This window comes from Salmo salar, chromosome ssa22 (genome assembly GCF_905237065.1).
Source record: "Salmo salar chromosome ssa22, Ssal_v3.1, whole genome shotgun sequence".
In the NCBI taxonomy this organism is placed as follows: Eukaryota; Metazoa; Chordata; class Actinopteri; order Salmoniformes; family Salmonidae; genus Salmo; species Salmo salar.
In genome coordinates this window covers 10237501-10349986 of record NC_059463.1, presented here as the reverse complement: position 1 = coordinate 10349986, position 112486 = coordinate 10237501, and the positions used below count along the sequence as shown (strand labels likewise).

General features: G+C 42.6%; 4 protein-coding genes, 1 long non-coding RNA gene and 1 pseudogene across 6 annotated transcripts; 5 read left to right on the top strand and 1 right to left on the bottom strand.

Moving 5' to 3' along the window:
- Positions 1–4866: 4866 nt before the first annotated feature.
- Positions 4867–22690, top strand: LOC106582748 (importin-9). Its single transcript, XM_014166136.1, has 22 exons — positions 4867–5311; positions 6803–6864; positions 6971–7057; positions 7206–7407; positions 7513–7808; positions 7954–8054; positions 8252–8310; positions 8474–8625; positions 8713–8811; positions 9041–9147; positions 9458–9597; positions 11111–11273; positions 11771–11997; positions 12148–12296; positions 17636–17764; positions 17879–18154; positions 18393–18559; positions 18782–18915; positions 19200–19319; positions 20997–21104; positions 21241–21317; positions 21519–22690. Exons 1-22 carry the CDS (start codon positions 5149–5151, stop codon positions 21627–21629), a joined length of 3129 nt encoding a protein of 1042 aa, XP_014021611.1. The 5' UTR covers positions 4867–5148; the 3' UTR covers positions 21630–22690.
- A 459-nt stretch (positions 22691–23149) lies between these two features.
- Positions 23150–34750, top strand: LOC106582747 (protein shisa-4). Its single transcript, XM_014166135.2, has 5 exons — positions 23150–23429; positions 25440–25617; positions 31395–31531; positions 31823–32026; positions 32204–34750. The coding sequence occupies exons 1-5, from the start codon at positions 23354–23356 to the stop codon at positions 32251–32253; spliced, it is 645 nt and encodes a 214-aa protein (XP_014021610.1). The 5' UTR covers positions 23150–23353; the 3' UTR covers positions 32254–34750.
- LOC123729722 (uncharacterized) lies at positions 32376–35830 on the bottom strand. Its single transcript, XR_006761432.1, has 2 exons — positions 35543–35830; positions 32376–32879 (listed from the first exon to the last, which is right to left on the bottom strand). It is a non-coding gene; the product is annotated as an uncharacterized lncRNA (long non-coding RNA).
- Positions 35596–42514, top strand: LOC106582746 (leiomodin-1-like; annotated as a pseudogene). Its single transcript, XR_006761431.1, has 3 exons — positions 35596–35856; positions 37321–39139; positions 40836–42514. The product of XR_006761431.1 is annotated as a leiomodin-1-like (transcript).
- A 2431-nt stretch (positions 42515–44945) lies between these two features.
- LOC106582745 (mitochondrial import inner membrane translocase subunit Tim17-A) lies at positions 44946–60106 on the top strand. The gene is made up of 6 exons (XM_014166132.2): positions 44946–45066; positions 48925–49024; positions 51300–51363; positions 51473–51601; positions 51944–52054; positions 59295–60106. Exons 1-6 carry the CDS (start codon positions 45041–45043, stop codon positions 59366–59368), a joined length of 504 nt encoding a protein of 167 aa, XP_014021607.1. The 5' UTR covers positions 44946–45040; the 3' UTR covers positions 59369–60106.
- Positions 60107–64025: 3919 nt separating this feature from the next.
- On the top strand, positions 64026–94940 carry LOC106582744 (ras-related protein Rap-1A). Its single transcript, XM_014166129.2, has 8 exons — positions 64026–64163; positions 77934–78022; positions 78375–78443; positions 78585–78641; positions 79395–79535; positions 87766–87909; positions 88038–88171; positions 94080–94940. The coding sequence occupies exons 2-7, from the start codon at positions 77966–77968 to the stop codon at positions 88125–88127; spliced, it is 558 nt and encodes a 185-aa protein (XP_014021604.1). The 5' UTR covers positions 64026–64163; positions 77934–77965; the 3' UTR covers positions 88128–88171; positions 94080–94940.
- Positions 94941–112486: the final 17546 nt, after the last annotated feature.

Below are 112486 nucleotides of genomic sequence, written 5' to 3'. Positions count from 1 at the left end.
ATCCCAAACCATCTCAATTGGTTTGAGGTCGGGTGACTGTAGAGGCCAGGTCATCTGATGCAGCACTCCATCACTCTCCTTCTTGGTCAAATAGCCCTTACACAGTCTGGAGGTGTGTTTTGGGTCGTTGTCCTGTTGAAAAACAAATGATAGTTCCACTAAGCGCAAACCAGATGGGATGACGCGTCGCTGCAGAATGCTGCGGTAGCCATGCTGGTTAAGTGTGCCTTGAATTCTAAATAAATCAGACAGTGTCACCAGCAAAGCACCATATCACCTCCTTCTCCATGCTTCAGGGTGGGAACCACACATGCGGAGATCATCCATTCACCTGCTCTGTGTCTCACAAAGATGCGACGTTTGGAACCAGGAATCTCTAATTTGGACTCATCAGACCAAAGAACAGATTTACACCGGTCTAATGTCCATAGCTCATGTTTCTTGGCCCAAGCAAGTCTCTTCTTATTGGTGTCCTTTAGTAGTGGTTTCTTTGCAGCAATTCCTCCATGAACGCCTGATTCACACAGGCTCCTCAGAACAGTTGATGTTGTGATGTGTCTTTTCTTGAACTCTCTGAAGCATTTATTTGGGCTGCAATCTGAGGTGCAGTTAAATCTAATGAACTTATCCACTGCAGCAGAGGTAACTCGAGGTATTCCTTTCCTGTGGCGGTCCTCATGAGAGCCAGTTTCATCATAGAGCTTGATGGTTTTGCGACTGCACTTGAAGAAACTTTCAAAGTTCTTGAAATGTTCTGTATTGACTGATCATCATATCTTAAAGTAATGATGGACTGTCATTTCTCTTCGCTTATTTGAGCTGTTCTTGCCATAATATGGACTTGGTCTTTTACCAAACATGGCTATATTCTGTATACCTCCCCGACCTTGTTACAACACAACTGATTGGCTCAAACGCATTAGGAAGGAAAGAAATTCCACAAATTAACTTTTAACAAGGCACACCTGTTAATTGAAATGCTTTCCAGGTGACTAACTCATGAAGCTGGTTGAGAGAATGCCAAGAGTGTGCAAAGCTGTCATCAACGCAAAGGGTGGCTACTTTGAAGAATCTCATATATAAAATATTTTGATTTGATTAACAGTTTTTTGGTTACTACATGATTCCATATTCCAAATAGTAAAAATAAAGCAAAACCCTTGAATGAATAGTTGTGTCCAAACTTTTGACTGGTACTGTGTATGTATGTATGTATGTATGTATGTATGTATGTATGTATGTATGTATGTATGTATGTATGTATGTATGTATGTATGTATGTATGTATGTATGTATGTATGTATGTATGTGTGTGTGTATGTATATATACGTGTGTGTGTGTGTGTGTGTTATATATATATATATATATATATATATATATATATATATATATCATGTATGTATCATGTATGTATATGTATACATACACACATGTATGTATATACACACGTATATGTATGCATATACACATACATACGTGTGAATATATATATATTCCTGTAAAAACACAAGTCAACTTTTAAGTTCATTGGTCCTCCATATTGTGTGTTGGTGTACACTATGTGTGCGATCTGCCTTTGTGCACCATTTAACCCTGATTCTCCTGTTTCCTACCTCCCAAATCACCCCTTCCCTTCTCCCTACCTTCCTGCTGCTACCCAAGTCCAGCACCTTGAACATTAACTATTTTCAACATGTGGGGATTATAGGAGCGGTTTTATTTAATAAGGATAAAATAACAGCAAAAAAAAACAGAAAGAAAAAGTTGAGGAAGCAAAAGATAGACATGACACACACAGAGTCCGGCCCTCATCACTTACTGTACGCCTTCACATCCCTGTCTTTTTCCCTGCCACCTCTCCTCTCTCCCAGCCTCCGAGCTTTCAGTATGTCTGTCTTTATTTTACTGCTGGACTATTATTCTTGTACAGACTGAAAAAATGTATTATTTTGTACAACTTTATTGAAAACAAATAACTTGTAGAAGATCCCTGTGCCTTGATCACGACTGTACGTGTAAAATGAGCTAAGATGTAAGGTATGTTTCACTGCGCTGTACAGCTAGGCAGGCCTCAGCCGCCCCCTGTGATGGTGCACCCTGGGTAGGGGTGGGGTCGGGGGACGAGGCTGCCGTCTGTTGCTTAGTTTCCATTTTCCCACATTTGTTTGGTTTGTTTATTAATTCGTTTTTCTTTACTTTCCTCTGGTTTATATAAAATAGGATTTAAAGAAAAAAAATAAGCAGACATGCCACCCTAATGTTGTGTAGTAAAATATTGAACTCTACCACAATTTAATATATATAAAATATATTTCAGATTGTATATTTTATGTACACTGAGTGTACAAAACATTAAGAACACATTCAAACATTCAAAACAACCTCAATTTGTAGGGGCATGGACTCTACAAGGTGTCGAAGGCATTCCACAGGGATGCAGGCCCATGTTGACTCCAATGCTTCCCACAGTTGTGTCAAATTGGCTGGATGTCCTTTGGGTGGTGGCCCATTGTTATACACATGGGAAACTGTTGAGTGTGAAAAACCCAGCAGCATTGCAGTTCTTGACACAAACCAGTGCACCTGGCTCAAGGCATAAAAATCTTTCTTTAACCTGTTCCTCCCCTTCATCTACAATGATTGATGTGGATTTAACAAGTGACATCAATAAAGGATCATAGCTTTCACCTGGATTCAACTGGTCAGTCTATGTCATGGAAAGAGCAAGTGTTCCTAATGTTTTGTACACTCAGTGCATATGTTATTTATAGTATCTCCATTGTGAGCTCTCCCCAGGCTGTCTTTGCTTTTTGTCACCAACATCGGCCTACATTGTTAGAAGGGGAATCTTTTTATTTATTTTAAAAGCTTTAACTCTTTTAATGGAGAGGCAAATATCCAAATGCAAAACATTGCTTGTTTCTACATAAACCAAACTCTTTGCTTAAAAAATGAAGAAAAAGATTTTGTGTAGAGGCTCAGTCCCATTTTCTTTTTGTAAGCTGCTATTTTCTGTCATGTCCATATTCTTCAAACTGAGCCTCCTTTATGGCCGCAGCCTTGCCCTACTACCAGATCACAGCCACGATGACCCTCTCTGTATTAAGGAAAGTTACAGTACCCCAACGGCCGGACACCTTCAGCCATATGACTATACTCGGTCATGGCTCTGTGTGTTAATAGCGCATAGCAGTATTTATGTATTTATTTGTCAACTTTTGCCAGATTTGGACATGAGTACACCAAGCCTCACTCTTGAGGCATAGCCTTGCCTTTTTCAAATAGTGGCACTGTGACAGTGGTGGGAAACCAGATTTCAGCTATTACGTTCATTTAGTATGTTTACCTTGATGTCTCTCTGTTTTCCTAGCCAAACTCGCTGCAGCAGTAAGTGAGTGTAATTTTAGCACCAAAAACCACCTGGCTTTTTCTATTTTTACATTGAGTGTTTTCAATGTATGTTGCTTTTCCATGTGTCTAGTACTTCCTGTACATTTTGTACAAAGACTTAAATTACAGCTGTAAAAGCAGAGTGTTACACTGTCTGAGTAAATGGGATGGGAGGATTTGCGGGTAGATAATGAGTTCACCACATCGAAGCCGAAAATTCACTTAACATATGTGCTGGTGTTAGGTGAGTGAAAAATGAAAGAACAATATAAAGATGATGACAATGCCCAGTGGTTGGCTATAGAATGGCTTCTTCCAAAAACAACCCCAGGTCCTTAATTAACCTCTTTGGGGTTTGCAGATCTGAAGGGACTGGATAGGTGTAAAACTAGGTTATTATACTGTGATTTTCACCAAGTCTTCCGATTGGTCTAGGGGAGCTTCCGGGTTATGTCGCTTACACCAATCCACTTATTTCAGAACTGCAAAACTAGAGGGGTGAGGGGTAGTTTTTGGACAGAGTCTCGGAGACAAAGGCTCTCTATAGCTCTATGGTGTCCTGAATTGATGGTGTATAGATGATCATCAATGGTGTGAGGCAGTTATGATCTGTTTGTCCAGTCAACTGTCAGCTTGAAAAACAAGATCAGCACACCTTCAAAATGGCCTTCATGGTAGATAACAGTCTCTGTTGCATGTTGCCACATAAGATGCAACATTTAGGAACTGGTCTCTTCTTCAGTAGCCTGACCTATTATAACTTTAAAACGTAAGTGTGGAGGATGAAACTAGTCTTGTTGCTCTCCTGGGAATTACTTGAACAAAGAACAAAACAGATATTTGATCAGCTGAATAGTATTGTATTACGAGGCCAAGAGTGCAACTAGACTTCATTCCCTGATCACCTTTTCTTCATCTGTACTGATTTCAAAGAATTGGAGCGCTCATAGCAAATGCCCAGTAGGCGCTAGGCAGGTATCCAACACAATACATTCACCTCTGTTAAGATGAAGTAGACAGAGGATTTAAAACTATTTACATTCATCCCTTGTGATGTGTAAAGAAGCAGGTTCAATTGAGTGAAAGCTAAACAAATGGCACAATCACAATAGTCACTATTGGGTCATCATGTGTCTGGGGGTAAGTGTGTCTTCATTATACAACAATCTTAATGATACTCAGTCTGGCTATTTTGCCTAACGTTGACTTTCTCAAGTTAAGACCAAAGTTCCTCGGGAACAACAATTATTTTGAAGGCAGTGGACACCCGATTTACTTTTTACTGTTGGTTGTATTACATCCTAGCCAAAAGATGGAGCTAATCACAAGCCCAAGCATCATCTTGGAAGAAAAAAAAAGTTATTTCGAAGTCCCGCCCACTGGTCGTCACTAGTTAACACAGCCACTATGTCATAATTATGACTAAACACCGCCCCTTTCTAAAATGTATCTAATTAAAATCTTATTTTAAACCTAACCGCATTGGTAACATCATGCCTAACCCTACATTTAAATCAAGACTAGCGTGTTTCCAATAGACACAGCCACAATTACAAAGTCAAAATTGCCTATGTCATAAAAAATAATAATAGCTTTGGGGTGTTAATGTAGTTATAAGGCAGTGTGGTTATGTTAAAAAAAATCTGATTTTAAGATCAATTGTAGAAATATGCGGGGTTGATGACTTGGTGTCTGTGTTAACTAGTGACGACCGCTGTAGCGGGCTGCCCAGGCTTCCAAGCTTTGCGGGTGAAAACATGGCAGGCATGAGTGCGGCGGGTCCTCGGTCGGCCTCTGCCGGACCGGTTCAACAAGGGCTTAAAGAAGCCCTGATTGATACGTTAACGGCTATCCTGTCCCCGGTTCAAGAAGTGCGAGCAGCCGCTGAGGAGCAAATAAAAGTGTTGGAAGTGACAGAGGGTAAGTTAAGCATGGACTCTAGCATTGCTAGACCAGCTGATGTCAAGAGAGTGAAATGACATGATGGGTCTGTGCGGAAAGATAAATGCTAGCTACTGTATAGCAGACAAAAACAAAATACTGTCATGTTGGCTTGTTATGATAAAACAATTTAAGAGGTTCAGTTCTCTCCAATTGGCTAGCAAGTGGCGCAAATGAATATCGTTAGCTTATTCCCAACTAGCTACATAAGTTAGCGGCTAACAAGTTAGTTAGCTCTCTCTCTCTCTGTGTGTGTGTGTGTGTGTGTGTGTGTGTGTGTGTGTGTGTGTATATGTATATGTATGTGTGTGAGAGAGAGAGAGTGTGTGTGTCTGCCTCCAGTATTCTTGATTGCTAGCTAATTTATCAGCAATTTGATTCCACTCTGTGTTGTAACTAGCATCCACACACATGATGGCGGATCAATTCAACCAGGGAGAATCTATTTTAACTGCCTGCAATTAAAATGGCAAGTTAACTAATACGTGCAACTAATAGTTAGCTAGGTGGGCTAACTATAAGCAGCAGGTAAATCTTGATAGCTAGCTAGCCATTTACATTCGTGAGATCTTATTTCGAGCCCAGAGCCCAGCTTTCCACTTGGAATTCTAGAAGGGTGACAGGTGATAGGATGAATCGATTATCAAGGCTGTGAAATCGTTTTAGGGTCGCTATTGTAACCATTCGATCTGGAAAGTTTTCCCGCGAATATGATTCCTCAGTATTCTGCCTTGCGGATTCCAGCCTTTGAAAACTGACGGCATCAGTCGTTTTGACAACTATGCTTTTTTTTCTCATGTTTTAATACCCCCCCCCCCCCCCCAGGAAAAACATTGTTTCGTGTTTCATCTCAATACTGCACACGCCCTTTCCCTACTACCCTATGCGTGTTGAATGAATAGCTACCATATGCTTATTTAGCTATATAGTACAGTAGTTACCCTAAACCAGTTTGCCATTAATCCAAAATAGAGTGGGGGGTGAATATAGGGACAGTGTGTACAGTGCCTTTGTCTGTGGCGTTCCTCTCTGACACAGCTAAAAAGGCTGATTGTGCAGGCTGTCTGTCAGGATCCACTGCAATGTCACAGCAGCAAGAATGGGCCCAGCAGGCCTCTCTGAGGGAGCTGCTCTATATATGGAACACATTGTCTCCTGGACTCTGATGTCACTCAGTTAAAGCTGGGGACAGAGTGGTGGTATGTCGCAGGGAAGAGGGGATGAGTCCGACTGACGAGCGTAAAACCCTTTGGAAGAGTTCTCCAGTGCTTGCTGTAAATGTTCAAAGGTGCTTAGAATTGTCGATGAGTTGGTCATGAGTCAAATCATATGAACATTTTGGACATTTTGTCCCTGCGTTCCATGCATGCATGCCCCCCGGCCCCCATGACATGGCTAGTGTGCTTCCAAGAGTGTCTGTATGCCGGATGATCTGTCCACTGTGTTGATGTTGCTCAATTTGTGTTGTAGAGTTTGGAGTCCACCTTTCAGAGCTAACTGTGGATCCTCAGGGAGCTCTGGCCATTCGTCAGGTTAGTTAGCAAAAAAATTGTAGTTATATGGTGTGTGACTACTCAGCATCTCCTTCACACTGCTATATCTATCATTCAATTAATTCATTATACTGTATGTGTTCAGTTGGCCTCAGTCATCCTGAAGCAGTATGTGGAGACCCACTGGTGTTCCCTGTCTGAGAAGTTCAGGCCCCCAGAGACCACAGACCGGGTAAGCAGAGTGCCATGTCATTCTTTCAACTCGCCTAGTTGAAATGGATCATTGTCAATGGCTAGCTATTTCAAAACATTGAGGAGGATTTAATAAACAGCTAATGATGCCTAAATTACCCCCCTTCTCTCTCTCTCTCTCTCTCCAGGCCAAGGCAGCCATCAGGGAGCTTTTGCCCGAGGGCCTCAGGGAGGCCATCAGTAAGGTGCGGTCCAGCGTGGCCTACGCTGTGTCGGCCATCGCCCACTGGGACTGGCCCGAAGCCTGGCCTCAGCTCTTCACCCTTCTCATGGACATGTTGGTCAGCGGTGACGTCAGCGCCGTGCACGGGGCCATGAGGGTCCTCACAGGTAAGGACACACACACACCCCCAATTCCAAATTGACCTCCTCTTCTTGTGCTCCATTTGTATTTGCTCCGTGTGTTCACTTCATCCCTCTGGCCTTTTCTCAAAGAGTTTACCCGTGAGGTGACAGATACTCAGATGCCTCTGGTGGCCCCAGTAATTCTGCCTGAGATGTACAAGATCTTCACCATGATGGAGATCTACAGCATCCGTACCCGCTCCAGAGCCGTGGAGATCTTCACCACCTGTGCCTATCTTATCTGTGCAATAGAGGAGCTGGAGAAGGGTGCGGCCAAGGCCCTGATCTTCCCCGTAGTGCAGCAGTTCACTGAGGCATTCATTCAGGCCCTGCAGATGCCTGATGGGCCCTCCTCAGACAGTGGCCTCAAGATGGAGGTCCTCAAGGTGAGAAGATGACCACAGAAGGATTTATACTCCCATGGATTTATACAGCCAGATGTTGTTGTAGTTTTGGGATCCGGAGGCCAAATCTTATCAGTTGTCCTAATCCTGATCCATCCTTCTCTCCACCTTTTTACCTCCTCCCCAGGCTGTGACTGCTCTAGTAAAGAACTTCCCCAAACCCATGGTTTTGTCCATGCAGCAGATCCTGCCCATCGTCTGGAACACCCTGACAGAGAGCGCTGCTTTATATCCTTCACAATGCATGTCCTCTGCTCTTTCATCTTATTGTAGCTCGTTGTCTTCGTTCCCTTTGGTTCACATCTGTAAATAATGAGCTCTGGGCTCCACTCTGCCCTTTTTTTAAATGGTAGCTAGCGAGCCCACCTAGCTGTAGAGAATGGTCGATGTCCCGAGAATGGGGGTTTCCTTAACCGTGTGTGCACTTATGTCAGAACAGAAGTCAACTACACAGAGGAGGTAGACGACCCCATTGACTCTGACGGTGAGTACGTCCTTATCCTATTCATATCTTTACTGGCTGTATATGTACTTTTTTTTCTCCATTGTCGAATAAATGAAATCAATCTATGTGACACGGGCTGATCTAGACATAAGTCGTCTTGGTTGATATTCGAGGTATTTATTTGTGTGCGTTTTTCTCCCAGGTGAGGTTCTGGGCTTTGAGAACCTGGTGTTTAGTATCTTTGAGTTCATCCACACGTTGTTGGAGAACAGCAAGTTCAAGAGCACAGTGAAGAGGGCTCTGCCTGAGCTGATCTACTACATCATTGTCTACATGCAGATCACTGAGGATCAGGTACAAACAACCTCGCCCGTGTGTGTGACATTTTTAAGAGAATTGGTATCGTGTATGTGTTCTTCATCCGTTGTAATTTCGCCGTAGATCAAGGTGTGGACGGCCAACCCCCAGCAGTTTGTGGAGGACGAGGATGACGACACCTTCTCCTACTCCGTCAGGATCTCAGCCCAGGACCTGCTGCTGGTGAGAACTTCACGTGGGACACTAACAGTTTGGGGCAAATCTGAAATGATACCGTATTCCCCATAGGGTGCACTCCTGTCTGTGGCTCTATGTTTTAACCCCTCATGAAAGAATACTCCCACACGCAGACGGCTACCATTCCATGTGTAGGATCTGGTCAATGTGACCTTCTTGGAGACGTCACAATACTTTTTTTTTTTTTTTTTCAACCGTCCTCCTCTTCCAACAGGCTGTGGCGACAGAGTTCCAGAACGAGAGTGCGGAAGCGTTGGCGGCGGCAGCGACAAGACACCTGCAGGAAGCAGAGCAGGCTAGGAACAGTGGCAACGAACACTGGTGAGGACCACACGCACCGGCTTCATGACGAAAGACAGCGGTTGTCTCTCAGTCATTAGTGGCTTCCTCTTCTTGTCTCCTGTTTGTCCCATGCACTGACCTGAAAACACAGGCTAGGTGAAAGCGAAATGGATGCCTTTCAGGAATTTGCTTTCATCTGTCCAGGTATTTTTATGTCAGTGCAGACTGAGGAAAGGAGACAAGGAGGAGACCACTTGACTATTGAGATACACACCATAGCTAAACAATCACCATACAGTCAGACTCTAGGTCTGCTCTCTCCTCACCCCTGTGTTATCCTGTCCTGCAGGTGGAAGGTCCATGAGGCGTGTTTGTTAGCTCTGGGCTCAGTGAAGACAATCATCACAGAGAACGTGAAGAATGGCCGTGTTCAGTTTGATATGCACGGCTTCCTGGCTAACGTCATCCTAGCTGATCTCAACCTCACAGGTTAGTCAGTCTGGGATCTCTTGCTCAGCTCCTGGGCAGCAGTGTTTGGTTACAGTGCCTTCGGGAAGTTTTCAGACCCCTTTACTTTTTCAACATTTTGTTAGATTCTAAAATTGGTTTAGTTTTTTTTTCCCCTCATTCATCTACATACAATACCCCATAATGACAAAGCAAAAACAGGTTATCAATTTTTGCTCATTTATTAAAAATAAATAACTTAAATATCACATTTTACATAGGTAATCAGACCCTTTACTCAGTACTTTGAAGCACCTTTGGCAGCGATTACAGCATCGAGTCTTCTTGGGTATGACGCTACAAGATTGGCACATATGTATTTGGGGAGTTTGTCCAATTCTTCTCAAGCTCTGTCAGGTTGGATGGGGAGCGTTGCTGCACAGCTATTTTCAGGGCTGTCCAGAGATGTTCGATCGGGTTCAAGTCCAGGCTCTGGCTGGGCCACTCAAGGACATTCAGAGACTTGTCCCAAAGCCACTCCTGCATTATCTTGGCTGTGTGCTTTGTTGTCCTGTTGGAAGGTGAACCTTCGCCCGAGTCTGGGGTCCTGAGTGCTCTGCAGCAGGTTTTCATCAAGGATCTCTCTGTACTTTGCTCCATTCATCTTTACCTCGATCTTCTGGAAGGTTCTCCCATCTCCACAAAGGAACTCTAAAGCTCTGTCAGAGTGAGCATTGGGTTCTTGGTCACCTCCCGGACCAAGGCCCTTCTCCCCTGATTGCTCAGTTTGGCTGGGCGGCCAGCTCTAGGAAGAGTCTTGGTGGTTCCAAACTTCTTCCATTTAAGAATGATTGAGGCCACTGTGTTCTTGTGGGCCTTCAATGCTGCAGAAATATTTTGGTACCCTTCCCCAGATCTGTGCCTCAACACGATCCTGTCTCTACGGACAATTTCTTTGACCTCATGGCTTGGTTTTTGCTCTGGCATGCAGTTTCAACTGTGGGACCTTGTGTGCCTTTCCAAATCATATCCGATCAATTGAATTTACCACTGGTGGACTCCAAGTTGTAGAAACATCTCAAGGATAGTCAAAGGAAACAGGACGCACCTGAGGTGAATTTCGAGTCTCATCGCAAAGGGTCTGAATACTTAAATAAGGTATTTCTGGGTTTTTTTCTTAATTTTTCTAAATTTTCTAAACCTGTTGTGCTTTGTCATTATGGGGTACTGTGTGTAGATGGCCGAGGATTCAAAAAATGTTTTAAAAAATTGTATAAGCCTGTAATGTAACATTGTGGAAAAAGTCAAGGGGTCTGAGTATTTTCGGGAAGGCACTGCATGTTCTTCTCTGACAGTGATCAAGATATCAATGAAGTGTAAGGGAGAAACTATAACCTGTGTACACTGTCGCCGTGGACTCTTGAGTTTGAACGTGGCTCACAGTACAGTATGTGCCTACCTAGCTAACTGTAAGTCGCTCTGGATAAGAGCTAAATGACTAAAATTAAAATGTAGCTACATAATAACCACCTGTCCCTTAACTCGTCCCTCCCAGCGGCCTCTCCATTCCTGCTGGGCCGTGCCCTTTGGGCAGCCAGCCGCTTCACAGCAGCCATGACCCCTGAGCTCATCCAGCAGTTCCTCCAGGTCACCGTCAGCGGCCTGCACGACAGCCAACCCCCCTCGGTCCGCATCTCAGCTGTACGTGCCATCTGGGGGTAAGTGAGATCAACACTTAAAGGGAAAATCCATCAAAACGATAATATAAAAAAAAAATATATATATATATATATTTTTCATTCCGCTATTGATACATTCCCAAAATGTTTTCCATGTTAAGTTTTCAAGATATTGGACTAGTGAAGTAGTGTCACTTGCATCACGATGATGTGGCCAGTGACTGTATCAATAGTGGACTAATGGGGAAAAAATACCAAAGTATTGTTTTTGAGTGGAGTTTAAGACAGCTTAAACCTCTATATTTCTGACATGCTGTATAGAGCACGCTATATATATATATATATATATATTATTTTTTTCTCTCCCTCCAGTCATAATAACAATAAGCTAGACCAGGTAAAAGCAGTGATGGCATAGATGGATGCATAAGTGCCTCTCGTTTGTCACCCAACTAGCCCAACTAGTCACCCATCACAACACCATCACAGTAAGTGTGTTGGTACCGGGGTGGTAAATGTATTTGTGCTCTCCTCAGGTACTGTGACCAGCTGAAGCAGTCAGAGAGTACCCACATGCTGCAGCCGTTCCTGCCTGCTGTTGTGGACGGGCTGGTGCAGCTGGCAGCCCAGTTCAGCTCTGAGGTTCTCACCCTGGTCATGGAGACCCTGTGTATCGTCTCCACCGTGGACCCAGCCTTCACCACCAGCGCAGAGAACAAGATCTGCCCCCTCACCATCGCCATCTTCCTCAAGTATAGTAACGGTAGGTAACTAACCTTGGCAGTTGGCACTCATTTAGTTCATAGTTGAGTCCGATAGACAGATTGCGGTATTACCATATGGCTTACATCTATCCCAACCTTTCGAATGAAAACTTGGGCCACCATATCTAACTCTCCTGTCCTCTCCCCAGACTCAGTGGTGGCGTCTCTGGCCCAGGACATCTTTAAGGAGCTGGCCCAAATCGAGGCTTGCCAGGGACCAATGCAGATGCGCCTCATCCCCACCCTGGTCAGCATTATGCAGGCCCCCCCTGACAAGATCCCCTTCGGCCTGTGTGCAGTAAGTCCACTTTGTGGAAGTCCTTACTTTACATCAGCATTATGCGTCAGACCAACTCCGTAGCCTTGTGGTTAGTGTCCGCTCTGAGATTGGAAGGTTGGGAGTACGATCCCTGGCTAAGTCATACAAAAGACTGTAAAAATGGGGCCCGATGCATCTCTGCTTGGCACTCCTAAGAGAACAACTGATATGGATTTTCTAGGGCCGATACCAATTTTTGGGGGTCAAGGAAGGCCGATATTCACTATTATTAGATGTGACATTTTGTGTGACAACATTTCCCAGAGACAGCCTTTTTAAATCCAAAAATATATTTCACTTTGGTTTTACCAATCTAACTGCATAACGGTAATCGTTGTATTTGATGAACTGGGTAAGTTTAAGATTGCATAAGCCTACTCACTATCCAGGTGAATGCATATTCAATAGGAGTGTGTCCACGCATTGAGTTATTGAGCTTGTTTTGGCTGATCAGTGGAGTCTATGGTGCTACCGATGACGATCTGTTTGCCTTCATTTGAAACTTATATTAAATCAAATTTTATTGGTCGCATACACCTATTTAGCGGATGTTACTGTGGGTGTAGTGAAATGCTTGTTCCTAGCTCCGACAGTGCAGTAATATCAAACAATACACACACCTATGAGTAAAAGAATGGAATTAAGAAATATATAAATATTAGGACGAGGTGTGTGTGTGTGTGTGTGTGTGTGTGTGTGTGTGCCAGTCAAAAGTTTGGACACCTACTCATTCAAGGGTTCTTCTTTATTTCTACTATTTTCAACATTTTAGAACAATCGCTAAGACATCACCACTATGAAATAACACATATGTAGTAACCCAAAAAGTGTTAAACAAATCAAAATGTATTTGAGATTCTTCGAAGTAGCAACCCTTTGCCTTGATGACAGCTTTGCACACTCTTGGCATTCTCTCAACCAGCTTCATAAGGTAGTCACCTGGAAAGCATTTCAATTAACAGGTGTGCCTTGTTAAAAGTTAATTTGTGTAATTTCTTTCCTTCTTAATGTGTTTGTGCCAGTCAGTTGTGTGGTGACACGGTAGGGGTGGTATACAGAAGACAGCCCTATTTGGTAAAATACCAAGTCCATATTATGGCAAGAACAGCTCAAATAAGCAGAGAGAAATGACAGTCCATTACATTAAGACATGAAGGTCAGTCAATCTGGAGAATGTCAAGAATTTTGAAAGTTGCTTCAAGTGCAGTCGCAAAAACCATCAAGCGCTATCATGAAACTGGCTCTCATGAGGACCACCACAGGAAAGGAAGAGCCAGAGTTACCTCTGCTGCTGATAAATTCATTAGAGTTAGGAGCCTCCAGAAATTGCAGCCCAAATAAATGCTTCAAGTAACAGACACATCTCAACATCAACTGTTCAGAGGAGACTGAGTGAATCAGGCCTTCATGGTCGAATTGCTGCAAAGAAACCACTACTAAAGGACACCAATAAGAGGAAGAGATTTGCTTGAGCCAAGAAACACAAGCAATGAACATTAGACCGGTGGAAATCTGTCCTTTTGGTCTGAGTCCAAATTGTAGATTTTTGTTTCCAACTGCCGTGTCTTTGTGAGACGCAGAGTAGGTGAATGGCTGATCTCCGCATGTGTGGTTCCCACCATGAAGCATGGAAGAGGTTTGATGGTGCTTTGCTGGTGACACTGTCAGTGATTTATTTAGAATTCAAGGCACACTTAACCAGCATGGCTACCACAGCATTCTGCAGCGATACGCCATCCCATCTGGTTTGGGTTTAGCGGGACTATCATTTGTTTTTCAGCAGGACAATGACCCAACACACCTCCAGGCTGTGTAAGGGCTACTTGACTAAGGAGAGTGATGGAGTGCTTCATCAGATGACCTGGCCGCCACAGTCACCCAAATGAGATGGTTTGGGATGAGTTGGACCACAGACTGAAGGAAAAGCAGCTAACATGTGCTCACCATATGAGGGAACTCCTTCATGACTGTTGGAAAAGCATTCCAGGTGAAGCTGGTTGAGACAATGGAAAGCTGTCATCAAGGCAAAGGGTGGCTACTTTGACAAATCTGAAATGTAGAATGTTTTGATTTAACACTTTTTGGTTACTACATGATTCCATATGTGTTATTTCATAGTTTTGATGGCTTCACTATTATTCTACAATGTAGAAAATAGTACAAATAAAGAAGAACCCTTGAATGAGTAGGTGTCAACTTTTCACTGGTAGTGTGTGTGTCAGTGTCTTCTGAAAGTATTGACCCCTTGACCTTTTTCACATTTTGTTACAGCCTTATTTTAAAATGTATTAAATTTAAAAAAGTCCTTAACAATCTACACACAATAACCCAAAATGTCTAAGGGAAAACAGAAATACCTTATTTACATAAGTATTCAGACCCCTGGCTATGAGACTCGAAATTGAGCTCTGGTGCATCCTGTTTCCATTGATCATCCTTGAGATGTTTGTGCAACTTGATTGGAGTCCAGCTGTGGTAAATTCAATTGATTGGACATGATTTGGAAAGGCACACATCTGTCTATACATGGTCCCTCAGTTGACAGTGCATGTCAGAGCAAAAACTAAGCCATGAGGTCGAAGGAATTGTCCGTAGAGCTCCGAGACAGGATTGTGTCGAGGCACAGATCTGGGGAAGGGTACCAAAACATTTCGGCAGCATTGAAGGCCCACAAGAACACAGTGGCCTTCATCATTCTTAAATGGAAGAAGTTTGGAACCACCAAAACTCTTCCTAGAGTTGCCCACCCGCCAAACTGAGCAGTTGGGAGAGAAGGGCCTTGGTCAGGGAGGTGACCAAGAACCCGATGGTCACTCTGACAGAGCTCTAGTGAAAATGGGAGAATCTTCCAGAAGGACAGCCATCTCTGCAGCAGTCCACCAATCAGGCCTTTATGGTAGTGGCCAGATGGAAGCCACTCCTCAGCAAAAGGCACATGACAGCCCGCTTTGAGTTTGCCAAAGAGCACCTAAAGGATTGTCAGACCATGAGAAACAAAATTCTCTGGTCTGTTGTAACCAAATTTGAACTCGCGTCTGGAGGAAACCTGGCACCATACTTTCGATGAAACATGGTGGGGGCGGGATGGGGGGGATGTTTTTCGGTGGCAGGGACTGGGAGAATAGTCAGGATCGAGGGAAAGATGAATGGTACCTTTATGAAAACCTGCTCCAGAGCGCTCATGACCTCAAACTGGGGAAAAGGTTCACCTTCCAACAGGACAATGACCCTAAGCACACAGCCAAGACAACACAGGAGTGGCATGGGGACAAGAATCGAAATGTCCTTGAGTGGCCCAGCCAGAGCCCAGACTTGAACCCAATCGAACATCTCTGGAGAGACCTGAAAATAGCTGTGCAGCAACACTCCCCATCCAACCTGACAGAGCTTGAGAGTATCCGCAGAGAAGTTTGGGAGAAACTCCCCAAATACAGGTGTGCCAAGCTTGTAATGTCATACCCAAAAAGACTTGAGGCTATGTTCACTGCCAAAGGTGCTTCAACAAAGTACTGACTAAAAGGTCTGAATATTTATGTAAAGCAAGGAAAAGCCCAGCAGTGTTGCAGTTCCTAACACAAACCAGTGCGCCTGGCACCTACTACCATACCCCATTCAAAGCACTTATATTTTTTGTGTTGCACATTCATCCTCTGAATGGCACACATACACAATCGATGTCTCAATTGACTCGAGGCTTAAAAATACTTATTTAACCTGTCTCCTCCTCCTGTACTGATTTTGTAGTGGATTTAACAAGTGACATCAATAAGGGATCATAGCATTCACATTTGTCACTCTGTCATGGAAAGAGCAGGTGTTCTTAATGTTTGGTATACTCAGTGTATGTCTATGGGGTATGTATTATATAGGCACCTGGGCTGAGCCTGAGATGAGCCATAATGGAGTCATCTACCACCTCACTACCACGATGAGATTTGTGGTGGGGGGGCAAAGTAGCCAGTTTTGTTGTTGTCATTACCTGTTTCTGAAATCACCATTACCCTCTAATGAACTTGTCATTTTTGCAGATTAATAGTCACGTATTTATCGTTTACAAATTAGCTAATCTATAGCACAAAATCAAATGGTTTTGACTGTTTGGAAGTTTTTTCGAGGGATCTCTTTTTGCTTCAGCCATGCAGTGCGCCTTGCAAAAGTGATTGCTGTCCTTGCTATGAAATTGTTAACGTTACCCTGTATATCTAAAAATTGCCTTATACATTTGATTGTTTTAAAGCAAAACGAAACAATTTTAAATGAGTTTAAAGCAAAACTCCTGAACAATTTTAAAGTAAAATATATTGTAAGTCCTTTTCAGCAGGTATAGCCAGATGTGTTGTCTCAGGTAGCTTTTTACTTTTATTCCGGTAAAACACAATTTTCAACGTAGATGACGACAATAACCTAGAAAATGACATAGGTTGTCTCTCAACTAATAAAGCCTAATATCGTGCAAGCCGTTTTAGCTTTTGATTGCTGAAGGTGCAAGACCGCGCAGATGTGCAAGACCAGGAACAGGCCGCCTATCTTGCCTTGATCAGTGCACGAAGCTGGACAGAGTGCGCAGTGTGACTAGGCTGCTGATATTGCCTGGGGTTGTTGGGCATCCAAAATGACTAGTAGCTCAATGACTATCAACACCGTTACATGTAGTTGGACACTGAAGGTATTTTCAGAAGGTAGAAAGAAAGTTTAAAAAAAAAAATAATAATAGTGGTGTTCCGGCCAATTTTTTGGGGGGTTAAGTTTTTGAATTGATTTTCTGACCGATATGCTACCTTTTGGATCAGTTTGTTGTCCACGGACCAACTGAGCCTGACGACTCACACAATTTAGCCTGTCGTTCGCTACATACATAGTCTGAGACTGCCATCATTGAAGTAGTTTCTGGTGACAAGGGGCGTTGTACAAGACAAAGTCCTCAGCGATTGGTTAGAGAATATCCAATCAGATGATCACATTTTCTAACCGCCGCTTTACTTATGTATGTTCGGACTCTGGCCCAACCCATCGGTTTCTGGACCAATCAGACGACCCGAATGTGTTTGCATTGAGTGACTGGTTGGGGTGGTACTCTGATTCATACTCATTGCAGAGAGAATACTAATGTCTGTGGCATGGCGTAGCATTTGGCTGGAGCAAGAAGTCTGGGTAGCCAGGCAATGGACCAGTACACTTGTATCTTTAAACCTTTTGATTTGGGGTCTGATTTATTGCGAATCGTTACATCCCTATTATTGACTATCAACTTTTAGGGTCCCAGTCAGTCATATATTGACAGTTGTCTCCTGTGCTTCCCGCCCCATCCTCCCTGACAGACAGCCATAGACATCTTGACCACAGTGGTCAGATACACCAAACCCCCGCTCTCTGAGATGCTGGTCTGCCAAGCCTTCCCTGTGGTGGCCCAGTGTACCCTCCGCACAGATGACAACACCACCATGCAGGTACACACACACACAGACTGAGGAAGGGCCCAAAGATGTTAATCCCATTTATATTTTATTTCTCTCCTGTATATATCAATTCATGGAAATGAACTCAAACCCCATCCTCTTCAGAACGGTGGTGAGTGTCTGCGGGCGTATGTGTCGGTGGCCCTGGAGCAGGTGGGCCAGTGGAGGGACACGGAGGGCCACAGTGGTCTGTGGTACGTAATACAGGTGGTCAGCCAGCTACTTGACCCTAGGACATCAGAGTTCACTGCTGCCTTCGTGGGCCGCCTGGTGTCTACGCTGATCGCCCGCGCCAGCACCGAGCTGGGAGAGCAACTAGACCAGATCCTCAGAGCCATCCTCAGCAAGATGCAGCAGGCCGAGACACTCAGCGTCATGCAGGTAGAACGAAACCCCTCCGTCTTTCACTCTCTGGAACTGACCCCTCTAAATCCATCGGTGGGATTCAGTGGTTTCTGGGATGTTGAGGTGTCAACATGTCAAGCTTCCAGTATTCAATTGATTTTTATCTGTTGTAGAGCGCCTTGCATCATGGTTATTCAATGATTGCTCTTTTGCCACCCATATAGACCCTGCTAACATCTGACTTCTCTGATCATCTCTCTCCTCCTCTGCTCAGTCTCTGATCATGGTGTTTGCCCACCTGGTCCACTCTCAGCTGGAGCCTTTGTTGGAGTTCCTGTGCAGTCTGCCGGGCCCCACAGGGAAACCGGCCCTGGAGTTTGTCATGGCCGAGTGGATGAGCCGACAGCACCTCTTCTACGGACAGTATGAGGGCAAAGTCAGGTGAGGGCTTAGAGTCGACCCTGGAGCATCCACTCTCCCCAAGATAGATGATAAAGTACAATATGACTGTTGTCCACCCGTTGAAGCAAATGTGTGTTCCTCTCTGTACTCCCCTTTCCACCTTTATTACTAGGGATTTGAACCGTTAAGCGCTAAGAATCTATTCATTATTTTGTTTAATGACGTTTGTGTTTCCCCTTCTCCTGTGTCGTCCCTGTTTAGTACGGTAGCCCTCTGTAAGCTTCTGCAGCACGGCCTCAACACAAACGACAAGCGTCTCCAGGACATCGTTGTCAAGGGTGAGGAGCTCTTCGGCCCTGACGAGGGCATCCGCACACGCTCTAAATCTGCCAAGAGTAAGACCAATACAGATATCCTCTTTGTCATCAGCTGTTTATCTAAGCATTTTGTTGAAATATAAGAGAATAAACAAAAAAATGCTTTACATTTGCCCAAGAAAATTGCGTTGCCTTTATGAATGAATGAATGATCCATATAAGCACCCTCTTCCCCCATTCTCTGGCCTAGTGTATGATAAGGAATGTATTTGCTTCATTGTTAATGTTTTTGTTGGTGGTCTACACTTTGATGGTATGCACGTCTTAGTGTTGCTATAAGGTCTCGGTCTCACTTTCTCCAGATCCAGAGAAGTGGACCAACGTTCCATTGCTAGTGAAGGTCTTCAAGTTGATTGTCAATGAGCTGTCATCAGTGGTGGAGGCCAATGCAACCAGAGCTGCTGCAGCAGACTGGAGTCCAGGTGATCCACTACAGCTATGTAACAGCCACGCATGTCAATTTCTCTCTTTGGCCTTGAGGGGATAGTTCAGACAAATTACAAAAGGATTTACACTGAACAGAAATATAAACGTAACATATAAAGTGTTGGTCCCATGTTTCATGAGCTGAAATAAAAGATCCCAGAAATGTTCCATACGCACAAAAAGCGTATTTCTCTCAAATGTTGTGCACAAATTTGTTTACATCCCTGTTAGGGAGCATTTCTCATTTGCCAAGGTAATCCATCCACCTGACAGTTGTGGCACATCAAGAAGCTGATTTAAACGGCATGATCATTACGCAGGTGCACCTTGTGCTGTGGGGAAAAATGTGCCGTTTTGTCACACAATGCCACAGATCTCTCAGGTTTTGAGGGAGCGTGCAATTGGCATGCTGACTGCAGGAATGTCTGCCAGAGCTGTTGCCAGAGAATTGAATGTTAATTTCTCTACCTTTTTAGAGACGCCTCCAATGTTGTTTTGGGGAATTTGCCAGTACGTCCAACTGGCCTCACAACCGCAGACCACGTGTAACCACGCCAGCCCAGGACCTCCACATCAGGCTTCTTCATCTGCAGGATCGTCTGAGACCAGCCACCTGGACAACAGATGAAACTGTGGGTTTACACAACCAAAGAATTTCTGCACAAACTGTCAGAAATCGTCTCTGGGAAGCTCATCTGCGTGCTCATCGTCTTCACCAGGGTCTTGACCTGACTGCAGTTTGGCATTGTGACCGACTTCAGTGGTGAAATGCTCACCTTCGATGGCCACTGGCACGCTGGAGAAGTGTGCACTTCACTGATGAATCTGGTTTTGAACTGTACGGGGCAGATGACAGACGGCATGTATGGCGTCGTGTGGACGAGCTGTTTGCTGATGTCAACGTTGTGAACAGAGTGCCCCATGGTGGCATTGGGTTATGGTATGGGCAGGCGTAAGCTACGGACAACGATCACAATTGCATTTTATCGATGGCAATTTGAATGCGCAGAGATACCGTGACAAGATCCTGAGGCCCATTTTCGTACCATTCATCCGCTGCCATCACCTCATGTTTCAGCATGATAATGCACGGCCCCATGTTGCAAGGATCTGTACACCAATTCCTGAAAGCAAAAAATGCATATTCACCAGACATGTTGGGCAAACTCTGTATCGAACGTGTACGACAGCATGTTCCAGTTCCCGCACAGCCATTGAAGACCAGTGGGACACCATTCCACAGGCCACAATCAACAGCCTGATCAACTCTGTGAAGGAGATGTCACGCTGCATGAGGCAAATGGTGGCCACACCAGATACTGACTGGTTTTCTGATCCACACCCCTACTTATCTATGACCAACATTAATATCTGTATTCCCAGAATTCCATGGGAATTTATTTAATTTGACTGATTTCCTTACTCAGTAAAATCTTTTTGAAATTGTTGCGTTTTGAATATATTTTTGTTCGGTGTATTTATTCCCTTATCTAGTGTTGAATGCCGTTTTGAAAGCTGTGTCAGACTCATGTCTTTATTTGGCTGGAAAATACCCTCCTGTCTCTTAATCGTATGACCTTGGTGGTGTCTGATAACTGTATGTTTTGTTTTTTAGTATTATGAAATCAATTGGGCCCCATTGTAGCTAATCCCAAAGTGTTTTGTTATTGCAGATTCAGTAGGAATGTGGGAGGACGAAGAGGAAGAGGAGGAGAATGAGGAGGAGGGTGAAGGGTTGGCCGGGCAGCTTCTCTCTGACCTCATCGCTTCCAACAAATATGGTGAGAACTTCCCTCTCAGGCTCTTCCAGATGTCTAGTCAATCAGTGCACTAGGCAGGCAGATATTTTGGTTTTGGAGCTCTATCTGCCATGTTTCACAGGTATCAAATTGTTGTTTTTTTCTTCATTTCTTTCAGATGAAAACTACTATGAGGAGGATGATGAGGAGGATCCAGATGCCTTGAAGGACCCCATATATCAGATAGACCTCCAGGTAATGCTTATCTGTTCATTTTAGATTTAGTTTACACAAACATGACTAGTTAAAGCAAATGTGGTTGTGCTTTTTTTTTTATTTGTCCTTGAGGAGATTGATAAAGTTAAATTGAACAGATTTCAATGGTCTGTGACGTTTTGGGTTGTATTTTGATGTCTTACCTTCACTTTTTAAATAAACGTTCTTGTGTTTTTTTAGGCCTACCTGACAGATTTCCTGACCCAGTTTGCCCAGTCTCCGTGCTACAGCATGTTCTCTGGCCACCTCAACGATGCTGAGAGGAGAGTCCTGCAGTCTATCAGCATCTAAACCTGGCCCCATCATCCCCTTCCCTACATCAACCCGACCATAACTCTCTCGTCCAATCCCTCTCGCTCACTAACTAATTACCAACCCCTGAGTGGGGGAAAGGCTCTGATTGGCCAGGTGGTTGTTGATGCTTTATCTCCAACAGAGGAACATGGACGGACGGGGGAGAAGAGACAGACTTGCACTTACCCATGAGAGTCTTCTCACTGAAAGGATGGCCAGGAAAAGACTGCAGATTTGTGAAGGTTGAGGTTAGATTTAGGGGAGTGAGGGACACCCAGGTTTGTTTCTGAGAGAGGACTGGGAGACAGTTGTAGAGTGACCTCGTTTAGTGTCTCCTCGCTCCTCTGCCCTATTGGACTGGTCGGGGACGTTGGGATGTGAGAGGGGTTGATGTTTTACAATGGGTGAAGCAGGCAGGGCAACTATGATATATATGAACTCTGTCTTTACTGTGTCCCATTTGTAACTCAACCCACTTATTTTTGTGCGTCTGTAAAAAAAATAAAAATAAAAATAATGTAACCTTCCAAGAGGCAAAAGAAACTTCATGATGACGGAAAGACAAAGATAAACATCTTTGAGACAAAGAAACATTGGCGGCCTTATTGACTTCTGATTGGGAAGAAAACCTTGAGGACTTCCGGTCTGGGTGGCTATGAGGGATTCACACTGTTGCCATGGTGACTCAAAGTCATGTAATTTCATTGTACCCACAGCAAGTTGGGATGAAAGTCTAAATAAAAGTCCCAACAGGACACCATTTTAAGTTTCCATTGTTATTTGGTCACTTTCCCAGGTAGTGAAAATGTGAGTACATAGTCTGTATGTTACCAAATCCAAATGTTTGTCATAGTTGTTAGTTTGTTTGACCTTTCACTTAGGGCCTTGAAGTGTTTGACACTTTGTAATCTCTTACCAGAAGAATTTGGTGTGTTTCTTCCACAAAATGATGTTGTCTTAAGTGTTGGCAGTCTCTCAGTGAATGCCTCTTCTGAAATGTGATTTAAGATGAATGCAAAGCTGGCATACACAAAAATGTATAAATATAATTTGTATCAGTTCTTAGTTGACCCTGTTTGTAAATGTGGGCATTTGTGAAAGAGAAGGGCAAATGCAGGACAGTTATTACTATTTTTGTTGTTTTTTTGTGATTGCATTTATTAATAATTTGCATCAATAATTGAAAAATGTGACACCTGAATGAATTGGAAGAACACCATTTTGAGGATTGGATATAAAACAACCATTGTACTGGAAATACTGATGTTTGTTCTGTAAACTACTGGCCTAGGATAACTTACTTTTAGGTGGTATGCTTTTAGGTGGTATGTATTCAAATTAGTAATAGTTAGCTCAGCTGTCGCTGAAACGCAACAAGAGGGTTCTCAGGTCCTGTGTGCTGTAGACAGGATGCGTTGCTATCTTCTAAAAATGCCAGTTGGAATAATGTGCAGTGTATTATTTCCACCAGGAGGCCGGGAGGCGCTAAGGAATCTCATTGGTCTCATCTGACCCCTGGGTGAACAGCGTCACAGGCGACGTGTCATTCTACCCAGATCTTGTTGATCACTAACCTCATTCCCTCCCGTCTGTCATGTAGTTCCACAACTAGAGCATGATTATAGAGATATTATTTTTTGCAGCGGCGTATGGAGCAAAATAGCTGTTAAAGCTGCCCGTGGTTTTGCTCAAAAATCGACTTTTTCATCATTTTGGACAGTATGTTCACAGTAGGCAAAATGTCCCTTATCGCTATGGCTCTGCCAGTGATGACCGTCCTCCTCTCCTCCTGGCAGGGTAAGTCTTGACGATGGTGCTTGGTTTTTCGAACAGGCCGCGGCACTACGCTACATTTCTGGATACAATTTACACGTGTTGCAAGAATGTATCCGTAAATTGTAACGGTAGACGAATCCACTAGAGACATCGGGCTAATGTATCCAGATAACGCCTCTACGTTCTAAGGGGTTTCCAGACATAATGCCTTTTTTCGGCTGTGTCACCCTATATTTATTATAGACCTTTATGTATGTTTTGTGTTTTTATTTATTCAACAATTTCCATGGTTGTCTCAAATGAAATGCGAAACGCACGATAGCCAAATAGTCTCACGCCTACATAGACAACTGTTATTCTGGCCTATATTTGGTCATTTTATCTCGGATAGATGTACCGTTCATTAAGTATGCATAATGTTTATTAATCACAAAATAGTCTAACCCCTATTAGAACCCAGTGGTGTCAAAACAAATAATTGGCAGACGTGATCAGGGAAACATCACATTTTAATTTGATTAGATACACGAAATCAATTGATCAATCCATTGACTGTTACATTATTCATTTAATTATATATACAGTATGTTGCACTAAATGTGGACTGACCTAATTTAAATGAACATACTTTCATATGACATGGGCTCAGATTCCTTTGTAGTTGGTTCTAGTGATGGGCATTCCGAGTATTTTCGGTGAGCCGGCCTATTTGGCTCGCTTCACGTAAAAGAGCCGTCTCATTTGGCTCCCGAATGGCTTTTCGTTCAAAATCGATCTAGGACCAAAGACAATTTGCAGATCTCTAAAGTAAAGCCCCAGAAGTAGGCTACCATTATGTCAGATCGTGAAATGCGAGTTCACCTATTTTTTTGGTCCGGAGAAATGATTAGATCACCTGCATAATTTATTTTGTATTTTTAAGGAATTGCAAAAATGAGCGTGGACCAGAATGATTCGCTCTCCTCACTATTTACTGTTTATGTAGTGAGGATTCACCTTCTTTAGATAATTGTAACTTATCTGCAAGTAATCGTTGTTTTGAGCTCGAAGCAGTAGTAACTATGTAAAATGATGGAGCCAAATGAACGGCTCTTTCACCGATGCTATTCGGTTCCCGACGTTCAAAAAAGAGCTGTTTGCGAACCAACACATCTCTAGTTGATTAATCTGTAGTCCCTTAGACCAGAAGGAAATGACATTAATGAAGCGGGATCGTCCTAGTATGGGTTGGGAGGTAGTGGGGCACCTATGCAAGTGGCATAATTACCTATAACCCTTTTATTTGTATTTATTTCACCTTTATTTAACCAGGTAGGCCAGTTGAGAACAAGTTCTCATTTACAACTGTGACATGGCTGATTACACTTGAGACTGCTCAGTGGACTTAATATATTTAGTGAGACACCAAACAGCCCATTGGCTACATCTCAACACATAATTACTGTGTAATTACACTTGGAGGTTGAAGAATGTCAGAGTAAAAATGTTCAGTGGTTATATGCATTAAGCTGGCCTGTAGGGCCTGATGCTATATGTCCGTCAGGTGCATTCAACTCTGACCCTACGAGATCTGGAGCCTGCTCGGTTTCTGTTCTACCCTCAAACTCAACTCTGGACCTTGAAGCCAGTTCCACTGCAATTTTTATTTGTTCCCTCCAATCAGGGACTGATTTAGACCTGGTACACCAGGTGTGTGTAATTAATTATCAGGTAGAACAGAAACCCAGCAGGCTCCGGATCTCGTAGGGTCAGAGTCGAATGCACCTGGCCTATGTATAGCATCAGGCCCTACAGGACAGCCTAATGCCTATAACCACTGAACATTTTTACTGTGACATTCTTCAACCTCCAAGTGTAATTACACAGTAATTATGCGTTGAGATGTAGCCAATGGGCTGTTTGGTGTCTTACTAAATATATTAATTCCACTGAGTAGTCTCAAGTGTAATCAGCTTTCTTTTGCCTCTGTAAGTCCACCCTTCTGAATCTGTCAGTCTGCCTCTGTCTGTTTATCCTTGTCTGTATCTGCAGTGGGTGCCACTGATGACTGCTTGTGGTACGTGGATAAGAATGGCACGTGGCACAACGGTGTCCCCTGTCCCCTGATGTCCTTCTGTTGTGGGAATTGCCACAAGCGCTACTGTTGCCTGGACGGCCTCAAGCGGATCACTGAGAGGGAGCAGAAGCGCTGCATGCTCTTCCAGTTCAGGTGTGTGTGTGTGTGTGTTTGCGTGACTGGCTCACTGAACGTCAGAGTACACGTTGGTCATATTTTGCTAATTGATTACATTGCTACCCTCAGCACTATATTTCTCTCTGAGAAACCGCTCAGAAGCGGCCCTCTTCCGGGGGGGGCCGGAACTAATTGAATCGGCCCGGAATCGGGTGTCAGATTCGGCCCGGAATCAAAATGAATGACTGCCCAGAATCGGCCCAAGGACATCGTTTCCGTCTACCTGAATTCAGCAGACTTTGCCAGCATTTTACCAGAATCCCCCCAGAAGTGGCCAGATGCAAATTTAAATAAATGTATACAAAATTACCCGATTTTAGTCATTTTAAATATTACTACTATACATTTTATACATACAAATAAACCCATCCACAAAAAAAAATAACATTTTGTGCTGGAGGAAACACCATACACCTGGTGACCGTGTCAGCGTGCATGCATCTAGCTCGCCACAGGAGTCTTTACAGCGTGATTGGACAAGGACATCCCGGCTGGCCAAACCCTCCACTAACTCAGACGACGCTGGGCCAATTGTGCATCGCCTCATGGGTCTCCCGGGCGCAGCCGGGCACAGGTCTCGAACGAGCATCTGTAGAAACACAGTTTGTACTGCGATGCAGTGACCGCTGCGCCACTCGGGAGGTTCCATCCACAAAGTTTTTAATGCTTATCAATTGCCTTGCACAAAGTATCAAAATACTAAAATACTACACAGGACTCTTAAATAATTTCTTTAAAATGTTAATAGTATTTTCTGATTACAGAAACAATGAGGAAAATATGGAGAGAAAAAAATATTTTACGAAATGTTAATTATATAAATCAACTGCCAGAGAGTATCCCCAATCGGCCCGAGCCCCAAGTAATACATTTGGGCCAGATAACTCACACTGGAATCGGCCCGAGCTCAATCCCCGCATCCTAGCCATAAGTAATACTGCCAAAGGTGGCCCAGACTCGGGCCACATGACGTCGGCCGAGTCTGACTCTCAGCCGAGTGCACCAACTCTCAGCCGGAATCGGCCCAGATCCAGTGTGCTAGCTGGGCATGTATCAATACAGTTTAGTGGTCACACTGTATTCCCTCTCTGGGATTGGTGTAATGTTGAGGTAAGTGATCTTGCATCTGAGAGGACACAACACTGCAGATTTCTTTCACACCATAAAAAGCTTTCATCATCACTTAACACCACTGACCACGCTGGGATCAGTAACATCCAACTGGAGATCAGGGTGGTTTCCAGTAGGGAGAAAATGTTTCGATTTTTTAAATGTATTTCACCTATGGAGGTACTATGGAGGTACTTTTTAAAAAAAACTTTTACCCCTTTTTCTCCCCAATTTCGTGATATCCAAATGGTAGTTACAGTCTTGTCTCATCGCAGCAACTCCCGTACGGACTCGGGAGAGGCGAAGGTCGAGAGCCATGCGTCCTCCGAAACATGACCCGACCAAGCCGCACTGCTTCTTGACACAATGCCCGCTTAACCTGGAAGCCAGACACATCAATGTGTCGGAGGAAACACCGTACACCTGGCGACCGTGTCAGCGTGCATGCGCCTGGCCCGCCACAGGAGTCGCTATTGCGCAATGGGACAAGGACATCCCTGCCGGCCAAACCCTCCCATAACCCGGATGACGCTGAGCCAGTTGTGCGCCGCCCCATGGGTCTCGAGCCTGGACTCGAACCAGGATCTCTAGTGGCACAGCTAGCACTGCAATGCAGTGCCTTAGACCACTGCGCCACTCGGGAGGCCTTTAACTTGTCTTTGACTCGTTGTTTTTGCTTTCCGTTTGTCCTACTGAGCATGACCCAGTTTGAAAACAGCGTTAAGGTGAAGCAGAAGAATCCTCTGCACCTACTACTATACTGAACATAAATATAAACGCAACATGCAACAATTTCTACGATTTTGCTGAGTTACAGTTCATATAAGGTATTCAGTCAATTGAAAAAAATTCATGAGGCCCGATTTCGCATGACTGGGAATACAGATATTCATCTGTTGGTCACAGATACAGATAGACAAAGGCATGGATCAGAAAACCAGTCAGTATCTGGTGTGACCACCATTTGCCCCATGCGGTGCGACACATCTCCTTCGCATAGAGTTGATCTGTTGGTTGTGGCCTGTTGAATGTTGTCCCACTCCTCTTCAATGGCTGTGCGAAGTTTCTGGATATTGGCGGGAACTGGAACACACTGTCGTATATGTCGATCCAGAGCATCCCGAACATGCTCAATGGGTGACATGTCTAGTGAGTATGCAGGCCATGGAATAACTAGCTTCCAGGAATTTTGTACAGATCCTTGCGATATGGGGCCGTGCATTATCATGCTGAAGCATGAGGTGGTGGATGAATGGCACAACAATGGGCATCAGGATCTTGTCAAGGTATTCAAATTGCCATTGATAAAATGCAATTGTGTTCGTTGTCCGTAGCTTATGCCTGCCCATACCATAACCCCACAATGGGGCATTCTGTTCACAACGATGACATCAGCAAACTGCTCGCCCACACGATGCCATACACGTGGTGTGCGGTTGTGAGGCCGGTTGGACTTACTGCCAAATTCAGTAAAACAACAATTATGGTAGAGAAATTAACATCCAATTCTCTGGCAACAGCTCTGGTCGACATTCCTGCAGTCAGCATGCTAATTGCACACTCCCACAGAGCTGCACATTTTAGAGTGGCCTTTTAGTGTCCCCAGCACAAGGTGTACCTGTGTAATGATCATGCTGTTTTAATCAGCTTCTTTACATGCCATATCTGTCAGGTAGATGTATTATCTTGGCAAAGGAAAAATGCTCACTAACAGGGATGTAAACAAATTTGTGTGCACAATTTGAGAGAAGTAAGCTTTTTGTGCATATGGAACATTTCTGGGATATTTTATTTTCGCTCATGAAGCATAGGACCAACACTTTACATGTTGCGTTTATATTTTTGTTCAGTGTATGTTACGGGAGGTCAGAGATCTGGCAGTGTGGTGCCAGGACAACAACTTCTCCCTCAACGTCATCAAGACAAAGGAACTGATCATGGACTACAGGAAAGGGAGGGCCGAGCATTCCCCCATTCACATCGACAGGGCTGTAGTGCAGCGGGTCGAGAGCTTAAAGTTCCTCGGTGTCCACATCACTAAGGATGGTCCTAACACACAGTCTTGAAGAGGGCATAACAACGCCTCTTCCCCCTCAGCAGGTTAAAACGATTTGGCATGGGCCCTCAGATCCTCAAATTATACAGCTGCACATTTGAGAGCATCTTGACTGGCTGCATCACCGCTTGGTATGGACTCTGCTTGGCATCCGACCGCAAGGCACTACAGAGGGTGCACCAAGTCTGGAACCAACAGAACCTTGTACACCCTCCCCTCCCCCCAGCGATAAGACTAAATAGTTAGTCTGGATAGCAATTTGGTTAACAATTTTATTATTTGCATTGACCCTTTTTGCACTAACTGTTTTGACTCATCACATATGCTGCTGCTACTGTTTATTATCTATCCTGTTACCTAGTCACTCTATTCCTAGTTATATGTACAGTCGAAGTCGGAAGTTTACATACACTTAGGTTGGAGTCATTAAAACTCGTTTTTCAACCACTCCACAAATTTCTTGTTAACAAACTATAATTTTAGCAAGTCGGATAGGACATCTACTTTATGCATGACACAAGTCATTTTTCCAACAATTGTTTACAGACAGATTATTTCACTTATAATTCACTGTATCACAATTCCAGTGGGTCAGAAGTTTACATACACTAAGTTGACTGTGCCTTTAAACAGCTTGGAAAATTCCAGAAAATGATGTCATGGCTTTAGAAGCTTCTGATAGGCTAATTGACATAATTTGAGTCAATTGGAGGTGTACCTGTGGATGTATTTCAAGGCCTACCTTTAAACTCAGTGCCTCTTTGCTTGACATCATGGGAAAATCAAAAGAAATCAACCAAGACCTCAGAAAAACAATTGTAGACCTCCACAAGTGTGGTTCATCCTTGGGAGCAATTTCCAAATGCCTGACGGTACCACGTTCATCTGTACAAACAATAGTATGCAAGTATAAACACCATGGGACCATGCAGTCGTCATGCCGCTCAGGAAGGAGACGCGTTCTGTCTACTAGAGATGAACGTACTTTGGTGCGAAAAGTGCAAATCAATCCCAGAACAATAGCAAAGGACCTTGTGAAGATGCTGGAGGAAACAGGTACAAAGTATCTATATCCACAGTAAAACGAGTCCTATATCGACATAACCTGAAAGGCCGCTCAGCAAGGAAGAAGCCACTGCTCCAAACCGGCAAAAAAAAGCCAGACTACGGTTTGCAACTGCACATGGGGACAAAGATCGTACTTTTTGGAGAAATGTCCTCTGGTCTGATGAAACAAAAATTGAACTGTTTGGCCATAATGATCATCGTTATGTTTGGAGGAAAAAGGGGGAAGCTTGCAAGCCGAAGAACACCATCCCAACCGTGAAGCACAGGGGTGGCAGCGTTATGTTGTGGGGGTGCTTTGCTGCAGGAGGGACTGGTGCACTTCACAAAATAGATGGCATCATGAAGAAGGAAGATTATGTGGATATATTGAAGCAACATCTCTAGACATCAGTCAGGAAGTTAAAGTTTGGTCGCAAATGGGTCTTCCAAATGGACAATGAACCCAAGCATACTTCCAAAGTTGTGGCAAAATGGCTTAAGGACAACAAAGTCAAGGTATTGGAGTGGCCATCACAAAGCCCTGACCTCAATCCTATAGAACATGTGTGGGGAGAACTGAAAAAGTGTGTGTGAGCAAGGAGGCCTACAAACCTGACTCAGTTACACCAGCTCTGTCAGGAGGAATGGGCCAAAATTCACCCAACTTATTTTGGGAAGCTTGTGGAAGGCTACCCAAAACATTTGACCCAAGTTACACAGTTTAAAGTCAATGCTACCAAATACTAATTGAGTGTATGTAAACTTCTGACCCACTGGGAATGTGATGAAAGAAATAAAAGCTGAAATAAATCATTCTCTTCTATTATTCTGACATTTCACATTCTTAAAATAAAGTGGTGATCCTGACTGACCAAAGACAGGGAATTTTTACTAAGATTAAATGTCAGGAATTGTGAAAAACTGAGTTTAAATGTATTTGGCTAAGGTGTATGTAAACTTCCGACTTCAACTGTACCTCTACCTCAACTACCTCATACCCCTGCACATCGACTCGGTACTGGTACCCCGTACCAAGTTATCGTTACTCATTGTGTATTTATTAATTGTATTATTACCTGTTATTACTTTTCTATTATTTCTCTGTTTTATTTCTCCATTCTTATAACGGGCCCTTAAGTAAGCATTTCACTGTTAGCCTTCACCTGTTGTTTACGAATCATGTGACAAATACAATTCATAACGCTTCTCAGATTAAGAGTGCTGATCTAGGATCAGTCACCTCTGACCATGTAATCGTATTCATTATGATCTAAAAGGTCAAACTGATCCTAGAACAGCACCCCTGTACTATGAGACGCTTTGTGAATAGCTGAGCTGAGGCAGAGATGGGACTGGATAGCTGTTTATGAACCCTGGAACTGTGGGGGTCGCAGGGTAACTCTGTGGATGAAACAGTTGGTAATTGCTATATTGATACTTTTGCACTTAATGTTAGAATGAAGTAGATAATGTGTTGATATTACTCTGTGGAAGCTTTTAGAAAGAGTCTGAGGTGTTTTCCCCTCCCTTCCTCTCCTAGCCCTACCACCATCGCTGGTATTGCTTCGTCCATCCTGCTCTTCGTGGCTATCATTGCTACCATGGTGTGCTGCTTCATGTGTTCCTGCTGTTACCTTTACCAGCAACGACAGCAGCGTGGCAGGACTCCCTATGACGGTACCATGATGGATTTTTGTTAACAGAATGTGTTGATGTGATAGATGATGTGTGTATATAATGTGGTGTTTTTGGCAAAAGTGTCATTTGGAATTGCAGTTGGGAAGGGTTTTAAGTCCGCCTGCTTTTGAATGTTATAATGTCAGACGTAGTTAGAACGTGAAAAGAATTTGGGACTTTTTAAAAGGCGAAAATGGGGGTGGGGATTCATTGAATTAGTGCGATCATCACAGTATACTGTATTTCCATATTGACTCAATGATAAGGAAGCTCTGTATGCTTCAACCTCAGCCCAGCACATCCCAATGACCAGCTACCCTGTGGAGCCCATGTATGACGCTTACGGCAAGCCGCTGGTGATGGGACATCCTGATTATCAGCACCCTGGTTACCCAATGGCACCTCAGTATTCTGGCATGCCCCAGCCATACCCCATGATGCAACCCGGGCCGTTCCCCCCGTACCCCATGGCAGACCCTGGCTACCCTCAGGGAGGTAAGAGGACAACCTGAAACACCTTTATTATCACTACTGAGTAATGTGATTTGTAGACTAATGCAATATCAATGTCTGAAGAGTAAACAAAATCATGAAGCACATTTTTTTTGTTGTTGAAAAAGCCAGATATTGTATTCTATGTTATAGTTAAGCTTTTACTGTTGTGTGTTGCAGCACCCCCCCCTTACTCCCCGCCACAGTACACTCCCCACCCCGGTCACTGATGGGATGAAAGCAAGTACTGTACATGGAGAGGAGAGGAGAAACAAAGTAAGGACTGCGTCAAGAAGAGAAGGCGACCATGGCTCCGGCTCTCCTAGCGGTTGCCCAGTGAAAGATAACCAGAGGCACTTTATTCTCCTTTATTTTCTACATCCTTTAAAGGAACAGAGCATATGCTGAGTTGGGTTCTCCTGTCTGTCCTGACACTGAACTTGATTCCCACTGACAGTCTAATGTGGAAAATGTCGCACCCATTCCAAGTGAGGTAACCAACCTGCATCCTTCATCCATGCACTTACTCTGATATCTATCCCTCGCAATTAGTGTAACCCAAAACTACATTCTACAAGGTCACATGCTTTGTTTGACATTCATTCTCTGCTTAAGACATTTGACTTGAGGAATGGTGAACATCTGTTTTCACATGTTTGCTTGGCTTTAATCCGGTAGTGGACAGAGTGAGGGTCATACCTGCAGATAACAGGGTGTGTATGAGAGCTGGTTGACTCTTATCTGTTGTATAAAAGTCAGGATGCTCAGAAGAGTTGACGGCTCCTCTCGCTCTGTCGGACCCCTTTAGTCAGCTCTCTGTGGGGATTTCTTTGTTATCTCATGCTCAGCTTGTCTTCTGTAATAGATTAACATTTACTTTTATGTATATTAGAATGTCAGTTAGACAGTACATGTTCTGCTACATCCCAATGTGTCATTGTACTCAGTTGTCACATATACGTTTATTTATTAGTGGGATCTGTGTAAATGTTAATTTTCAGTAATATATCCAGCCGATATTTAACTTAAATAACAAATCTGAGCCTTGTGTCATCGTGAATTCAAGAAACTATTTCAAGACATATTTTGTAAACAATATTTTAACATGTCTTTCTCATTGTTGTAACAGACACAACTTTTTAGAAATATTTTTACCATAAATGCTTGGAGCATTTCCTTACACTGTTTTATTTATGGTTAGGAAATTTTTCTCTGAGCCGTCTTTGTGCACCTTGTAGGACGTCTGAACTGTACAGTAGAACCTGACGTGTTGAGCATGTTGCACAGTTTACTATTAGTAACCACTGAAAGGCTCGTCCCAGGTGAAATGTGTTGGATAAGGTGACATTCTATTTTACCCACCCTGAGATTCTTAATAGATTTTTCTATTGAATAATATTGAGAATTTTAGCATATTTGTTCAGAGAGGAAGGATGAAGCAATCATGCAATAGATATACAGATTCTTCTTGGCCAGCCAGTGTTTAAAAGTGTCAATGTAAACAGTGGCATACTGTTATTTATAAACCCTATTGATATTTTATTATTTGAATTGGATCACTGTAATATTTATTGTCAACATGTAAAGTGTACGTACGGTGGTGAGAGAACGTTTGAACTGTTTAGAATTTCTGCATACATTTGACCTAGAATGTGATCAGATCTTCTCCTAAGTCTTACTAATAGATCAAGTTGACCCTGATTTTAAACAAATAACACAAAAAACAATTGTACCCTTTCATTTCTTTATTGAGAAAATTGATCCAACATTACATTTCTTCGTTGGAAAAAGTATGTGAACCTCTAGATGAATCATCTGAATTAAGTGTATTAAAGTAGTCAAAAGTTGAGTATTTGGTCCCATATTCCTGGCATGCAGTGATTACATCAAGTTTGTGACTTTATAAACTCCTGGGATGCATTTGCAGTTTGTTTTGAAATTGTTTTAGGTTATGTTTTGCCCAACAGAAACTGAATGGCTTGCCATTTTGGAGTCACTTTAATTTTAGGTAAGAAAAAAATTTGTTTTTGAACACTTCCACATTCATGTGGATGCTACCATGGTGATGAATAGATCATGAATAGATCATGAATAATGTTAAGTGAGAAGGTTACAAACGTCTTATCTACTCAATTAAAAATACAATTACTCCAGTCATCATTCCCCATTCGGTTACTATTAGGAAGAACATCATCCAAAACCCGACAAAAACAAACTGCAAATGCATCCAGAGTTTTTGTAGAGTCACAAGCTTGATGTAGTCATTACATGCTAGGAATATGGGACCAAATACTATACTTTTGACTACTTTAATACACTTAATACAGATGATTAGTCTAGAGGTTCACATACTTTTTCTAACAAAGAAATTGAATGTTGGATCAGTTGTCTCAAAGAAATGTAAAAGTATAATTGTTTTTGTATTATTTGTTTACACATGTTCACATCTATTATGACATGTTAGGTAAAAATGTATGCAGAAATACAGAAAATCCTAAAGGGTTCACAAGCACATAATTGAAAAAATGTTATAAATTTTGAATGCAATTCTTTTTTTGTGTACATTTTACCAGAGTGTAAATCACATCTGTTACTAGTAGAACGGTTTCCAGCTCTTACTTGTTGGTTGTCTGTTGTTTAATGGATGGTAAGACATTGTAATACAATAAGTGCTATGTTTTTTTTCTTTCGAATAACATAAATTATAACTTTGAAATGTAAAATGCAGCAGACTACTGTCGTGTATTGCATGGTACGCTTTCAAATAGTTAACAAAAACAACCCTTTTGATTTGTCGCCTTGGAATCAATGATATCATTACCGTGAGTGTGTGAAACTTTTTACTACAGCATTTTGACCACTAGATGTCCTTAAAATTGATACTTTGCAGCCAAGTGAAAAATCTGTTTTACATTCAAAAATACAATTGTAAACTATGTCCTATGAACACAATGTTGCACTTTGTTGCAACAATTTTCTCACATATGTTGTAGTCATTAGCTTGTTATTAGTTATTAGCTCATTCAACTATGTCATAAAACACCTCAATAGAATAGACACATCTTCCAAGACTACAAATTCAACTTTTTTTGTTTTTTCATTTTTTTCATTGTCTGTGTTCATTGAACACCAAACCCTCTTGAACTAATGCTGTAATCATGAAAGAGGAAGTAGCACTGTGTTATACCATGCTTTGGCATTTCTGGTAAACTCAGCCCTTCCCATTGCCTTTAAAGGACTATGTACCCTGCACTAAATATGGACATGCAGTTTCAAAGGATTTCAAAGAATGTCCCAGCCTTTCAGACCAACTTTCATGATAGACTAACACACTCCATACTGGTACCCTGACTGCAAGCCCAGTCTCAAGTCCTACCTCTTAGCACCAGGGTTGAGGCCTCTGGTGGCTTCTCAGTGAGAGGGATACCACCTTCGGCCCATGGGGAAATTCTGCAGGCTCCTACACTAGGAAAGCACACTTTTCTAAAGGAGATACCATACAACTTGTAGGCTACAAACCGTTTTCATCTGTTCTGCTGTGAGGGTGTTTTCTTCTCCAGCCAGAGGCGACCATGTCCAGGAGGAAGGTGAGGGGACTGACACGGATAGGGCGGCAGGTGAGCGAGGACCCTGACCTGGATGTCCTTTTGTCCAACCTGTCTCCTGAGCAGATTGAGGAGCTGGAGAAGGAGGTATTGGTGGCCCCCAACCTGGATCCCAATGAGGAAAGAGCCATAGAGCAGCCTGCCACTAATACTGTCCGGGACCGGGATGCGAAGCTGGACAGCCGGGAGCGTCCTGGGAAGCTCAGCCAAAAGGAACAGTCTATTGAGGTATGATTACTAAACATCGAGTCATACAGTGGAACTCCCCCACAGTTAATGTTTATTATGTGTGAGACAGAGTTGGTCTGAAGTCCACCTTGTGAGATGTTTTACTGACACAATCTGTCACCTTAATTGTTTATCCTATGTTTTTCTACCCGGTTTATCCCTTACCTGCCTCTTTTGTTAGGGTATGTTTAATCTCAGGGATACTGACAAAACTGATAGTGGTGGAAGTTAATCACGTCCTCTCAGACAGACATCAGCTCCACCCGTTTTCACTTACTTACTCTTATACGGTAATAAGCCTCATTTTGGTCAATAGCACTGGCTGTTGGAAACCAGATAAACAAATTGCAATTCAAAAATGTCTAAAAGATAGTTCATTTACGTTAGTGTTCCTTAAACAGGTATTTTAATGATACTTCTGAAATGTATTCCCCTGCCAACTGGATGTCAGAAAAGGTTCCATCAGTTCATGAACTGTGCTCCGCTGCTGTTAGTTCTTATGGCAGGAAAAACACTAATGTATACCTTTCACATTCTTCGCACAAGTCCCCTTTGGTAAACAGAGAAAATGCTTAAAGATACAGTTATCAAAACAATATTGTGCACAGTGTCACCTGATTTTGGTATAGCTTTGTAGTTTATAGGTCAAAGAGGAGTTTTAGTTTGTTTTTAGTTGACAGCTTTTTGACGTAGTGCCCACCAGGTAGGGAAAAACAGAGCCAGGAGATAGCTGTTGGATGTGTATAAAGAAGAGCACTTCAAATGATGGATCCGGGGCCCTGTGGAGCTTCTTAATCCCGGCATGATGGAATTCCTTGGTTGATTGCTCCTATGCTGCTCAATGCCTTTTAAGGAAACATCTGCCAGGGCCGCAGCCTCGAGCAAACAAAACAGATGGAGCAAGGCTCACAAATCAAACACTTAGAGTAGCTGCTCCGCAAATGTATTTCTGCACTATTAACAGACTCCCCCATGCACACTGTAAACACACGGTATCTAACGTCAGGTTTACATTACACGCTGTGGTCTTATATCATAGCTTATGTCGTACTGTGCTCTCAGTGCCAACAAGTTACGCTTCATACGTAGACAAGTTGAGTACAAACAAAGACTGGTATTAATACCTGATATTTCTAGTGAACATGAATGAACTAATGCGTGTTTTTGTGTAAATCATTAGAAACAGCAACGGCAAGGTTAGGTCATCATGGACACAAACTGATTTGTAGCTGGTGGACGGGCCTTCTGATTAGTCATGTTGATAGGGCTGTTGGTGGTCATGCAGTGATGACCATAACAGGCAAGGCACATTACGACTGAGAACACATCATTCTAATTGGATTTGACAGTAGAAAACTATTACTGTTTAGATTATTGTGTAGATTATTGAAGGTCATGTAAGTGTATGCTTTTCAGATTCACTTAATGTGGAAACGTCCCTATGTAATGTTTCTTCTCCTGCAGGGGGAACCCAAGAAGGAGAGCCGGAAACAAGAGTACCTGAGGAAGATGGGCCTGAGTCAGGAGGGGAAAGAAGGAAGGGGGATCAGAAGGCAATCAAGTATCACAACAGAACGAGAGAACAAGATGGAGGAGAGAAATAACAAAAGACCAGACAGCACTAAAGAGGACAGAGTCAGCCTGTCCAATAGATATAGGAGAGAGGAGAGCAAAGACAAAGAAGTGAAAGAGACCTCTAGAGAAAGATTCAGGAAAGAGAGTAAGGACGCTGAAGTGAAAGATACAACTAGAGACAGATCCAGGAGACAGGAGAGTAGAGACAGTTTAGAGAAAGAGGATGCCAAAGAAAGAGAGAGAAACGAGGATAACAAGCTTATGGAGAAAAGAGACAAGAGGTTGAGCACCAGTAATAAGACAAAGGAAATGATCTCCAAGTTACAAGAGAAAAAGGAAAAAGAGGAGATCAAGGAAAAAGAAAGAAAAGAGGATATGAAAAAAAGAGATGAGAACAAGACAAGGGGACTTGTGTCAAAGTTTGTGGAGAAGCAAAGTCGGGTTGAAGAGAGTAAAACAGACGATAAAAAAAACAGAGTGGAAGAGAAGGACAAGCCTGTGAAGGACAAGTCTGACTTGAAACTTGAGAGACAAAAGTCGCCAACAGAGAAGGAGAGCGGAAGTGAGAAGCAAGAGGAGAAGGAAGATCCTAAGGAGAAAGCGAAAGAAGATGGTAAGGAGAATAAGAAAGATGTGGGGTTAAAACGTAAGGAAAGTATAAAAGAGAAAGATAGGAGAAGTATTAGAGACAAGGAAAGAGAAGAGAAAAGGGAAACAGAGGAGAAAAAGGGAAAAGATGCAAACGAAGGACTAAAATCCAGCAAGGGTGAGGAACAACGTGGGAACTGTGTGACGAACAAGAGCACACCTAGCAAGACCAATGTAGAGGAGGAAGAAGACGAGGACTCCAGCATGTTCAGTGACCTCATAGAGCAAGTTTGCAGCAACGACCCCACCATGACAGAGCTCAACGTGAACAACTCGGAGGTCATCAAGGCTAAAACACTCATCCAGTTTGCAGAGGCCTTGAATAAAAACACCCACATTAAGACTTTTGCCCTGGCCAACTGCCGTGCTGATGACCACGTGGCCTACGCCATTGCGGGCACCTTACGCACCAATACGTCTATCACAAGCATCAACCTGGATTCCAACCTTCTCACCCCCAAGGGTATAATGTCCCTGATCCAGGCCTTGCAGAAAAACACTACACTCACCGAGCTGCGCTTCCACAACCAGAGACACATCTGCGGAGGCAAGACAGAGATGGAGATGACCAAGATACTGAAAGACAACACCACCCTCCTGAAGCTGGGCTACGGCTTTGAGCTGGCCGGCCCACGCATGACCATGACCAACATCCTGAGCCGCAACATGGACAAGCAGCGACAGCGGCGCCTACAGGAGCAGAAGCTGGCCCAGGCCAACGGTGAGAAGAAAGGGATGCTGGAGGTGCCCAAGACTGCTGGGGGATTCCTCAGGGTTTCCCCCAAGGCTTCCCCTAAACCCTCCCCACACCCCTCACCAATGCCCTCCCCGAAGTTGACTCAAAAAAAGAGGACCTGGAGGGGGACCTCCTCCACCCCCTCCTCCTGGGGGCCCACCCCCACCTCCACCCCCCATGCTGGACATAGACTCCCTGCGAAACTCCCTGACGCCCGCATCACAGAGGAAGATGGATGATAAGGCCAACAAAGCCGGTGGTACGAACTCTAGGGACCAACTGCTGGACTCCATTAGGAATGCCAATATGAAGAAACTGAAGAAGGTAAGATGGGGCAAAGATCAATTGCTGATAGACATTGAAAGAGTTAGGGTTGGCAGGGATGCTCAGTCACAGATTATAACACATTTATACGTAACTTCAGAAAGTATTCACACAGCCCTTGACTTTTTCCACATTTTGTTGTGTTACAGCCTGAATTTAAAATGGGTTACATTTAGATTTTGTGTCACTGATCTACACACAATACCCCATAATGTCAAAGTGGAATTTTGTTTGTAGAAATGTTTTAGAAATGAATAAAAAATGTAAAGCTGAAATGTCTTGAGTCAATAAGTGTTCAACCCCTTTGTTATGGCAAGCCTAAATACGTTTAGGAGTAAAGATGTGCTTAACAAATTCCATAATAAGTTGCATGGACTCATTCTATGTTCAATAATAGTGTTTAACATGATTTTTGAATAACTACCCCATCTCTGTATCCCACACATACAATTATCTGTAAGATCCCTCAATCGAGTAGTGATTTTCAAGCACAGATTCAACCACAAAGACCAGGGAGGTTTTTCAATGCCTCACGAAGAAGGGCGCTGATTGGTAGATGTGTAAATAAATCTTAAGCAGATGCTGAATATCTCTTTGAGCATGATGAAGTTATTAATTAGGATTTGGATGGTGTATCAATACATCCAGTCACTTCAAAGATACAGGCATCCTTCCTAACTCAGTTGCCGGAGAGGAAGATAACTTCTCAGGGATTTCACCATGAGGCCAATGGTGATTTTAAAACAGTTTAATGGTTGTGTTATGAGAAAACTGAGGATGGATCAACAACAACATAGTTACTCCACAATACTAACCTAAATAACAGGGTGAAAAGAAGGAAGCCTGTACAGAATAAAATTATTCCAAAACATGCATCCTGTTTGCAACAAAGCACTTAAGTAATTCTGCAAAAAATATGGCAAAGAAATTACATTTTTGTCCTGATTACAAAGCGTTATGTTTGGGGCAAATCCAACACAACACATCACTGAGTGCGACTCTTAATATTGTCAAGCATGGTGGTGGCTGCATCATGTTATGGGTATGCTTGTCATCGGCAAGGACTAGGGAGTTTTGGGGGAAAAATAAACAGAATACAGCTATACGCACAGGCAAAATCTTAGAGGAAAACCTGGTTGTCTGCTTTCCAACAGACACTGGGAGAATACTTCATATTTCAGCAGGACAATAACCTAAAACACAAGGCCAAAGCTACACTGGCATTGCTTACCAAGACGACATTGAATGTTCTTGAGTGGTCTAGTTACAGTTTTGACTTAAATTTGCTTTGAAAATCTATGGCAAGACTTGACAATGGCTGTCTAGCAATGATCAGCAATCAATTTGACAGAGCTTGAAGAATTTTTTAAAGAATAATGTTAAAATATTGTACAATCTAGGTGTGCAAATCTCTTAGAGACTTACCGAAAAAGACTCAAACTATTGACTCCAGGGTGTAAATACTTATGTAAATTAGTTTCATTTTCAATAAATTTGCTAAAATATCTGAAAACATGTTCTCCCTTTGTCAGTATGGGATATTGTGTGTAGATGGGTGAGAAAAAAATCTGTTTAATCCATTTTGAATTTGGGCTGTAACACAACAAAATGTGGAATAAGTCAAGGGGTACGAATATTTTCTGAAGGCACTGTATATGCATGCCGTATCCATACACTCTCCCCTCTCTTCCTACAGGTTGCGGTACCAAAGCTGTTGCAGTAATCCCCTGGAATGGAGAGTGAAAGCCAAGGAAGAGGAAGGACATAGATCTCACGGGGGATCGAAACTCCAACACATCCCACGCACAGACTGACACTCAGTCTTACCACTGTGCTGCGGGATGGATAAGGCAGGGAAGCAGAGAGTGAAAATTGAGATTTCTATTGGATGTACAGCTTTCACTGTGCCACGAGTTCTCTCCTCAAACTTAACACTGGACCGCAGGGACCCCGTGGAGGGAGAAGAGGGCAGAGTTTTGCAGCAGGACGTGCCCTGAGGTCCTAGTTGTCTGCCTTTGTCTGTGTTGATGCTTTGCCTGTCATTTGCACTAGATTATGAAGCAGTGCATACGGTATGTTGACAAAAGCATATGATGTGTATGATGTGGGGGCATGTAAAATTCTATAAAAAAAGATATATACAAAACTACTTTAACATTCATTGAAATATTGGATGGTAATTTGACATTTTATTTATTTGTTGAGGGAATCACTTGGAATTTTGCCCAAACTGCTGATTCTCCATGGCATATTATCAGGGAATTAAAATGGGGTTAGATTTCAGCAATTCACAGGGGGAGAAAGGGTGGTTTGTAATGTGTGTCATTGCCAAATCTCAAGACTGACATCTCAGGCAAAGTTTTACACATAAAAAGCAACCTAGAATCCCAGTCTTCTTAGAAAGACTCAGGAAGGAAGTTAAGTTTTTTAGAGATTTAAGTATGGTCAACCTTTAAGTACTAACAAAGTTATACAACAACGTTTAGTAATAACAATGTTATTTATAAATATATTTTCATACATTTTGCTCAAAGTGCAAAAAATAATGATTCTAACATAGAAAAAATTTTGAATGTCAAAAGCGAAGAAAACAAATCGCAGAATACTATTTACAGCGACAACAATGCAAACATATTCCAGGCTAGATGTCTTACTACTAGTCAAGTCTTACAACTAAAGATTTTAAAACAGTTTATTTTATTACCATGGCAGAGCAAAATGAATGCCTCTTTCAGTGTGATGATATTGTACAGAGCGGTTTGCCACTCTAAAAGTGACTATTGACTATTGTATGCATAATGTGGTTTCTGTTTCATTTTGGACTTCATTAAGTTACAGAGCCTATAAAAAAAAGTACTGGTATGTTTGCAATTAAAAGTGTAATATAATACACTTTATAACAATAACTTCATAATCAAGTACATCTTTTTTTTTTTTATTAACACGAAGATACAGGATGGAGACATATCAGTCCATTATTTGATGGCAGGCTAATACAGTAGAGTAGGCGACTGATACATTTACTGTATTTTGTTTGAATGTTTAACCTGTACATACAATATTATCCTTTCAGGTGGACATTTCCCCAGTGTTCAATGTAATATATCTTAATAATACAATTTCTACTGCTTGAGAAATATTAAGTTGTCTATGTCAGTCTGTCTATTGATTGGTTGACGGAATCAGAAATCATTTCCAATATCTATATAAGATATGTTGTCTCAGTAGAGCCCTGTAACCTGCAAAGATATTGAAACTGATGGGAGAGGACATTTTGTGAGCAAATGGACAATTCTGTGTGCCATGCCAAGTATAAGATGTCAAATAGATCATAATAAAAGTTTTGTGTGCACACACACAGAGCAATGAAGTGTACCTTAGCAAAGCTAATGATCTAATGCACTGTTGTGTGTGTATTTCAATCCGATTTCCATTTCTGCACACTTCTGGCCGACAACACTAAATGGAATGTGACCTTTAGTGAGAAGAGTGGGTATACGCTGTTTCCAACAGATTCACACCTACAAGATCGTATCCGACAAAAGAGAGGTCGCAAGTCGCAATTGTAAATGAGAACTTGTTCTCAACTTGTCTACCTGGTTAAATAAAGGTGAAATAAATAAATAAATAAAAGAGGGGACTTAACTGTCTACTTCTAGTAGTGAATATGTGTTATCATGTTTTGACAACATCTGACACTGGGGGTTGAGAGGGATAGAGACAGGCCAGTTTACGTCTCGACTGCCCGGCCTAAACCTCTGCATCCACAAAATGCCTATATTTGGTCATTTCTCAATGAAGGTTTGCACAGTGATTCATTCCTTTCTTGTTCCTAATAATGGGAAGTGGGCCAGCGGTCTGTCTGGCTCTCCCCATGAACACTGGTCTGATGGGGAGAGGGAATGGAGGAGGGAAGGGGGTAGGAAAAAATCTGAAAAGATGTATATTATTGGATTAAATGCAAACAGTGGGTTATTCCTGAATCTCCTAAGAAATTATAGCCGTTTGTAATTACATTTCATAAGAGCTTTTTCTAACCATGTGACCATAGAGGTGGAAAATCAGACCTGTAGAGTCTGATCATTTTTTCTGGTAAATCACGTGGTCAGGAAAACTCTGGCCTGAATAATTGAAATGAGAGAATAAAGAAAGAGTTTTGTCTTTGGAGAGCATTTAACCAAAAAGTATTTGAAGAGCTAGCTGGCAAACTAGAATATCAATTCAAATCTAAAAGGGACACAAGTTTTTTTCTGGCCATAGGGCGCAGAGTTTTTCCTTGGTTTATTTCTATTTTAGTGACAAGTTATCCATGAAGATAAAACCATAGAAATAAAAATGTAGCTGGGAGCAGCAATGAATGGGGTTCACAGGATGACAAAAAGGACACAAGATCAACTGAATAACAAAGCAAGCACTCTATAATGTAAGAACTATCTTCCTTTATGTGCAATCCAGAGTCTAAATACAAAATCTGGAGTGAAGCTGATGTATGGTTCATGAGAAGAAGACGAATGCAGATGATTTTGAGCATTATCGTCATATATGCAAAGAATTAGTTAATAGTTTCCTTGTTTTTTGAGATATAAATACCAAATTCAGTGTGGTTCGCCTTAGGGACGTCCATGATAGTGATGACAAGTGTAAAGTGGAGTGGATTTACAATGGTTTAAATGGACATTTGTCAATAACTCAGCCATCTTTTGACCAATCCCTTAGCTTTTCTCAAACAAAGTTTAGTGTAATTTGATCCTATGGTTTATGAGAATCTATATATTTTTTTTGCATATTAGTATATGTGCTAATATGCATCTACTGGTGTACTGTGGCCATCTTTGAATAAGTCCAAAGACCAAATTTGGAGTGAATCTGACTTTTAGTCCATGAGAAGATTTTTTTATGGTTATTTTAAGCATTAGCGTTACATAGTCAAAAAAGTGAATTGTTAATAGTTTCCTTATTCTTGCAAACAAAATATGGTTCATGGTAATGTCTTTGATTACCCTAAAATGTTTCAAGTTGATAAGCCATTGTGAAGCGGAATTACAAAGGATTTAACTAACCTAAGTCTTTGCTGTAAATCCCTAATTAAGACAAATTAATGCACAAATAAAATATGTCTTTATTTATTTTGTGATGTTTGCGTGGCAGGTAGCCTAGTGGTTAGATTGATCAAATCTCCGAGCTGACAAGGTAAAAATCTTTCATTCTGCCACTGAACAAGGCAGTTAACCCACTGTTCCTAGGCCATCATTGTAAATAAGAATTTGTTCTTAAACTGACTTGCCTAGTTAAATAAAGGTTCAATTAAAAAAATGGAATCATAAAAAATGTCCTCTTCCTCCGTTGTTTGGCGCTTTCAAGATAACTGGGAACTCTGTAAAAAAACGAGGTAAAAATAATGACGTCACTGATCTTCAGGTTGGAAAGTGAGAGCTGTATTTTTTTTCACCTTTATTTAACCAGGTAGGCAAGTTGAGAACAAGTTCTCATTTACAACTGCGACCTGGCCAAGATAAAGCAAAGCAGTTTGACACATATAACAACACAGAGTTACACATGGAGGAAAACAAACATACAGTCAATAATACAGTAGAAAAATAAGTCTATATACAATGTGAGCAAATGAGGTGAGATAAGGGAGGTAAAGGCAATAAATAGGCCATGGTGGCTGGGTAAATACAATATAGCAATTAAAACACTGGAATGGTAGATTTGACAGTAGATGAGTGTGCAAAGTAGAAATACTGGGGTGCAAAGGAAAAAAAGAGGCCCGAGCTCTTGACTTGGAATTCCCAGTTGTCATGAACGCACTGAAGTCGGAGATTTCCTAGTTCCAAATTCCGAGTTCCCAGTTGTTTTGAACGCGGCAGTTACGTCAGAAGGGAACAGTGAAAGAACAAAATGGAGGAATACGCACGGGAGCCATGGTGAGTGAAAGCATCTAGTAAACTAAATTGCAACACAGTGTTGCTGGTGTCGTAACAGCACCACGAATCTGTTAAAATATACATGAAATATATCTTTAATCCAAACTAATATTTGAAACCCCTAAACCGTCCGACTCCGAAGATGCTAGCTAGCTGAGTTGCTAGCCCACTTCAGTGACCTTGTTGAGCGTTCAGGCGCTGTTGTTTGATATGTCAAACGCTTAACTGTAATTTCACTTGTACGTTGTGTGATACACATTATCCACCACAAATTAATCTGAATAATTCCCACATTTGCTTTGTAACTAGCTAATGCCCAAATAGTTAGCCCTGCTGCTAGCTCAATCAATTTACAACGTATGATGTAACGACAAGTCTGCATGCTCCCTCATGCGAAAGCATATATATATATGAAGTAAATATCAGACACCGATAGTAAGTAACTGTTAGTCCACTCGCTAATGTGATATGCTAGCTATAGTTGGTAAAATAATGTGCTGTGTTACTAGGTACCTTTCAAGATGCTACAGTAGCTAGGTAAGCCTACTAGCACAACTTTGCTACTAGTGTTGTCACGATACCAGGCCAAGTATCGCGATACAATGGGGGGCATATTTCAGACATACATGTGCTTTACAGGGGGGAAAAAACAAGGAAAATAAAAGCTGAAATGTTTACGGAACAACTAAAAAGCACCCTAAGGAAAAGCAAAGCTGAAAATAAGTTTTAAGATATCGTTTAAATATGTCCACAGTTTCAGCCCACCTCAGGTTCTGTGGCAGGCTATTCCAGAGGCTGGGGACATAATAACTAAAGGCTGCCTCTTGGGCTTTGGGATAGTTAAAAGGCCCGTGCCAGAGGACCTGAGGGACCTACTGGGTACATAACTTAAAAGCATGTCTGACATGTATTGGGGGAAGGCATATACATGCATAATTAATTGTATGTCCTTGTGGCAGTAAGGGGAAAACACTGCATGAAACCTTTACTCTTCAGTTAACACACACACAACACTCCCTCACACGCTTGGTGGTACCACCGCCTCGCCCCTACCAACACGAACACGGTCGGAGGTTGCTGACAAAATTGTGGGGGACTTCCAGAGAGTGGTTGAGGAGATCAGTAAACCCATCAACTTCGGGACACACTCGTGACTTGAGTGATGCAATTCATATTCTCCATTTCAATAATAAAAAGAGCAAGAAATTCAAATGAACAAATCTCCCCTGTCGTTTTACGAAATATAAACCTCAGTAACAGTTAAACATTTAGTTTGTTAAACGTGTCAAGTCTCGACATCATACATAAACAAATGCACGTGTCATATAAATAGGCACGCCGCTCCATTATTTTGTGTGAAACTGTGCAAACAAAAAAATAATGCCGTGCCTTATGGGATTCCACTTCGCTATGAAGCCGGCAGCGTTGCAGGCTCAGTCGAAGTGCCTACCGGAGGGGCTAATTAGCCCCTACACCCTCGATAATTTTCACTCCCTCAGCTTTGGGACACTTGTGCAAATGAAAGAGGCGCTTGCAAATGGATGGCAGAGGGGAAGGAAAGAGGGTGATTTAGGATTTAGCCACTCTGTCTCCCTCTCTCATAAGCACACACACCACTTTCTCTCCCACAAACATACATACACTACTCCCAACTTAAAAATCTATCTACAAACGATACCCCATAATGACAAAGCAAAAACTTGTTTTTAGAAATGTTTGCAAAAAATACAGAAACCTTTACATAAGTATTTTAGACACTTTGCTATGGAACTTGGAATTGAGCTCAGGTGCATCCTTTTGCCATTGTTCATCCTTGAGATGTTTCTACAACTTGATTGGAGTCCACCTGTGGTAAATTCAATTGATTGGTCATGATTTGGAAAGGCACACACCTGTCTATATAAGGTCCCACAGTTAACAGTGCATGTCAGAGCAAAAACCAAGCCATGAGGTCGAAGGAATTGTCCGTAGAGCTCCGAGACAGGATTGTGTCGAGGCACAGATCTGGGGAAGGGTACCAAAACATTTCTGCAGCATTGAAGGTCCCCAAGAACACCGTGGCCTCCATCATTCTTAAATGGAAGAAGTTTGGAACCACCTCTTCCTAGAGCTGTCTGCCCGGCCAAACTGATCAATCGGGGGAGAATGGTGTTGGTCAGGGAGGTGACCAAGAACCCGATGGTCACTCTGACAGAGCTCTAGAGTTCTTCTGGGGAGATGGGAGAACCTTTCAGAAGGACAACCATCTCTACAGCACTCCACCAATCAGGCCTTTGTGTTAGAGTGGCCAGATGGAAGCCACTCCTCAGTAAAAGGCACATGACAGCCAGCTTGGAGTTTGCCAAAAGGCACCTAAAGGACTCTGACCATGAGAAACAAGATTCTCTGGTCTGATGAAACCAAGATTGAACTCTTTGGCCTGAATGCCAAGTGTCATGACTGGAGGAAACCTGGCACCATCCTATAGTGAAGCATGGTGGTGGCAGCATCATGCTGTGGGGATGTTTTTCAGCGTCAGGGACTGGGAGACTAGTCAGGATCGAGGAAAAGATTAACTGAGCAAAGTACAGAGAGATCCTTGACGAAAACCTGCTCCAGAGTGCTCAGGATCTCAAACTGGGGCAAGGGTTCACCTTCCAACAGGACAACGACCCTACGCACACAGCCAAGACAACGCAGGAGTGGCTTCGGGACAAGTTTCTGAATGTCCTTGAGTGGCCCAGCCAGAGCCTGGACTTGAACCTGATCGAACATCTCTGCAGAGACCTGAAAATAGCTGTGCAATGACGCTCCCCATCCAACCTGACAAAGCCTGAGATGATCTGCAGAGGAGAATGGAAGAAACTCCCAAATACATTTGTGCCAAGCTTGTAGCATCATACCGAAGAAGACTCGGGGCTGTAATAGCTACCAAAGGTGCTTCAACAAAGTACTGAGTAGGGCCTCCTGAGTGGCGCAGTGGTGCCACTAGAGATCCTGGGATTGTGTCAAGAAGCAGTGCGGCTTGGCTGGGTTGTGTTTCAGAGGATGCATGGCTCTCGACCTTCGCCTCTCCCGAGTCCGTACGGGAGTTGCAGCGATGAGACAAGACTGTAACTACCAATTGCGGTGAAAAAGTAGTAAAAAAATGTCAAAAATAAAGTACTGAGTAAAGGGTCGTGATTCTTATGTAAATGTATTATTCCAGTTTGCTAAAATTTCTAAAAACCTATTTTTGCTTTGTCGTTATGGGGTATTGTGTGTAGATTGATGAGGATCAAAAACAATTTAATCAATTTTCGAATAAGGCTGTAACATAACAATAATGTGGAAAAAGTCAAGGGGTCGGAATAATTTCCGAATCCACTGTAGATGCGCAGGAAGAATGGACAGAGATAACCTTTGAGTGAAGACTGGTAGGGGATGAGTCTGGCTGATCACAGCTGCCACACGTGAGCTGCGCCTGAAAGTGATGTGGGCATTTTTGGACTGGCGCATACAAGAGACTAGTTGCTTAACAAATTTAACTGACTTTATAAACCATTTTATCACAGGCGACAGCTGGATCTTTGGATCGGTAGGGCCAAAACATGTGGTAGTGTCATATGAAACAGTACTATGGTATTCTAAAATGTTATTAGAAGTATCATGACGTTTTGGTACCGTGATATTACCGTGGTACCGGTATACAGTGCAACACTAGCCTACCGTTATCTAACATTACTAGGTGGCAATCACACACTTTTAATAGCCAGTTGACACAAGCCTTCAGGCTACTTTACACTAGCTAGCTATGTATCATGCATTTAAATGCAACTATGACCCTGAAGCAAACTGGTAAAGACGTGTGTGTTTATTGACCATACTGTGTTTTTTCAGTCCGTGGAGAATCGTGGACGACTGTGGGGGTGCTTTCACCATGGGGGCCATTGGAGGAGGGATCTTCCAGGCTGTCAAGGGCTTTAGAAATTCACCTGCAGTAAGTTCAGCCATGCCAATAAATTCCCCCATTTGCAAAATGACACTGAACAAAAATATAAACGTCATATAAAGTGTTGGTCCCATGTTTCGTGAGCCTAAATAAAAGATCCCAGAAATGTTCTGTACACACAAAAAGCTTTACTCTCAAATTTTTTGCTCAAATTTGTTAACATCCCTGTTAGTGAGCATTTCCCAAGATAATCCATTCTCCTGACAGTTGTGGTATATCAACAAACTGATTAAACAGCATGCATGATCATTACACATGTGCACCTTGTACTGGTGACAATAAAAGGCCACTAAAAGGTGCAGCTTTGTCGCACAACACAATGCCACAGATGTCTCAAGTTTTAAGGGAGCGTGCAATTGGCATGCTGACTGCAGGAATGTACACCAGAGGTGTTGCCAGAGAATTGAATGTTCATTTCTCCACTATAAGCTGCCTCCAACTTCGTTTTGGAGAATGTGGCAGTACGTACAACTGGCCTCACAACCACATGTAACCACGCCGGCCCAGGACCTCCACATCCGGCTTCCTCACCTTGTGGTCGTCTTAGACCAGCCACCCGGACGGCTGATGAAACTGCTGTGGGTTTGCACAATCGAAGAATTCTTGAACCAACTGTCAGAAACCGTCTCAGGGAAGCTCATCTGTGTGCTCGTTTTCCTCACTAGTGTCTTGACCTGATTGAAGTTCGGTGTTGTAACCGACTTTCAGTGGGTAAATGCTCACCTTCGGTGGCCACTGGGACGCTGTAGAAGTGTGCTCTTAACGGATGAATCCCGGTTTCAACTGTACCGGGAAGGTGGCAGACAGCTTGGATGGCGTTTTGTGGGCGAGCAGTTTGCTGATGTCAACGTTGGTAACAGAGTGCCCCATGGTGGGGTTATGGGTTGGGCAGGCATAAGCTACGGACAACGAACACAATTTGCTTTTTATCGTTGGCAATTTGAATGCACAGAGATACTGTGACGAGATCCCGAGGCTCGTTGTCGTGCCACTCATCCGCCGCCATCCCCTCATGTCTCAACATGATTATGCACGGGCCCCATGTCACAAGGATCTGTACATAATTCCTGGAAGCTGAAAATGTCCCAGTTATTCCATGGCCTGTGTCATGTAAAAATCTAGACAGCGTGAAAATGTTTCCAGTCAATAATTGAAAGTGTCTGTGTGGATTACTGAGCTCGTGGAGATGTTTCTCTCACACCCCCTCACCATTGATTTGGCTAGGTAACAAGCATAATTAACTGGTTGGATTGTTCTTAGAGGTGTGCAGTTTTAACTTGTTTGCATAGCTAGCTAACTAAGAAATGTATGCACTGTCAATCGAAAACGTAGTCGCCCAAGTCTTTGCAATGGCAAAAAATCTCTCCTCGCATCAACCCCCAGCACTTTGACATGCGATTCCGTGTATTTACATGCTGACCTCACGCCTCGACAAGCTTGTGATTGGTCAAAGTCAATACTCCTGGCCACCATTGATTGGCAGATGAGGGCATGCGGATTTGCTTCACACACACGTTTTTCGAGTTTGAGGGAGGGTGTGAGAGAAACATCTACACGAGCTCAGCCATCCACATAAAGAGATGGCGTGCATTTATTGAACTGGGATCTTTTTCATACTGGGAGAAATGTCACAGCATGATGTCACAATCAGAACGGTTGGAAACTATTTCACGCTAGAAAGATGTTTACATGACAGCATGTATACTCACCAGAAATGTCACCCATTGAGCATGTTTGGGATGCTCTGGATCGACGTGTACGACAGTGTGTTCCAGTTCCTGCCAATATCCAACAACATCGCACAGCCATTGAAGCGGAGTGGGACAACATTCTACAGGCCACAATCAACAGCCTATGCGAAGGAGATGTCGCCCTGCATGAGGCAAATGGTGGTCACACCAGATACTGACTGGTTTTCTGACCCACGCCCCTACCTTTTTTAAGGTATCTGTGACTAACAGATGCATATCTGTATTCCCAGTCATGTGAACTCCATAGATTAGGGCCTAATGAATTTATTTCAATTGACAGATTTCCTTATATGAACTGAAACTCAGTAAAATTGTTGAAATTGCATGTTGCGTTTTATATTTTTGTAAAATGTAACTTGACAGCTATGTTCGATATAGCTTGCCTATGGGATATGAAGGAACAGTTAAGTCAACTAGAAACCTGTTTGACTGAATTTTGTACTGTGCTGAATGGGTTGGGCATAGTGAGGTGTGAAGAATGAGGAGTTTTGATGCCATCTTTTTGTTCTCAGGGGATGAGCCACAGATTGAAAGGTAGCATGACAGCCATCAAGACCAGAGCCCCACAGTTGGGGGGTAAGTGCACGTCAAGTTCAAGCTTATTTGGCTCTTTTGTTCTCAGACTGCAAGTCATTGTTGCTTGCTCTGTCTGAAACCGCGCAAATTATGTTATGTTGTATTGTAGGTAGCTTTGCAGTATGGGGAGGCCTCTTCTCCATGATTGACTGTGGGTTGGTAAAGGTACGGGGGAAAGAGGACCCCTGGAACTCCATCACAAGCGGGGCCATGACTGGAGCCATCCTCGCAGCAAGAAGTGAGTGATAGTTTAATAATTCACATTTTAAGACAGACATTGGTGTGAAGAAGGGGCCCTCGTACTGTTTTTCTGTCACACTTTCACACACATACTCATACAAAGAAAAATGTCTTTATACAGCTATCTTACAATAACTTTTGCACAAAGTTCACCATTGGTTCCTTGTTGAACACAGTTATGTATTTCCGCATGCTTAACATACAACATGGGCTTGTAAATTCAGAGCATTCACGTAGACCCAGTGTTTGTTCAATGTAAATGTATGTTTATTTTTTTGGTATACTGTAAAGACTAATTGCTAGTCTATGTTGTACTGATTCCTTTATTGTTTGTCCTCAGATGGACCAGTGGCCATGGTAGGCTCTGCTGCAATGGGAGGTATACTACTGGCATTGATAGAGGGAGCTGGAATCCTGCTCACTAGATTTGCTTCGTCACAGTTCCCAACTGGTCAGTGTGCCTCTCTGAGGAATGCTGTCTTATGCTGTAGTTGATTTACAGGGCTACAATGAAGGGTTATAGGGAGTGCAAATATTTTATTTAATATATTTAACCTTTATTTAACCAGGTAAAACGCATTTGAGGTTAACCTCTTTTGCGAGGACGACCTGGCAAGAACGCAAAACAGGGAAATAGTAGCGTGTCCATAAAACATTACAGAACACATACAAAAGACAAATTGTCACAAGTTAAAGATACAATTGAAGATTAGAAACAAGCAGTTATCACAAACAGTGTTGTCGATCAGAGTCTTAAAAACAGGCAAGGACTTTAAAATCTTCTGAAGCATGTTCCAGGATGACAGGGCATTATGGGAAAAAGATTGTCCCATCTCAGTTCTAGCCTTAGGAAGAGACAAGGACAACAGCGACTGTGAACGACGACTATATTGAGTGACTGATCTGGTCAGTAAAGAACAGAGACACAAAGGGAGTTGTCCCATCAATGCTTTGTACACATTAAAGTGTACCAGTGCTTTAGCCTCCTAGTGGAGAGAGAGGTCCATTGCACCATAGCATACAAATCACAGTGATGGGTAAGTGATCTAGCATTTGTAATAAATCTTAAAGCACCATGATTAACCGTGTCCAGAGTTTAAGGTACTTGCTGAGGCTTGCATATAGACAATATCACCATAATCCAGTACTGATTTTTTTTAAAGTGCTTTGAACAAGATCTTTTCTGACTAACATTGAAAAGCAAGATTTGTTCATGAAATAGAAACTCAATTTCAACTTCAGTTTCGTAGTCAAGTTATCAATGTGCTGTTTAAAATTCTACTTTTCATCTAACCAAATCCCAAGATACTTATAGGAGGAGACCCTATCAATTTGCTGGCCTGTTATAGTTCAAATCGGCAAGTGACGCCATCTGTTTACTTTCAGGAAAGAGAACCATAAACGTTGTTTTCCTTTCATTGAGCACAAGTTTCAATTGGAAAAGCTGCCTTTGAAACTCAGATTTCATACCCTCCTGAGCTACACACTGTGTTCTGTCAGAAAGGTAGTTTTGGAACCAATCCAATGCATCAACACTTAAACCAACCTTTTTTAGTATTTTCAACAGCTGGACATGGCAACAGTCAATAAAAAGTGAAAGTGATTTTTCTTGTCCGGAGCATCTAGAATATCACCTACAACCTTACTTACAGCAGTAATTGTGCTATGCTTGGCTCTCAAAATTCAAAAGGCACTCGCACATCTGAGCAAACTTTTTGCAGGTGCATGGCAATAGTTGAACAAGATGAATGAAAAAGGAAACCGTACACTGCTCTTGATAGTATCACTGATCTTTAATAAGCTTACGTATCGGCCTCACGGCCTTCGTCAGAGCTTTTGGGATTTAAAAAAAAATTTGCACCCTTATGTAGACCTAGGCCCACCAACATCCGTTCCACGCATGGAAAGGGGTTGGAGGCGAAGGAAATGCTTGGCTCTAAAACCCGACTGGAATTGAGATAAAACTGAGTTATTAGAAAAAAAGTCTTTCAACTTTGAGTTCAAAGCAGACAGTTTAGATATGGGACGATAGTTATCCAACTGGGACGGATCTCCACCTTTATGTAAAGGCGTGACATAGGCTGCTTTCCAGACTTTTGGAATGGTATTACTCGCCAATAAAATATTTAAAATATGAGTGAGAGGGGCAGCAATGATCTCTGCACCAACTTTGAGAAAATACGGGTTTAATTAATCCGGGCCCGCTGCTTTCTTAATATTAATAGATTTGAGTTCCTTTACTTCTGAAAGCTCGATCTCAGTAAAATGAAATGGATGAACCATAGGCCGACAAGTGGCAGTTTCATTCACCGCCTCATTTGAGATGTTAGGAAGGAGTTCATTATCAAATAAATGCCCAGCTTTAGCAAAATGCTCATTAAACATGTCAAGTTTATTCTTGTCAGTCACATCATTGAATTTGAGGTCAACTTCAGCACAAGACCAGAGGAGTTCGTGTTAGCATTCATGGATTTAATGGTTTTCCATAATTTCGGATTATTGAGGTTTGCCTTGGTAGATTCGTAGTAGAAGCTAGATTTGCATTTCCGTATTAGCAAGGTGCACTTATTTCTCAGTGCCCTGAATAACTGCCATTCAGTCTGGGAATTACCCTTTCTGGCTTTGGCCCATTGTGTATTTCATTTTTGGTTCAAATCAGATAATTCCCCTGTAAACCAGGGATTGTCTCTACCTCTTACCTGGTACTTTTTGAGAGGGGTGTGTTTATAGAATGAAAATAGGAGAATACCTCTTCGATATCTGGAATAAGCGCAATCCTATCCCAGTTGCATGCATAAAGTTCATGCAGGAATGCCTGCTCACCGAACTGCCTAAAATTTCATTTGACTATGAACCAAGAGGGCACTTTGGGGATTTTGGTGTCTCTAATGCAAGCAACTGCACAATAATCACTTAAATCGTTAGCGAAAATACCAACAGCTGAGTATTTATGCGGATTGTTTGTTAGAATAACGTCAATAAGTGTTGATGTAGAGATGTCTTTAGGATTAAGTCTTGTGACTGCGTTTATAATTTGAGTAAAATGTTATGTATTGCACAGTCGTCTTATGGCCTCGGAGTTTGGAGATAACCAATCCCAGTTTAAATCGCCCATAAGGACCATTTCATTTCCCCCCCAACCACGCATCAGTTCAGCCAGAGAATCCAGGGATTCTACTTTTGCAGATGGAGGTCAATAACATCCTATCAAATCTTAAGTTCACAGCTTTTGATAACTGCAGTTTCAATGCTAAAAACTCAAACTGTTTTGGTTTAGATAAAGACCTTAGTTCAGTAACCACATCTGTCTTTAATATAGATGGCTATTTATTTTTATTTCACCATTATTTGAACAGGTAGGCCAGTTGAGAACAAGTTGTCATTTACAACTGCGACCTGGCCAAGATAAAGCAAAGCAGTGCGACGCAAACAACAGAGTTACACATGGAGAAGAAAGAAAAGTCTATCTACAGTGTGTGCAAATTAAGTAAGATTAGGGAGGTAAGGCAATTACACACTGGAGTAATAGATGAACAGAAGATGAATGTGCAAGTAGAGATACTGGGGTGCAAAGGAGCAACAACAACAAAAATAATATGGGGATGAGGTAGTTGGGTGGGCTATTTACAGATGGGCTATGTACAGGTGCAATGATCTGTAAGCTGCTCTGACAGCTGATGCTTAAAGGTAGTGAGGGAGATATGAGTCTCCAGCTTCAGAGATTTTTGCAATTCGTTCCAGTAATTGGCAGCAGAGAACTGGAAGGAAAGGCGGCCAAATGAGGAGTTGGCTTTGGGGGTGACCAGTGAAATATACCTGCTAGAGCGTGTGCTACGCGTGGGTGCTGCTATCGTGACCTGTGAGCTGAGATAAGGCGGAGCTTTACCTAGGAAAGACTTATAGATGACCTGGAGCCAGTGGGTTTGGCAACGAATATGAAGCGAGGGCCAGCCAACGAGAGCATACAGGTCGCAGTGGTCGGTAGTATATGGGGCTTTGGTGACAAAACAGATGGCACTGTGATAGACTGCATCCAATTTGCTGAGTAGAGTGTTGGAGGCTATTTTGTAAATGACATAGCCGAAGTTAAGGATCGGTAGGATGGTCAGTTTTACGAGGGTATGTTTGGCAGCATGAGTGAAGGATGCTTTGTTGTGAAATAGGAAGCCGATTCTAGATTTAATTTTGGATTGAAGATGCTTGATGTGAGTCTGGAAGGAGGGTTTACAGTCTAACCAGACACCTAGGTATTTGTAGTTGTCCACATATTCTAAGTCAGAACCGTCCAGAGTAATGATGCTAGACGGGCGAGCAGGTGCGGGCAGCGATCGGTTGAAGAGCATGCATTAAGTTTTACTTGCATTTAAGAGCAGTTGGAGGCCACAGAAGGAGAGTTGTATAGCATTGAAGCTCGTCTGGAGGTTAGTTAACACAGTGTCCAAAGAAGGGCCTGAAGTATACAGAATGGTGTCGTCTGCGTAGAGGTGGATCAGAGAATCACCAGCAGCAAGAGCGACATCATTGATGTATACAGAGAAAAGAGTCGGCCTGAGAATTGAACCCTATGGTGCCCCCATAGAGACTGCCAGAGGTCCGGACAACAGGCCCTCCGATTTCACACACTGAGCTCTATCTGAGAAGTAGTTGGTGAACCAGGCAAGGCAGTCATTTGAGAAACCAAGGCTGTTGAGTCTGCCGATTTAAGAATGAGGTGATTGACAGAGTCGAAAGCCTTGGCCAGGTCGATGAATACGGCTGCACAGTATCGTCTTTTATTGATGGCGGTTATGATATCGTTTAGGACCTTAAGCGTGGCTGAGGTGCACCCATGACCAGATTGCATAGCGGAGAAGGTACGGTGGGATTCAAAATGGGAGGTGATCTGTTTGTTAACGTGGCTTTCGAAGACTTTAGAAAGGCAGGGTAGGATAGATATAGGTTTGTAACCGTTTGGGTCTAGAGTGTCTCCCCCTTTGAAGAGGGGGATGGCCACGGCAGCTTTCCAATATTTAGGGATCTCAGACGATGCGAAAGAGAGGTTGAACAGGCTAGTAATAGGGGTTGCCACAATTGCGGCAGATAATTTTAGAAAGAGAGAGTCCAGATTGTCTAGCCCAGCTGATTTGTAGGGGTCCAGATTTTGCAGCTCTTTCAGAACATCCGCTATCTAGATTTGGGTGAAGGAGAAATGGGGGAGGCTTGGGCAAGTTGCTGTGGGGGGTGCAAAGCTGTTGACCAGGGTAGGGGTAGCCAGGTGGAAAGCATGGCCAGCTGTAGAAAAATGCTTATCTACGATAATTCTCAATTATCGTAGATTTATCGGTGGTGACAGTATTTCCTAGCCTCAGTGCATTGGGCAGCTGGGAGGAGGTGCTCTTATTCTCCATGGACTTTACAGTGTCCCAGAACTTTTGGGAGTTTATGCTACAGGATGCACATTTCTGTTTAAAAAAGCTATCATTTGCTTTCTTAACTGCCTGTGTATATTGATTCCTAACTTCCCTGAAAAGTTGCATATTGCGGTGGCTATTCGATGCTAATGCAGTACGCCACAGGATGTTTTTGTGCTGGTCAAGGGCAGTCAGGTCTGGAGTGAACCAAGGGCTATATCTGTTCTTAGTTCTACATTTTTTGAATGGGGCATGCTTATTTAAGATGGTGAGGAAAGCACTTTTAAAGAATAACCTGTCATCCTCTACTGACGGAATGAGGTCAATATCCTTCCAGGATACCTGGGCCAGATTGATTAGAAAGGCCTGCTCGCTGAAGTGTTTTAGGGAGCGTTTGACAGTGATGAGGGGTGGTCGTTTGACCGCGGACCCATTACGGACGCAGGCAATGAGGCAGTGATCTCTGAGATCCTGGTTGAAGACAGCAGAGGTGTGTTTAGAGGTCAGGTTGGTAAGGATGATATATATGAGGGTGCCCATGTTTATGGATTTAGGGTTGTACCTGGTGGGATCCATGATAATTTGTGTGAGATTGAGGGCATCTAGCTTAGATTGTAGGATGGCCGGGGTGTTAAGCATATCCCAGTTTAGGTCACCTAACAGTGCAAACTCTGAAGATAAATGGGGGGCGATTAATTCACATATGGTGTCCAGGGCGTGGCTGGGGGGGGGGGGGGTCTATAACAAGCGGCAACAGTGAGACTTATTTCTGGAAAGGTGGATTTTTAAAAGTAGAAGCTCAAACTGTTTGGTCACAGACCTGGATAGCATGACAGAACTCTGCAGGCTGTCTCTGCAGTAGATTGCAACTCCAGTAGATTGCTATACCTCCCCCTTTACTTTGTCAGTCACATCGATAAACATTATAACCATCCAAGCCTATAGACTGATTTAGAACAGATTTCTTAAGCCAGGTCATGGACAGTACTAAGACATCTGGGTCAGCAGTGTGAACCCAGACTTTTATCATGTCCAATTTTGGCATCAAACTCCTCACCATAATATGCATCAGTCCCAACCCTGATCTAGTTTTAAAATCATTTGGAGTGGGAAGTTAATCCATAGCCAATGGGCCTGGGTTTAGGTGAATGTTTCCTGATACCAAAAGCAGGAGAATAATAAAACACCTTGATATGTTTCTTCGTAACATCTCTGCAGATTTAAAATAATCCAAACTACAGTCATCTGATACAACAAACACCGTTTTTAGCCAGACCAAACCCTGTAGATGAGAAGTTTTTATGAGCATGTCACAGTAGAAGTCAAATGGTAACACAATCTGATCCCTCTGAAAGATAAAAGCTGCTATACCGTCAGTCAAAGTATGGTGTAGCGCCATCTCTGGGTTAGGGAGATTTCTTTTTGATAATTTAGACTATGCAATGAGCCATAACCCATGTAGCCAGCAATTAAAACCATTTGTACAAAAATAAAAAAAATTACCACTGAATCCAACAATTCACTAAAACAAAAAGGAAAAAAATATACTGAGTCAATCTTTTGAAACCTTAAATTCCCTAAAAATGTTCAGCTGTATCCTACAGGTCTAGTGGAGTTAGAAAGCAAGTGTGTGCCCGAGCGTTGTTACCTTACAACGGTCAGCGCGTTCAACAGCCGCTGCAGGAATGTACTGACATGTTTTTCGCCCAGTGTGTGGGTCTGGTCAATGCACCTAGTCGCCTTGCAGTAGGCTACAGCACAGTGAGGCTGAGCGGGCACAGTTGACCGGTGGCTAGGAAGCCCAGCGCATCTAGACTTTATGTCACAGCGCAGATACCGACCTCCGGTTTCCACCACACAGCAAGGCAGGAGTGGAGTCAGAAGATTCTGGTAGAATGGCGAAGCACAGATTTTAAACAACCTGACCGTCGAGGAGTATCCAAGGCTAGTTGGCCCAACGTGTCTGGACTGTCAGTCACAGCACAGATGTATCCTCTCTACTTTCAGGAAGGGCACCACACCTGCTTGGATCTCCTGTAGAATGTCAATTTAATTCTTTGATCCTGTAGGATTTTAGATTTTGTCTGTTGTTTAATGACAAGTCTCGCAGCCTTTAACGGTTTTGCTAAGTAATAAAAACTAGAAACAGTGTGAAACAACACGCTCAGCAAAACTGCCCTGCCGCCATCTTGAATTGGATAGTGTTATTTATATTGAACAGGACGAATGACTGCTTACTGCCCAGTTGTCTTATTCATGTATTATCCCTGATGTCATTTCTCACCTCTTCCCTTTCTATAGGTCCCCAGTTTGCTGAGGAGCCAGCCCCCATGCCTGCCCCCTCCTATGGAGGAGACTACAGACAGTACCAGTGAGAGGTCCCTCTCACCCTCTAGGCCTTTTTGAAGTTACACTTAGGAAATTGAGGAAATTTTTACGCAATTGCAATTGCACCTAACGTTATGGACTGGGTCGTCGAACTGAAGGGCAAATCCACACTTTTTTTTTCCAGAGCCGATGTACAGATTTGCCTTTTACCATCCTCAGCCTTCTCAGTTGTGTTTAGTTCACCCTAAATCGGTTAAAATATTTGAACGAGGGAAAAGTTTGTGGGTTTGTACAATCATACATGCATGTATACCCTGCAAGTGTGACAGATAAACTGAAGTTGATGTTGAGTCAAGCTCAGTGCCATGGCTGTCAATGTCCAGTCAAAGATTGATTCTATCAAACTTGTATCATGTCTTTCATGTGTATATAAAGGCTTTCCTGCATGTATTTGGCATGTATTGCTTATTTGCCTTATTGTTCATCGTATCCTGTGCTTGTGCGTGCCGTTTTGTAAATGAAATAACTAGGCTGATATTTTATTGAACGGTATAAAAGGCAAATATTCATTATGCTGTCTCTGAAATCTTAGGTTTTATAATGACTTATTTATTTTTTTGGTAGTTGATAATTAAATGCTTTATCGTTTAACACCAAGAGAGGAGCAAATTACTGCTGGCAAAGGATGACCTCAAACCTCACCAATTGCTCAATGGTCCTCATGAAAGGGGTTGATACAACTTGTCTGAATGACAGAAGAATAAAAGTTGTCAATTAAAATGTTATTTTGTAGCTTTTGTTTAACTTTCAAATGATCACAAACTGCAACTTTATTTCCCCTTTAACTTTTTGACACTGAAAAAGTTTGAAATTATCTCTGTTGGTGTATGGTTATTGAGTATGCTCTTAAACATATATTTTAGGATTGTGTTTCAGCAGGGCTGGAGCAAAGCCTGTAGACCCAGTACATCTCCTGGATGAGGATAGCCACCCCTGCCATACATCATGCCACTTGATTAATATAACCTCACATCTTTTCACACCATTTGCTTTGGTGTTGAGTGGCATACGTTATTCAGAAGCTACTGGCATCTCAGCCTGGAGAGCTCTGTCTCAAGGACTAAAACCAGAAAACCCAAAAGTGTCACCAGTAGAGGGCAGTATACACTAGATATCCTGAAAGAGTTGTCCATGTCAGTTATCTGTTCAGTGTGCGACTATTTTTATAGAGTCGCACACTCTATATATAAACTCCCAGTCATTTATTGGGTAAAACACTAACGTTTCGGCATCACTGTGCCTTCTTCAGGGTAATGTCATGAATGTTTGAACCAGGTTATGTCGACAAACAGTGCAATTAGTGAAACCAATGACAATAGTGAGGGGTGTGTCATAATTATTAGGTTGATTAGAATGAATTGAGTGAAACTGTTAAAAGACAATAGTTTACAGCATATAGAATATATTAGGCTATTGTTATCATATGGAACATAATTAGATATTGTACATAATATTAGCATCAACATACATGATTTAATTTCACGTTTATTTAATTGTTTCCAATAAACATGTTACATGTAATCTTTTGGTTCAACCTTAATGCATCATCAACAGGGGGAACATATTGGGTGTATGCTGATAAGCTGTAGAAAGAATATATTCATTTATAAGACTTCATAAAAAAAGAGCATAAAGAAGAATTGTTCATAAGAAGGACCTGAGATCAAAGTCAACATTCAGACCACTAGGGGTCAATGTTTTTAGACAGGAGATCCAGTAGGCCTCCCTCTGTAGTAGTAAGATCTCGATGTTAACCTCTCTTTGGTAGAGTAACATGCTCAATGCCTCTGTATTTGAGGGAGGAGATAGGATGGTTAGCTTCAACAAAGTGAGCTGCTACTGGATAGTCAGTGTTCTTACACCTGATTCAGCTATGCGTTTAACTGTCTTTTAATTTGTCCTATGTAGGCTTTCCCACATTAACAGGTGATGAGATAGATTACTCCCTTTGTCTTGCATGGTGTGATACCCCTAACGGATTTTTCGACCTGTATGTGGATGTCTGAAGAAGGATGTTTTTGTAGGGCTATTGCACTGTGTGCATGAGCCATATTTGTAGTTCCCTTTTGGAATGGGTGTCAAGAGTGTCTAAGTGGGCTCAGGGGGCATGTCAGACCTCGTCAAGTTATCCCCAATATTGCGACCACGCTTATAGACCACCAGTGAGGGTTCCTTGAAGAGGTGTGCAATTTTTTTGTCTGATTGCAGAATATGCCAGTGCTTTTTCAGGATTTCTTTCATTTTCTCGGAACACTTGGTGTACGTTGTTTTCAGTGTTGGAAAAAGTACAAATTGTATACTTGAGTAAAAGTAAAAATACCTTAATAGAAAATGACTCAAGTAAAAGTCAAAGTCAAACAACCAAATATTACTTGAGTAAAAGTCAAAGTATTTGTTTTTTAAAATACTTAAGTATCAAAAGTAAATGGAATTGCTAAAATGTACTTAGGTATCAAAAGTAAAAAGTCAAAGTATAAATCATTTCAAATTCCTTATATTAAGCAAACCAGACGGCACACTCAGGGGCACACTCAGACATAATTTACAAACGAAGCATTTGTGTTTAGTCAGTCTGCCAGATCAGATGCAGTAGGGATGACCAGGGATGTTCTCTTGATAAGTGTGTGAATTGGACAATTTTCCTGTCAAAATGTAACAAGTACTTTTGGGTGTCAGGGAAAATGGAGTAAAAAGTACATTATTTTCTTTCAGAATGTAGTGAAATAAAAGTAAAAGTTGGCAAAAATATAAATAGTAAAGTAAAGTACAGATACCCCCCAAAAATACTTAAGTAGAACTTTCAAGTATTTTTACTTAAGTACTTTACACCACTGGATGTTTTTCTTCTTTGGTTTAGTTTTGAGCAATTCTTCTCTTGGTTTTTGAGATATTTTCCTAATTGCAGCATCAAGAGTTTTGTCCTTTTTTGCCTCTCATTTTCATTTATCTGTTCTTTTCTTAGCATTGCTGTCAAAATATGACTGGTGGCTACAGATTTGTTTAACCATGCATTCCTGGCTATATGGTAGACCATTCTTGGGGGGAAGGGGATGCATACTATCTGCACGTAGCAGGGTATTGTGGTCTGTGGGCTTTGTGTATAAGTCTGTGTGTAATGCACCATTCTCTTTGATGATCCATTGTTTTTTTTCTCTCATCAGTCTGCATGGTGAATTTGAGAAATTTTATAGCTTACAGTTTTCTTTTCAGTAAAATGGACTGCCAGGGGCTGTTCGTGGTTAATGGGCTACCACCACTTTTCAACCTCATAATCCTTATCTCCAGCACCTAACTGGTGTCTACATATGTGAACATGGCGCATTTCTATGATTTGTCGTTAAAAAGATAAGAAAAATGCACCGTTTTCACATATGTAGACACTGGTTTGGTGCTGAAAATAATGCATATGAGGTTGAAAAGTGGTGGAGTTACCCTATAACTTGTGAGAATTTTTCTTTATTTATTTACCTGAAACACACACCTGTCCTCAGCTACAGGCAATTTGAAATGCAGTTGGATTAAAAAATTATCTGTTTGTAGAGGAGCATGATAAAAAGTTGTCAGTCACCGCTGTCACACACCATCTTCATTCTCTTTAGGCAATCTGAACATCCATCCATCAATGTGCTGTTGTGCCTCTAACTCTTTCTGCAGCAATTTGACTCTATTGTCAATGTTAAAAACCAGCCGGGTTCACACAGTTGGTCACATTGGTGCCATGACTCAGATGAGTCTCTGTGAGGAGGTCAGAGGGTGAAACATAACAGATGGTTTGGCAAACCACCTTAATTTCATGTAATGAGTAACTAAGTTGCCTGGGACTTGAAGACTTGTTACTATACTACTATGACTACGGATAATGCTGAATTAATTGTGAGTAATAATGAGTGAGAAAGTTACAGAGGCATAATATCCCCCATAAAATGCTAACCACCCTTGTTATTGTAATGGTGAGAGGTTAGCATGTCTTGGGGATATTTGTGCGTCTGTAACTTTCTCACGGACTATGTACACCCGATATGGATGAAAATACCCTCAATTTAAAGCTGACAGTCTGCACTTTAACCTCATAGTCATTGTATCATTTCAAATCCAAAGTGCTGGAGTACAGGGGCCAAAACACAACACTGCAAACCTATGCTTTACCTCCTGTATGCCACATCCTCATTTATATTAATTTGCTGGGTGCTTATATTAGTCCTATTTCACACATGTACAAGTGTGTATTAATATGCATGTGAATTGGAAATATACATTTAGCATATCCCAACTTTCCCTGAGACAATATCGGAGAGTGGGGCCACAGCCAGGGTCTGCCATTACCAACGGCGACCCTGGAGCAGTAAGGGTTGCTCAAGGGCACATCGACAGATTTTTCACCTCGTCTGCCTGGGGATTCGAACTATAGCAACCCAACACTCTAACCGCTAGGCAAGGCTACCTGATTTTGATAATAAGATTGACATATTTGCTTAAATGCTTTGGCTGAGTTAACTGATTGGGTTTGTCAGGGTTCATAGGGCCATGATGTTGATTAAAAATAAATCCTGCATGGAACATATATCCATAAATAAGTCAATTATAAAGCATTGCAATTATGAGCTGTGAATTACCCAATGTATTTTTTTGTTGTACTGTCCTCCACCACCACAAAAGGAACCAGTGCAAAATTTGACATTGCCCTTTTAAGAAAACCGAGAAATAGTTTGGAATGACGTCTACTGCGCACTGAGGCCGGGGAGATAGGCACAGACAGTGGCGGAGTGGAGCGAGCGAGAAACGGTGAGTGTAAAAAGGCTAACTTTATTTTGCCAACAAGGCTGTCAAAAAGCCAACTGCGGTAACATGTTTGGCAAAACAATTTGAGATCAATTAGAAAGGAAAGCATGGCACAGTGAATATGCTGCATTTAGCGACTGAGATTAGGAATTTGCGCTCTCACTAAAAGCTGTGTGCACTCCCATTTTAAGTCAAGGCCAGGCGGAAGGGCAGGTAAACGTTAGCTAACTAAATGGTTGCGAAAAACATTCTACATGTTGTTAGATAAGGTAGATAAACTTGGAATGTATTTTAACATAACTATAGCTATCCAAAGATGTGCATGCTGGTTTATGTTTTGTATTGTGTGCGGAGGCGCAGGAATGCATGCAGTTAAAGCTAGCTAGCTAGCTAGCTGACGTTAGTTCGTGAAGGCGACCAATCAGTCGCGTGCTAGTTTGCTAACTATTAGCGTGGTACCTAACAAGCTAGCTAGTGAACTGGCATTTGGCATTTTGAATTAGTTTTAAACCTACTTGAATGTGCTACTACACAAGTAGTTACTCGATTTAGCAATAACGTTAGATATGTAACGTTATTAATTTGAACTAAACAAGCTCGGTTGTTAGCTAGTTGACCTGGGTCAACTGATAATTAGCTAGCTGTTGGTTGTTAGCGGTGAGGATTTAGCTAGCCGTGTTTGTAGGCTCAGGGTTTGTTAGCTAGCTGGCCAGGGTGCAAGAGGTAACGTTAGCTAGTTAACAGTAGTGCGCCAAATCATTAGTCTGGGACTGGATACCAGCCTCTTTAACTAACATGCCACTCATGTCATTTGGCAACCAGGCTACCAAATCATAGTACCATCACAATAATATTTAGGTTAACATGTGGATGTCTGATGAATACTGAACAAAAATATAAACGCAGCATGCTACAATTTCAAAGATTTTACTGAGTTACGCTTCATAAAAGGAAATCAGTCAATTGTCATAAATTCATTAGGCCCTAATCTATGGATTTCACATGACTGGGAGTACAGATAAACATCTGTTGGTCACAGATACCTTAAACTAGGTGCGTGGATCAGAGAACCTGTCAGTATCTGGTGTGACAACTGTTTGCCTCATGGGGCGTGACACCTCTTCACATAGAGTTGATCAGGCTGTTGATTGTGGCCTGTGGAATGTTGTCCCACTGGTCTTCAATGGCTGTGCTAAATTGCTGGATATCAAATGTTATTTGTCACGTGCGTGGAATACAACAGGTGTAAGGCCTTACCGTGAAGTGCTTACGTACAAGCCCTTAACCAACAATGCAGTTCAATAAATAGTTAAGAAAATGTAACTAAATAAGCGAAAGTAACACAAGAAAAATAGATAACAATAACGAGTCAATGTGCGGGGGGGTACAGGTTAGTCGAGGTAATTTGTACATTTAGGTAGGAGTAAGGTGACTATGCATAGATAATAAACAGCGAGTAGCAGGTGTGTGAAAACAAAGGGGGGGGTGTCAATGTAAATAGTCCGGGTGGCCATTTGATGAATTGTTCAACAGTCTTATACCTTGGGAGTAGAAGTAGCCTTTTGGACCTAGACTTGGCGCTCCGGTATCGCTTGCCGTGCGGTTGCAGAGAGAACAGGCTATGACTTGGGTGACTGGAGTCTTTTAACAATTTTTTGGGGGCCTTCCTCTGACACAACTAGTGCAGTGGTTCTCAAACTTTTTATAGTCCCGTACCCCTTCAAGCATTCAACCTCCGGCTGCGTACCCCCTCTAGCACCAGAGTCAGCGCGCTCTCAAATGTTGTTTTTTGCCATCATTGTAAGCCTGCCACACACAAGCTATACAATACATTTATTAAACATAAGAGTGAGTTTTTGTCACAACCCGGCTCGTGGGAAGTGACAAAGAGCTCTTGTAGGACCAGGGCACGAATAATAATACATTTAGCTCTTTATTTAGTCATCTTACATATAAAACCTTATTTGTTCACCAAAAATTGTGAGTAACTCTCCATAGGTTAATGAGAAGGGTGTGCTTGAAAGGATGCACATAACTCTGCAATGTTGGGTTGTGTGAGAGAGTCAGTCTTAAATCATTTTCCACAGTCTGTGCCTGTATTTAGTTTTCATGCTAGTGAGGGCCGAGAATCCACTCTCACATAGGTACGTGGTTGCAAAGGGCATCAGTGTCTTAACCACGCGATTTGCCAAGGCAGGATACTCTGAGCGCAGCCCAATCCAGAAATCTGGCAGTGGCTTCTGATTAAATTAAATTTTCACAGAACTGCTTGTTGCAATTTCGATGAGGCTCTCTTGTTCAGATATCGGTAAGTCTGGAGGCAGGGCATGAAAGGGATGATGAATCCAGTCGTTTTTGTTGTCGTTCCGGGAAAGTACTTGCGTAATTACGCACCCAGCTCGCTCAGGTGCTTCGCTATATCACATTTGACATTGTCCGTAAGCTTGAGTTCATTTGCGCACAAAAAAAATCATACAATGATGGAAAGACCTGTGTGTTGTCCTTGTTAATGCAGACAAAGAGCTCCAACTTAGCCTCAATTTTGTCCCGCACATTGAATGTAGTTGCAGAGAGTCTCTATAATCCTAGATTCAGATCATTCAGGCGAGAAAAAACATCACCCAGATAGGCCAGTCGTGTGAGAAACTCATCATGCAAGCGGTCAGACAAGTGAAAATTATTGTCAGTAAAGAACTTTAAGCTTGTCTCTCAATTTAAAAAAAAACATGTCAATATTTTGCCCCTAGATAACCAGCGCATTTCTGTATGTTGTAAAAGCGTTACATGGTCGCTGCCCATAACTTTGCATTGTGCAACAAATACACGAGAGTTCAGGGGCCTTGCTTTAACAAAGTTAACCAGTGTCCAAAACATCTCTGAAGCTGTCAGGCATTTCCTTGGAAGCAAGAGCGCCTCGGTGGATGCTGCAGTGTACCCAAGTGGCGTCAAGAGCAACCGTTTGCACGCGTGTTACCACTCCTATGTTTCCCTGTCATGGCTTTTGCTCCATCAATACAGATACCAACACATCTTGACCACCAAAGTCCATTTGATGTCACAAAGCTGTCCAGTACTTAAAAAATATCCTGTCCTGGTTTCCAGAAGAAGATGTTTTCCATTATTGACCCCCATAAACGTAACAGACATATAACAAGAGCTGTGCCAGGCCCTCCACGTCTGACTCATCCGGCTGTAAGGCATAGAATTCACTGGCTTGTATACGAAGCAATAATTGTTTCAAAACATCTCCTGCCATGTCACTGATGCTTCATGAAACAGTGCAGGTGTAGTACAGCTGGTAGCAGTACTACCAGTAGAGCTGGTATGTGTGTCTATGGATGCGGGCCTTCATTTTTTTAACCTCTCTTGGGTATGTGGGACGTGACCGTCCCACCTGCGGGACACACTATTCAACAGCCAGTGAAATAGCAGGGCACCAAATTGAAAACGACAAAAATCTCATAATTCAAATTTCTCAAACATGGAACTATTATATCCCATTTTAAAGATAAGATTCCCGTTAATCCAACCACATTGTCCGATTTCAAAAAGGCTTTACGGAGAAAGCATAGCATTAGATTATATTAGCACATCACCTTGACAAGAAAAACCACACAGCCATTTTCCAAGCAAGGAGAGGCGTCACAAAAACCAGAAATACAGCTAAAAGTAAGCACTAACCTTTGATGATCTTCATCAGATGGCACTCATAGGACTTCATGTTACACAATACATGTATGTTTTGCTCGATAAAGTTCATATTTATATCCAAAAAACCCATTTTACATTGGCCCGTAATGTTCAGAAATGTTTTTCCTTCAAAAACTTCCGGTGAATGAGCACATCAATTTATAGAAATACTCATCATAAACGTTGATAAAATATTAAACTGTTGTTCAAAGAATTATAGATAAACATCTCCTTAATGCAACCGCTGTGACAGATTTCAAAAAAGCTTCACGGGGAAAGCACACTGCAATAATCTGAGTACGGTGCTCAGAAAACATCAGGCAATACAGATACCCGCCATTTTGAAGTCATCTAAAATCATAAATAGCATTATAAATATTCACTTACCTTTGATCTTCATCAGAATGCACTCCCAGGAATCCCAGGTCCACAATAAATGTTGTTTTGTTCAATAAAGTCCATCATTTATGTCCAAATACCTCCTTTTTGTTAGCACGTTCAGTAAGCTACTCCAAATGTAGGAAGCGCGCCAAACATTTCACGACAAAGTCTAAAAAAGTTGTATTTACGTTCGTAGAAACATGTCAAACGATGTATAGCATCAATCTTTTGGGCCTTTTTAACATAAATCTTCAATAATATTCCAACCGGACGATTCCAATGACTTAACCTCTTACATCTAGACGTTCCGCTAGCGGAACACCTGCTCCAATATCCAATGATGGGCGTGGCGCGAAATACAAATTCCTCAAAAATCCTATTACTTCAATTAATCAAACATATGACTATTTCACAGCATTTTAAAGACAAGACTCTCGTTAATCTAACCACACTGTCCGATTTCAAAAAGGCTTTACAGCGAAAGCAAAACATTAGATTATGTCAGCAGAGTACCCAGCCAGAAATAATCAGACACCCATTTTTCAAGCTAGCATATAATGTCACAAAAACCCAGAAGACAGCTAAATGCAGCACTAACCTTTGATGATCTTCATCAGATGACACACCTAGGACATTATGTTATACAATACATGCATGTTTTGTTCAATCAAGTACATATTTATATCAAAAACCAGCTTTTTACATTAGCATGTGACGTTCAGAACTAGCATTCCCACCGAACACTTCCGGGGAATTTGCTAACAATTTACTAAATTACTCACGATAAACGTTCACAAAAAGCATAACAATTATTTTAAGAATTATAGATACAGAACTCCTCTATGCACTCGATATGTCCGATTTTAAAATAGCTTTTTGGTGAAAGCACATTTTGCAATATTCTAAGTACATAGCCCAGCCATCACGGGCTAGCTATTTAGACACCCGGCAAGTTTAGCCTTCACCAAAATCAGATTTACTATTACAAAAGTTTGATTACCTTTTGTTGTCTTCGTCAGAATGCACTCCCAGGACTGCTACTTCAATAACAAATGTTGGTTTGGTCCAAAATAATCCATCGTTATATCCGAATAGCGGCGTTTTGTTTGTGCGTTCCAGAAACTATCTGAAAAGGTAAATCAGGTAAATCGAAATATTCCATTACCGTACTTCGAAGCATGTCAACCGCTGTTTAAAATCAATTTTTATGCAATTTATCTCGTAAAAAAGCGATAATATTCCGACCGGGAATCTCCTTTTCGGCAAACAGAGGAAAAAACACAAAGACGGGGGCGGCCAGTGCACGCGCCTAAGCCCACAGTCCCTTGATCGGCCACTTGAGAAATGCGATAATTGTTTTCAGCCTGGGGCTGGAATGACGACATTCAGGTTTTTCCTGGGCTCTGAGAGCCTATGGAAGACGTAGGAAGTGGCACGTTAGAGCAGAGATCCTTTGTAATAGATAGAGATGGCAAAGAAGTTCAAGAAATGGTCAGACAGGGTACTTCCTGTACAGAATCTTCTCATGTTTTGGCCTGCCAAATGAGTTCTGTTATACTCAGACACCATTCAAACAGTTTTAGAAACTTTGGAGTGTTTTCTATCCAAAGCTAATAATTATATGCATATTCTAGTTTCTGGGCAGGACTAATAATCAGATTAAATCGGGTACGTTTTTTATCCAGCCGTGAAAATACTGCCCCCTAGCCATAACAGGTTAAAAAATGTAATGCAACACAGCTACCTCTCACGTGAATGCGCGCCACTGAAGTCATATTATTTTCTGAGTCACCAACTTCCCGGCCTTCTCATTCGCTCTCTGTTAACTGTAGAAGCCTGAAACAACGTTCTAAAGACTGTTGACATCTAGTGGAAGCCTTAGGAAGTGCAATATGAACCCTAAGTCACTGTGTACTGTAAAGGCAATCACTTGAAAAAACTACAAGCCTCAGATTTCCCACTTCCTGGTTGGCTTTTTCTCAGGTTTTTGCCTGCCATATGAGTTCTGTTATACTCACAGACATCATTCAAACAGTTTTAGAAACTTCAGAGTGTTTTCTATCCAAATCTACTAATAATATGCATATCCTATCTTCTGGGCCCGAGTACCAGGCAGTTTAATTTGGGCACGCTTTTCATCCAGAATTCTGAATGCTACCCCCTACCCTAGTGAAGTTACATTTACATTTTAGTCATTTAGCAGACGCTCTTATCCAGAGCGACTTACAAATTGGTGCATTCACCTATAATATCCAGTGGAACAACCACTTTACAATAGTGCATCTAAATCTTTTAAGGGGGGGGGGTTAGAAGGATTACCTTATCCTATCCCAGGTATTCCTTGAAGAGGTGGGGTTTCAGGTGTCTCCGGAAGGTGGTGATTGACTCCGCTGTCCTGGCGTCGTGAGGGAGCTTGTTCCACCATTGGGGTGCCAGAGCAGCGAACAGTTTTGACTGGGCTGAGCGGGAACTGTGCTTCCTCAGAGGTAGGGGGGCCAGCAGGCCAGAGGTGGATGAACGGAGTGCCCTTGTTTGGGTGTAGGGCCTGATCAGAGCCTGAAGGTACGGAGGTGCCGTTCCCCTCACAGCTCCGTAGGCAAGCACCATGGTCTTGTAGCGGATGCGAGCTTCGACTGGAAGCCAGTGGAGAGAGCGGAGGAGCGGGGTGACGTGAGAGAACTTGGGAAGGTTGAACACCAGACGGGCTGCGGCGTTCTGGATGAGTTGTAGGGGTTTAATGGCACAGGCAGGGAGCCCAGCCAACAGCGAGTTGCAGTAATCCAGACGGGAGATGACAAGTGCCTGGATTAGGACCTGCGCCGCTTCCTGTGTGAGGCAGGGTCGTACTCTGCAATGTTGTAGAGCATGAACCTACAGGATCGGGTCACCGCCTTGATGTTGGTGGAGAACGACAGGGTGTTGTCCAGGGTCACGCCAAGGCTCTTAGCACTCTGGGAGGAGGACACAAGGGAGTTGTCAACCGTGATGGCGAGATCATGGAACGGGCAGTCCTTCCCCGGGAGGAAGAGCAGCTCCGTCTTGCCGAGGTTCAGCTTGAGGTGGTGATCCGTCATCCACACTGATATGTCTGCCAGACATGCAGAGATGCGATTCGCCACCTGGTTGTCAGAAGGGGGAAAGGAGAAGATTAATTGTGTGTCATCTGCATAGCAATGATATGAGAGACCATGTGAGGATATGACAGAGCCAAGTGACTTGGTGTATAGCGAGAATAGGAGTGGGCCAAGAACAGAGCCCTGAGCCCTGAGCCCAAGTTAAACCATTTATCAATTTTCGAGCGAACGGAATGAGCAGCAGCTACGTTTGACTACATACGGACCGTTAGTGGAATTCCCGTGAGAGAGTAACGGTTAATGTGATTGGATGTTAATTATTTGACTAGGCTACCTGTATTTGACTTTGTTATTTCACTGAACACTCGATGGTTTAATTGTATTTTTGGCAGTGAAACGAGGCTACTCAGGCGAGGGGGGGGGGGAAACAATGCCCAAATGTATAGCCCCGTTGGAAAATCTAAATGGACTGTTTGAAAATGTGAAACACATTTTTATTTTGCGTACCCCCGACGGCATTGCGCACTACCCTCTAGCGCCGAGCAGTTGCCATACCAGGCGGTGATGCAACCGGTCAGGATGCTCTCAATGTTTTTGGGAACTGGAGCACGCTGTCATACACATCGATCCAGAGCATCCCAAACATGCTCAATGGGTGACATGTCTGGTGAGTATGCAGGCCATGGAAGAACTGGGACTTGTTCAGCTTCCAGGAATTGTATACAGATCCTTGCGACATGGGGCTGTGCATTATGCTGAAACATGAGGTGATGGCAGCGGATGAATGTTACGACAATGGGCCTCAGGATCTCGTCACGGTATCTCTGTGCATTCACATTGCCATTGATTAAAAGGGAATTGTGTTTGTTGTCCGTAGCTTATGCCTGACCACACCATAACCTCACCTCCTCCATGGGGCACTCTGTTTCCAATGTTGACAACGCTCGGCTACACAACGCCATATGTGGTCTGCGGTTGTGAGGCCGGTTGGACTTGCTGCCAAATTCTCTAAAACTATGTTGGAGGCGGCTTATGGTAGAGAAATGAACATTCAATTCAATCGTAACAGCTCTGGTGGATATTTTTGCAGTCAGTATGCCAATTGCACGCTCCCTCAACTTGAGACATTTGTGGCATTGTGTTTTGACAACTGCACGTTTTATTGGCCTTTAACTGCCCTCAGCACAAGGTGCAACTGTGTAATGCTCATGCTATTTAATCAGCATTTTGGTATGCCACACCTATCAGGTCAATGGATTATCTTGGCAAAGGAGAAATGCTCACTAAGAGTTGTAAACACATTTTTGCACAACATTTAAGACGTGTTTTTTTTTTTTTGTGCATATGGAACATTTCGGTATCTTTTATTTCAGCCCATGGAACATGGGACCAACAATTTACATGCTTGTGTTTATATTTTTGATCAGTGTAGTTAACTAAGCCACTACTCCCTTCTGTAAAACAGCTAATGTTAGGAGGGTGGCACTGGCAGGAATTAACATTATAGCACTGACTGACTGGATGTGTGGTAAATATTAGTGGCTCATTTCAAACATTCAGTCACCAGCTAGGCATCCATGTGTTTGACAGCTTTCAGACTAGTCCCCTCAACTAAGCCAGCCTCTATTACATTTCACATAAATTGAACATGAACCATTAAATGCTTTATTTTGACAGTACAGTACTAGGTTTTTGCCCCTGGGAGATAAATCATGCATCACTGTCGTCCTGTGGCCTGAATCTGCGAACATTAGGATAAGATCTAGGCTTTAACTTAGCTTAACCGGCTTACTTCCCTCTCCTCAGAAGTTTCCAAGGCAACATTGCAGTTTGTGTCCTGAACAGGAACAGAGAGTGAAAAGCTATTTTGATGTTTCTTTCCGTTCTGACTTCTCAGACCGTAACCCAATTTCGCTTCTGTTTTTTTCCCCCCTATTATTTACATCTACACAAATTTGATTTGACTTGTTTCCAGTCCTAAACAATGTGGTTGGGAACATAATTTGAATGACTACTGTGTGAAGGGAAGTCAATGAAGAGGGGTGGATTTTGAGGGATTAGTGTTGCTGACTAGTTGACTCAACGCTTGAGAATAGGCCTTCTCCAAACGATGAAGCAAAAGAAAGGGCTGAGGCTGTAACTTTCATAATTAACATGACTAAATTGGAACGAGAAAATGAGAAACAAATGGGCTCATGATTATGAGTACTACTGGTAGCCCAGGAAACCGGATGTGTGGTGTCACAGCTCACCGTCAATTTAACGCCACACGCCGTGTTCTCAAATCAGTGATTGTATCAGCAGTTCTTCGTTTGTTTCCCACTTGGGCTGCCTCTGATTCAACTGTCAACTCATGACGTTTACATCCACCAGTTGCTACAGCCTTGGTTAACCTCTTGGGGCTAGGTGGGACGCTAGCGTGCCACCCGTGGTGCACTCCATCAACAGCAGGTGCATTTCAAGAGCGGCAAATTTGAATCCAAATAAATGTCAAAATTCAAATTTTTCAAAAATACAACTATGTTACACCATTTGAAAGATAAACATCTCCTTAATCTAACCACGTTTTACGATTTCAAAAAGGTTTTACGGCGAAAGCATAAATTTAGAGTATGTTAGGACAGTACATTTACAAGAGTTGTGTGTAATGTTTTGTCAAGTCAAAGACAGGGTCACCAAAACCATAAAACCAGCTAAAATGATGCACTAACCTTTTACAATCTCCATCAGATGACACTCCTAGGACATTATGTTAGACAATGCATGCATTTTTAGTTCTATCAAGTTCATATTTATATCCAAAAACAGCGTTTTACTATGGCATTGATGTTGAGGAAATCGTTTCCCTCCAATAACCGGCAGTCAAGTCAGCGTCAGAAATTAAATAATTAAAATTAGAAAACATTGGTAAAATATTATATTGTCATTTAAAGAATTATAGATTTACATCTCTTGAACGCAATCAACTTGCCAGATTTAAAAATAACCTTACTGGGAAATCACACTTTGCAATAATCTGAGCACTGCGCCCAGAAAAATACGCGTTGCGATACAGACTAGACGTCATGTTGGGGAGATCTAAAATCGAAAATACTATGTAAATAATCCATTACCTTTGATTCTCTTCATCAGATGTCACTTCCAGGTATCACAGGTCCATAACGAATGTAGTTTTGTTCAAAAAAGCTCATCATTTATGTCCAAAAATCTCCGTCTCGTTAGCACATGATGTAAGCCAGCCGGACTTCTCGTCATGAACGAGGGGAAAAAATATATTTCCGTTCGTTCAAACATGTCAAACGTTGTATAGCATAAATCATTAGGGCCTTTTTTAACCAGAACATGAATAATATTCAAGGTGGACGAATGCATACTCTTTTATAACGTATTGGAACGAGGGTACCCAACATGAACTAGCGCGCCAGGTGTCTAATGGGACATCACCGTTCCATGGCTCTTGTTCGGTCAGATCTCCCTCCAGAAGACTCAAAACACTTTGTAAAGGCTGGTGACATCTAGTGGAAGCAATAGGAAGTGCCAAAATAGTCCTAAACCCCTGTGTTTTTCAATGGGATAGGTTTAAAGTCAATACAACACATCAGGTATCCACTTCCTGTCAGAAAATGTCTCAGGGTTTTGCCTGCCAAATGAGTTCTGTTATACTCACAGACACCATTCAAACAGTTTTGGAAACTTTAGAGTGTTTTCTATCCATATATAATAAGTATATGCATATTCTAGTTACTGGGTAGGATTAGTAACCAGATTAAATCGGGTACATTTTTTTTATCCAGACGTGCAAATGCTGCCCCCTAGACCCAACAGGTTAAATACAATGACTTACTTGCCCAAAGTTTAAGAGTGGAGGTGGCCCTTAGCCTCAACATCAGCCCTAAAACCTCTAGGCCTGCTATGACCCAGAAAAGTCACCACATTAGTAAGTAGCTTAGACAGAGGACATGTGTTTCTATGTTCTGATGGCAGATTTTAATTTATGGATTTCAATGGGGCTCTTCTTAATAAAAAATAAAATTGAAGGGCCCGTTTGGAATTGTGCAGATAAACTGTAGCTCATAAAAGGGTCATTTAGATTCTCTGTTCTTCTAACTTTATGATTTTGTGTTTTTCCCCCCCTGTCATTTCCTGATATCTTAGTTGGGGGATTTCTGAGGTGAAGTTGTTTGCGTAATAACGGAAGACATGAAACATAAGCTCGCCAATTTGAAAAGTATTACTTTGAGTAGATTTAGCACCTTTTCGCACTCTCTTAAATCCTGAACCACAAGTGGTTGACTCAAACTGTATTCAGTGCCTGCTTTGCTAGCAGAGGATGAGGGCAGCATAATGACATTTTTTTAAATAATTAATATGCAAGTGCGAAGTGGTGCCTTGCATGATGGGAGTGTGGTTTCCGCTGGCAACAGTTGTCTGGTGAGATATAGGAACCTGCCTATCAAATGTGGTGCTGAGTCAGGGCCAGGCGCAGTGACTGCTCACTATCATTGCCAACGGATTAGTAAATTCTGCTTACAATACTCCAAATAGCCTGATAAAATCTGAAGCCTGCTAAATGTCACAGTACTGCTACTAAAGTATGAATATTTACCAAATGTAAACTGTTGTGTCCATCCTTAATCCATATAGTGTTTAGTTTTTGTCTAATTTGTGACTCGGCTAAGAGGGGCGCACACTATGGAGTCTCTCGCTCTTTCTCAGCAACTCTTCTTCCCAGTTTAAGCCTTACATGGAAACATACCTCTGTCCATAGAGAGTGAGTTATATGGTGCTGATGTCATGGTTTCAGTGTGTTTGTGGTGCGTAGCTCACTCTCCTTATTTGTTAGTTACTACGGGGGAAAGACTTGGGCTGTTTGTTTTGTGGGGAGAGATATTGAGGAACGACGGGGGGGGGTGTGTGTGTTGAGGTTCAGTTAAATAACTTCCTTACATGGCTTTGTGCGTGAAAGCGTGCCGTGCACGTAACGCAATTAATGGAGTGCCGTAGAGAGCACTATGACCGTTTCTGAGCTGTAAGGGGCTCAGTCAGAGAATGCATCATTACTGGAGCAGGCTTTCTCCGGATAGTCACATCTATTCGAAAGTAGTTGTAGTTTACATCAGACTTTTTAAAGTTGTTTTTTCATACATCATTTGAAGTGAAAAGTGTATTACGCTACCAGTGACATTAAATCCACACCAGCATGCATCAACACTTATAATACTAATACCTAAGTCTCTGGACTTCACTGTCCTCCTCTACCTTTGCAGTTTTCATCATGGATTACTGTTTTCACAGCTCATGATGACTTGTGGACCAAAAATTCCACTGACAGGTAGACTTTCTTCTCAAAGTGCATAGACAAGTGGGAGTGTGTATTTTCCCTTGCTCCTTAAAAAGTAACTGAACTCCTGTATGATGAGGATTAGTCTCTTCACCATAAATTATTCATTGGTCTCATATCCCATGAGGCTGTCTGTCTCTTGTGACTGTAGTCAGGAGCTGAAGGTCTCTCTAGGAGGTGTTCCTGAGTATTTAGGCCTGGAGGGCATGTTGTCAATGGAAGGACCCCACAAATCCCAAATGGACGGTGTTGTGATTGTTTCTTAATTGTCTTGCGTTGACAACAGATGGCAGGGCCCCAGACTAACATGTTCCCCTGGTGGTAGTGGTGCCACAAAGTTTTTCAGTTGTCGGCACCAGCCGACGATATGGTAGCTTTATTATTTTATTTTCATGTTGTGATTCAACTGTTATATTTTACTGTTTAATAGGGCTCTAGAATGTTCTGATAAATCGAATGTCCCAAAAAAGGTTGCAGTTGTAGCCTACCACCCAATGAGGCCTATGTAATGTGCCTAATTATTTTGCGCACTCCGTATCTCAAAGCCATATCAAATATCTTGGTTGTAAAATGTTTGCTATTGAGCACAAAATTGAGTTCAAAAATCTAAACTATACTTACCGAAAGCTGAGAACCTCCTCTCTTCCACTGGGACAACGTGATAGCTGTGTTTGGCCAGCAATTGTATAACATTTTAAAATCCAATCAGAGCATCTTATTTTTCTCCCTGAGCATTTGATTTCCCCTGGGAAAGGAGAGTGGCTCGCTCAACAAAGCAGCAGGCCCCAGCGAAACGGGGGCGGGCAGACACTTTCATGAGGATAATGTACTTTATGGTTTGACCAAATAATGGTTTAGCCTCGTACCGACCCAACCAATAAAACATTTCACTCGCACAGCCATGTCAGTCGCCAAATGCGACTAAATGGTCTGTCTTGAGCCCTTTTTCATATACTGTAGCAGAAAGATGGCCCATGTGATGCATGCCAATGGATTTCAGTTTCTGTATTCATAGACTGAGTCTGACGTGGTGTGCTGCGTGCATGGCGGCCAGATGGTTGTCCTGGGAGCAGGCGGCCAAACCCAAGCTTCTCCCTTCACACCCACAGCTGGTTTGTGTTAGCTAGAGGATGGGGGTCATAAACTCCTCCTGACCTCCTCCGCTTATGGGTGTTCCCATTGTTATGCCGCGACTTGTCCCGACCATAGGAATGACTACGATCTTATTGGGAGAGAACTGATATTTCCATTTTACAATCATTTTCTCCTTTTCTCCTGCCTGTGCAGACTGTTGGGCTGTCCCGTGAAGAGATCCTGCCATGCGTGAATACAAGCTAGTGGTGCTAGGCTCGGGAGGCGTGGGCAAGTCCGCTCTGGTGAGTACTTCACTGGAGGTGGGCCACTCCAGGCCATCTACATTTTTGTAATTTAGCAGATGCTCTTATCCACAGTTACCTACAGTAGTGCTTGCATAGATTTTCATAATTTTTCGTACTGGCCCCCGGTGGGAATTGAACCGGCAACCCTGGTGTCGCAAGTGCCATGCTCTACCAGCTGAGCCGCACATGACCATCTTTGCCTATTCAAGATGTCTGTCTTATGTACCAACTAGCACAAGCCAGGGTTGTGCAAATCCAGGCCTCAAGATCCACAGCACCATCATTGAATATTCCTGTGGTGTGAATTGTTGATCTGACTTGTTTTTGTGGCCCATGTTCTCTCTTACAGACAGTCCAGTTTGTACAGGGAATCTTTGTGGAAAAATATGACCCAACAATAGAAGACTCCTACAGAAAGGTAAGTGTCCCATAAGGGAGGAATTGCCAGGGAATAAGCTGATTGCTTTCAGCTGGTCTGTGGGTCAACAACCTGCTCTTTCTTTCTCACCCTCTCGTCTCTGTGTTTCTCTCTGATGTTGTGTTTTTCTCTCCACTGCAGCAAGTGGAGGTAGATGGACAGCAATGCATGCTTGAAATCCTCGACACAGCCGGCACAGTAAGTTAATGTTGCTCAGCTCCACAACTCTCTTATCCAGGCTAAACCCTGAGTGTATATTTCTTTAAAGACATGCTCTGGTACTTTGGTGACAAAGAAAGTATTTTCTTAAACCCCCCCCGCTTTAGGCTAGATGTGTCAATGTGTAGTTCATACATGCAGAATAATTGACTTAACTCAATTCACCACCAAATCCCTAGTTTGAAAGCGACTTTTCTTGAAGCTGTGCCACACCATTTTACCTACACCTCCCCCCCCACACACACACACGTCTGTCAGCCTCCTTGCAATTTGAGTTCTAGCCAATGAGCTTCAGTCCCTCGCATTTGAGTGACAGCTAGCAGGAGGCCTGCCCAGCATTATCCAATGAGGTTGCGGGGCGGACTCCAACGGCTCAATGGGCAACGCAGAGAGGGAGTGAAAGCAATGACGTCGCGCAAATATCTGCACCTATGTGATGACGTACAACATTTTCAGGGACCCTTTTGTCTCATGAGTGCTACTTTCAGAACTACTGGTTAATCTCAGAGAATCTCTATAAATTCTTTGCTGGGCTTCCAAGGCTAAATATTCAAGCACCTTGGGCCTCCACTGACAAGTCAATTGAGCTGTGATGTCTAGCAGCAGCATAATGCATGTATTAAGTAGAACTCTTGGGGGGAGAGGGGGTCATGAAATTGATCAGGTGTATAGAGGTCTTATTAACTATGACATCAGAACTCAGGATACTTCTTTCTCCTGCCTGTCTTACAGGAGCAGTTCACTGCAATGAGAGATCTGTACATGAAGAACGGTCAGGGCTTTGCCCTGGTGTACTCCATCACAGCACAGTCCACGTTCAACGACCTGCAGGACCTGAGGGAACAGATCCTGAGAGTGAAGGACACAGAAGATGTGAGTAGCTACCTTGGATTATAACTAGGCCACATGATCAGGAAAATGGCCCTAGTTTAAACACACCATTATATTTGCCACAGCACTATATAACATTTACCCATGATCATGGGCTAGTCTTTGCGGTGTGACGACAACTGAGCTCATACAGCAAGAATGAGAGAAGGAAATATTATTACAACCCCTCCACATTAACCACAGTCCCATTTCTTGGCACTCCCTCCGTGTGTTTGGAGTATCGGAGTGACATCTCATAGTCCCCTGGCCTCAACAGATACTCACTCTGCAGGATGATGCCCTTTTTTGGTGATCTGTATAACCCCTTTCCTCTCAAGCTTTCTCTTTCCTGTACTCTCTCTCGCTTTCTGTGTGGGCGGGGCTAATGTCTCTCCGTGTGCCAATAAATCCCCTGTACTTTGTTATGACTGGCTCTTTTTTATCACTTGTCGGTTACTCGTTGTTTCCCACCTGGCTTGTGGTCCGTGTGGTCTGGCCCGAGGCAGGTGATTTCCGACGGGGATGATTTCCACTGAAAGTCCCTAGTCATCAGAAACACTGGATGGGCCGGGGAGCCCGTTTTTTTAGGCAGTTCAGATTAGAAAGCCATTGCGTGATGGAGGTTAGGGATCGATTGTAGGATCACTGGCTGTCAACAGGGAAGAAGGCCTGTTCCATCCCTTTGCTCAATGTTTTCTCTTGAAATACTCCCGAGATTCAACACTTGTGCATATCTGCCAACTACTGTATTGCAGCTCTCTGTGGCAGCCATCATTCCACTGACGATTTAAGCTTTTCGCCCTGTTTCTTTCATTGCCCCTTGTAGGAATGCATGACCAACGGAAATGCTTTCTGTGTCGTCGCCCCCCAAAAGAAGGGATGGATTCTTGGTTGAATTTGGGCAGTCCAGTGCTGCTCAGCCATTTCCATTCCAAGTGCTTGATGGGAATGCCACACACCATTTACAACTACAGTGTTGGAGAATGTGGAGACAGCAGGGAGGGCTCATGGTCTAGCCAGGCTCGATTTTAAAGACACTATGTCCATACGGAACACACAGGCTACAAAACAGAACCCACACGGTGCAAGGCTCTGAAATAGGTGCTCAGAAAATTAGTCCCACTAATCAAATGAAATGTATTTATATAGCCCTTCTTACATCAGCTGATGCCACAAAGTGCTGTACAGAAACCCAGCCTAAAACCCCAAACAGCAAGCAATGCAGGTATAGAAGCACAGTGGCTAGGAAAAACTCCCTAGAAAGGCCAGAACCTAGGAAGAAACCTAGAGAGGAACCAGGCTATGAGGGGTGGCCAGTCCTCTTCTGGCTGTGCCGGGTGGAGATTATAAAAGAACATAGCCAAGATGTTCATAAATGACCAGCATGGTCTAATAATAATAATAATAATAATAATAATAATAATAATCACAGTAGTTGTCAAGGGTGCAACAGGTCAGCACCTCAGGAGTAAATGTGAGTTGGCTTTTCATAGCTGATGATTGAGAGTATCTCTACCGTTCCTGCTGTCTCTAGAGAGTTGAAAACAGCAGGTCTGGGACAGGTAGCACGTCCGGTGAACAGGTCAGGGTTCCATAGCCGCAGGTAGAACAGCTGAAACTGGAGCAGCAGCACGGCCAGGTGGGCTGGGGACAGCAAGGAGTCATCATGCCAGGTAGTCCTGAGGCATGGTCCTAGGGCTCAGGTCCTCTGAGAGAATTAGAGAGAGCATACTTAAATTCACACAGGACACCGGATAAGACAGGAGAAATACTCCAGATATAAAAGACTGACCCTAGCCCCCCGACACAAACTACTGCAGCATAAATACTGGAGGCTGAGACAGGAGGGGTCAGGAGACACTGTGGCCCCATCCGATGATAGCCCCGGACAGGGCCAAACAGGCAGGATTTAACCCCACCCACTTTGCCAAAGCACAGCCCCCACACCACTATCTTCAACCACCAATTTACCATCCTGAGACAAGGCCGAGTATAGCCCACAAAGATCTCAGCCACGGCACAACCCAAGGGGCGGTGCCAACCCAGACAGGAAGACCACGTCAGTGACTCAACCCACTCAAGTGACGCACCCCTCCTAGGGACGGCATGGAAGAGCACCAGTAAGCCAGTGACTCGGCCCCTGTAATAGGGTTAGAGGCAGAGAATCCCAGTGGAGGGAGGGGAACCGGCTAGGCAGAGACAGCAAGGGCGGTTTGTTTCTCCAGTGCCTTTCCGTTTACCTTCACACTCCTGGGCCAGACTACACTCAATCATAGGACCTACTGAAGAGATTAGTCTTCAAAAAAGACTTAAAGGTTGAGACCGAGTCTGCGTCTCTCACATGGGTAGGCAGACCATTTCCATAAAAATGGAGCTCTATAGGAGAACGCCCTGCCTCCAGCTGTTTGCTTAGAAATTCTAGGGACAATTAGGAGGCCTGCGTCTTGTGACCGTAGCGTACGTGTAGGTATGTACGGCAGGACCAAATCGGAAAGATGGGTAGGAGCAAGCCCATGTAATGATTTGTAGGTTAGCAGTAAAACCTTGAAATCAGCCCTTGCCTTAACAGGTAGCCAGTGTAGGGAGGCTAGCACTGGAGTAATATGATCACATTTTCTGGTTCTAGTCAGGATTCTAGCAGCCGTATTTAGCACTAACTGAAGCTTATTTAGTGCTTTATCCGGGTAGCCGGAAGGTAGAGCATTGCAGTAGTCTAACCTAGAAGTAACAAAAGCATGGATACATTTTTGGACGAAGTTTCTGATTTTTGCAATGTTACGTAGATGGAAAAAAGCTGTCCTTGAAACAGTCTTGATATGTTTGTCAAAAGAGAGATCAGGGTCCAGAGTAATGCCGAGGTCCTTCACAGTTTTATTTGAGACGACTGTACACCCATGAAGATTAATTGTCAGATTCAACAGAAGATCTTTGTTTCTTGGGACCTAGAACAAGCATCTCTGTTTTGTCCGAGTTTAAAAGTAGAACGTTTGCAGCCATCCACTTCATTATGTCTGAAACACAGGCTTCTAGTGAGGGCAATTTTGGGGCTTCACCATGTTTCATTGAAATGTACAGCTGTGTGTCATCTGCATAGCAGTGAAAGTTAACATTATGTTTTCGAATGACAACACCATAGTGAAAATAATAGTGGTCCTAAAATGGAACCTTGAGGAACACCGAAACTTACGGTTGACTTGTCAGAGGACAAACCATTCAGAGACAAATTTATATATTTCCGACAGATAATATCTAAACCAGGCCAGAACATGTCCGTGTTGACCAATTTGGGTTTCCAATCTCTCCAAAAGAATGTGGTGATCGATGGTATCAAAAGCAGCACTAAGGTCTAGGAGCACGAGGACAGATGCAGAGCCTTGGTCTGCCATTAAAAGGTAATTTACCACCTTCACAAGTGCAGTCTAAGTATACATTGTTTCTCTTCAGGAAGGCAGTGAGTTGCTGCGCAACAGCCTTTTCTAAAATTTTAGAGAGGAATGGAAGATTCGATATAGGCTGGTTTTTAGTTTAAAATATTTTCTGGTTCAAGGTTTGGCTTTTTCAAGAGAGGCTTTATTACTGCCACTTTTAGTGAGTTTGGTACACATCCGGTGGATAGAGAGCAGTTTATTATGTTCAACATAGGAGGACCAAGCACAGGAAGCAGCTCTTTTATTAGTTTAGTTGGAATAGGGTCCAGTATGCAGCTTGAAAGTTTAGAGGCCATGATTATTTTCATCATTGTGTCAAGAGATATAGTATTAAAAAACGTGAGTGTCTCCCTTGATCCTAGGTCCTGGCAGAGTTGTGCAGACTCAGGACAACTGAGCTTTGGAGGAATACACAGATTTTAAAGAGGAGTCCGTAATTTGCTTTCTAATAATCATGATCTTTTCCTCGAAGTTCATGAATTTTTTTATTGCTGAAGTGAAAGCCATCCTCTCTTGGGGAAGGCTGCTTTTTAGTTAGCTTTGTGACAGTATCAAAAATAAATTTTGGATTGTTCTTATTTTCCTCAATTAAGTTGGAAAAATAGGATGATCGAGCAGCAGTGAGGGCTCTTCGATACTGCACGGTACTGTCTTTCCAAGCTAGTCGGAAGACTTCCAGTTTGGTGTGGCGCCATTTCTGTTCCAATTTTCTGGAAGCTTGCTTCAGAGCTCGGGTATTTTCTGTATACCAGGGAGCTAGTTTCTTATGACAAATGTTTTCGTTTTTAGGGGTGCAACTGCATCTAGGGTATTGCGCAAGGTTAAATTGAGTTCCTCAGTTAGGTGGTTAACTGATTTTTGTCCTCTGACGTCCTTGGGTAGGCAGAGGGAGTCTGGGAAGGGCATCAAGGAATCTTTGGGTTGTCTGAGAATTTATAGCACGACTTTTGATGCTCCTATGTTGGGGTCTGAGCAGATTATTTGTTGCGATTGCAAATGTAATAAAATGGTTGTCTGATAGTCCAGGGTTATGAGGAAAAACATTAAGATCCACAACATTTATTCCATGGAACAAAACTAGGTCCAGAGTATGACTGTGGCAGTGAATAGGTCCGGAGACATGTTGGACAAAACCCACTGAGTCGATGATTGCTCTGAAAGCCTTTCGGAGTGGGTCTGTGGACTTTTCCATGTGGATATTAAAGTCACCAAAAATTAGAATATTATCTGCAATGACTACAAGGTCTGATAGGAATTCCGGGAACTCAGTGAGGAACGCTGTATATGGCCCAGGAGGCCTGTAAACGGTAGCTATACAAAGAGATTTGGTAGGCTGCATAGATTTCATGACTAGAAGGTCAAAAGACAAACGTCTTTTATTTTTTTTGTAAATTGACATTTGCTATCGTAAATGTTAGCAACACCTCCGCCTTTGCGGGATATGGTCACTAGTGTAACACAGTAAATTCATCAGGCTTAAGCCATGTTTCAGTCAGGCCAATCACTTCAAGATTATGATCAGTGATTAGTTCATTGACTGTAACTGCCTTTGAAGTGAGGGATCTAACATTAAGTAGCCCTATTTTGAGATGTGAGGTATCACGATCTCTTTCAATAATGGCAGGAATGGAGGAGGTCTTTATTCTAGTGATATTGCTAAGGAGAACACCGCCATGTTTAGTTTTGCCCAACGTAGTTCGAGGCACAGACACGGTCTCAATGGGGATAGCTGAGCTGACTACACTGACTGTGCTAGTGGCAGACTCCACTAAGCTGGCAGGCTGGCTAACAGCCTGCTGCCTGGCCGGCACCCTATTTCATTGTGGAGCTAGGGGAGTTAGAGCCCTGTCTATAATACACTTTGAGGATTTTTGGTAGGATTCCTTTCAAGCTACAATGTAACATTTCAGATTGTGCAAATGCAAGTGTTTTAATCAGTAGACAATTTACCAGCGCAAACCTGGACACCAAAGCCCATTTCCTTGAATGGTAACAAGGAGACCCATAAGGTGGTGAATGAAGTGATGGGACTAGTATCGGCTTTTCTTATTTAAAATGTTTTTTTCCTTCTGTCACACGACTAGCTTACGCAAGAGGTCTTGTGACTCCTGCTGTCTAAGTCCTCTTCTGTTCAGCTGGAGTAGTAGGCCAATGCCAGACTTGCGATTTCGCCATGTGTACGTCTCGGTGTGGCTCTTGGACACAGGCTTAACTTCCCTCCCTGCCTGCGTCCATGTTGCTGACTGGGGATGTTCTACAGCTACTTTCTTCCCTATCTGGCGTTAGCTAGCCTGGAAATGCATACCTCCGGTTCTACTCTGACTTTAGGGCCACCGTCATTCAACAGCCCCGTCTAAGGGTTTGTTTGGATTTGAAACTTCATGGAGCTAGTCCAAACTGCTTCCTGTCATCTGCCCTACAGCCCTGTGAGAGAGGGCACTTGCCCCGAATAGGGTGAAGTTGCCCCCAGACACTGTTCTGAGGTCAGTTTTACGTTCCCGCATCATCTGTCCCCCCCCTAATGGTTAAAGTTAGACTCTGCGGAGGAGAAGTTGATCCCAGATCTGTGCTTATAGTGCAACTTTTACACAGTGCTGCTGTTTCTAGACTTTTCAGTAAGGCGTCAAAGTGGGTAGAGATTAGGGAACTCAACCCAGCATCCTTTATTCTCTCTCTGGTCTCACCTTGATATTATGTACTGCTCCCTGCACACACGCAGTCTGCAATGGTTTCATTCCATGGAGCAGTTGGAGCATGGAATGCAATGCAAACAGAGGGAAGCAGGCAGGAAGCTGATTTCTATCCTGTGTGGGCGGGGCTGCCATTGTTTCCACTTTCCCCTAACTCCCTAAACAGCCAGAACACACTGTCAGGATGGGTGTGACTGACCCACACACATACACCTTGTATTGATTAGGGATGAGAATTGCCAGGTACCTCACGATGCGATATTACTACCATGCTTATAGTTGAAGTCGGAAGTTCACATACACCTTAGCCAAATACATTTAAACTCAGTTTTTCACAATTCCTGACATTTAATCCTAGTAAAAATTCCCTGTCTTAGGTCAGTTAGGATCACCACTTTATATTAATAATGTGAAATGTCAGAATAATAGTAGATAATTATTTCAGCTTTTATTTCTTTCATTACATTCCCAGTGGGTCAGAAGTTTACATGCACTCGATTAGTATTCGGTAGAATTGCCTTTAAATTGTCTAACTTGGGTCAAACGTTTCAGGTAGCCTTCCACAAGCTTCCCACAATAAGTTGGCTGAATTTTGGCCCATTCTTCCTAACAGAGCTGGTGTAACTGAGTCCGGTTTGTAGGCCTTCTTGCTCGCACACAAATTTTCTATAGGATTAAGGTCAGGGCTTTGTGATGGCCACTCCAATACCTTCACTTTGTTGTCCTTAAGCCATTTTGCCATGCTATGGTCATTATGGCCAAACAGTCCTATCTTTGTTTGATCAGACCAGAGGACATTTCTCCAAAAAGTACGATCTTTGTCCCCATGTGCAGTTGCAAACCGTAGTCTGGCTTTTTTATGGCGGTTTTGGAGCAGTGGCTTCTTCCTTGCTGAGCAGCCTTTCAGGTTATGTTGATATAGGACTCGTTTTACTGTGGATATAGATACTTTTGTACCTGTTTCCTCCAGCATCTTAACAAGGTCCTTTGCAGGTGTTTTGGATTGATTTGCACTTTTCGCACCAAAGTACGTTCATCTCTTGGAGACAGAAGGCTTCTCCTTCCTGAGCGGTATGACAGCGGTGTTTATACTTGCATACTATTGTTTGTACATATGAACGTGGTACCTTCAGGCATTTGGAAATTGCTCCCAAGGATGAACCAGACTTGTGGAGGTCCACACTTTAAAAAAAAAATATATTTTTTTTTTTTTTGAAGTCTTGGCTGATTTTCTTTTGATTTTCCCATGATGTCAAGCAAAGAGGCACTGAGTTTGAAGGTAGGCCTTGAAATACATCCACAGGTACACCTCCATTTGACTCAAATGATGTAAATTAGCCTATCAGAAGCTTCTAAAGCCATGACATAATTTTCGGGAATTGTCCAAGCTGTTTAAAGGCACAGTCAAATTAGTGTATGTAAACTTCTGACCCACTGGAATTGTGATACAGTGAATTATAAATGAAATAATCTGTCTAAACAATTGTTGGAAAAATTACGTGTCATGCACAAAGTAGATGTCCTATCCGACTTGCCAAAACTATAGTTTGTTAACAAGAAATTTGTGGAGTGGTTGAAAAACGAGTTTTAATGACTCCAACGTGTGTGTAAACTTATGACTTCTATATGTATTGCGATTTGATGTTCCCAACATATTGTTCACTATATATCCATTGCAGAGAGACAAGATGGAGCATGAGAACATTTGTTTTGATCGTCATGGAAATAGTGCTTGGCTCACTGTTTTTAAACAAGCAAAAGGATGAGAAATACCGGGGTTTTGGTGCTGATACAGCTGACTAGCGCCAGCTAACGCCACCTAGCCCCCCTCATTTAATTTTTTTTATTTAACCTTTATTTAACTAGGCAAGTCATTTAAGAACAAATTCTTATTCACAATGACGGCCTAGGAACAGTGAGTTACTTGTTCAGGGGCAGAACGAAACATCCGTGTCCGGTTCAAATCAATACTTGGAGTCAAAGTATCGATTTATAATATTGAAATGTGTAACTATAGATTTTTCACCCATCACATATTTTTCTGTTTGGTCCCAGTGAAATGCTTTAACATTTTGATGTTATCTCTCATCCATGTCCTGTTCTCTTCTCTCCCAGGTGCCGATGATCCTGGTGGGTAATAAGTGTGACCTGGAGGATGAGCGGGTGGTGGGCAAGGAGCAGGGTCAGAACCTGGCCAGACAGTGGAACCATTGTGCCTTTTTAGAGTCCTCCGCAAAGTCAAAGATCAACGTCCTCGACGTGAGTACTGACAATCAAACAGCTGACTAGTGATTTGAATTATGACACTAACGGTTTGGATTTATATGGTTAACTATGCCTTTTTTTTTAATGTGTCAAAGCACTTAGCAATGGTTTTGTGTTTGCAGATCTTCTATGACTTGGTCAGACAGATAAATAGGAAAACGCCTGTGGAAAAGAAGAAAGCGAAAAAGAAATCAAACTGTGTCCTTCTCTAAAGCTGCCCTCCCCTCCACCCCGCCCTGCAGCAGCTCTGAGCCAGGTGAGTAGGTGACTAACGACACGGTAGACTCTAATTACCTGACTGGTACACATCAACCCTTATTACTGGACCTACGAGGAGCACAACATTCTTCTCAACTCACAATATGCCCCTGCAATTTGGGATTTGTTTAATCTGTAGTTATTAATACATGTTTTTTTTTAATGGCCGCTACTACAAATCTGTCAGTTGATTTTTCTCGTCATTGATGGAATCGATAGGGCCTGAGAGCATTCATAGAACGTTGACTGCTCCCTGTCATTAACTTAGGGTAGACTGCTCCCTGGACAGTAGACTGTGCCATCTGCTGGTAGTGGGGATGTGCATATTTCCCTTTTAAGGCGATACAATACAGGAACGATTCCTTTTAGTTTGAAAAGGTTCTGTATGATTTGTTTTTATTAGACAAGGAATCGATGCTATACGATTTAATGGACTAACATTTGTTGCATAAACACTACTTTCCATTCTAAGTTCAAATCTTTTGGCCTCTGAGCCAAATATAGGCACCTGAGCTGAGCCATCAGGGATGCATCTACCACCCCACCACCACTATCAGATTAGGGGGGCAATGTAGACAGTTTTGTCTGCCACTTTGGTTCTGAAAACGCCCACTAATTAACCTGTTTACAATATATTATACTACGTGGCCAAAAGTATATGGACACCCCTTCAAATTACTGGATTCTGCTATTTCAACCACACCTGTCTATAAAATTGAGCACACAGCCGTGCGATCTCCATAGACAAACATTGGCAGTAGAATGGCTCAACTGAGAAGGTGGTAGGCTACACAAGCTCACAGAACCGGACCGTCATGTGCTGAAGCTCGTAAAAATTGTCTGTCCTCGGCAGAGCAGCCGCACACAAGCCTAAGATCACCATGCGCAATGCCAAACGTCGGCTGGAGTGGTGTAAAGCTCGCCCCCATCGAATTCAGGACCAGTGGAAATGCGTTCTGATGAATCACGCTTCACCATCTGGCAGTCTGACGGACGAATCTGGGTTTGGTGGATGGCAGCAGAATGCTACCTGCCCGGCTGCGTAGTGCCAGCTGTAAAGTTTGGTGGAGGAGGAATAATGGTTTGGGGCTGTTTTTCATGGTTTGGACGAGGCCCCTTGGTTCCATTAGTTCAATTCTAGATGATGCCGTGTTTCCGACTTAGTGGCAACAGTTTGGGGTTAGGCCCTTTCCTGTGTCAGCATGACAATGCCCCCGTGCACAAAGCGAGATCCATAGAGAAATGGTTTGTCGAGATCAATGTGGGAGAACATGACTGAGCCCTGACCTCAACCCCATCAAACACCTTTGGGATGAATTGGAACGCTGACTGCGAGCCAGGCCTAATCGCCCAACATCAGTGCCTGACCTCACTAATGCTTTTATGGATGAATGGAAGCAAGTCCCTGCAGCAATGTTCCAACATCTAGTGGAAAGCCTTCCCAGAAGAGTGGAGGCTGTTATAGCAGCTAAGGGGGGACCAACTCTTAATTAATGCCCATGATTTTGGAATGAGTTGTTCGACGGGCAGATGTCCACATACTTTTGATCATGTAGTGTATATATGAGCGTAGCTTTGGTTTTCACCCTCATCTCAAAATCGAATGGTTTTGGAATATTTATAGAGTGAGTTTATTTTCTGTCCACGTTATGAAATTATACATTTTACCCTGCATATCTAAAAATGACCACATACACTGATTGTTTAAAACAAAACTACCAAATCTATTGGAATCCCCGTTCAGCAGGTATAGCCAGATGCGTTGTCTCAGATTTCTTACTTTAATTCCGGTAAAACAGTTTTCAACAGTGCATGATAACAATTACCTAGAAAATGACAGGTTGTCACTCGACTAATAAAGCCTAATATCGCTCAAGCCATTTTCGCTTTTGAATGCTGAACGTCCCGTACAGATGTGCAAGATCAGGAACAGGCCGCCTACCTTGTGTTGATCAGTGCATGAAGCTGGTCACGGTGCACAGTTTGTCTACGGAGTGGATGCATCCGTTGTCACAAAAATATGAGGTATTTTCGGAAGGTATAAAGAATATAATGAGAGAGATATTAGTGAACTGGTAAAATTTCTGACCCAGGCATACATTTGGATCGGTTTGAGGTCTGCTGACCGACGCACTCATTACTTACGCATTTGAATCGGGGACCCATGCATATCGGTGAATCGTTACATCCCTAGCTGGTAGTCTGGTGTAACTGTCCACATACACATGACTATATCTCATTCTTCACCAGGTTTATAGGGTAGTTAATCTGTTGCTCAATAGAGACCTACAGTGAGGGGCCCAAGTCCAGCAGCCCCCAGGCAGTCTGTCTCCGGCCGGCTACGCCACCAAGGGCACTGGACTGTCACTAACGGGATTACAGACCCACTGTTTTAGACAAGTAGAGCAGCCAGACTGGGATGGACAGGGGGGAACGGCAGGGGTGGAGGGTGGGGTCAGGCGGAGGTGTCATAACCTAGGGGTCAAACAGGGAAATGGTTCCAATCATTTTTCCACACTTCATTTTTCCCATAGGGGATTTTAGAAGGGGATTTTTTAAAGTTAGGGCTGTGTTTCGTGTAGGCTTACCCTGGCGTGATGTTTTGATAACCATGTAAATCTCTCTAGGACAAGGTGATTTATCAATATATTCAGCTCTATTTACACTCAGATTATAAAATTCTATTAACATAAAAGTAGGCATCATGCAAGACTACAAATCCCTGCATCTCCTCCACGTCATCTGTAGCTGACACCTTTGCTAACAGTTATTGTCAATTTAAAACTTGCACAAGATGGCTCACAGAATTGTCAATATAAAGTTTTGCCAATTTATTCATTACTACATTTAGCTAACATTAGATATTTAATCCAGAGATTCTTACCTTTGCCTCTACTCGGCAGTCTCGTCCAGATCGTGGCATTTGTAGTTCTTTATGATAGCTGCATTAGCAGCTAATTAGCATTTCATTTTTGGTGGGTAAATACAGTTGAATATATTGATAAGTTACATTGTCCTAGAGAGATTTACACTGCTGTCAAAACATCGCGCCAGGGTAAGCCTACACGAAACACCGCCCTTATTTTAACGCTTTCTAAAATCCCCTATGGGGAAAAATGAATGGTGGAAAAATGATTGGAACCATTTCTCTGTTTGACCTCTACATTTATTGGATATTATGACGACTCCTATGGTGCTCTACATGGTGAGGTCTTCTCCTGACTCCACATAGCCCTTCTGCCATATTTCCTATACCTCTCGTCCCTTCAATTCTGAATGGTTAGGGCAGTTGTCTCCATGCCCCTCTACATGGCCAAGCTTCTTTCCCAAGCTCGCCTTGCCTAATTAAATCATCATGTATTGATCACATCTTTACAAATGCTGCAAAAATGTGCTTCAAAGCAGTATCCAAATCCATAGGATGTAGTGATCATAATATAGTAGCCATTCTAGGAAAACCAAAGTTCCAAAGGCTGTGCCTAATATAGTGTGTAAGGGGTCATACAATTAGTTTTGTAGTGATTCATATGTCGATGATGTAAAGAATATTTGCTGGTCTGTGGTGTGTAATGAGGAGCAACCAGACGCCGAACTTGATGCATTTATGAAACGACTTATTCCAGTTACTAATAAGCACGCAGCCATTAAGAAAAGGACTGTAAAAACTGTTAAATCCCCTTGGATTGATGAGGAATTGAAAAATTGTATCATTGAGAGGTATGAGGCAAAAGGTATGGCAAATAAGTCTGGCAGACCAACTGATTGGCAAACGTACTGCAAGTTAAGAAATCATGTGACTAAACAAAATAAACTATACTATGAAACAAATAAATGATTTAAAGAATGATAGTAAAAAGCTTTCGGGCACCTTAATGACATTTTTGTGAAAAGAGACAACTCGGCTCCATTCATTGAATCAAGTGGCTCATTCATCACAAAGCCAACTGATATTACCAACTACTCAAATGACTTTTTTCATTGGCAAGATGAGCAAACTTAGGGATGACATGCCAGCAACAAACGCTGACACTACACATCCAAGTATATTGAACCAAATTATGAAAGACAATAATTGTACTTTTGTATTCTGTAAAGTCAGTGTGGAAGAGGTGAAAAAATTGTCTATCAGCAATGATAAGACACCGGGTTCTGACAATCTGTATGGGAAAATTTACTGAGGATGAATGCAGACGATATTGCCACTCCTATTTGCCATATCTTCAATTTAAGCCTACTAGAGTGTGTGCCCTCGGGCCTGGAGGGAAGCTGAAGTCATTTCGCTACCCAAGAATAGTAAAGCCCCCTTTACTGGCTCAAATAGCTGACCAATCAGCCTGTTACCAACCCTTAGTAAACTTCTGGAAAAAATTGTTTGACCAGATGCAATGCTATTTTACAGTAAACAAATTGAAAACAGACTTTCAGCACGCTTATAGGGAAGGACATTCAACAAGCACATCACTTACACAAATGACTGACTGGCTGAGAGAAATGTATAATAAAATCAATGTGTGGGCTGTCTTGTTAGATTTCAGTGCAGCTTTTGACATTATCGATCATAGTCTGCTGCTGGAAAACATATGTGTTATGGCTTGACACCCCCTGCTATAATGTGGATAAAGAGTTACTTGTCCCACAGAACAGAGGGTGTTCTTTTAATGGAAGCCTCTCAAACATAATCCAGTTAGAATCAGGAATTTCCCAGGGTAGCTGTTTAGGCTCCTTGCTTTTTTACATTTTTACTAATGACATGCCACTTACTTTGAGTAAAGCCAGAGTGTCTATGTATGCGGATGACTCATCACTATACACGTCAGCTACTACAGCGACTGAAAGGACTGCAACACTTAACGAAGAGCTGCAGTTAGTTTCAGAGTAGGTGGCAAGGAATTAATTGGCCCTAAATATTTCTAAAACTAAAAGCATTGTATTTGGAACAAAACACTCACTAAACCGCAACTAAGTCTTGTAATAAATAATGTAGAAATTGAGCAAGTTGATGACTAAACTGCTTGGAGTAACCCTAGATTGTAAACTGCCATGGTCAAAACATATTGATGCAGTAGTAGCTAAGATGGGGAGAAGGCTGTCCATAATAAAGTGATGCTCTGCCTTCTTAACAACACTGTCAACTAGGCAGGTCCTACAGGCCCTAGTTTTGTCGCACCTTGACTACTGTTCAGTCGTGTGGTCAGGTTCGCTCAGAACAATGCAGCACGGCTGGCCCTTGGATGTACACAGAGAGCTAATATTAATAATATTCATGTCAATCTCTCCTGGCTCAAAATGGAGAGATTGACTTCATCACTACTTGTATTTATGAGCGGTATTGACATGTTGAATGCAAGACATGCCACGAGGTCTCTTCACAGTCCAAGTCGAGAACATACTATGGGAGGCACACAGTACTGCATAGAGCCATGACCACATGGAACTCTATTCCACATCAAGTAACTGATGCAAGCAGTAAAATTAGATTTAAAAAAAAACGGACAATAAAACCTTATGGAACAGCGGGGACTGTGAAGTAACACAAACGTTGGCACACACACACACACACACACACACACACACCCCGATATACATACACATTGGTTTACCACTGTAGATATGTGGTAATGGTGTAGTAGGGGCCTGAGGGCACCCAGTGTGTTGTGAATGTATTGTAATGTTATTAAAATTGTATAAACTGCCTTACTTTTGGTGGACCCCACAAAGAGTAGCTGCAGCAAATGGGGATCCATAATAAATACAAATATACACAGATGGTGAGCAGAAAGATGCACTCCAACTGGCCAACAGAGGGCAGCACTTGCTCATTGATATATTATAGGAGGACAGTTCTTTGAACGAAATCAAGATTTATACCTTCCGTTGATCTTTGCCCCCCCTCTCTCCACCTATAGAATGCTGTAATGAAGAACTGTTGCCCAGATTGGACCGTGCCAGCATTCCCCCGCCCCCTCCCCATCAGCCATAAACGGTGAGGACACAAACAGCTGACCGCTGATTGGCTAGTATCAAGGCAGGACACAATGAGAGAGACGACTTGTTTCTATCTCACTCAGACTCCTCTCTGATCCGTCATCAGTGAACCCTGAAGGACAATCTTCATTCCCCACATCCTGAACCACCATGAACTCTGAAAGTCTCTGAAATGGGAACGTGTCCATGGTCCGGTCGACCGAAAGCCCACTCCTCCTTTTGAGAGTGTAAAAGTGATTACCTACTAAGAAAGATAAAACTTCACTTCAGTATTTTACATCTTTGCAATATAGTGTATTTGGAGACATGGAAGTTGACTTCAGTTGTATGATTATAAATATCTTCAGACAGCATGACCACATCTGTTATTAAGTGTAAATGTTTTCAAGTGTGAAATCAAATGGAAGTAAGAACATTTTTTTATAGCCATACACCTATTTCTCCATGCCAGTCATGTTAATGGTGGTAGATCAAGGTCCATATATGTATTTCGGTTTCCCCTACGTCCATGGACTTTCTCTTCTGCAAATATCTCTGATGTGACTTAATTTTATACTCAGTCACTGGGATTTCATAGTTCCCATAATATATTCAAATGCCATTTTTTGCATAATAATGCTTCAGAAAAATGGGTATTTTATAGAAGAAATATGGGGGGAAATAAGGATGATTTCTGTCTCTTGAAGCTGAAATATATACTAAACCAACTCTAATAATGCTTCTTGTGTTTTTCTGTCAAATGATGTTCCAGCTTTTATGGATTAAATTTTAGTACATTTTCATTATTTTGGTCATTGTATTTTGTGGATTTAACTCATCTGACTTCATAATCGTACGGTATCACGTACAACCAACCCTATGATAATCAGAGCTGAAATTGGATGGGTACTCAGTGGAATGTCGTTCCACCACCAAGTAGGAGTAAACCGTTGCACGGTAGCAATTTAATACAAAGCTATACACCGCCGTTCAAAAGTTTGGGGTTACTTAGAAATGTCCTTGTTTTTGAAAGAAAAGCACATTTTTGGTCCATTAAATTATGTCAAATGGATCAGAAATACAGTGTAGGCATTGTTAACGTTGTAAAGGACTATTGTAGCTGGAAACTGCTTTTTTTTTAAATGGAATATCTACTTAGGCGTACAGAGGCCCATTATCAGCAACCATCACTCCTGTGTTCCAATGGCAAGTTGTGTTAGCTAATCCAAGTTTAGCATTTTAAAAGGCTAATTGATCATTAGAAAACCCTTTTGCGATTGTTAGCACAGCTGGAAACTGTTGTACTGATTAAAGAAGCAATAAAACTGGTCTTAGAGTAGTTGAGTATCTGGAGCATCAGCATTTGTGGGTTCAATTACAGGCTCAAAATGGCCAGAAACAAAGACCTTCTGAAACTCGTTAGTCTATTCTAGTTCTGAGAAATGAAGTCTATTCCATGTGAGAAATTGCCAAAAAACTGAAGCTCTCGTACAGCGCTGTGTACTACTCCCTTCACAGAACAGCACAAACTGGCTCTTACCAGAATAAAAAGAGTGAGAGGCCCTGGTGCACAACTGAGCAAGAGCACTTCAAATTAGCCGAATTTGAACACCGAGCTCTTCCTGCTTCTGGATTAGGGATAACGTGTTCTCTTGAGTGATGAATCACGATTCACCATCTGGCAGTCCGACGGACGAATCTGGGTTTGGCGGATCCCAGTAGAAAGCTACCTCTCCCAATGTGTCGTGTAATGTTTGGTGGAGAAGGAATAATGGTCTGGGGCTGTTTTTCATGGTTCAGGCTGGGCCCCTTTGTTCCAGTGAAGGGAAATCTTGCATACAATGATATTCTGGACGATTCTGTGTTTAAGTTTGTAACAGCAGTTTGGGGAAGGCCCTTTCCTGTTTCAGCATGGCAATGCCCCTGTGCACAAAGTGAGGTCCATACAGAAATGGTTTGTCGAGATCGGTGTGGAAGAATTTGTCTGATCTGCATGGAGCCCTGATGTCAACCCCATCGATCACCTTTGGGATGAATTGGAACGCATACTGCGAGCCAGGCCTTATCGCCCAACGTCAGTGCCCGACCTTACTCATGCTCTTGTGGCTGAATGGAAGCTTGGAAGTAGAAGTCCCTGCCGCAATGTTCCAACATCTAGTGGAAAGGCTACCCAGAGGGGTAGAGGCTGTTATAGCAGCAAAGGCGGGACCAACTCTAAAATTAATGCCTTAGATTTTTGAATGAGATGTTGAACGAGCAGGTGTCCACATACTTCTGATCATGTACTGTAGCTTAATGTCACTTTAATTGCTCTCCTGACTGCTTGTTCAACCCTGTGCCTTCAACAAACGGTAAATGGCATTGTCACTTACCATGGTTGACCACCAGGGGGTACTCTGAGCTTAAAAGGCAGTTCCTAATAGGCCTAAATACAGTGTGTCTGGTAAAAGGTTTATAGCTGTCGTATGACCATCCCCCTCACACCCATTTACCAAGAGGATCTGGATTAGTAGACTGAAGGAGAATATTGTGTGTAATTTATTCATAAAACAGATTGTGAGCGTACAGTGCATTCGGAAAGTATTCACACACCCTTTTCCACATTGTTACGTTACAGCATTATTCTAAAAGGATTAAATAAATCCTCATCAATCTACACTCAACCCCATAATGACAAAGTGAAAACAGGTTTTAAAAAATGTGTGCAAATTTATTACAAAACAGAAATACCTTACTGACATAAGTATTCAGACCTTTTGAGACTCGAAATTTACCTCCGGTGCATCCTGTTTCCAATGATCATCCTTGATGTTTCTACAACTTGGAGTCCACCTGTGGGAAATTCTATTGATTGGACAGGATTTGGAAAGTCAGACACTTGTCCATGTAAGGTCCCACTGTTGACAGTGTATGTCAGAGCAAATATTAAGCTGTGAGGTCGAAGAAATTGTCCGTAGAGCTCCGAAGGATTGTGTCGAGTCACAGATCTGGGGAAGGGTACCAAAACATTTATGCAGCATTGAAGGTCCCCAAGAACACAGTGGCCTCCATCATTCTTAAATGGAAGACGTTTGGAACCACCAAGACTACCTAGAGCTGGCCACCCAGCCAAATTGAACAATTGGGGGAGAAGGGCCTTGGTCAGGGAGGTGACCAGGAACCCGATGGTCACTCTGACAGAGCTCTATAGAGTTTTTCTGTGGAGATGGGAGAACCTTCCATAAGGACAAGCATCTCTGCAGCACTCCACCTATCAGGCCTTTTATGGTAGAGTGGCCAGACGGAAGCCACTCCTCAGTAAAAGGTACATACCAGCCTGCTTGGAGCTTGCCAAAAGGTACCTAAAGGAATCTGACCATGAGAAACAAGATTGTTTGGTCTGATGACACCAAGATTGGACTCTTTGGCCTGAATGCCAAGCGTCACGTCTAGGGGAAACCTGGCACCATCCCTATGGTGAAGCATGTTGGTGGCAGCATCATGCTGTGGGGATGTTTTTCAGCGGCAGTAGCTGGGAGACTGGTCAGGATGAAGAGAAAGGTGAACAGAGCTAAGTACAGTGAGATCCTTGATGAAAATCTGCTCTAGAGCGCTCAGGACCTCAGACTGAGGCGAATGTTCACCTTCCAACAGGACAACAAAGCACACACCCAAGACAAGGCAGGAGTGGCTTCGGGACAAGTCTCTGAAAGTCCTTGAGTTGCCCAGACTTGAACCCGATCAAACATCTCTGGAGAGACCAGAAAATAGCTGTGCAATGATGCTCCCCATTCATCCTGACAGAGGTTGAGGATCTGCAGAGAAGAATGGGAGAAACTCCCCAAATCAAATGTTATTTGTCACATGTGCCAAATACAACAGGTACTTACTGTGAAATGCATACTTACAAGCCCTTAACTCCATTTATTGAACTGCATTGTTGGTTAAGAACATATTTACTAAATAAACTAAAGTAAAAATGTAAAAGTAACACAATGAAATTACATAACAATAACAAGGCTATATACAGGAGGTACCGGTGCGGGGGGTACAGGTTAGTCGAGGTAGTTTGTACATTTAGGTTGGTGTAAAGTGACTATGCATAGATAATAAGCAGTGAGTTGCAGCAGTGTAAAAACAAAGGGGGGGGTCAATGTAAATAGTCCGGGTAGCCATTTTGATTTGTTCAGAAGTCTTATAGCTTGGTGGTAGAATCTTTTAAGTTGCCTTTTGGATCTAGACTTGGCACTCCGGTACAGAGTAAAGGGTCTGAATACTTATGTCAATATATTTCATTTTTTTATTGCATGTATTTTTTTGGTGCAAAATATTTTAACCGGTTTTTGCTTTGTCATTATGGCGTATTGTGTGTAGCTTGATGGGGGGGGGCAATTTAATACATTTTAGAATATGGCTGTAACAAAACAAAATGTGGAAAAAGTCAAGGGGTCTGAACATTTTCTGAATGCACTGTATATGAACTACATTCCTTTGAATGGGATGCACATCTTCCCTGTTGCACTGCAAATAATTTCCAATTTCACATGGTTTGAAATTGCACTTGTTTACGTGACTTACAAGTCTAAGTACAGTAGTGCAGTCTATGGTTGTTGGTAAAGCAATGCAACATAAAACTGACACTATGCTCAAGTGTTTTTGTAGAGACATACCTTTTTTTAATTTGGCATTTTATGTACTCGGCCATATGAAACAGCTTCCTGACTTAATCCTTTGCTGTTCATATAGAGCGATTAATACATAAATATTTGTTTACTTGTATTTTGAAGTTTGAAAAAACAGACATCAGCCAGACCCAGCGCTTGCTGAAGTCCCAGTCTGCTTTTAAATTGCTGTATCATCTAAGCGTCGTGTTTCCTAGTCAGGGAATGTGATGTGGGGGAGATAGGCAGCCGATCTGTCTGGCAGCGCTCAGCTCTGATGTGATTACTTTATGAATCACAGCGCTCTTGTTTTTTTAAACTTTTATCACCCAAACGGTAGCCTTGCTCACAAATAATCCGTTTAGTCCTGAGACGAGCAGTAATACCAAACGCTCCTGCATTTATGATCCTCTCCTCTAACGCTAGCTAGCTGTCATCTTAAATATGTTCCCAAGTCTTAAGTTTCGCTCTATGGCGCATCTTGAAGTGTAGAGGCAGTATAAATAACTATAGGTTGGCTGGAGAGTTAAATCTCTGCTTTCTGCACCAAATGACATCCCTCCGTTCATCTTTCCTCGATCCTGACTAGTCTCCCAGTCCCTGCCGCTGAAAAAAGAATTGCCACAGCATGATGCTGCCACCATGCTTCACCGTGGGGGTGTTGCCAGGTTTCCTCCAGACGTGACGCTTGGCATTCAGGCCAATGACTTCAATCTTGGTTTCATCAGACCCGAGAATCTTGTTTCTCATAGTCTGAGGGAACTTTTGGTGCCTTTTGGCAAACTCCAAGCGGGCTGTCATGTGACTTTTACTGAGGAGTGGCTTCTGTCTGGCCACTCTACCATAAAGGCCTGATTGGAGGAGTGCTGCAGAGATGCTTGTCCTTCTGGAAGGTTCTCCTATCTCCACAGAGGAGCTCTGTCAGAGTGACCATCGGGTTCTTGGTCACCTCCCTGACCAAGGTCCTTCTCCCACGATTGCTCAGTGTGGCCAGATCTAGGAAGAGTCTTGGTGGTTCCACACTTCTTCCATTTAAGAATGATGGAGGCCACTGTGTTCTTGGGAGACCTTCAATGCTGCATAAATGTTTTTGTACCCGTCCCCAGATCTGTGTCTCGGAGCTCTATGTACAATTCCTTCGACCTCATGGCTTGGTTTTTACACTGATATGCGCTGTCAACTTTGGGACCTTATATAGACAGGTGTGTGCCTTTCCAAATCCTGTCCAATCAATAGAATTTACCACAGGTGGACTCCAATCAAGTTGTAGAAACATTTCAAGGATGATCAATGGAAACAGGACTCATCTGAGCTCAATTCAAGTCTCATAGCAAAGGGGCTGAATACTTATGTAAATACGGTATTTCTGTTTTATATTTGTATTAAGTTTGTACAAATTTCGGGACTGTTTTTCGCTTTGTCATTATGGGGTATTGTGTATAGATTTGAGAAACTTATAATCAATTTTAGAATAATGCTGTAATGTAACAAAATGTGGAAAAAGTCAAGGTCTGAATACTTTCTGAATGCACTGTATATTAAAAGTGCATCACAAATATATTTATGGATTATGTATGCTCTAACTAGCACACATGAAGTAGTGAAACCTGATTTACAAGTGTTCTTCAGTCCTTTGTCTCTGGATGCTTAGGGTAGGTTGAAAATGTGACCTTTGCTGAAAGGGAACAAATGCATCTTGTTTTACAGAATGGCGCATTTGAACATTTTTTAACAGACTACTGTACAGCATTGTATTCCCCTCTTTCTGTTTGCACGGTAATCTTTCCTTTGACTGGGAATAAGTGAAGACCGTGCCCAACAGTAAAACAGTTTGGCCAGATGAATTCAATATTTTAAAGAGGAACATCTCTACAGTGATTACTAAGCACCCCTCTCAAGGTTCCCCGGTCCATTATAAGATTATATGTAATAATGCCTCCCATTTCCATGGCTAGATCAATTAACAGATTAGTGACTGTGAACTATGGCTTGGGGAGCCTGGGCAGGGATAGAGATGTTCGGTGTGTCCAATGCATTTTCCGAGGAGAAGGTAAATATGATCCTGACTGTAGGCTGATAAAGACAGTTGGAAGTGGAGTATTAGGTGAGCCACGAGGGACTTTCTTTTTCTCTCTCACACACCATCATACTCTCTCGCTGTCTCGCTCTCAGAAATGTCCTCCAAATTCTATCCACATGTGCAATGCCGTGTCTTGGTGAGGATTGTGTCAGAAATGGCTTATTTTGTATTGTTATAATGCATTTAATTTGTAAAGTGCTTTTCTCACACCAAAGGCACAAAAAATAAATAATTAAAAAGCAAGAAATAGCAGTCGTTCTTGAAAGCTTTTCTGAACAGTAAGGTCTTCAGCTGTGCCTTAAATGAGGACAGACTGCAGCCCTAATAGTGTCTGGAAGTGTGTTCCACAGCTGCAGAGCTGCGTAACTGAAAGCCCTGTCACCCATAGTTTATAGTCTGCTGAAGGGACACTGACCTGGAGAAGCAAAAGAGTGCATGTGGGGCAGGAGGGTAGAATGAGGTCAGACAGGTACTTGGATCCAGAGTTTTGGATAGCTTGGTAGGTGTGAACCAGGATTTTGTAGATCTTTTTATTGTTATGCTGCTATCTTATGGCTGTTGCTAAACTTTTGCATATTGTTTTGGGTAAATTTACTGGAACATTATCTCTGCAATATGACCTACTGTTGTCCTTAGGAAACCTCTCGCTCACTTTCCTGCCACTGTAAGCGGAGATGCTCATTAATTGAACAGGGATGATGTCTTCCTCAGACATTTCTTCTGCTTGTGTTATGACTGCACGGTCAAAATGCACTACAGGGCCCTCAAACTCAACTCTGGACCTTGAAGCCAGTTCCACTGCATTTTTTAATTTATCAAGACAAATATGATTCTTCGTGTTCTAAATCGTTCAGTGGGTTCTCTCAATGTTAACATATGAAAAAGTAGTTTTTTGTCATCTAATACATTCAGTAATAAGCACAAAGCTCAGTTTCCTCGCAGTGACTTTTTAGGGTTTCAATGTTGTGGTTGTCTCCAAAGTTGTTTCTGCGCAGCGGCGTAGCCGCACGTTGGCAGTGGCATACCCAGTTCGATCTCAGGCCTACCCCCAAATTCCAGAAAGGATTCAATATACATTTTTATTTGTATTTATTTTATTACATTTTTAAAAGAAACGCATGTTAGATTTCTTTTCTACAGGTAATTTTAATATAATGTAACAAAGAAATAGTCCATGACAATCAAGTTGGCTTCCGACTATTGGTTACATAAAAAAATAATATCATACGGTTCACCTGAACAACGTCACTTGGCAAAACTTTGTAGCTCATAAGCTAGCAAGCTCTACCACGCTAGCTTACTCGAATTGACTCACCAGCTAAAGTAATTTTAGTAGTTCTAGCAATGGCAAACAAAATGTAGATCGCTAGATTTTTCAAAAAAAGATGTCTGGAGGAAATGGAGTGTGTGCCAGAAAATTATTTGGATCAATCTACCGATAGCTTCCAGAATGAGACATTAACAGGTGGCGCCAGGATAGAAACAACCGCAATCGCCATCGCAACCGCCAATTCCAAATTGAGCCAGGCATGCTTGCCTACCCCAAAGTCTCGTCTCATTCTTGACGCTGCGGGCGGGGGTGAACCTGCAGTAGGTCCACCGACAGATTTGTCTGCCGTTGATGAATCAGCCTGTCAACCAAAGCTAGCAAAGTTCCCTTCAAGTATGATACATGGAAAATCACGCTGCTTCTCTTCAAGGTGGTATGACCAGTTTGTGTGGATTGAGTACAGTAAAGCAAAAGATGCAATTTATTGTATGTTTTGTAGGCATTTTCCTGGGGCAAATGTCAAATTCAGATTCATACGAGATGGATTTAAAAACTGGAAACTCACAAGAAATGCTTGCTGCAAACACGAGAAGAGCAAACTACATGCAAAATTTGCTAAATTATATGCGAAACTTGCAAAATTTGAATCCTACAAGGCCATCCATGGGCCTAGAAGTCGTGGGACTGTGTTGAACCAAATACATGGTGATGCAAACATGGATTTTATAGAAAGAAACCGTGCACATGTTAGTGGTTATAGATATTGTTCTAATGTGTGCAAAGCAGGATATTCCACTCAGAGGGCATAGAGAAACCAAATAGGCAATCAACGAAGGTAACTTTTTAGAAATCGTCAATTTCATCTCAAGGTATGACTCAGAAATATAAAACAGACTTAATGAGCTACCTCGCAATACCACGCTTATGAGCCCCGAAAATCAGAACGAGTTGCTGGAGTGTGCAGCATCATTGTTACTGTGGAGGATAAAAGATGAAGTTCATTCTGCGCCTTCTATGTATTTTGCCATACTAGCAGATGAACATAAAGATCAATCTCAATCTAAACTTATTGCTGTGTGCATCCGATACATTCATGCTGGAATGATTAAAGAAAGAGCTGTTGGGTTTGTGGAAACCACTGATTTGTCTGCACAAGGAATTTCTCGGAAAATACTTGAAGTGTTGCAACCCCTGGAGTTGGATACCACTCTGTGTGGGTTTTTGTTTCGATGGCGCTTCAGTCATGTCAGGGAACAGAGGAGGGTACATGTCCTACTAAAGCAAACAGTTAAGCAAGCGGTATATGTGCATTGCAACTCCCACCGTTTGAATTTGGTTCCGTGCACCGCGGCAAAAGTGTCGGGACATGTCAGTACTTTTTTTGACACAGTAAACCAGCTACACACATTTATGAGTGGATCCCACTGACATGCTCGATTCATAGAAGTACAGAAAGAGTTGCATCCCGATAGACCATGTATCGAGCTAGAAATACATCTGTGGATCTGTTGGAGTTTAAAGTCAGCGTCTGTGAGTAAAGTGCTGTTACTGCTAGATGACATTTTAGAGGTTCTTGCACATTTTTCAGAGGCTTGTGGACAAACCAAATTAGAAGCCAATGCCCTCTTACAACAAATCCAGAACAACAATACGTTTTTATTTTTGTTAGTCACGTTTAGTAAATTGTTTGACACTAGTGATTTTGCTACGAAGGGATTACAAAGCTCTACATTATGTGACGGACTGTATTGGTTTAATTGAAATCCTCAAAAGCAGCTTTTCTATGTTCAGAGAACTCAGGTGGAGACTTTGATAAAGTTCAAGCTAACTGAAGAGATGATGATTAAGTATGATATTAATAATTGGGATGTGAGCGCATCACGGCAGCGAAAACTGCCTGTAAAATTGGCAGACAGTGTAGTCACAACTTCATTAGGGAAAACATCCATCTTCAAGAGTGACCATAACTTGAGGCAACTTTGGAACAATATTCTAGACAGACAGATTACTGAGTTAAACTCAAGATTTCAAGAAGACACATGGGATCATGCAAGCGGCAGCCTCCTTTTCCAAAGAATCCCAAACCTGCAGCCTTAAAGAGCAGCTGAAGACCACGTGATCATTATGCAATATCAATTGAGGATGCTGAATTCACTGTTTTTATTCAGCAGTTGAGTCGGAAAATGAACATGGGAAAGAGTGACTTTTCCTCCATAATGAGTGTACTTGACAGCTGCCCTGATTTATATTTTCCCTAATATAAACTCTGTTAAGGATCATTGTCACACTTCCAATGACATCATGCAGTGTGGAGAGACTTTTCTCTAGAACAACTAGAATAAAAAATCGTCTTCGTACATCAATGACAAGCGCCCAGCTGAACACCTTTAGTTTGCTGTCTTTTGAGCGTGAACTGACCGATACATTGGATTATGATGAAATCGGCACCATATTCAACTCAAAGCCTCGCCGTCTGCGCCTTGTGATGTAGGTCACGCCTTATGATGCGTCTACTAAAGATAAGATACCATTTTATAGTACTACTGCCCGCCGTGGTATAAATTGTAACATCAAACAGGCTTGTTTGCCCATCGAGATTAAAGTGCGCCTGAAGATGAGTTTTATGCTGTTGGCAACTGGTCTAAAGTTACTGTCTTATTTTAATATGCTGGGATAGGTAATTATTTGTATATGTACTATGCACTAGTATAAAGTGATTGTATTACGAAATAGTATACGGTGCACATCGCAAAATAAATGTAATAAATAAGTAGAAAAAAAGGCCTATCCAAATTTTTCTAGGCCTATCCCCCCAAAGAATTCTGGCTACGCCCCTGTTTCCGCAGGTCGCAAAAAGCCCACTTAACTTGACATGAACTGAATTAAATGTAAAAGGCTTGGAAGATAAAAAGCTTGTGGTATGCTCTGTTGATATTTCACAGAGATACGCTTGTTTTTGTGAGAAATCTTTGAAAAAGAACAGGAATTTCGCATTAATAGGAAAAGCGTATACTAACATATGAAAATACTGGTAATCTCTCAATCTATTTGACCTCCTATATTGTTTTATGTCCTCTGGATTCGAGAAAGATGATGTGTGTGTGTGCCTGTCAGTTAGCCTTTATTCTCACAGAGCAACCAGCATCCAATACTGTGTTTCAGATTTTTTACCACTTTTTTTTTTTCTCTGCCCTCCATTGATTGTCACCCTAATTTTGGCCGCCATCAAGGGCAAAAACTCCAATAACTTTTGAACCGATTATGATAGACATGACGTTTTGACCATTGGTTTTCTAAGACGAGTATCTACACAATTAACATATTTTACCCATTGGTCAAAAGATGCGTTTTTGATTCGACACCCTACACTCAGACTTTCTTTCTGTAAACCAGGGCTGCCCCAACCCTCTTCCTGGAGATCTACTGTCCTGTGGGTTTTCAGTCCAACCCTAATTTAACACACCTGATTCTACTAATTAGCTGCTCAACAAGACCTTAACTAGCTGAATCAGATAGAGTGAGGGAAAAAAGTATTTGATCCCCTGCTGATTTTGTACGTTTGCCCACTGACAAAGAAATGATCAGTCTATAATTTTAATGGTAGGTTTATTTGAACTGTGAGAGACAGAATAACAACAAAAAAATCCAGAAAAACCCATGTCAAAAATGTTATAAATTGATTTGCATTCTAATGAGGGAAATAAGTATGTGACTCACTCTCAATCAGAAAGATTTCTGGCTCCCAGGTGTCTTTTATACAGGTAACGAGCTGAGATTAGGAGCACACTCTTAAAGGGAGTGCTCCTAATCTCAATTCGTTACCTGTATAAAAGACACCTGTCCACAGAAGCAATCAATCAATCAGCTTCCAAACTCTCCACCATGGCCAAGACCAAAGAGCTCTCCAAGGATGTCAAGGACAAGATTGTAGACCTACACAAGGCTGGAATGGGCTACAAGACCATCGCCAAACAGCTTGGTGAGAAAAACACAAAAGAACTGTCAATCTTCCTCGGCCTGGGGCTCCATGAAAGATCTCACCTTGTGGAGTTGCAATGATCATGAGAACGGTGAGGAATCAGCCCTGAACTACACGGGAGGATCTTGTCAATGATCTCAAGGCAGCTGGGACCATAGTCACCAAGAAAACAATTGGTAACACACTACGCCGTGAAGGACTGAAATCCTGCAGCGCCCGCAAGGTCCCCCTGCTCAAGAAAGCACATATACATGCCCGTCTGAAGTTTGCTAATGAACATCTGAATGATTCAGAGGACAACTGGGTGAAAATTTTATGGTTAGATGAGACCAAAATGGAGCTCTTTGGCATCAACTCAACTCGCTGTGTTTGGAGTAGGAGGAATGATGCCTATGACCCCAAGAACACAATCCCCACCGTCAAACATGGAGGTGGAAACATTATGCTTTGGGGGTGTTTTTCTGCTAAGGGGACAGAACAACTTCACCGCATCAAAGGGACGATGGACGGGGCCATGTACCGTCAAATCTTGGATGAGAACCTCCTTCCCTCAGCCAGGGCATTGAAAATGGGTCATGGATGGGTATTCCAGCATGACAATGACCCAAAACACACGGCCAAGGCAACAAAGGAGTGGCTCAAGAAGAAGCACATTAAGGTCCTGGAGTGGCCTAGCCAGTCTCCAGACCTTAATCCCATAGAAAATCTGTGGAGGGAGCTGAAGGTTCGAGTTGCCAAACGTCAGCCTCGAAACCTTAATGACTTGGAGAAGATCTGCTAAGAGGAGTGGGACAAAATCCCTCCTAAGATGTGTGCAAACCTGGTGGCCAACTACAAGAAACGTCTGACCTCTGTGATTGCCAACAAGGGTTTTGCCACCAAGTACTAAGTCATGTTTTGCAGAGGTGTCAAATACTTATTTCCCTCATTAAGATGCAAACCAATTTATAACATTTTTGACATGTGTTTTTCTGGATTGTTTTGTTGTTATTCTGTCTCTCACTGTTCAAATAAACCTACCATTAAAATTATGGACTGATCATTTCTTTGTCAGTGGGCAAATGTACAAAATCAGCAGGGGATCAAATACTTTTTTACCTCACTATACGCTAAATTAGGGTTGGACTGAACCTACAGGACAGTAGATCTCCAGGAAGAGGGTTAGGCAGCCCTGATGTAAACCAGCCACCTGAAACATAGTCATACTGTGATATAAGTGGGGAAGTTTGTACATTGTAAATCAATGATGTCCTCAGAAATGGGCGAGACCGTAGTTCATAGAGGGCCACCTTGTTCCAGTCAGTTTACCCTCCACTGAGTTACGCACACAACTACTGTAGCCTATATTATAGATTAAACTAATCAAAGTTTCCTTTAGCCCGCAATGGTACTAATTAGTTGTGAGGTGTTAGAATGATTTGATTAGTTCACATGCTTGGGATTCACTGTAAATAAAGTAATCACAGTTCCTCTGTGTAATGTCTTTGATTACCTCTTTTCACCCCAGTTGAGGTTTTTAGACCAGATGTGCCAGACAGGCATCAGACGGCTGGTCTGATGATGCGGGTGCAGGGGGTCCTGTTACATTCTGACCAATCCCTTCTATCCTAAGAGCCATTAGGCTGCGTCATTCATTGAATTTTTTTTTCTTTCTTCATCTCCAATTTTTGATACATGATCCCCTTTTCTCTTTCTCTCTCTCTCTCTCCCCATGACACTGTCTTGTGTTCTTTCTCTCTTTCGTCCTCTCTCCAGCTCTCTCTCCTCTCCTCTTTTTTTGGGGGTTTGAAATCAGCAAAAGCAATAGAACACAGCAGTCAGCATTGGTTAATTGGTTCATCTCTAAATGTCAATACCTCATTAAGAGAGGTGCATCCTTCATCTGCTGTGAACCCATTCCATGATTACCTCATGCTTCCATAGTTGCTTCCCTTGTCTATCTGTGGGGGTGGATGGAGGGTGGAGGAGGGGGGGTGTCCATATCAATTCCTCCCAATGCCTGCCTGCCTCAATAATGTCTGCTCTCCCTCAGAGGCCAATCTAACCGTGTCCTTTCCACTGTGATGTATGGCTCAGGCAATAGCCTGTACAGACCGTTCAAGACTTTTAATCACTGATCATGGCAGTAACTCAACGACGGTGACACATTTCAAATACTAAATGGTATATTGTCTCTGGGTTCCACAGGGAACATGACGTGGGGTTCACTGTTTGCCGGCTAACAGCCACCAGCTAACAGCCACCAGCTAACAGCCACCTACGGCTGAGTGCTGACCCTGGGCTGATCCTTGGAGTGTTGCAGTCCTCTAGTGATTGACACGCTCTGCTGCTGGCAGTGCAGCTTGGCTCGTCCCTCTCTCGCTCCTTCTCTGCCTTCTCCCTAAACTTTATCCCTCCACTTTATCCCTCCTTCCTTCCCATACCTCCCTCTCTCCCTCCTACCTTTCACTGTCCTCCCTCTCACTCCCTCCCTATCTCCCTCTCCCTGAACTTGACTCAGGGCTGCAGACTTGAGCCTTGATTTGCACCCTCAACAAAGGCTACTTATCTATACCTGCTGCAGAGCTGCACTTAAATACTGGTGTCTCACCAGACACACAATAAAACTCAATACACACACCCACCCTCATTTCTACGGAAACCCTATCCCTCTGGTATTGGTTTGTCTGCCTATGCTAGAGAGGCATGCCCTTCTTTGCAGAGTTGTGTTTTTTTGTGGGTTGAGACTAGGACAGAGGAGGGGTGGGGGGGACAATGGGAAAACAGGATGGGGGCTGGGGCACATTTCCTGAAATGAGGGAAATGCAGCTTGAAGTGTGAAATTCAAGTCTTTCGGAGTCCTTTTGGAAGTCTGCTCTGGTTCCCTGTTGTGGTCCTCTGTTTTCCTGTTCGGTCGAGTTGCAGTTAGGTCTCTGGGAATAATGAATGTGATGTCAGGGATCTAGAGGGACACTAGCTACGCTGTCCCACAGACACACCCCCTGCCTCTGTCACCCTCTTCTCTCTGGTCAGGCAATGAAGGCGGAGAGGAGGGAGCGTTAAAACAGGACAGAGACTAAATTGATTTCTTGTTTTTTTGGGGGGGGGGGGCGGGGGGGCTGTGTTTTAGCTTCCAGCTGTGAACATTTTGATTTTGGATTTCTAAACGATTTGGCTGGTGATTATTTACCATGCTCTGTTAATGAAGTTATTCATGTTTAGGTATATTAGAGCTATAGTAACCTCTCCTCATGGAGCCCCAGACGTTTTACAATTTTGTTGTAGCCCTGAACTAGCTCATCTGGTTCACCTATTCAAAGGCTTGATGATTAGTTGACGAGCATGAATCGGGTGTGCTAGCTCTGAAATGAATCAAATAATGAAACGGCTGAGGGTCCCGAGGAGACGTTTGAGAACCACCGCTATCGTACATCAACCCGTTGGTGTTACGAAGGTATACCCAAATATATCTTTCACATACAGCTCCCTGGACCTCTCATCAAAGTGTGTGCTGCAGTGTCACTCTAAGTAAGGCTTTATCCCTGAAACACACTCGTTGTCAGAAGCTGCAGGTGTGAATGGGAAAGTGGAGTGGACATTGTATCAGCAAAGGACTGGATGGCTACTGTCTGAGGAGGCAGTCACGTGTTTGAGTCATTCTGGGGGGGCCTAGTGAGGATTTAGCAAACTGGCGTATGATCACAGTCTCTCCCCCTCACCTCTCCTCCCAGCTGTAGCTAGATCAGACATATTCACTCCCCATGCGGCGCTCCTGCGACTTGTGTGTGGCTAAGCATCAGAGACGTCTGTGCACCCCGCTGCTTGTTAGGGCATGATCACAGACTGTAGAACACAGAGTTAAGCTCAGGGTTTACGTTATGGGTAACCATTACATTAATATTTTAGTCACAGTACTTAGTAGTGAGTGCATACATTTTTCATACTGGTCCCCCGTGGGAATCAAACCCACAACCCTGGCGATGCAAGCGCCACGCTCTACCAAGTGAGCAACACGGGACGACCTCTGCTTAAGTCGTATCGCAGTAGACATACAGTGCTTTCGGAAAGTATTCAAACCCCTTCACTTTCTCCACATTTTGTTACGTTGCAGCCTTATTCTAAAATGTGTATATATTTTTACATAAGTATTTACATAAGTATTTTGACCCTTTACTCAGTACTTTGTTGAAGCACCTTTGGCAACGATTACAGCCTTGAATCTTCTTGGGTATGACGCTACAAGCTTGGCACACCTGTATTTGGGGAGTTTCTCCCATTCTTTGCTGCAGATTCTCTCAAGCTCTGTCAGGTTGGATGGGGAGCGACGCTGCACAGCTATTTTCAGGTCTCTCCAGAGATGTTAGATCGGGTTCAAGTCCAGGCTCTGGCTGGGCCATTCAAGGACTTTCAGAGACTTGTCCCGAAGCCACTCCTGCGTTGTCTTGGCTGTGTGCGTAGGGTCGTTGTCCTGTTGGAAGGTGAATCTTTGCCCCAGTCTGAGGTCCTGAGCGCTCTGGAGCAGGTTTTCATCAAGGATCTCTATGTACTTTGCGCCGTTCATCCTTCCCTCGATCCTGACCATTGTCCCAGTCCCTGCCACTGAAAAACATCCCCACAGCCGTGCTTCACCGTAGGGATGGTGGCAGGTTTTCTCCAGACGTTACGCTTGGCATTCAGGCCAAAGAGTTAAGTATTGTTTTCATCAGACCAGCGAATCTTGTTTCTCATGGTCAGAGTCCTTTAGGTGCCTTTTGACAAACTCTATGGGCTGTCATGTGCATTTTACTGAGGAGTAGATTCTGTCTAGCCACTCTACCATAAAGGCCTGATTGATGGAGGGCTGCAGATATGGTTGTCCTTCTGGAAGGTTCTTCCATCTCCACAGAGGAACTCTAGAGCTCTGGCAGAGTGACCATCGGGTTCTTTCTTGGTCACCTCCCTGACCAACACCATTCTCCCCAGATTGCTCAGTTTGTCCGGGCGTCTAGCTCTAGGAAGAGTCTTGGTGGTTTCAAACTTCTTCCATTTAAGAATGATGAAGGCCAGTGTGTTCTTAGGGACCTTCAATGCTGTAGAACATTTTTGGTACCCTTCCCCAGATCTGTGCCTCAACACAATTGCTCTACAGACAATTCCTTCAACCTCATGGCTTGGTTTTTGCTCTGACATGCACTGTCAACTGTGGGACCTTATATCCAATCATTTGAATTTACCAAAGGTGGACTCCAATCAAGTTGTAGAAACATCAAAAAGATGATCAATGGAACAGGATGCACCTGAGCTAAATTTTGAGTGTCATATCAAAGGGTCTGAATACATTTAAATAAGTTTAGTTTTTTATTTTGTTGTACATTAGCAAAAATGTCTAAACCTGTTTTTGCTTTGTCATTATGGGGTATTTTGGGTAGATTGAGGGAAAAAATTAATTTAATCTGTTTTACAATAAGGCTGTAACGTAACAATGTGAGGAAAGGGAAGGGGTCTTAATACTTTCTGAATGCGCTGAATCTGTGCCTATAACAGGCTTGATGTGTGTAAAAACAAGATAAGGCACTCAAGTCAGGTTGAAACTTCAACGGTCCTCAGTCAAAGCGCTCTACCTAATTTGCAGCGGCTATATTTGAACTCCAGAACAGAGTAAAGTGATGTGTGTTAACTTGATATGTGTTGTATGTCTGTAGACAGGTGACATGTCAGGATATTGCTGTTGTTTTATAGTTCCTATATGTATATCTTGAAGTTAGTTTTTTGGGGTGGGGTGCTTTGACTTTATGGGTTGCTCAAACTTTAAGCCTTTACTCCACTCTAAGGGTCTTTTGATTTGAACATGATGGTTTAATTTGGTAGTCCATGCTTGCCGGTCTGCCTGTTTTACCAGCGTCAAAGTGGTAAAGTGCATCCCTGAGTTTTAATTGATTACCCAGAGATTATACCACATTTACCCATAAAGAAAAAAAATACAGAGAAATTATCATATTTATCACACAGGATTTTGCAATAATAAAATTGGTATGTAAAGAAAAGAGAAACAGAAAAAGGCGGGCCTACAACCCCAACTCCCTACAACCCCAACTCCCCATTCCATTCCCACCAGCCCAATATTTCTACATCCCCCCCAGCACCCCCCGGAAACCAAGTTTTCCAGCCTATTATTTGTCCGTCCTTACCCCCCATATCTCTATCTACCCTCCCACCTGCACCCACACCCCCTCTAACCCCCCAAACAACCAAGGTTGCTTATCAACCGAGGATGCTTTTACATCCGCCCCCCCTTCCCAGCAACCAGAGAAAACCCTACCCATACCACCCCTTCCCTGTGCGCCTGAAGGCAAAATGTATAAAAGATGGGCACACCTACTCATTACAGGGTTTCTCTTTATTTTTACTATTTTCACATGGAA

Coding starts and splice junctions, on each gene's coding strand:
- LOC106582748 (XM_014166136.1), top strand. CDS start 5,149: ATGGCAGGCATGAGTGCGGCGGGTCCTCGGTCGGCCTCTGCCGGACCG. Junction 18,155..18,392: donor AGACACTCAGCGTCATGCAG/GTAGAACGAAAC, acceptor TCCTCTGCTCAG/TCTCTGATCATGGTGTTTGC. Junction 18,560..18,781: donor CAGTATGAGGGCAAAGTCAG/GTGAGGGCTTAG, acceptor GTCCCTGTTTAG/TACGGTAGCCCTCTGTAAGC.
- LOC106582747 (XM_014166135.2), top strand. CDS start 23,354: ATGTTCACAGTAGGCAAAATGTCCCTTATCGCTATGGCTCTGCCAGTG. Junction 31,532..31,822: donor TGGCAGGACTCCCTATGACG/GTACCATGATGG, acceptor CTTCAACCTCAG/CCCAGCACATCCCAATGACC. Junction 32,027..32,203: donor CCCTGGCTACCCTCAGGGAG/GTAAGAGGACAA, acceptor TGTGTGTTGCAG/CACCCCCCCCTTACTCCCCG.
- LOC106582745 (XM_014166132.2), top strand. CDS start 45,041: ATGGAGGAATACGCACGGGAGCCATG. Junction 51,364..51,472: donor CAGAGCCCCACAGTTGGGGG/GTAAGTGCACGT, acceptor GTTGTATTGTAG/GTAGCTTTGCAGTATGGGGA. Junction 51,602..51,943: donor AGCCATCCTCGCAGCAAGAA/GTGAGTGATAGT, acceptor GTTTGTCCTCAG/ATGGACCAGTGGCCATGGTA.
- LOC106582744 (XM_014166129.2), top strand. CDS start 77,966: ATGCGTGAATACAAGCTAGTGGTGCTAGGCTCGGGAGGCGTGGGCAAG. Junction 78,023..78,374: donor GCGTGGGCAAGTCCGCTCTG/GTGAGTACTTCA, acceptor TCTCTCTTACAG/ACAGTCCAGTTTGTACAGGG. Junction 79,536..87,765: donor GAGTGAAGGACACAGAAGAT/GTGAGTAGCTAC, acceptor CTTCTCTCCCAG/GTGCCGATGATCCTGGTGGG.